This window comes from Coregonus clupeaformis, chromosome 27, assembly GCF_020615455.1.
Source record: "Coregonus clupeaformis isolate EN_2021a chromosome 27, ASM2061545v1, whole genome shotgun sequence".
Taxonomy (NCBI): Eukaryota; Metazoa; Chordata; class Actinopteri; order Salmoniformes; family Salmonidae; genus Coregonus; species Coregonus clupeaformis.
This window is the reverse complement of record NC_059218.1, coordinates 16126220-16243794: the sequence shown is the minus strand read 5'-3', so window position 1 is coordinate 16243794 and position 117575 is coordinate 16126220. Positions and strand designations below refer to the sequence as shown.

General features: G+C 45.2%; 2 protein-coding genes across 7 annotated transcripts; one reads left to right on the top strand and one right to left on the bottom strand.

The window, feature by feature from the left end:
* The first annotated feature begins 14684 nt into the window (after positions 1-14684).
* LOC123482025 (butyrophilin-like protein 2) lies at positions 14685-22481 on the top strand. Its single transcript, XM_045208276.1, has 4 exons — positions 14685-14706; positions 15130-15465; positions 15876-15893; positions 22294-22481. Exons 1-4 carry the CDS (start codon positions 14685-14687, stop codon positions 22479-22481), a joined length of 564 nt encoding a protein of 187 aa, XP_045064211.1.
* Positions 22482-26729: 4248 nt separating this feature from the next.
* On the bottom strand, positions 26730-99739 carry LOC121541558 (LHFPL tetraspan subfamily member 2a protein). 6 transcript variants are annotated; one of them, XM_041850642.2, is made up of 4 exons: positions 99509-99739; positions 73673-73751; positions 38924-39993; positions 26730-28209 (listed from the first exon to the last, which is right to left on the bottom strand). In XM_041850642.2, the coding sequence occupies exons 3-4, from the start codon at positions 39462-39464 to the stop codon at positions 27953-27955; spliced, it is 798 nt and encodes a 265-aa protein (XP_041706576.1). In that variant the 5' UTR covers positions 39465-39993; positions 73673-73751; positions 99509-99739; the 3' UTR covers positions 26730-27952. The 6 variants fall into 6 exon arrangements, with proteins under 6 accessions (XP_041706576.1, XP_041706577.1, XP_041706575.1 ...); XM_041850643.2 differs by lacking the exon at positions 99509-99739 and adding an exon at positions 74875-74996; XM_041850641.2 differs by lacking the exon at positions 99509-99739 and adding an exon at positions 74356-74525.
* Positions 99740-117575: the final 17836 nt, after the last annotated feature.

The window sequence follows — 117575 nt, the reverse complement described above, 5'->3', positions numbered from 1 at the left end:
GCTAGAGTGCATTTGGATGATCCAGAAGAGGATTGGGAGAATGTCATATGGTCAGATGAAACCAAAATATAACTTTTTGGTAAAAACTCAACTCGTCGTGTTTGGAGGACAAAGAATGCTGAGTTGCATCCAAAGAACACCATACCTACTGTGAAGCATGGGGGTGGAAACATCATGCTTTGGGGCTGTTTTTCTGCAAAGGGACCAGGACGACTGATCCGTGTAAAGGAAAGAATTAATGGGGCCATGTATCGTGAGATTTTGAGTGAAAACCTCCTTCCATCAGCAAGGGCATTGAAGATGAAACGTGGCTGGGTCTTTCAGCATGACAATGATCCCAAACACACCGCCCGGGCAACGAAGGAGTGACTTCGTAAGAAGCATTCCAAGGTCCTGGAGTGGCCTAGCCAGTCTCCAGATCTCAACCCAATAGAACATCTTTGGAGGGAGTTGAAAGTCCGTGTTGCCCAGCGACAGCCCCAAAACATCACTGCTCTAGAGGAGATCTGCATGGAGGAATGGGCCAAAATACCAGCAACAGTGTGTGAAAACCTTGTGAAGACTTACAGAAAACGTTTGACCTGTGTCATTGCCAACAAAGGGTATATAACAAAGTATTGAGAAACTTTTGTTATTGACCAAATACTTAATTTTCCACCATAATTTGCAAATAAATTCATAAAAAATCCTACAATGTGATTTTCTGGATATTTTTTTCTCATTTTGTCTGTCATAGTTGACGTGTACCTATGATGAAAATTACAGGCCTCTCTCATCTTTTTAAGTGGGAGAACTTGCACAATTGGTGGCTGACTAAATACTGTTTTCCCCCACTGTACCCCCTCAATTCGAGCCCTGGTTTTAACTTAACACAAGCTCTTCACTGACACTGAGATATTTAAGGAGTGCATGGTGTCATGAACCCTGCATCCTGAGTCGGTTCCTGCCTGTGTTGCCATTTTTCTGCTCGGAATCTCCAGTTTCCTGAGGGTTCGTGAACGCTCCCGGCCTGGTTGCCGGGCGACGTTGCTAGGCGGGAGATCTCCCGATTAACCGCACCTGCATCTCATCAGCGGTCTGCACACCTGGTCCTGATCATCACCCTTCTTAAGCCCTGACCTGACATCCATTCCCTGCCGGATCGTTAGCCATGAACAGTATGTTTGTCAGTGTATCAGCCTTGGAGTTTCTAGCGTTAGTTTTGTTGTTTTGCACCTTGTTGGCTTGCCGTGTACTTACCTCCGTTTTGTTTCTATCTGCAGTCAATCTCCCGGAACCTTCACCCAACCCCTGCCTGGTTGTCGGCGGCTTCCGAGCCATTCTTGGATCTACCACTGCACCTCCACCAACTCATCTCCGCCGTCCGCTCTGTCCCCTGGATTATTCTACATCGTTTTTTGAATCTGTTAAATAAATACTCACCTTCGTTTCAACTCACCTTGTCCTGGTCTGCTTCTGGGTTCTGGCTTAGTAAACCGTGACAGAACGATCCGGCCAGAAATGAACCCAGCGGACCTGACCTCTGTTCGCCATGCCATTACCCATCAGGAGAAGATGTTGGGACAACATAGCACGGCGCTACAGGAGATAGCTTTGTCCGTTCTGAACTTTTCTACCAGTCTGACGAAGATCCAGGCTCAGCTCAGTTTGCCGGTGGAGAATCCACGACCGGTTTCACCCATCTCGCCTGCCGCTTCTGGAGCTGTGCCCTTCCGTGAGCCCAAGGTTCCGACGCCTGATAAATATGAGGGGGAGTTGGGAAGATGCCGTTCTTTCCTTATGCAGTGTGGATTAGTGTTCGATCTACAGCCCCACTCTTATGCCACAGACAAGGCTAGGATAGCCTTTGTCATTGAGTTGCTGCGTGGTCGAGCTCTGGAGTGGGCTTCAGCCGTTTGGGAACAACAGGACACCTGCATGGCCTCATACCAGGAGTTCACGGCCGAGATGAGGAAGCTATTTGACCATCCCGTCCCGAGGTATGGACGCAGCTAGGCGCCTGTTTTCGCTTCGCCAAGGAACTCGCAGCGTTGCCGACTTCGTGATCGAGTTCAGGACTTTGGCTGTGGAGAGTGGGTGGAATGAGGAGTCTCTGCAAGCGGCCTTTTACCAGGGGCTGTCGGAGCAGCTCAAGGATGAGTTGATCTCCTATCCGGAGCCTAGTGACCTGGACAGCTTGGTAGCCTTGTCTATTCGGGTGGATAACCGAGTTCGAGAGAGAAGGAGGGAGAAGCAATGGGGCCCGTCCACTTGTTCCCGGCGGTCGTCAAACTGCTCGGCTCGCTAAAGTTGGGAGGACTTTTAGCGAGCCAGTTTCAACCTCTCAATACCTCTGTCAGACCCCGTTTCCCGGCTACCCTCATGAACAGGAATCAGAGTCTAGCGATTAACGCTTTCGTCGATTCAGGTGCCGATGGAAGCTTTATTGATGCCGAAGTGGTGGAACAGCTGGGGCTTTCCAAGGAGCGATTACCGGAAGCCATTGAAGCTACCACTCTGAACGGCAGTAGTCTGGCACGTATCACGATGAGGACTGAACCGGTTAAGATGCTGTTGTCAGGGAATCATTCTGAGGTGATCTCATTCTTCATTCTGCCTTCTTCCCATGTTCCTCTGGTCCTTGGATACCCCTGGCTGAAAGAACACAATCCCACGTTCGATTGGGTGACTGGCAAGGTAACTAGTTGGAGCCTTGAGTGTCATGCTAACTGCCTCAAGACTGCCTGTTCCCATTCTGTTCCCAGTCAGGTGATTGAGGCTAGACCCCCAGATTTGTCCCTGGTTCCCGAGACATATCACAATTTGGGGGAAGTGTTCAGTAAGCAGAGGGCTCTGTCACTCCCCTCCCCACCCGACCATATGACTGTGCCATAAACCTGTTCCCTGGAGCTGTCTATCCCAAGGGACGGTTATACAGCATCTCCCGACCTGAACGTGAGGCTTTGGAGACCTACATCAAGGAGTCCCTAGCGGCTGGTCTCATTCGTCCCTCATCATCACCCCTGGGGGGCAGGATTCTTCTTTGTGGGTAAGAAGGATGGCTCTCTTTGACCGTGTATTGATTATCGGGGGTTGAATGATATCACGGTCAAGAACAAGTATCCCCTGCCCTTGATGAGCTCTGCCTTCGACTCCTTACAGGGTGCTACTGTGTTCACCAAGCTAGACCTACGCAATGCGTATCACCTGGTCCGGATCAGAGAAGGGGACGAGTGGTTGACGGGTTTCAATACACCGATGGGTCACTTCGAGTATCAGGTGATGCCGTTTGGACTGACCAATGCTCCAGCAGTGTTCCAGAGTATGGTGAATTACGTCCTGAGAGATATGATCGGTCTCTTTGTGTTTGTTTACCTGGATGACATTCTTATCTTCTCGAAGGAACCTTCCAGCCACGTCCAGCATGTCAGGCAGGTTCTGCAGCGATTGTTGGAGAATCGCCTGTTCGTGAAGGCCGAGAAGTGCGAATTTCACGCCCACACTACATCCTTCCTCGGGTACATCATCTCCAGGGGAGAGATCAGGATGGACCAGGAGAAGGTTAGGGCGGTTCTGGAATGGGCCCAGCCCGGTACGAGATTGCAGCTCCAGAGGTTTCTGGGGTTTGCGAATTTCTATCGCAGATTCATCCGGGATTACAGCCGTGTGGCCGCTCCTTTAACTGCCCTGACTTCCAGTACCAGGACCTTCAGTTGGAACCCTGAGGCGGACCGAGCGTTCCTGGATTTGAAGAGGCGATTCACCAACGCACCGATTCTCTCTCAACCTGACACGGCCCGTCAGTTCGTCATTGAAGTGGATGCGTCTGATGTGGGGGTTGGCGCCATCCTGTCCCAGCGATGCTCCACTGACGGGAAACTCCATCCCTGCGCCTACTACTCTCGTCGTCTTTCGTCTGCGGAGAGGAACTACGATGTGGGTAACCGGGAGCTTCTCGCGGTGAAGCTTGCCTTGGAGGAGTGGCGCCACTGGTTGGAGGGGGCGGAGCAACCGTTTATTGTCTGGACCGACCACAAGAATCTTGCTTACGGGCAATCGGCTAGACGTCTCAACTCCCGTCAGGCCAGGTGGGCTTTGTTTTTCGGACGCTTTAATTTTTCCCCTGACGTTCCGACCTGGGTCTAAGAACGGGCAAGGCGGACGCCTTGTCCCGGATGTTCTCCAAGACGGAGGAGAGTGGGGCCAAGACCGAGACGATTCTTCCCGGAACTGTGTCGTGGGAGCAGTTATGTGGAGGATTGAGGAGGAGGTTATGGCGGCCCTTCGGACGCAGCCCGGTCCCGGTAACGGTCCACCCGGTCGTTTGTTTGTGCCTGAGTCGGTTCGTTCTGCTGTCCTCCAATGGTCCCACGCCAGCAAGATAGCTTGTCACCCTGGCGTGGCCCGGACGATGGCGTTACTTCGCAGACGATTTTGGTGGCCGGCCATGGGAGAAGATACTCTGAGGTTTGTTGCTGCCTGTCCAGTGTGTGCGCAGAATAAGAGTGCCAACCGGCCCAGCTCTGGACTACTTCACCCCCTCCCTATTCCCCGGCGACCATGGTCGCATCTGGCCCTGGACTTTGTCACTGGGTTGCCCTCTTCTGAGGGGAACACGGTCATTCTGACTATCGTGGACAGATTCAGCAAGTTCGCCCACTTTGTGCCCATTTCCAAGCTTCCCTCGGCCTCTGAGACGTCCGAGATCCTGGTTAGGGAGGTTTTCAGGGTCCACGGGTTGCCCAGTGACATAGTTTCCGACCGTGGCCCTCAGTTTACCTCTGCTGTCTGGAAGTCTTTCTGTTTGGCCATTGGAGCTACAGTCAGTCTCACATCTGGTTTTCACCCCCAATCTAATGGTCAGGCGGAGAGAGCCAACCAGAAGATGGAATCCACGCTACGCTGCCTTGTCTCCTCCAACCCCACCTCCTGGGTCTCTCAGTTGCCTTGGGTTGAGTATGCCCACAATACTATCCCTACATCTGCCACTGGGATGTCTCCCTTCCAGTGCCTGTATGGCTACCAACCTCCCTTGTTTCCTTCTCAGGAGAAGGATCTCTCAGTGCCCTCTGTTCAGGCCCACATTCGTCGTTGCCACCGGACCTGGCATCGGGCCAGAAAGGCCCTCCTTAGAGTTTCTGACCGGTATCAGCTCCAGGCGAATCGTCGCCGGATTCCCGCCCCCACCTATACCATCGGAGATAGGGTCTGGTTGGCCACACGGGATCTTCCTCTGCGGACTGAGTCTAAGAAACTGTCACCGAAGTTCATTGGTCCGTTTGTGGTGGAGAAGGTGATCAATCCTGTGGCGGTTCGACTCAAGTTACCTAGAACGCTCAGAGTCCATCCCACCTTTCATGTCTCCTGCCTCAAGCCTGTTCTCCTCAGTCCTCTGTTACCCCCTCCGCCTCCTCCTCCTCCCCCTCGGATGATCGGAGGTGGTCCTGCCTACACGGTGCACCGCATTATGGATTCCAGACGGCGGGGCCGGGGTTTTCAGTATCTCATGGACTGGGAGGGGTATGGTCCTGAAGAGAGGAGTTGGATTCCTCGGCGCCAGATCCTGGATGCTGACCTCCTTCGTGACTTCTACCGCCTCCATCCTGGCGCTCCGGGTAGTCCGCCCGGTGGCGTTCGTCGGAGGGGGGGTACTGTCATGAACCCTGCATCCTGAGTCGGTTCCTGCCTGTGTTGCCATTTTTCTGCTCGGAATCTCCAGTTTCCTGAGGGTTCGTGAACGCTCCCGGCCTGGTTGCCGGGCGACGTTGCTAGGCGGGAGATCTCCCGATTAACCGCACCTGCATCTCATCAGCGGTCTGCACACCTGGTCCTGATCATCACCCTTCTTAAGCCCTGACCTGACATCCATTCCCTACCGGATCGTTAGCCATGAACAGTATGTTTGTCAGTGTATCAGTCTTGGAGTTTCTAGCGTTAGTTTTGTTGTTTTGCACCTTGTTGGCTTGCCGTGTACTTACCTCCGTTTTGTTTCTATCTGCAGTCAATCTCCCGGAACCTTCACCCAACCCCTGCCTGGTTGTCGGCGGCTTCCGAGCCATTCTTGGATCTACCACTGCACCCCCACCAACTCATCTCCGCCGTCCGCTCTGTCCCCTGGATTATTCTACATCGTTTTTTGAATCTGTTAAATAAATACTCACCTTCGTTTCAACTCACCTTGTCCTGGTCTGCTTCTGGGTTCTGGCTTAGTAAACCGTGACACATGGTGACTAGGTTTGAATAGCGGAACTGAGTTACAGAGATTTACCAAGATTTCTCGCCCAACCCCACTCCCCTTTCCAGGAAAAAAATAACTGTGAGAAACCAGTAAATTATAATACATTATTTATAAGAACAGCGTGACATAAAACGGAACTGTTAAATTGTATGCATGTCTAAATCTGGCTTCTCTATGTTCTTCTCTCTGCTATCTGCATGATAAATCATCAGTGATCAGGCTGGGGACAGACAGCGCATCTCAGTATGGAGCGCAGTTCACAATGCATGTAGAGCTATCATCTCATCATTGTAACTGTTTTTCTTGTGACAGTTAGGTCTACGTTTGCTGCAGCATAGCCTAAGCTATGTAGGGGGGTATACAGTCCATCATTACTTTAAGACATGAAGGACAGTCAATACGGAAAATTTCAAGAACTTTGAAAGTCTCTTCAAGTGCAGTTGCAAAAACCATCAAGCACTATGATGAAACTGGCTCGCATGAGGACCGCCACAGTAATGGAAGACCCAGAGTTACCTCTGCTGTAGAGGATAAGTTCATTAGAGTTATTAGCCTTAGAAATTGCAGCCCAAATAAATGCTTCACAGAGTTCAAGTCACAGACACATCTCAACATCAACTGTTCAGAGGGGACTGTGTGAATCAGGCCTTCATGGTCGAATTGCTGCAAAGAAACCACTACTAAAGGACACCAATAATAAGAAGAGACCTGCTTGGGCCAAGAAACACGAGCAATGGACATTAGACCAAATGTGAGATTTTTGGTTCCAACCGCTGTGTCTTTGTGAGATGCGGTGTGGGTGAACGGATGATCTCTGCATGTGTAGTTCCCACCGTAAAGCATGGAGGAGGAGGTGTTATGGTGTGGGGGTGCTTTGCTGGTGACACTGTCTGTGATTTATTTAGAATTCAAGGCACATTTAACCAGCATGGCTCCCACAGCATTCTGCAGCGATACGCCATCCCATCTGGTTTGGGCTTAGTGGGACTATCATTTGTTTTTCAACAGGACAATGACCTAAGACACCTCTATGCTGTGTAAGGGCTATTTTACCAAGAAGGAGAGTGATGGAGTGCTGCATCAGATTACCTGGCCTCCACAATCCCCCGACCTCAACCCAATTGAGATGGTTTGGCATTAGTCGGACGGCAGAGTGAAGGAAAAGCAGCCAACAAGTGCTCAGCATATGTGGGAACGCCTTCAAGACTGTTGGAAAAGCATTACAGGTGAAGCTGGTTGAGATAATGCCAAGAGTGTGCAAAGCTGTCATCAAGGGTGGCTATTTGAAGAATCTCAAATATAAAATATATTTGGATTTGTTTAACACTTTTTTGGTTACTACATGATTCCATATGTGTTATTTCATAGATTTGATGTCTTCACTATTATTCTACAATGTAGAAAATATTACAAATAAAGAAAAACCCTTGAATGAGTAGGTGTGTCCAAACTTCTGACTGGTACTGTATGTTCTAGACTACCCTTTCAGGTAATAAATTCAATGCAGTATTAGCCTTATATTTAGCTAATGATTGATGGGTTATGCATAGTAAGCTAATAACCTATAGCCTCTGTCTCTTGCTCAATACGCACCTATGCTTGCCTCTCTCCTTAAAAAAACACTCCTTAGCTCTTGGAGTCCCAGGAAAAGCTAGACTAGAAAAGCTTGCTGGATTTATTTTGTTGCATTTCTTATACTAATAGACTATTCGAAGAGGGATGCAAGCTCTTCGTTGCTGAATGTTAAATACAGTAGCCAATAGAACTCATGGGTAGTTTGAAAGAAGAGCGAATGCGCAATGGCAGTATGCTATAAGCAGTTATTTATTCAAACCCATAACCATTCAATCTTCCCTGAAAATAAGTGAAATCCGCACGCAGTGTCACGCCCTGGCTCTGGGGACTCTTAAATGTTGAGCCAGGGTGTGTAGTGTCTATGTTGTATTTTCTATGTTGTTGATCTAGATCGTGTAGATCTATGTTGGCCAGGGTGGTTCCCAATCAGAGGCAGCTGTTTCTCGTTGTCTCTGATTGGGGACCATACTTAGGCAGCCTGTTTGGCACTGTTTATTGTGGGATCTTGTTCCGGAAGGTTTGTGTTCAACCCATGACTTCACGTATCGTTTGTTTTGTTGTTTTGGTTCGTGTTGTGTACTGCAATAAAATAATGTACGCATATCACGCTGCGTCTTGGTCCGTCACTTCCTTGAACGATCGTGACACGCAGAGATATTGTATTTTTTTTAAACAAATTGACTTGCGTTCTGATGTGCCACCATACACAGCACAGTCATTGGTTAGGCAGTACAAAAGGGCAGCAAGAGCAGGTCAGGCTGGGGCTCATGATTGGGAACACCATTGCAGTGTGTAATATAATGTAGCCTATATAAACCATCCTAACAGTGCAAAAACTCATGAAAAGAGGTACATTTTCTTAGAAATATCACTTCGCCCTGTACTTCTCAGAGCATGCACTTCGTATAGCCTAGGCCTATAGTATAGGCTATGGATCATTTGATTGAGACCACACTAGGCACACTTGATATTGCGCGCCAAGCAGAGAATCAGGGATGTGGGGCATTATCGGGCACACATGAGGTAGCCTACTATAATAAGCAACTAATTCTCAAACCCGTGGCAGTATGACATTTAATCGATTAGAAATTAAATGACCCTTCCCTGAACTAAATTTAAAAGGGGCACCACCAAGCAAGCGGCACCATGAAGACCAAGGAGCTCTCCAAACAGGTCAGGGACAAAGTTGTGGAGAAGTACAGATCAGGGTTGGGTTATAAAAAAATATCAGAAACTTTGAACATCCCACGGAGCACCATTAAATCCATTATAAAAAAAGTGGAGATTGGAGTATCTGTCCATAGGACCACTTTAAGCCGTACACTCCACAGAGCTGGGCTTTACGGAAGAGTTGCCAGAAAAAAGCCATTGCTTAAATAAAAAAGTAAATAAACACATTTGGTGTTCGCCAAAAGGCATGTGGGAGACTCGCCAAACATATGGAAGAATGTACTCTGGTCAGATGAGACTAAAATTGAGCTTTTTGGCCATCAAGGAAAATGTCTGGCGCAAACCCAACACCTCTCATCACCCCGAGAACACCATCCCCACAGTGAAGCATGGTGGTGGCAGCATCATGCTGTTGGGGATGTTTTTCATCGGCAGGGACTGGGAAACTGGTCAGAATTGAAGGAATGATGGATGGCGCTAAATACAGGGAAATTCTTGAGGGAAACCTGTTTCAGTCTTCCAGAGATTTGAGACTGGGACGGAGGTTCACCTTCCAGCAGGACAATGACTCTAAGCATACTGCTAAAGCAACACTCGAGTGGTTTAAGGGGAAATATTTAAATATCTTGGAATGGCCTAGTCAAAGCCCAGACCTCAATCCAATTGAGAATCTGTGGTATGACTTAAAGATTGCTGTACACCAGCAGAACCCATCCAACTTGAAGGAGCTGGAGCAGTTTTGCCTTGAAGAATGGGCAAAAATCCCAGTGGCTAGATGTGGGGTGAATAGTTATAGTTATGCACGCTCAAGTTTTCTGTTTTTTTGTCTTATTCTTGTTTGGCAGATAATATTTTAGTTTTTGGTGACTTTAATATTCACATGGAAAAGTCCACAGACCCACTCCAAAAGGCTTTCGGAGCCATCATCGACTCAGTGTGGTTTTGTCCAACATGTCTCCGGATCTACTCATTGCCGCAGTCATACCCTGGATCTAGTTTTGTCCCATGGAATAAATATTGTGGATCTAAATGTTTTTCCTCATAACCCTGGACTATCGGACCACCATCTTATTACGTTTGCAATCGCAACAGTATAACATTTTTTTATGTATGCACTCACTAACTGTAAGTCGCTCTGGATAAGAGCGTCTGCTAAATGACTAAAATGTAAATGTAAAATATAACAAATAATCTGCTCAGACCCCAACATTTCTATTTGATACTGTCGCAAAGCTAACTAAAAAGCAGCATTCCCCAAGAGAGGATGCCTTTCACTTCAGCAGTGATGAATTCATGAACTTCTTCGACGAAAAGATCATGATCATTAGAAAGCAAATTACGAACTCCTCTTTGAATCTACGTATTTCTTCAAAGCTCAGCTGTCCTGAGTCTGCACAAAACTGCTAGGACCTAGGATCAATGGAGACACTCAAGTTTTTAATCCTATATCTCTTGACACATTCATGAAAATAGTCATGGCCTCTAAACCTTCAAGCTGCATACTGGACCCTATTCCAACTAAACTACTAAAAGAGCTGCTTCCTGTGCTTGGCCGTTGATGTTGAACATAATACATGGCTCCCTATCCACTGGATGTGTACCAAACTCACTAAAAGTGGCAGTAATAAAGCCTCTCTTGAAAAAGCCAAACCTTGACCCAGAAAATGTAAAAAAACTATCGGCCTATATCGAATCTCCCATTCCTAATTTTTTTTTTTGAAAAAGCTGTTTTTTGAAACTCACTGCCTTCCTAAAGATAGAAAAATGTATACAAAAAGCTTCGGTCTGGTTTTAGACCCCATCATAGCACTGAGACCGCACTCGTGAAGGTGGTAAATTACCTTTTAATGGCGTCAGACCAAGGCTCTGCATCTGCCCTCGTGCTCCTAGACCTTAGTGCTGCTTTTGACACCATCGATCACCACATTATTTAGGAGAGATTGGAAACCTTAATTGGTCTACATGGCCAAGTTCTTGCCTGGTTTTGATCTTATCTGTCGGAAAGATATCAGTTCATCTCTGTGGATGGTTTGTCCTCTGACAAATCAATTGTAAGTTTCGGTGTTCCTCAAGGTTCCGTTTTAGGACCACTATTGTTTTCACTATATATTTTACCTCTTGGTGATGTCATTCGGAAACACAATGTTAACTTTCATTGCTATGCGGATGACACACAGCTCTACATTTCGATGAAACATGGTGAAGCCCCAAAATTGCCTACCCTGGAAGCATGTGTTTCAGACATAAGGAAGTGGATGGCGGCAAATGTTTTACTTTTAAACGCTGACAAAACAGAGATGCTAGTTCTAGGTCCCAAGAAACAAAGAGATCTTCTGTTGGATCTGACAATTTTTTTTTTTTTTTTTTTTTGTACATTTTATTTCACCTTTATTTAACCAGGTAAGCAAGTTGAGAACAAGTTGTCATTTACAACTGCGACCTGGCCAAGATAAAGCAAAGCAGTGTGATAAAAACAACAACACAGCGTTACACAATTAATCTTGATGGTTGTACAGTCGTCTCTAAAATAAACTGTGAAGGACCTCAGCGTTACTCTGGACCCCGATCTCTCTTTTGACGAACATATCAAGAATATTTCAAGGACAGCTTTTTTCCATCTTCGTAACATTGCAAAAATCAGAAACTCTTTGTCCAAAAATGATGCAGAAAAGCTCATCCATGCTTTTGTCACTTCTAGATTAGACTACTGCAATGCTCTACTCTCCGGCTACCCGGATAAAGCACTAAATAAACTTCAGTTAGTGCTAAATACGGCTGCTAGAATCTTGATTAGAACCAAAACATGTGATCATATTACTGGCTTCCTGTTAAGGCTAGGGCTGATTTCAAGGTTTTACTGCTAACCTACAAAGCATTACATGGGCTTGCTCCTACCTATCTCTCCGATTTGGTCCTGCCGTACATACCTACACGTACGCTACGGTTACAAGACGCAGGCCTCCTTATTGTCCCTAGAATTTCTAAGCAAACGGCTGGAGGCAGGGCTTTATCCTATAGAGCTCAATTTTTATGGAATGGTCTTCCTATCCATGTGAGAGACGCAGACTCGGTCTCGACCTTTAAGTCTTTACTGAAGACTCATCTCTTCAGTAGGTCCTATGATTGAGTGTAGTCTGGCCCAGGGGGTGTGAAGATGAACGGAAAGGCACTGGAGCGACAAACCGCCCTTGCTGTCTCTGCCTGGCCGGTTCCTGTCTCTCCATTGGGATTCTCTGCCTCTGACCCTATTATGGGGGCTGAGTCACTGGCTTACTGGTGCTTTCCATGCCGTCCCTAGGAGGGGTGCATCACTTGAGTGGGTTGAGTCACTGACGTGATCTTCCTGTCTGGTTTGTCGCTCCCTCAGGCTCGTGCAGTGGAGGAGATCTTCGTGGCCTGTACTCAGCCTTGTCTCAGGGTAGTACGTTGGTGGTCTGTTGATATCCCTCAGGTGGTGTGGGGGCAGTGCTTTGGCAAAGTGGGTGGGGTTATATCCTGCCTGGTTGGCCCTGTCCGGGGGTATCGTCGGACGGGGCCATCGTCTCCCGACCCCCCCGTCTCAGCCTCCAGTATCTATGCTGCAAGAGTCTATGTGCCGGGGGGATAGGGTCCGTCTGTTATATCTGGTGTAATTCTCCTGTCTTATCTGGTGTCCTGTGTGAATTTATGTATGCTCCCTCTAATTCTCTCTCTCTCCCTCTCTCCCTCCCATCCCGGAGGACCTGAACCCTAGGACCATGCCTCAGGACTACCTGGCCTGATGACTCCTTGCTGTCCCCAGTCCACCTGGTCGTGCTGCTGCTCCAGTTTCCACTCTTCTGCCTGCGGCTATGGAATCCTGAACTCTTCAACCATGCTACCTTGTCCCAGACCTGCTGTTTTCAACTCTCTCTACCGCACCTGCTATTTCAACCTCTAAATGCCCGGCTATGAAAAGCCAAGTGACATTTACTCCTGATGTACTGACCTGTTGCAACCTCTACAACCACTGTGATTATTATTTGACCCTGCTGGTCATCTATGAACGTTTGAACATCTTGGAGAAAAACATGGCCTTAATGGCCATGTACTGTTATAATCTCCATCCGGCACAGCCAGAAGGCGACTGGCCAACCCTCAGAGCCTGGTTCCTCTCTAGGTTTCTTCCTAGGTTTCTGCCTAACCACCGTGCTTCTACATCTGCAATGCTTGCTGTTTGGGGTTTTAGGCTGGGTTTCTGTATAGCACTTTGTGCCATCTGCTGATGTAAAAAGGGCTTTATAAATAAAATTTGATTGATTGATTGATTGATTGAATCCGGGAAGAGAGTTGTATGTTTGTCTGCCGTCTAACCTGTGTACCTAGAAACATAAATGTTACTTTATGTTCCTAGACGCATACACGTTGTGACACTCTGGCTCTAGGACTTTTGTATGTGAGCTAGAGTGTATGTTGTTTTGTTGGGGATTTGGGTGTTTTTCTATGTTGGTAGTTCTGTCGGGTGTATTTCTATGTTTGCAGGTCTGTGGGTTGGTTTTCTAGGTATTGTATGTTGTAGTCAATGACTCCCAATCGGAGGTAACGAGTGTCAGCTGTCGGCTTGTTATCTCTGATTGGGAGCCATATTTATACTGTCAGTTTTCACCTTTGTTTTGTGGGTTATTGTTCCAAGTTCAGTTGTGTCACTGAGGACTTCATTATCGTCATTTGTTGTTTTTTCGTGGTTGCTTTATAAATAAAGTCATCATGTTCACTCCACGCGCTGCGTATTGGTCCGCTCCTTCCGACGATCGTGACACACGTGTGTGTTCTGTGATTCCTATCTCTGTCTGTGATTCTCCAGGTCTTAGAAGGCCTGATTTGACCTCTACAACCTCCTAGTCCTAAACCACACCTACTGACCTACAGTACTGCGTCAGCAACAATCTGGGGTCAGGGGTCACCGAGTGTAACACTCATTATGGCTTAATAAAGAGGCAGAGCTGCCTTCACAAAACACACACACACACACACTAAATGTTGCTCAATTGCTTACCGCAGGTAACAGTTAAGTTTATAATGTGATCTATGATCAAAGTTGATCCTCAGTTGAGTTTGTGATTTTGACATTATCATGAACTTTGGAACTAGAATGTTCAGAGCCAAGCCTCAATAACCAATCAGACTTTAATATCTGATGGTAATAAACTGGACTGAATGTTGCTGAATTGCTCAGAGTTGTTCATGAGTCTCAATAGTATCATAATATGATTATAAATAATAAGTAAAGGAGTTCTACTGATAACCACCTTCATGTTATCTACAGTTCTCTATTGGAGGAGAGAGGGGTGATACAGAAGAGAAGGATGACTTTATAGTTGAGGCTGGACCTGAGTAAAGGTGAAAGTCTGTAGATTTCCTGTACAGAGCTATAGTGTATTCAATAAAAACGTTGTGAATACATGTCTGTAAGATGTATTTGTGTACAGTATATTTTTCATGAATAGTGAGGCAGTGTTGGATTTATAAGACCTATTTTTATTCTGAAGTGGGGGACGTGAAGACCAGTAAAGGTAAGAGGAGATCTCAGTATATTCACTTTGTAAACTAAACACAACACTCCTGTTTTAAAACCACTAGGACTGGAGAAAAAAAGGAATAGATGTTTGTATCTTTTGTGCTTGAGAACAATAAATATAAAGTATTTGATTAATAAATGGTGGAATTGTATATATAACTGTTTTCTCTTTTTATTGCAGGGAAAATGGCAGATTCCAGAGTTCATAGTAAGTCACCATGCTAGAATTCATTTCTTTGACAAAAATACTAAACCAATTATGTAAAGTGAAATGAGTTTGAGGTTTAATTTCTCTTTATGTGTAAAAATGTCATTGGATGAAATGTGTTTGTAAGATCAGAAGTTGAAGCTGAGTGTCTGTGAGAAGCCGCTCTACTGCTCCACAGTGACCTCTCCCTCCAAACATTTACTTTCAATTCCCATAGTAGTATTCACGTTCTGCTATCCTATATTTATAATTTCCATCAGATAACTATGTCTGCCTGGGATAGTGTGTTTGTTGTATTTTAGAGGTTAACATTGTCCGTGTCATTTTATGTCTATGTTTTTATCATGAATGTACTGATAGTATTTGTGTACCTGACAAAGATGATGACATTAAGCCATAAATGTTTTCTCTCTCTCTGAACAGATGAGTTTAAACTTACCACCGCTGAAGACAGTGAGAGGGTTGGTCCTGGTGATGATGTCACCCTCTCCTGTCACCTCTTCCCCAAGACCAGTGCTGTTGTCATGACGATCAGGTGGTTTAAGGGGACAGAGTGTATTTACCTGTATAAGAATGGCCAGGTGACAGAGAGCATTGGCTATGAGGGCAGAGTGAGTCTGATCACGCAGGAGCTGGAGACTGGCAACGTGTCTCTGAGGCTGAGAGACTTCAGGAGGTCAGATGATGGATGGTACATATGTCAGGTCATCCATGGAGATCAGAAGGAGGAGGCTGCAGTGGGTTTAGAGGTTGCTAGTGGTAAGTGCTCTATAACTACAGTACATGTTTATATACACCTAAACAACAATAACAATCAGTCTGTTTCCCTGTACAGCACACTTATACATTCTCATGTAGCTAGGAGTTCATTTTAGGAGTTACAGATTGGACAAGATTAATTCTGAATATGAATTAGTAGTAATGCATATTACAATCACTCTGAGCTTTGAGCTTGATGTCCTATAGCATTTGAACCATTCCAGCATAACTGGTCACGTCCCTTGATTCTCATTAGTAATGAATGTGATGAACACTCATACCCCTTTGATGCATATCACATCACTCTGGAATTTGATTGGATAATCAATGATTTGAAGGTAATGATAAAAACTAATACATTCTGTTTTTTCATTATCATTACTCATGGCTCTCCATCTTGGATAATGAAGGATCACGATTGGACTTTGGTGAGTCATTACTTATTTGGCTGTTTAGTTTATTGACCACCAATAAGACAAAACCTATAGTAGACCAGAGTGTTTCAATCTGATACCATACAGAAGTAGTGGCTTGTAAACAGCAGTGAGTGCATAATTTCTTCAAGGCTTCTAAGTACTCTACATTTATCAGTACTCTTCCCAATTGTTCCAATTATGAATATCTAGATAGATTCTCCTGCGTTTACATAGCCCTGCCTCCTCCAACACAATCTCTGCCATAGAACTCAATATTGCACACTTCAAAATTAACATGGAATCATCTTGAATTTAGCTTGATGTCCTACTATGAAGCATTTCAGTCATTCGAAGACTGCTCACAGTCACACTGCTTACATCCCTTTCCCTTGATGCAAATCAGTAATGAATTTGAAGAACAGTCGTTCCAATTTTATGTATGGTATTTGATCGAATTATGTAATATATCAGAAATTCTGTCACGTTCGTTGAATGACGGTTCAGACCAAGGCGCAGCGTGATATACGTACATGTTTATTAACTTATAAACACAACGACAAAACAATAAACGAAACGTGAAGTCCTAAGGTAGATAACCAACCAACCTTAACCGGAACAAGATCCCACAACTAGACTGTGCCAATAGGCTGCTTAAGTATGGTCCCCAATCAGAGACAACGAGCGACAGCTGCCTCTGATTGGGAACCATACCGGCCAACATAGAACTAAACATACTAGATCCCACATAGAAAATACTACATAACAAAGAATATACACACCCTGACTCAACATATACGAGTCCCCTGAGTCAGGGCGTGACAGTACCCCCCCCCCCCAAAGGTGCGGACTCCGACCGCACAACATGAACATAACAGGGTAGGGGCCGGGTGGGCATTCCACCTCGGAGGCGGATCCGGCTCAGGGCGTGACGACCTCTCACTCTCCGCCTCCCTGTTGCGCCCCTGGTCTGGTCTGGACCTCGGCGCGCTGCTTCCCCTCTCCTTCCTCCCACGATACGCCAGGCCCTGTCTGGACCCTGGTGTGGGAGACCCCGAACCTGGAGAGGGGCTGACGTCATGGTCTGGCTCCGGAGTGGAGTCGCTGACCGGAGCTGGATCAGGCACCGGTGGAGCGGACTACTCTGGCTCCGGAGTGGAGCCACTGACCGGAGCTGGACTTGACCCCGGTGGAGCGGACTGCTCTGGCTCCGGAGTGGAGCCACTGACCGGAGCTGGATTAGACCCCGGTGGAGCAGACTGCTCTGGCTCCGGAGTGGCGCAGCTGACCGGAGCTGGATCAGGCACCGGTGGAGCGGACTGCTCTGGCTCCGGAGTGGAGCAGCTGACCGGAGCTGGATTAGGCACCGGTGGAGCGGACTGCTCTGGCTCCGGAGTGGAACAGCTGACCGGAGCTGGACTTGACCCCGGTGGAGCGGACTGCTCTGGCTCCGGAGTGGAGCCACTGACCGGAGCTGGATTAGACCCCGGTGGAGCGGACTGCTCTGGCTCCGGAGTGGCGCAGCTGACCGGAGCTGGATCAGGCACCGGTGGAGCGGACTGCTCTGGCTCCGGAGTGGAGCAGCTGACCGGAGCTGGATTAGGCACCGGTGGAGCGGACTGCTCTGGCTCCGGAGTGGAACAGCTGACCGGAACTGGATCAGGCACCGGTGGAGCGGACTGCTCTGACTCCGGAGTGGATCCGCTGACCGGTGCCGGACTAGGCACCGGTGGAACGGGCACGGGCCGTGCCGGACTGGACAAACGCACCACTGGTCTGGTGCGAGGAGCAGGAACAGGCCGGACCGGACTAGGAACATGCACCAATGTCTTGGTGTGAGGGGCAGGAATGGGCCGGGCCGGACTGGCGACGCGCACCACTGGCTTGGTGCGAGGAGCAGGAACAGGCCGGGCCGGGCTGGCGACGTGCACCACTGGCTTGGTGCGAGGAGCAGGAACAGGCCGGGCCGGGCTGGCGACGCGCACCACTGGCTTGGTGCGAGGAGCAGGAACAGGCCGGGCCGGGCTGGCGACGCGCACCACTGGCTTGGTGCGAGGAGCAGGCGATACAGTTCGTAGAACTGCCGCAGGATATGCGGGACCGAGGAGGCGTACTGGAGACCAGGAGCGTTGAGCCGGCACACCCCGTCCTGGCTGGATGCCCATCTTCGCACGGCACGTGCGTGGTGCAAGCACAGGACGTACAGGACTGTGCCAGCGCACTGGCGACACAGTACGTAGCTCCGCATAACACGGAGCTTGCCCAGTCATACGCCTCTTCACGTGAGTACGGGGAGTTGGTTCTGTTCTAACCCTAGGCTCCGCCAACCACCCCGTGTACCCCCAACAATTTTATTGGGGCTGCTTCTCGGGCTTCCTCCTCGACCGGCCTCCTCCATGTTGCCGTTGCTCCTCTCCTGCCTGGGCATCTAACTTAGCCCATGGTCCTTTCTCCGCGAATATCTCCTCCCATGACCACAATTTGGCCACCTGTGACATGGCCATCCGCTCCGCCTGGGCACGCTGCTTGGTCCTCATTTGGTGGGATCTTCTGTCTTGAATGACGGGTCAGACCAAGGCGCAGCGTGATATACGTACATGTTTATTAACTTATAAACACAACGACAAAACAATAAACGAAACGAACCATGAAGTCCTAAGGTAGATAACCAACCAACCTTAACCGGAACAAGATCCCACAACTAGACTGTGCCAATAGGCTGCTTAAGTATGGTCCCCAATCAGAGACAACGAGCGACAGCTGCCTCTGATTGGGAACCACACCGGCCAACATAGAACTAAACATACTAGATCCCACATAGAAAATACTACATAACAAAGAATATACACACCCTGACTCAACATATACGAGTCCCCTGAGTCAGGGCGTGACAAATTGAATTCAATGAGTGTAACAATAATAACTAATAGCCTGCATTCTGTTTTACATGATCATTATTCATGGATCTCCATCTTGGATAATGGACGATCAGCTAGGTTATATGGTGAGTAATTACTTATTTGTCTGTTTTGATTATTGACAACAAATAACACAAGACAAAGAACAGACCAGTGTTTCAGTATGATACCATAAAGAAGTAGAGGCTTTGTGAACAGTGGTCTTCTTCAAGGCTTTAAAGTAAATCTGCTTCTTTACATTTATCAATACTCTCCCCAAATGTTCTAAAAGTACGTTGGATTATGATGTATGGACATTCTTCAAATTCTCCTGAATTTACATACCATAGCCCTCCCACAATAAATCTGCCATAGAGCCCAATATTGCACACTCCAAAATAAAAACGAAATATGCTTGAATTTAGCTTGATTTCGTAATATGAAGCATTCAGTCATTCTAAGACTGCCCACATAGTAGCACTGCTTACATTCCTTTCCGTCATGTACAACAGTAATAAATGTGATGAAAACATTCCAATATGATGCATGGTATTTGATTGAATGATGTAATGCGACAGAAATTGAATTTACAATAATAGCTAATTTATTCTGTTTTACATTATCCTTACACATGGCTCTCCCTCTTGGATAATGGACGATCAGCTGAGTTATATGGTGAGTGATTACTTATTTGTCTGTTATGATTATTGCCAACCATTAACACAATGAAAAGAACAGACCAGAGTGTTTCAATATGATATGATACCATAAAGTAGAGGCCTTGTGAACAGCAGGCTTCTAAGTAAATCTGTTTCCTTACATTTAACAATACTCTCCCCAAATGTTCTCAAAGTAGATTGGATTATCATGTATAGGCATTCTTCAAATTCTCCTGAATTTACCATATCCTTGCCTCCTCCCCAATATATCTGCCATAGAGCTCAATATTGCACGCTCCAACATTAAAATGGAATCAGCTTGAATTGAGTTTGATGTCCTAATATGAAGCATTCAGCCATTCTAAGCCTGCTCACATAGTAGCACTGCTTACATCCTTTTCCCTTGATGTACACTACCAGTCAAAAGTTTGGACACACCTACTCATTCAAGGGTTTTTCTTTATTTGTACTATTTTTTACATTGTAGAATAATAGTGAAGACATCAAAACTATACCACATATGTAATCATGTAGTAACCAAAAAAGTGTTAAACAAATCAAAATATATTTTTGATTTTAGATTCTTCAAATTAGCCAACCTTTGCCTTGATGACAGCTTTGCAAACTCTTGGCATTCTCTCAACCAACTTCATGAGGTAGTCACCTGGAATGCATTTCAATGAACAGGTGTGCCTTGTTAAAAGTGAATTTGTGGAATTTGTGGAATTTCTTTCCTTCTTAATGCGTTTGAGCCAATCAGTTGTGTTGTGACAAGGTACGGGGGGTATACAGAAGATAGCCCTATTTGGTAAAATACCAAGTCCATATTATTGCAAGAACAGCTCAAATAAGGAAAGAGAAACGACAGTCCATCATTACTTTAAGACATGATGGTCAGTCAATACAGAACATTTCAAGAACTTTAAAAGTTTCTTCAAGTGCAGTCGCAAAACCAATCAAGCGTTATGACGAAACTGGCTCTCATGAGGACCGCCACAGGAGAGGAAGACCCAGAGTTACCTCTGCTGCAGAGGATAAGTTCATTAGAGTTAACTGCACCTCAGATTGCAGCCCAAATAAATGCTTCACAGAGTTCAAGTAACAGACACATCTCAACATCAACTGTTCAGAGGAGGCTGCGTGAATCAGACCTTCATGGTCGAATTGCTGCAAATAAACCACTACTAAAGGACACCAATAAGAAGAAGTGACTTGCTTGGGCCAAGAAACACGAGCAATGGACATTAGACCGGTGGAAATCTGTCCTTTGGTCTGATGAGTCCAAATTTGAGATTTTTGGTTCCAACCGCCGTGTCTTTGTGAGACGCAGAGTTGAGGGATGATCTCCTCATGTGTGGTTCCCACCGTGAAGCATGGAGGAGGAGGTGTGATGGTGTGGGGGTGCTTTACTGGTGACAATGTCAGTGATTTATTTAGAATTCAAGGCACACTTAACCAGTATGGCTACCACAGCATTCTGCAGCGATACGCCATCCCATCTGGTTTGCGCTTTATGGGACTATCATTTGTTTTTCAACAGGACAATGACCCAACACACCTCCAGGCTGTGTAAGGGCTATTTGACCAAGAAGGAGAGTGATGGAGTGCTGCATCAGATGACCTGGCCTCCACAATCACCCGACCTCAACCAAATTGAGATGGTTTGGGATGAGTTGGACTGCAGAGTTAAGGAAAAGGAGCCAACAAGCTCAGCATATGTGCAAACTCCTTCAAGACAGTTGGAAAAGCATTCCAGGTGAAGCTGGTTGAGAGAATGCCAATTGTGTGTGTGCAAAGCTGTAATCAAGTCAAAGGGTGGCTACTTTGAAGAATCTAAAATCTAAAATATGTTTTGATTTGTTTTTGGGTTACTACATGATTCCATATGTGTTATTTGATCATTTTGATGTCTTCACTATTATTCTACAATGTAGAAAATTGTAAAAATAAAGAAAACACCTTGAATGAGTATGTGTGTCCAAACTTTTGACTGGTACTGTATATAATTGTTTGTTTTTATCAAGTCTAACAAATCATAGTTTGGAACTTACTAATGAATGAATGAAGCTATCAATAAATCAAACGGATGTAATTTCCCCTCCATCAGAGTTGGTTGGAAGAAGAAGTAATAGAGGAGATATGCAGAGGTCCAGGGGTACGAATTAAACTAGAAGGCAAAGACAGACAACTAGAGGAGATGAAGAAGGCATTGAGGGAATCTGAAGAGAAGCTCAAAGAGAAGAACTCAACACTGGAGGAGAGCAATAATGTACAGAAGGACAGAGAGAGCCGACTGGAGAATACCACAAAGCAACTGAACGAGAACATCAAACAACTTCAGGAGAAAGAACAACAACTGCATGATATAACCCAGCAAGTGAGAGAGAAAGATAGACTACTGGAGAACGCTAGCAAAGACTTGGAGAAGAGTAATAGACAACTGGAGGCACTGGGAAGGACCTGCAGGACAGGAATAGCCAAGTAGAGAACTTTAGAGTCCAACTGCAGCGTCATTCCCCCTACAAAAGCACAAGTAAGAGGATTTCGACACCCACCATCTCAGATTGTTCTGAAATCCTTTCTGTGGCTAGAAACAGATAACATTAGCATTTCTGAAACATTATTTTGTTGAAATATAATTTGATCTCTGAGAAATTAAGCTAGTTGATTGACCCAAATTGGCCATTTTTATTTATAGCATTCATATAATCTTCAATAAATATAGTACCTAACAATGAGTAAGACATGAGGAATCCAATAAAATGATCAAAAGCCACCCACGGACCCCCCACACCCCATGCCAATCCCACCCCAACAACCAGTATACAGTATCCCACACCTTCCTCCTGTTCCTACCAGTGGAGCACTCCAAAGGGGACGATAGAGGGGTGCTGGAGAGAATGGAGGAGCTGTTTGGGGAGGGTTGTTGGGAACACACTGTGATTCTATTCACCCATGCTGATGACCTGAAAGAGCAGAGCATTGAGGAGTTTCTCCAAGCATTGAGTCAGGGACCTCCAGCAGCTTGTAGAGAAATGTGGCAGTAGGTACCATGTTCTCAACATTAAGGACAGGGCGCTTGGCACTCAGGTCCCAGAGCTGCTGGAGCAGGTAGAGGAGATGGTGGCAGGAAACAGTGAGAGCTTCTACAGAAGTCAGACCTAGCAGGAGGCAGATGCCCAGGTAGGAGAGATGGAGGGAAACAGAGGGAGCAGAGAGAGATGAGAGAGAGGTTTGAGAGAGAGAGAGATGCATGACTCTCTGAAGTAGATAGAGGGAGTAATCCAGGAACACTCAGCGAAATAACCACTCTACTGGAGAAACAGGTGAAAGAAGAAGAGAGCTGGAGAAAGAGCTAGTCTGATAGGTGGGAGGAGATGGAGAGAAATCTGGAGAGACTGAGAGAGAGAATGAGAGGAGGGAGGAGAGACACAGGCAGGAGATTGAGGAGATGAAGGAGAGGTAAGAGTTGAAGGAGAGAGAAACCTGGTGAAGATAGTCCTACCTGAGTTACAGAGGAACATCATGATCTAACAGACAAAGATGCAGAAGGAGTTAATGCAGCCAGTTGGAGGAGAAGAATAGACAGATGAAGGAGAAGGATTGACAGATGAAGGAGAAAGACATAGAGAGGGAGAGACTGACAGATTACTTTAATGTTTTGGAGGTCTACTTGCCAAGAAGCACACAGACACAGATATAGGGAGGGGGAGAAAGAGGTAGAAGAGGGGGAGACAGGACGAATTATAGAGCAAATGAGACTACTCTTTAATTGAGGGGTTAGACAGGAGACAAGGTAGAGAGAATCACACTGTATTTATCCCACAATGTAGCAGCAAAGTGGGATCTTATTTGACCACACCCACTGGGCACAGACGTCAATTCAAAGTCTATTCCACGTTGGTCCAACGTAATTTCATTGAAATTACGTGGAAACAGCGTTGATTCAAGCTGTGTGTGGTAAGTGGGCAGTTACTCCGTTTTTGAAAAATATTTGCTTTTTTTATATTTGCTCCAGAGATGGAAAGACTGAGACAGACTGAAATATCTTAGTGGGTATTTTTTAGAAGAGGTCTATATAACTAGTCTGAGAAGTAGCTCACATTTCTGGGGAAAGGTAGCAGGAGAAAATGAAGGGTAACAGGAGGAATGATAGGTTGGATGAGACAAATCCTTTGTGGAGGGGCTAAAGAAGAGACCATTTAGAGAGAAGCACACTGTATTTATCCCACAATGTTCGTTGTAGAAGTCTTACTGACCAAAGAGTCATTTGATTGTATTCAGTTAGTATATTTTCATCAAGCAAAGTGCAGACAGACATATACCTACAGTAAATGATTGATAAGTAATGTATGTTTATTGTACAATGTTTGTTAATTGGACCAATTTGTAATAAGAGATGTGAATGAAACTGTTGTCTTGTCTTTTGTTCATACAAATGATAGGTCCAGAGCCATTCCCTGTCCCATCCAATTGATTTTAATGATTTTTCTGCTGTTATTGATCCAGATGGCCAGAAGATGGCAGTGTTCATTCAACTGAACTGATTTAAACAAACTAAACGTTTTAAAAATCATTTTACAGAATGTGTGTGTGTGAACACGATGAGGGACATGGCAACCAGGTGGTGAAGAGAGCAGCGATGAGGATCATGATGATGCCAACAAAGATGCTCTTATTCAGACCACACACAGCTCCTCTGTCCAGTAGGGCAAACACACCATGTGTGGGAAGATAATCCGGGAAGAGAGTTTGTTTGTGTGTTGTTGGCCTGTGTGTGTGTGTGTGTCATTTTGTTATTCTTATGTCTGTGATTCTACAGGTCTTAGAAGGCTGTTTCTAAACCTCCTATTCCTAAACCACACCTACAGTACTGTGTCAGCAACACTCTGGGGTCAGGGGTCACCGAGTGTAACACTCATTATGGCTTAATAAGGAGGCAGAGCTGCCTTCACAACACACACACACACACACACACACACACACACAGTTGTGTAACTGTTATCAGGTTACCTCCCCATGGGATCAAGCCTCCACAAAATGAAATAAGTATTGACTCTCTCTTCCCCTTTCTCAGCTGGTCCTCCTCTCTTTCCCTTTGTCCCAGTCAATAGAGGGGTAAAACTAGGCTAAGCTGACTTGCTGACAGTAGACGAGGGGCTTTGAGTCTCATACTGCAGCCCTCTGGAGGAACAGGGAGATTTGTCAAGTGACATGGAAACGCTGTCCAATCTGGAAGTCATCAACTGCTGTGTTGAGTTTGAGCTGTGTGTGTGTGTGTGTGTGTATGTGTGTGTGTGGGGGGGGGGGGACTCATATACATACACACTGGCGGTCTGGAGTGTGGTGAGGGGTAGGTTAGAGCTGGTGATAGTGAGTGAAGACTCACCACTTATTTCCCTCCCTACTCCACTCTCCCTCCCCCTATCCCCCTCCCTCACCCATCCTTCCACACATTACATTACATACAGTTGTGGTCAAAAGTTTTGAGAATGACTCAAGTATTGGTTCTTCACAAAGTTTGCTGCTTCAGTGTTTTTAGATATTTTTGTCAGATGGTATACTGAAGTATAATTAACTGCATTCCATAAGTGTCAAAGGCTTTTATTGACAATTACATTACGTTTATGCAAAGAGTCAATATTTGCAGTGTTGACCCTTCTTTTTCAAGACCTCTGCAATCCGCCCTGGCATGCTGTCAATTAACTTCTGGGCCACATCCTGACTGATGGCAGCCCATTCTTGCATTATCAATGCTTGGAGTTTGTGGGTTTTTGTTTGTCCACCCGCCTCTTGAGGATCGACCACAAGTTCTCAATGGGATTAAGGTCTGGGGAGTTTCATTTGACATTTTAGTCATTTAACAGACGCTCTTATCCAGAGTGACTTACAGTTAGTGAGTGCATACATTTTCATACTGGCCCCCCGTGGGAAACGAACCCACAACCCTGGCGTTGCAAGCGCCATGCTCTACCAACTGAGCTACAGGGGACATGGACCCAAAATGTTGATGTTTTGTTCCCCGAGCCACTTAGTTATCACTTTTGCCTTATGGCAAGATGCTCCATCATGCTGGAAAATGCATTGTTCGTCACCAAACTGTTCTTGGATGGTTGGGAGAAGTTGCTCTCGGAGGATGTGTTGGTACCATTCTTTATTCATGACTGTGTTCTTAGGCAAAATTGTGAGTGAGCCCACTCCCTTGGCTGAGAAGCAACCCCACACATGAATGGTCTCAAAAATGCTTTACTGTTGGCATGACACAGGACTGATGGTAGCGCTCACCTTGTCTTTACATTTACATTTTAGTCATTTTAGCAGACGCTCTTATCCAGAGCGACTTACAGGAGCAATTAGGGTTAAGTGTCTTCTCCGGACAAGCTTTTTTCAGGATGCCCCAAACAATCGGAAAGGGGATTCATCAGAGAAAATGACTTTACCCCAGTCCTCAGCAGTCCAATCCCTGTACCTTCTGCAGAATATCAGTCTGTCCCTGATGTTTTTCCTGGAGAGAAGTGGCTTCCTCGCTGCCCTTCTAGACACCAGGCCATCCTCCAAAAGTCTTCTCCTCACTGTGCTTGCAGATGCACTCACACCTGCCTGCTGCCATTCCTGAGCAAGTTCTGCACTGGTGGTGCCCCGATCCCGCAGCTGAATCAACTTTAGGAGATGGTCCTGGCGCTTGCTGGACTTTCTTGGGCGCCCTGAAGCCTTCTTCACAACAATTGAACCTCTCTCCTTGAAGTTCTTGATGATCCGATAAATGGTTGATTTAGGTGCAATCTTACTAGCAGCAATATCCTTGCCTGTGAAGCCCTTTTTGTGCAAAGCAATGATGACGGCACGTGTTTCCTTGCAGGTAACCATGGTTAACAGAGGAAGAACAATGATTTCAAGCACCACCCTCCTTTTAAAGCTTCCAGTCTGTTATTCTAACTCAATCAGCATGACAGAGTGATCTCTAGCCTTGTCCTCGTCAACACTCTCACCTGTGTTAACGAGAGAATCACTGACATGATGTCAGCTGGTCTTTTGTGGCAGGGCTGAAATGCAGTGGAAATGTTTTTTGGGGATTCAGTTCATTTTCATGGCAAAGAGAGACTTTGCAATGAATTGCAATTCATCTGATCACTCTTCATAACATTCTGGAGTATATGCAAATTGCCATCATAAAAACTGAGGCAGCAGACTTTGTGAAAATTAATATTTGTGTCATTCTCAAAACTTTTGACCACGACTGTAGAGCCCCACAGAGATTAACTTTGATGGAGAAAAACTCAGACCAGACCATCTTGTCTTTTTCTTTCTGTTTTTATTGGTTTGGCAGAGACAGACTGAGGAGCTGGGAAAGTGGGATGACGATGCAACAGCACGTTTCAACAGTTTCTCACCAGCGCTGTGGCTGGTGTTGCAGGAATAACAGTCCTCCCTTGGTGTCGCAGGAATAAGAGTTTTCCCTGAAACAAGACACTCATATGAATACTTGTGTGTGTTGTTATCCAAGTCTTTGTCCATAGATTATAGGGAGTCGGCTGAGGAGGACCTCAACGAGACCAGGCTACGGTCATCAGAGGTGGGGGTCCAGGCAAAATCACCTCAATATTTGAAAAACAAACCAAGCACAGTCTCTCACACACAATAACAAACACACACACCACAGCTCTCTCTTAGCAAGCTCATGCAGTCCGTGTGAACCATGGCTGGTGTAGGTGTCACATCAATACATTTCATGGGTCCAAGAAGACATACATTGGTCATTTCAATTGACAGTACATTCTGAAAGCTTTAAGGACATCCTGATTCCATGCTAAACTAAGGCCATGTCTGCGAGTAGTTTACTTGACCGAGTAGTGGTTCCCTTGTAAAGTTACTCACACCTGGCTTAAGTTGGCGCTGGTAGAAGTTACCTCTAACCGCTGGTCCAGGGTCAGATATTATTTGATCCTCCCCATTAGGTTCAGGTTATGATTTGGGGTTGGGAAATCTTATCCTAGATCTGTGGTCAGGGGCAACTTCTACCTGGCGTTTTAAGTTATAACAGAAGACTAGCACCAGGTAGGCTGGTCTTTAGGTGGTGACATCATCACACCAGGATTCAAGGCAAGAGTGACATCATTTAAAACACAGCCTGGACAGAGCTGAGAGGACCACCATTCTCAGATCATCATCATCATCATCATCATCATCACTATGTACAGTTTATTTACAATACAAACATACTGGTGTCAGGGTAGCTGGTACTGGCACACATTAAAAATAATAACACACAGAACACAGACAGACAGCACCTCTGGTGGCGGAGAGAGGAAATACACTGAAACACATTTGTGAAAAGCTTGGCACTGTAGATTTCTCCCAAATCAACAATAACAACAATACAGGGTCAAAGGTCAGAGAGTCAGTCTTAGTGGTAAACAATATGGGGGGGGGGCTCCGTTAGATTGACAGAGGGGAGAAGAGGGGGGTCGGACTTGACATTCCTCTTCTTCTTCTCCTCCCCCTCTCCTCCTGGTCAGTCTCAGAGCAGGCAGATAAGGCTCTTGCCCTCCTCGATCTCCTCCTGCACCTTGTCTGAGGACGTGGCGATCTCGGCCTGGGCGGAGAACACAGCGCAGACGAAGGTGAGCACGGTGCCCCCCATGGCTGTGTAGAAGGCCCAGCCCATGGTGCACAGCCCCGACCGGTAGGGAGCCGCGTCCTGACCACAGTACAGCTGCACCTTGTCTGAACCCCAGCCTGCAGGGTATAGCATCAGACCCAGGATCAGAAACAGACCTAGACCAGAGAGGGGGGAAGAGAGAGGTTCATCAGTAACAATATACAGCATTAAATAGACCTAGAAGCAGCAAACATATCAACCGCTATAATGTGTGACTGATTGAATGTGTGTTTGAAATGTAGCTGCAGAGAAGCGTAGAATAATGACAACAGCACATTCTCTAAAGTCCAATCACAGAACAGCTAACAGCTACATTCTCTAAAGTCCAATCACAGAACAGCTAACAGCTACATTCTCTAAAGTCCAATCACAGAACAGCTACATTCTCTAAAGTCCAATCAAAGAACAGCTAATAGCTACATTCTCTAAAGTCCATTCACAGAACAGCTAACAGCTACATTCTCTAAAGTCCATTCACAGAACAGCTAACAGCTACATTCTCTAAAGTCCAATCACAGAACAGCTAACAGCTACATTCTCTAAAGTCCAATCACAGAACAGCTACATTCTCTAAAGTCCAATCACAGAACAGTTAACAGCTACATTCTCTGCTATCAAAACATTTCCTGTTTCAATAACACGTTAGCATTCTGATTTCCTGTTGGCCAAAAATATTATTCTGGGCTAAAATGATTTCCTTCGCCATCCCTTTCAGATGGGACTCCTACTCCAGTCCATTCTAACAGTACACCTGGCCAGTGTCAACTCTCATTGTAACAAAATGGCCTGATACTCATCTTTCCCCAAACATGCCCCCCGCATCGCAACTCTGAGGTTATGGTACAATATGTCTGTCAGCTCTGGATCCACGGGGGTATGGCAGAATGTGTGACCTGGGGTTTCAGCAACTCAACAACAGGAAAAGGTAGCCAGATGGGGATTGCCTCCAAATCACTGAACTGACCGACCAACTAACCCTGTCTCAGATTCCTGTGTCTCTCTCTGCTGAAGGATGGGGCCACTTCCTGTGGGACTGGGACCCACTTCTAACACCACCCCCCTGCACTGTACAATATTCCACTTTTAACAGAACATGGATTTTGTTACAACACCAGAACCTAGAGGAGAGCCTAATAGAGGCCTGGTCCGATGTAGCAAGTGAAACCTTTGCCCAATCCCACATTTGACCCAGTGAAGTTGAGACAGTACAGGTCCCTGTAGTGTCTATGTTCAATATCTCTGTATCCTTGTACAGGCCGAGGGTACTTCTATCACCATCACCATACTCTAGAATGACGTTGTAGGAAAAGGCAGTGATTGACACACATCAGGAGATGCTCCGTCACGCTGTTGGCAGCTGGGACTGGAACTACAATATTAAAAGTCTACTACTAGAAGTCTACTACTGAGAGCTCTGTTAATGGAACTACAATAGTAATACTGGATGTCCACTAGAGTCTAGATTGGGAGCTATGTAACTACAATATGTCTACAGGCACATATTACTACGGTAAGGCCACTAGTCCAGAGATTTCAAGACTTGTCCTGCATGCCTCTCCTGCTCCTCTCCCCTGCTCACTCCCTCTCTACCGTGGGAGCGGATCACTCAGGCAGCCTGAGGGTCTGCAGCCCTCTGCATCTCAGTAGGAAACAGTTCGAATAATTAAAATTAAAGGCCAGAGAGAGCGATGGAGAGAGAGGGTAGGGAGGGAGAGAGCAAGAGAGAGCGAGAGATGGAGGGAGGGGGTTTGGAGAGAGGGGCCATAAATGGCCTCTTTGGTCTCCTGCACCTCTATACCAGACCAGCACTCTAAGCCTCCTTCCCTGCCTCACTCCCTCCCTCCCTCCCTCCTTCCTTCCCTCCGTCTGCTCCGCTCACTCGCTTCGTCAGGAGATGAAAAACAAAAGTGCAGTGCCGACACCAGCTTTCCTCTCTCTCTCTTTCTCCATCTCCCTCAGAGCAGACCAAAATCGTATTAAATGCGGAAATGAAAAGTAGGTCATAAATTGCTTCCACATGTTGCTGCGTTGCCTTGACAGCCAGAGCAGCTCTGATGACGGACTAGAGGTATGGTTTCAATTCTACTACCCCCCCTACCCCAACACTACCCCCTTGACAGAAATCACCCCTACCCACTGGACCCCTAACCTAATATCCCAGTGCACTCCAACTGAATATCCTCCATCCCCTAAGAATATTAACTGCTTGTCTCCTTCTGCAACCTGGCCTGTATATTAACAATTTGCCTCCAACTGTCTCTGTAGCCTCCTCTCTCTCTGTACTCTCTTCCTCTACATCTCTAGGTGGGGTACCCCTGAATCCTCTTTCACCGCTCTCTGTGTCGAAACCCCTCCCCCCTTACCCCTCTCTCTAAACCAGTGTTTCCCAACTCCAGTCCTTGAGTACCCCCAACAGCAAACAATTTTTTGTTGTAGCCCTGGGCAAGCACACCTGAGTCAACTTGTCAACTAATCAACAAGCCCTCAATTAATTGAATCAGGTGAGTTTGTCTGGGGCTACAACAAAAATGTGTACTGTTGGGGGTACTCGAGGACTGGAGTTGGGAAACATTGACCTACACTCCTCAACCCCCTTCTCTACACTCCTCCACCCCTCCTCTCTTCGACCCTGCCGGTCTACTCCTGCTTCCCAGAAAATCGGGGCATTCACCTCTTCTCAGCTCCAGGAAATGGTTTAAACGACAGAGCCAGAGGTAGAGAGGGAGTGAGAGTGAGTGAGGCAGAGGGTGGGAGAGAGAGATGCAAGAGTTTGAGTTTGTGTTGTCTTTCTTTCCTCTCCACAAATATTAGAGTGTAGCTTTTCAGGAAAAATGGAAGAAGAGAGAGAGAGGGAAGGAGGAGGTTGGGACTCTTACTGGAAACTTCCAGGCTGCTGTGATTGCCAGGTAGGACTGTGAGCCAAGAGTGTCTAGAACTGGGTCACCTCACTCTTCTAAAGACAGTCTCTTCAATAACTACACTGATTCTTCGCATCCACTGCTCCTCGGAACCTTCATCAGCTGAATCAGGTGCGTTAGAGCAGGGCTGGATCAAAAGCCTGCATACCTAGTATCTCTGCAGGAGGAGGGTTGGCCACCGCTGCCTGCTAGAGTTAAGAAAATGGTTTCAGCAGTTAAATCAAATCAAATCAAATTGTATTTGTCACATAAACGTGTTTAGCAGATGTTATTGCGGGTTTAGCGAAATGCTTATGCTACTATCTCCGACAGTGCAGTAATATCTAACAAGTAATATCTAACAATTTCACAACATATACCCAATACACACAAATCTAAGTAATGAATAGAATTTAAGAATATATACATATATGGACAAGCAATGACAGAGCGGCATGGACTAAGATACAATAGAATATTATAGAATAGAGTATATACGTATGAGATGAGTAGTGCAAGATACGTAAACATTATTAAAGTGACTAGTGTTCCATTTCTTAAAGTGGCCAGTGATTTCAACAGGCAGCAGCAGCCTCTAACGTGCTAGTGATGGCTATTTAACAGTCTGATGGCCTTGAGATAGAAGCTGTTTTCATTCTCTCGGTCCCAGCTTTCATGCACCTGTACTGACCTCGCCATCTGGATGATAGCGGGGTGAACAGGCAGTGGCTCGGGTGGTTGATGTCCTTGATGATCTTTTTGGCCTTCCTGTGACATCGGGTGCTGTAGGTGTCCTGGAGGGCGGGTAGTTTGCCCCCGGTAATGCGTTGGGCAGACCGCACCACCTTCTGGAGAGCCCTGCGGTTGCGGGCGGTGCAGTTGCCGTACCAGGCGGTGATACAGCCCGATAGGATGCTCTCAATTGTGCATCTGTAAAAGTTTGTGAGGGATTTAGGTGCCAAGTCAAATTTCTTCAGCCTCCTGAGGTTGAAGAGGCTCTGTTGTGCCTTCTTCACCACACTGTCTGCATGGGTGGACCATTTCAGTTTGTCATTGATGTGTACGCCAAGGAACTTGAAGCTTTCCACCTTCTCCACTGCAGTCCCGTGATGTGGATAGGGGGGTTCACCCTCTGCTGTTTCCTGAAGTCCATGATCATCTCCTTTGTTTTGTTGACGTTGAGTGAGAGGTTATTTTCCTGGCACCACACTCCCAGAGCCCTCACCTCCTCCCTGTAGGCTGTCTCGTCATTGTTGGTAATCAAGCCTACTACTGTTGTGTCATCTGCAAACTTGATGATTGAGTTGGAGGCGTGCTTGTCCACGCAGTCATGGGTGAACAGGGAGTACAGGAGGGGGCTGAGCACGCACCATTGTGGGGTCCCAGTGATGAGGATCAGTGAAGTGCAGATGTTGTTTCCTACCTTCACCACCTGGGGGCGGCACGTCAGGAAGTCCAGGACCCATTTGCACAGGGCGGGGTTCAGACCCAGGGCCTCAAGCTTAATGATGAGCTTGGAGGGTACTGTGGCGTTGAATGCTGAGCTATAGTCAATGAACAGCATTCTTACATAGGTATTCCTCTTGTCCGGATGGGATAGGGCAGTGTGCAGTGTGATGGCGATTGCATCGTCTGTGGATCTATTGAGGCGGTAAGCAAATTGAAGTGGGTCTAGGGTGACAGGTAAGGTAGAGGTGATATGATCCTTGACTAGTCTCTCAAAGCACTTCATGATGACAGAGGTGAGTGCTACGGGGCGATAGTCATTTAGTTCAGTTACCTTTGCTTTCTTGGGTACAGGAACAATGGTGGCCATCTTGAAGCATGTGGGGACAGCAGACTGGGAAAGGGAGAGATTGAATATGTCCGTAAACACACCAGCTAGCTGGTCTGTGCATGCTCTGAGGACGCGGCTAGGGATGCCGTCTGGGCCGGCAGCCCTGCGGGGGTTAACATGCTTAAATGTCTTACTCACTTCCACCACGGAGAAGGAGAGGCCACAGTCCTTGGTAGTGGGCCTCGTCGGTGGCACTGTGTTATCCTCAAAGCGGGCGAAAAAGGTGTTTAGCTTGTCTGGAAGCGAGATGTCGTTGTCGGCAACATGGCTGGTTTTCCTTTTGTAGTCCGTGATTGTCTGTAGACCCTGCCACATACGTCTCGTGTCTGAGCCATTGAATTGCGACCACTTTGTCTCTATACTGATGTTTTGCCAGTTTAATTGCCTTGCGGAGTGAGTAGCTACACTGTTTGTATTCTGCCATATTCCCAGTCACCTTGCCATGGTTAGATACAGTGGTTCGCGCTTTCAGTTTTGCGTGAATGCTGCCATCTATCCACGGTTTCTGGTTACGGTAGGTTTTAATAGTCACATAGTCACAGTGGGCACAACATCACCTATACACTTCCTGATAAACTCAGTCACCGTTTCAGTGTATTCGTCTAAATTAGTTTTGCAAGCTACCCGGAACATATCCCAGTCCGCGTGATCGAAACAATCTTGAAGCGTGGATTCCGATTGGTCAGACCAGCGTTGAATAGTCCTTAGCACAGGTACTTCCTGTTTGCGTTTCTGCCTATAGGAAGGGAGGAGCAAAATGGAGTCGTGGTCAGATTTGCCGAAAGGAGGGCGGGGGAGGGCCTTATCACAATCCCGGAAGGTCGAATAGCAATGGTCGAGGATTTTAGCAGCCCGAGTACAACAGTCGATACGTTGATAGAACTTAGGCAGCCTAGTCCTCAAATTTGCTTTGTTAAAATCCCAGGCTACAATAAATGCAGCCTCAGGATATGTGGTTTCCAGTTTGCATAAAGTCCAGTGAAGTTCTTTGAGGGCCGTCGTGGTATCGGCTTGAGGGGGGATATACACGGCCGTGACTATAACCGAATAAAATTATCTTGGGAGATAATACAGTCGGCATTTGATTGCGAGGTATTTCTAGGTCCTTTAGACATGTTTCTTCTGTGGGAAACCTGGGGGAGTTTTGTGTTTCTCTATGTTTGGCTCCACTGAGGACTGCAGTGTAATAGGAGAATGGGGACAGACATGATATCCTGATTCTTTCCACCCAATCATACTGGAGCTGTTACTGTTCCGTTGGTAGGAAGTCCTACAGGCCTGATTCAGGATTACAGTAATATGCACCGTGACCATAGACCGGACCTTCCATTCATGTCTATCAGCCTTATCTACAATACACTTCCTTTCACCTGACTCTCACTCTCTCTCGCTCACTCTCTTCCTCACTCGCTCTCCCTCTCGTTTTCTCTCTCTCTGCCTTTATCTCTTTAACCCACACCTCTGTTGTAAACTCGCTCTCTATCTCTTTCCCCCTCCCCTCTCTCTTTCTCTCACCCACACAGCTCTTTTGTAAACACTGCTTGTGATTGATCAACATCTCAGACCTTTGATTCGGTAATGAGATTCATTTCCAGTCAGTAGTCCCACCCAGACCAGTATTATACGTTTGCTTTCTCTGTTTGCTCAACACTAAAAACCTCCAGAGCTAGATTAGTCGTCATGATCAGCCTGTTCCAATACACTCATTATCATCTGACCTGTAAAAGTCATAGTCACGCTGTATTATATTGTATTTCCTTGTCCGTTTACTGGAATCACTGTCCACAATTCCCATCAGCCATCACTCAGCTCACAGCTAGCACCCAGGTCAAAGGTCATCTGTGTGACAGTACTATGCTCATCATGGCTGACCCTGGCTCGTAGTGTCGTCTGGCTGGCTGATCTGCTGGCTGGTTGGTTGGGGCTAAGGGAGTGTTTATGGCAGGTAGTAAAAGGTTATTATGACACTCCCAGCTGTACACCTGTTTAACTACCTGCTGTTTGTTTGTCTTCTCCGTATATACGGTCTACCGGGGTATTTGGAACTGGCCACGGGATGGTTTTTCAATACAGTTGAAACTATTTCTTTGAAGTTAAAAAAAAAATGTTTTGTAATATTTGTAGCTACTTTTTAAGTAAATAACTACAGTCAACTTGTGCAATACGTTAGGCGATAAAGAAGACTGCGTTCTTCATTTCACCTGTTGCGTAATGTTTTATTATGAAGTTTACCGGTAGTCCCCAGTCACATGGTGTTTGTTTACAAGCACACAACAACGAGAGACCGGAGCCTTGTGAGTCACTCACTGTTGTGCAGCATGCACCAGGTGATTTAGTTACTGTATGGAATTCACAACTAAATGTTTACCAGCTAGATATCTTATACCTATTAAGTTAACTGTCTAAAATGTGCTAAATTCTCTGCAGTTGTGCATTTGGTTTGCTAATTTAGTAGCTAGTTAGATATCTAGCTAAATGTTTAGCTTCTTCCAAAATCAAGCTTTGCTTGGTAACAGCTGATAATCCCCTCCTGGATCAAGAGCATTGCTGTCTAATATTTGTTTTGTGCGTGCAGCAAACTGTGAGTAGCATTCTTTTGTTAATTGTATAACTTCGAGCTTTACTTTTTGTTAGCATTGCTAACCTTCGGAATACAGGGGATCAGTGGGGTTTGAAAATAGTGCCCCTTGTGTTCAGTGCCAGTATTACTGAATATCCCGTTAAGGCACAAGGTCGGTATGAAGGTCTGACTATCTGGATATCGCCCAAGCCTACTAGTTAGATTACATCTCCAATAGATTTAGATCAGAGACAAAACCTTCGCAATATGACATCAGTGTGTGTTTAAATTAGGTTAATAGAGTTAGGGCCAGTCTAATGACTCCAGTGGGATGACGTGACCACCGCTGGCTACACAACCACAATCTCTCCTTCTGAGGTCAAGCCTTTCCCAAAACATCTGCCACCTGATCCCAGTTACGGTCACATTATGGTACGGTCGGTCTACACACTTAGTGGAAATAATGATTGGAGGAAAGTCAAACTGGTGGAAAGAAGAGATAGAGAGAGAGAGATAGACAGAGAGAGAGAGATACAGAGAGAGAGAGAGATAGATACACAGAGAGAGAGATCCAGAGAGAGTGAGAGATACAGAGAGAGAGAGAGAGAGAGAGAGAGAGAGAGAGAGAGAGAGAGAGAGAGAGAGAGAGAGAGAGAGAGAGAGAGAGAGAGAGAGAGAGAGAGAGAGAGAGAGAGAGAGAGAGAGAGAGAGAGAGAGAGAGAAACAGAGAGACAATAAAGTGATAGAGCGATATCACAGAATGCTGGCTGGGGAGAAATTACAGATTTTTCCATCCCTCTGGTCTAGGACACATGTGGAGGTATCACTGTCAATAGGAAAGAAATCTGAAGGAAAAACACCAACAGAAAAACACCAACTTCCACAGCCACGTCAACACAGACCGACTGCTTGATATGGTGTCGCTGTGTGTTTTGGTCCTTATCTCTTCCTGTAGCCAGGGCATTAAAAATCCACCCAAAACCACCTATAATTTCTGGTGAATATATGTTTCATTTTGTCGTTATAACCTTCGCAATATGACATCAGTGTGTTTAAATTAGGTTAATAGAGTTAGGGCCAGTCTAATGACTCCAGTGGGATGACGTGACCACCGCTGGCTACCCAACTACAATCTCTCCTTCTGAGGTCAAGCCTTTCCCAAAACATCTGCCACCTGATCCCAGTTACGGTCACATTATGGTACGGTCGGTGGAACACTTAGTGGAAATAATGATTGGAGGAAAGTCAAACTGGTGGAAAGGAGAGATAGACAGAGATACAGAGAGAGAGAGAGATACAGAGAGAGAGAGAGATACAGAGAGAGATACAGAGAGAGAGAGAGAAATACAGAGAGAGAGAGATACAGAGAGAGAGAGAGAGCGAGAGCGAGAAACAGAGAGATACAGAGAGAGAGAGACAATAAAGTGATAGAGCGATATTTAGTGATCCAATTGACATTTTAGTCATTTAGCAGAAGAGCGACTTACAATTAGTGAGTGCATACATACTGCTTGATATGGTGTCGCTGTGTGTTTTGGTCCTTATCTCTTCCTGTAGCCAGGGCATTAAAAATCCACCCAAAACCACTTATTATTTTTGGTGAATATATGTTTCATTTTGTCCTTATAATAAGGTTGGTAGCAACATGTGAAAATCGTTGTGAAATTCTGTTGCAGCTCAAGTCGTCTACAAAACCCATAATACACTGCTCTCTCTATGGGCTGGCTGGCTATCTATCTAGCTAGCTAGCTAGCAAATGTAGCTACACACAATAATACCAAAGTTAATATCAGCATGTGAAGTAGTTAGTTAGCTGTAAAATTGGCTAAACGATTTGTACTATCAATTTAGGAGTCTACATTCTCACCATGTTCAACCAGCAGATCGATTTCCCTCGCAGAGTGGAGTGTGACATTCACTACGGCCATGCAATGGCACCATGTAATGCACTCTGGACTGAAGAGGCAGACAAATAGGAGAAATGTAGTGGACCCGCTGTTAAATTACACATTTCTCAAGGTAGGAATATCGCAAAAATATAATCAATGGCTCATTCGAGAGAAGACAACCTCCAGCGTTATGACATCGGCCAGTATTGAAATCTGACGTATGGTAGACGTTTTCGTAATCTGAAAGTTGTAGTCCTATTAACTTCCAGTGTAGTGAGCAATGCTAGCTCATAGCGGCCAAATTTCTGCCTGCTTGAACGGTAATAGCACAGACACACATGAAATGACCCCGGGAATCGATAGAACATTGCACAGAGATGCACAAAAACAATATAACATTCAAAATGGATGAATCTTTCCTTTGGGTTAATGACCTATAGTCAATTCAGACAGGGGGCTAAGGGCTGGGGGCATGAAGGAAACGTCTCCCTTCTATTTCTGGTTTCCCCTCGCCCCCTTTCCTTTTCCTCATCCTCTTCCTCCCAGCGACCCACAGACCCATAACGAGCAGCTCTGCTCTTCTAATCAGTCCAGTTGTGGAAGTCCTCTGACTACACTCAATAACAACTACAATAACACTGGACTGTATTTGGCACTTTCACTAGGTCTGAATGTGCGTTACATTGTTAGGTGGTAACTGTCCACCGGTGTAGCAATCACCGGATTAATTTAGTGCCAGAAAGTTGTTATCATACCCAAATTCTAACCTTAACAAAAAATAGTGGGGAAAAGGCATCAAATTGATCTTACAGTAGATAAGTGTCTGTAGGGCAACTTCACCCTGACCTACTCCCTCACCAGTCATTACACCATCCCTGACAGTCTAAGGAACAAGTACAGGGGAGGATAGGCGAGAGGGATGAAAGCTCAGAGAGATTCAGTCGGAATGACCTCCCTCTCTCCTATGACTGCCTCTTCCCTCCCACAATTCACCACAGCAGGTCACAGCGACTCGAGATTCATACAGATACACATACACAAACACCACACAGGTCACATGACGTCATCCCCAGCTGACTCAAAATGACAAATATTTGGTACCTTGTTGCTCATGGCAACGACCTCAGAGGGAGGTGCAAGGTTGCTGTGGTTCCCGGATCCTTGACCTATAGGGTTAATGGTCACCTCGAACACACAGAGAGCACGCTGGTAGTAAAGAGTTAATGCACTCTTGGGGGCCTGTGTGTGTGTGTACGCGTGTGTGTTTGTGTGTGGTCAGTGGGGTCTGATTGCTCTAGTAAATGTTTAAACTATGAAGGTTAGAGAGATGAACAGCAGCACTAAAGGTTAGATAGATGGGGTTGAATGTTGGCTGTTCAAACGGCACCCACCCCTTCACAAGTCCCTCTCACCCTACATTCCAGGGGTTCAACAGTCAGTCAGCTGGGTCTAACTACTGCACTGCCTAGAGAAAACTACAACCAACCAACAGGCAGTGTAACACTGCACACAGGAACACTGGAACAGCAGTGTCTGTGTATTTGCTGTGTGAGGTACTGTATGTGCATGTCAATAAGTGAATGTGAAAGTAAACTGGGTAACACTGCAATATTGTTCTGTGGGCTAACGTGTCTCCCTCAGTCTCACCTGCGATGGCCTGCAGCAGTCCACACACGTTGAAGATGCTCTTCTTCATGATGCTCTGGAAGCACATGGTGAAGACGGAGATGAAGGCCACGGCACACAGCAGCAGGATCCCCGCAGCCAGAAAGATGGACGCCGCCTGCCAGAACCCGCTGGCAATCTCCCCAAAGTGCACGGCGTACGGCCCGCACAGCACGCCGCGCTGCAGGTGGGGCAGCTTGATGCAGCGGCCGTAGATGCCCAGGGTGGGCCGGTAGGCCTCGCCGGCTGCAGTGGCACCGTGAGGGCCAAAGACGGCGTCCGGTGTCCGGGGGAAGCCCACCAGCCAATCGGTGCTCATAAAGGCGATGAGCTCGCCGAAGGCGGCCACGATGCTGAGTAGAGTCCACAGCATGGAGCGACAGGTTACGATCACGTGACACATGGTGATGATGACGTTTGCAGTGGTTCTGAAGTGTTCCTGGTGTTGTCTGTTCCTCTCTGAAGGAACAATTATGTTCAGTTGAGTTCGATGGGGTTGATACCAGGAGCGGTGGAATGTCATCCAGGGGTCACACAGGTGGGGTCAAAGGTGAAGGTTCAGGTCCTCAGGGTCTTCAGGAAGAGGGAAAAGGATAGAGGGAGAGAGCAAAGGATGTGGTCCTGTTGTGACAAAGGTGTGGGAGAGAGTGAACAGTTCCAGCGCAGGGAAAGGAGGAAGGAGGAGGGAGGAGGGCGGGAGAGGCTGGTTTGGAGGCAGGGCCTGAGGTCAATGATTCACAGTATCCCTCTCTTTCTCTGTTCTTATCTCCTCCTGGTGTCGTTCTGGCACTGCTGTTGTTCCTGTTCCTTCTTTCTGCTCTGTCATCCGATATTACTTTCCGTCCTTGCCACTGTCTTACTCACCCGCTTTCAGTTACTCTCTCTCTATATCCCGTCTTGTGCGTAGTGTGCTAGAGTATTGCAGCTGGAGTGTCTGTTTTTCATACACACTCGCTTTCGTCTTTCTCTCTCGTTGCCTCTCTTCTGGACTCTACATCGTAGTGAAGTAGTGTCTCCAGGGCCAGCCAGCTGGCTTCTCACCAACTACACACCTAGAGAGAGAGAGAGAGAGAGAGAGAGAGAGAGAGAGAGAGAGAGAGAGAGAGAGAGAGAGAGAGAGAGAGAGAGAGAGAGAGAGAGAGAGAGAGAGAGAGAGAGAGAGAGAGAGAGAGAGAGAGAGAGAGAGAGAGAGAGAGAGAGAGAGAGAGAGAGAGAGAGAGAGAGAGAGAGAGAGAGAGAGAGAGGAGAGAGAGAGAGAGAGAGAGAGAGAGAGAGAGAGAGAGAGAGAGAGAGAGAGAGAGAGAGAGAGAGAGAGAGAGAGAGAGAGAGAGAGAGAGAGAGAGAGAGAGAGAGAGAGAGAGAGAGAGAGAGAGAGAGAGAGAGAGAGAGAGAGAGAGAGAGAGAGAGAGAGAGAGAGAGAGAGAGGAGAGAGAGAGAGAGAGAGAGAGAGAGAGAGAGAGAGAGAGAGAGAGAGAGAGAGAGAGAGAGAGAGAGAGAGAGAGAGAGAGAGAGAGAGAGAGAGAGAGAGAGAGAGAGAGAGAGAGAGAGAGAGAGAGAGAGAGAGAGAGAGAGAGAGAGAGAGAGAGAGAGAGAGAGAGAGAGAGAGAGAGAGAGAGAGAGAGAGAGAGAGAGAGAGAGAGAGAGAGAGAGAGAGAGAGAGAGAGAGAGAGAGAGAGAGAGAGAGAGAGAGAGAGAGAGAGAGAGAGAGAGAGAGAGAGAGAGAGAGAGAGAGAGAGAGAGAGAGAGAGAGAGAGAGAGAGAGAGAGAGAGAGAGAGAGAGAGAGAGAGAGAGAGAGAGAGAGAGAGAGAGAGAGAGAGAGAGAGAGAGAGAGAGAGAGAGAGAGAGAGAGAGAGAGAGAGAGAGAGAGAGAGAGAGAGAGAGAGAGAGAGAGAGAGAGAGTGTGTGATCGTAATTTATGGCAGACCATGGTAACACTTAGAGCTGTGACAAGCTGTATTAACAGTGTTGGTATCAAATGTTTCAGAAGCAGTGTTTACCCCCTCCCAACTCGCATAAAATGTCACTTTAATCAGCAAACAAAAACGGGGTCATTGACCAACACAGCAGTTTTAAACAACCAACCATACTCTAAGACATGTTGTGTCAAACACAAGGCCCGTGGGCCGAAACCGGTCTGTGACACATTTCTATCCAGCACACGCAATGATTTGGGTTGTCAATTCATTTTGGCCCGCTTCCATACAGCCCGCGAAGCGCTGCACTACAAGTCACAGCAAGCGCTCCCACCGTGCTGCACACCAAACGGCAGTGCATTGCCACACACCCACCCCTCCTCCCAGACCCACACACACACACACACAACCAACCCAGCCAGTGCCCTGTATCATATCACTAATGGCACTGACCGAATCTTCTACCAGACCGAAAGTTTAAATATGTTGTAGGCTAAATGTCCGTGCCAAGTTTCAGTTCCAACAGGTCATTGCTGTATCCTACAATTCACACACGGGTATAAATTACTACTAAAGGACAATAGGACACACAAGCAAGTATAAATGAGTCAACAGCCTGATGTGCTCGCATGGGTGAATTCAATGTCTATCAAGCTGCTTTCGTGAGTCCCGTTTACCGTGCGCAGCGGAGGGACCGTGTACACAGACACATGCCACTGTCCTAGCTAAGCTACTAAAGTGTTGCAACAAAACACCATGCAAAGGAGAAACATGTAGGCCTATTACAGCAACGTTTGAGCAGTAGCCTATGCTGGCTACTCAACAGCAATACATTTTGAGTGCACCATACAGCAATGCTGCATTCAACCGTACTAGTAAAGAATGCAGTGCAAAAAAAATGACAAACATGTTTCAAGTTTAAATGTTACAACAACCTCGTTTTTGTCATTTGGAGTTAAATACTTTTTGATTATGGTCGCAGCGTATTATGCACATCTGCAAGCATAGCAGCAAAGGCTGGACAAATATTATTTATCTCTTATTTTGTTTTAATATGTAAAAAAATGCTACATACAGCATACTACTGTAAAGGGACATCGGAACAACGGACAGTTTGGGTCGCAGTTGTATACACGTTTTTTTTAAGGCGATGTCTGGCCCACAAATTCGTTGTGTTTTTTCAATATGGCCCTTGCACTGATTGAGTTTGACACCCCTGCTCTAAGAGTAAGTGGCATAGCACAGCCATGGTGAATAGGAATAATGGTGAATAAAACATACAGTGAGGGAAAAAAGTATTTGATCCCCTGCTGATTTTGTACGTTTGCCCACTGACAAAGAAATTATCAGTCTATAATTTTAATGGTAGGTTTATTTGAACAATGAGAGACAGAATAACAACAAAAAAATCCAGAAAAACGCATGTCAAAAATGTTATAAATTGATTTGCATTTTAATGAGGGAAATAAGTATTTGACCCCCTCTCAATCAGAAAGATTTCTGGCTCCCAGGTGTCTTTTATACAGGTAACGAGCTGAGATTAGGAGCACACTCTTAAAGGGAGTGCTCCTAATCTCAGCTTGTTACCTGTATAAAAGACACCTGTCCACAGAAGCAATCAATCAATCAGATTCCAAACTCTCCACCATGGCCAAGACCAAAGAGCTCTCCAGGGATGTCAGGGACAAGATTGTAGACATTTTTACATTTACATTTTAGTCATTTAGCAGACGCTCTTATCCAGAGCGACTTACAGTTAGTGCATACATTTTTATATATATATATATTTTTTCATACTGGCCCCCCATGGGAATCGAACCCACAACCCTGGCGTTGCAAACGCCATGCTCTACCAACTGAGCTACATCCCTGCCGGCCATTCCCTCCCCTACCCTGGACCACGCTGGGCCAATTGTCGCCGCCCCATGGGTCTCCCGGTCGCGACAGAGCCTGGATTCGAACCAGGATCTCTAGTGGCACAGCTAGCACTGCGATGCAGTGCCTTAGACCACTGCGCCACTTGGGAGACCTACACAAGGCTGGAATGGGCTACAAGACCATTGCCAAGCAGCTTGGTGAGAAGGTGACAATAGTTGTTGCGATTATTCGCAAATGGAAGAAACACAAAATAACTGTCAATCTCCCTCGGCCTGGGGCTCCATGCAAGATCTCACCTCGTGGAGTTGCAATGATCATGAGAACGGTGAGGAATCAGCCCAGAACTACACGGGAGGATCTTGTCAATGATCTCAAGGCAGCTGGGACCATAGTCACCAAGAAAACAATTGGTAACACACTACGCCGTGAAGGACTGAACTCCTGCAGTGCCCGCAAGGTCCCCCTGCTCAAGAAAGCACATATACAGGGCTGTCTGAAGTTTGCCAATGAACATCTGAATGATTCAGAGGAGAACTGGGTGAAAGTGTTGTGGTCAGATGAGACCAAAATCGAGCTCTTTGGCATCAACTCAACTCGCCGTGTTTGGAGGAGGAGGAATGCTGCCTGTGACCCCAAGAACACCATCCCCACCGTCAAACATGGAGGTGGAAACATTATGCTTTGGGTGCGTTTTTCTGCTAAGGGGACAGGACAACTTCACCTCATCAAAGGGACGATGGACGGGGCCATGTACCGTCAAATCTTGGGTGAGAACCTCCTTCCCTCAGCCAGGGCATTGAAAATGGGTAGTGGATGGGTATCCCAGCATGACAATGACCCAAAACACACGGCCAAGGCAACAAAGGAGTGGCTCAAGAAGAAGCACATTAAGGTCCTGGAGTGGCCTAGCCAGTCTCCAGACCTTAATCCCATAGAAAATCTGTGGAGAGAGCTGAAGATTCGAGTTGCCAAACGTCAGCCTCAAAACCTTAATAACTTGGAGAAGATCTGCATAGAGGAGTGGGACAAAATCCCTCCTGAGATGTGTGCAAACCTGGTGGCCAACTACAAGAAACGTCTGACCTCTGTGATTGTCAACAAGGGTTTTGCCACCAAGTACTAAGTTATGTTTTGCAGAGGGGTCAAATACTTATTTCCCTCATTAAAATGCAAATCAATTTATAATATCTTTGACATGCGTTTTTCTGGATTTTTTTGTTGTTATTCTGTCTCTCATTGTTCAAATAAACCTACCAATAAAATTATAGACTGATCATGTCTTTGTCAATGGGCAAACGTACAAAATCAGCAGGGGATCAAATACTTTTTTCCGTCACTGTACACAGACAGAGGGCTTGTTTAAAACGAGTCAACAACCTCCTGTCATGCTTAAACAAAGCCAGACCTGGAGAGGAAGAGAGGAGGAGGAAGAGGAGGAAGAGGAGGAGGTAGAGAGAGGGGAGGCCTGGTCAGACAGATGTGCAGATGTGTGTCAGTGTTGGTTTTGAAGTGGGGCCTCCTCTCCTCCCGGAGTGTGTTTATGTTTGAGAGCCTAGAGGAACCCCGGCTGCTCGGCTCTCTATTTTGGTTCCCCCTGCAGAGCTCCCTGACTGACAGGGTCAGAAAGGAGAGATGTGGAAAGAGGGGATGATGGATTCTTTGACAAATGGATGCAGACGGAGGGAAAAACAAACGTCAGACTCAGATGAAACAGCCCGCGCCGCTGACCTACGGTCAGTTACCAGCTGATAGCAGCCTGGCTGTTCAACCACCGTGGAGAGAACACATACAGCGGGGAGAACAAGTATTTGATACACTGCCAATTTTGCAGGTTTTCCTACTTACAAAGCATGTAGAGGTCTGTAATTTTTATCATAGGTACACTTCAACTGTGAGAGACGGAATCTAAAACAAAAATCCAGAAAATCACATTGTATGATTTTTAAGTAATTAATTTGCATTTTATTGCATGACATAAGTATTTCATCACCTACCAACCAGTAAGAATTCCGGCTCTCACAGACCTGTTCGTTTTTCTTTAAGAAGCCCTCCTGTTCTCCACTCATTACCTGTATTAACTGCACCTGTTTGAACTCGTTACCTGTATAAAAGACACCTGTCCACACACTCAATCAAACAGACTCCAACCTCTCCACAATGGCCAAGACCAGAGAGCTGTGTAAGGACATCAGGGATATAATTGTAGACCTACACAAGGCTGGGATGGGCTACAGGACAATAGGCAAGCAGCTTGGTGAGAAGGCAACAACTGTTGGCGCAATTATTAGAAAATGGTAGAAGTTCAAGATGACTGTCAATCACCCTCGGTCTGGGGCTCCATGCAAGATCTCACCTCGTGGGGCATCAATGATCATGAGGAAGGTGAGGGATCAGCCCAGAACTACACAGCAGGACCTGGTCAATGACCTGAAGAGAGCTGGGACCACAGTCTCAAAGAAAACCATTAGTAACACACTACGCCGTCATGGATTAAAATCCTGCAGCGCAAACAAGGTCCCCCTGCTCAAGCCAGTACATGTCCAAGCCCGTCTGAAGTTTGCCAATGACCATCTGGATGATCCAGAGGAGGAATGGGAGAAGGTCATGTGGTCTGATGAGACAAATATAGAGCTTTTAAGTCTAAACTCCACTCGCCATGTTTGGAGGAAGAAGAAGGCTGAGTACAACCCCAAGAACACCATCCCAACCGTGAAGCATGGAGGTGGAAAAATCATTATTTGGGGATGCTTTTCTGCAAAGGGGACAGGATGACTGCACCGTATTGAGGGGAGGATGGATGGGGCCATGTATCGCAAGATCTTGGCCAACAACCTCCTTCCCTCAGTAAGAGCATTGAAGATGGGTCGTGGCTGGGTCTTCCAGCATGACAACGACCCGAAACACACAGCCAGGGCAACTAAGGAGTGGCTCCGTAAGAAGCATCTCAAGGTCCTGGAGTGGCCTAGCCAGTCTCCAGACCTGAACCAAATAGAAAATCTTTGGAGGGAGCTGAAAGTCTGTATTGCCCAGCGACAGCCCCGAAACCTGAAGGATCTGGAGAAGGTCTGTATGGAGGAGTGGGCCAAAATCCCTGCTGCAGTGTGTGCAAACCTGGTCAAGACCTACAGGAAACGTATGATCTCTGTAATTGCAAACAAAGGTTTCTGTACCAAATATTAAGTTCTGCTTTTCTGATGTATCAAATACTTATGTCATTCAATAAAATGCAAATTAATTACTTAAAAATCATACAATGTGATTTTCTGGATGTTTGTTTTAGATTCCGTCTCTCACAGTTGAAGTGTACCTATGATAAAAAGTTACAGACCTCTACATGCTTTGTAAGTAGGAAAACCTGCAAAATCGGCAGTGTATCAAATACTTGTTCTCCCCACTGTAACTGTTCTAGAATCAGCCTGCCTGAGATAACCCTGCTGACACGGCCATTTTATAAACACCAGCACTACAGAACTCACATAACCCCAGGGTCATCATCACATCAAATCAAATCAAATTTTATTGGTCATATACACATATTTAGCAGATGTTATTGCGGGTGTAGCAAAATGCTTATGTTCCTATTTCCAACAGTGCAGAAGTATCTAACAATTCACAACAATACACACACATTTAAAGTAAAATAATTAAGAAATGTCAGACTGGCATTGACTAAAGTACAGTAGAATAGAATACAGAAAACATATGAGATGAGTAAAGCAGTATGTAAACATTATTAAAGTGAATAGTGTTCCATTATTAAAGTGGCCAGTGATTCCATGTCTATGTATATAGGGCAGCAGCCTCTAAGGTGCAGGGTTGAGAAGCCGGGTGGTAGCCGGCTAGTGATGGCTATTTAACAGTCTGATGGCCTTGAGATAGAAGCTGTTTTTCAGTCTCTTGGTCCCAGCTTTGACGCACGAATACTGACCTCGCCTTCCGGATGATAGTGGGGTGAACAGGCTGTGGCTCGGGTGGTTGATGTCCTTGATGATGTCCTGTGACATCGGGTGCTGTAGGTGTCCTGGAGGGTAGGCAGTGTGCCCCCGGTGATGCGTTGGGCAGACCGCACCACCCTCTGGAGAGCCCTGCGTTTGCGGGTGGTGCAGTTGCCGTACCAGGCGGTGATACAGCCTGACAGGATGCTCTCAATTGTGCATCTGTAAAGGTTTCTGAGTGTCTTAGGGGCCAAGACGAATTTCTTCACCACACTGTCTGTGTGGGTGGACCATTTCAGATTGTCAGTGATGTGTACGCCGAGGAACTTGAAGCTTTCCACCTTCTCCACTGCGGTCCCATCGATGTTGATAGGGGCGTGCTCCCTCTGCTGTTTCCTGATGTCCATGATCAGCTCCTTCATTTTGTTGACGTTGAGGGAGAGGTTATTTTCCTGGTACCACTCCGCCAGGGCCCTCACCTCCTCCCTGTAGGCTGTCTCGTCATTGTTGGTAATCAGGCCTACTACTGTTGTGTCGTCTGCACATTTGATGATTGAGTTGGAGGCGTGCTTGGCTACTCAGTCATGTGTGAACAGGGAGTACAGGAGGGGGCTGAGCACGCACTCGTGTGGGGCCCCTGTGTTGAGGATCAGTGAAGTGGAGGTGTTGTTTCCTACCTTCACCACCTGGGGGCGGCACGTCAGGAAGTCCAGGACCCAGTTGCACAGGGCAGGGTTCAGACCCAGGGCCTCAAGCTTAATGATGAGCTTGGAGGGTACTATGGTGTTGAAGGCTGAGCTATAGTCAATGAACAGCATTCTGACGTAGGTATTCCTCTTGTCCAGATGGGATAGGGCAGTGTGCAGTGCGATGGCGATTGCATCGTCTGTGAGTGCTACGGGGCGATAGTCATTTAGTTCAGCTCTTCCACAAACACTACCAGGATAGGGTTTGTGGGGGATAGTAGATTGACATAGGCTAGTGCTTTTGCTGTTCGTTAGGCTTTCTCATCTTGTTGGCTGACGAAAAGTACATGTGGACCGTTCTTCCAATTTCGTCAATATGCACCTCGCAATTGGATAAGGACACGCGCAGTTGCATCCCCGATGTGTCTGTCTTCACTTGTAGCCTGTGAGAAAGACCCAATCACGTGATGGAGAGCCATGTGAGTGAGAGGTGCTTTGGAGCCCTCAGGGAGAAGGGCACATTGGCCACTGGCCGCAAAAGGCATGGATTTTTTTAGGGTGCATTACGGCCACACAAAGGGGATGCCGCTGTGAAATTCTAGGCATTATCAAGTGCTTGTCAAATTGTGAATGAGTGACTGATGAAGTGTGTACAGCCTGTGCAAAAAACTAAGCAGAGCTCATGCCTTTCAAGCCACTTTTTTCATATCATCATTAGCGTCGCATCATGCAGCCTTACAATGTATTAAGAATCAAAACATATAGCCCCCTGTTCTTCTGAAATAGACTACATTTTCTTCATATCATGTTTCTTTAGATCTGTCTAAAATAAATAATTGATTTATTATGAAGGTGTAGGCTATATTACTTGGATTTATTAGACTTTTTAAAATGTAGATGTTCCAAAGGTCAACATCAGTGGCTTGTAGGCTATGTGTGGAAGCCAGGAGATGCTAAATGTGTTTATGTTAATTTACGGTCAATTACCGTGAGACCGACAGTTATTTGCTTGACAATCACCGGCTGACTAAATGTTGTGACCGCCACAACCCATGTGGTGACGCGTGTGCTGCCTACGCTCTGAACCTCCTGGTCGTCCCGGTCACACGGCCCCCCGGTCCCCATGGAGAGGGTTAGTCTGCTCTGCTATGAGGTCACACTCCCTCTAGGGGGGCTTAGTGTGTGTGTGTTTAATTAATGATGCGTGTGCTAGGGAGATGATAGTGACAGCATTACTGACATTTTGACCTCTGTTATCCTGTTGAAATATCAACAGCCCATGGCTTTCCTCCCTCGTTTCTTTCTCCTCTCTTCTTCACCAAAAGAGACAGAATGACCCAGATCTGTGGGCTGCTAGCGAGTGTGTGTTGTGTGGTGTGTGTCCAAGTCTAGTGAGGTCATGAGAACAGGCGTAGGATCAGAATTACTTTTATGAATCACAAATGTCCTTATTAACTAAACAGACACAAACAGTCCCAATGACCTCAACTGGACAGTTGAAGGATTAGTCACTGTCTTGATGCAGAACAACCTTTCCAGTAACTCTTTCTACTTTTCAACACACACACACGCGAGTGCACTCACAGACACACACAAACACACACACCAGGTCATTCTAGTTCATAGTTGAATCAGTCTCATGAAACTAAAACTTGTAGATGTTCTGACACCAGTGATGTTCCACAGACTCCAGTTCAAACAGCACTAAGAGGAATGATTATGGCTCAGTCATGCACTGAGACACTCTGAAACAGATGTCAAACATTTGCCGGCCAGTTGCAAAGACTAATTCCTCATTGACACACACACACACACACACACATGGCTGTTGTTTAAAAACACTTAGAAAGCTGAAACAATCTAAAGCAGCTGGAGGTAGGTACACAGAGCAGGATCAACTGACCTACTTTGAAGCTTAGGCCACTTGGCCTTTGACCCCAACCGGCAGGGGTGCCTGATTGCAGTGTGTGTGTGTGTTTGTTGGAGGGGATAGAGAGAAGAGACAGAGAGACGGAGACAGAGACACAGAGACAGAGGCAGAGAGACAGAGGGACAGAGAGAGAGAAACAGAGAAACAGAGACAGACAGAAAATTGATGAGAGGAGAAGTGGACAAGTCTGGGCATGTCTGGTCTAGGGATGGGCATGAGTAGTCAATTACTCAACGTCAAAACTCGATCTTTAACCAGAGATCAAATATTTTTCATATACTGTCAAACTATTTGGTGGAATTTTGGCTGCCCGAACGGGTAATTGAAAATGTGTCCTGATCAAATTCGTAAAAAATGAAGACAACGTTAATTTGCTTTGATTCTAGTGTTCCGTTTTTATATGTTCATTTGCGGGTCACAACAACATATAGACAGGTGTATGCCTTTCCAAATCATGTCCAATCAATTGAATTTACCATAGGTGGACTCCAATCAAGTTGTTGAAACATGTCAAGGATGATCAATGGAAACAGGATGCAGCTGAGCTCAATTTCAAGTCTCATAGCAAACGGTCTGAATACTTATGTAAATAAGGTATTTCTGTGTGTAATTTTTTATACATTAGCAAAAATTTCAAAAAAACTATTTTCACTTTGTCATTATGGGGTATTGTGTGTAGATTGATGAGGAAAAGACTAATTTAATCCATTTGCGAATAAGGCTGTAACGTAACAAAATGTTGAAAAAGGAAGGGGTCTGAATACTTTCCGAATGCACTGTATGTTTGAGGCTTTACTGAACCGGACAAACTTCTCTCTTTGATGAAAGCCGAAGCATCTCCCCAGTATTTCCCCAGATCAAGTACGCATACATTTGTGCAGTCTAGCACAAACTTTTCCCCCCTGGCACATTTTCTGGCTGGCGCTCACATTGCCTTCATTGTTGTTTTCCTTACAAATAATAACTTTAGACATGTGTGTGTTCCACGTAAGTGCCTTATTTTCTGTATATCGTGTTGTTGTTTCTACTTTAGCATATGTATGGAGCATAATGTATTTACTGTTTTATTCAATTTTCAAGTACTGGTGACAAATCATGCATTCTGATTCTTGCATAGATGTGTGTAAAATACTTTTTTGAAGGTTGTACTGATTATAATGAGCTAATGCTAAGCTATTTGCCAGCTATGTGTGGAACCATGTTTGTTGATATTATACAATGCATTCTGGGTGTCACGTAAACATCTGTCAGACCAAAGATATTATAACAAATGAGGTGAGGGATGGTTCACTTCTCTTCTGAGTAAACTTCCGGAAGTGAATGAAGGGAAGTGAATGATGGTAGACAACACACCCCCTTTAACATGCATACTGCAAACAGACCAAACTCATCTTTTCTCCTCTTCTTATCTTTGGTTGACCCCAACAACAAAAAACATGGCGGCGTGCACAAACTACCCATTGTCGGATTCATTTATATTTTTATAAAGTGTTTTACTCAATTATTTTGATCAATGGTGAGCTCACCCGTTATGTGATGAATTGTAAATAGTAATTTCTATTAGTTAATTCATATTATGGTTTCTGTCAACCGAAAGTTAGCTAAATAGCATTGAGGAGTACACCACATCAGTCACTGGTTTCATCAATAAGTCCATCGATGACTTCGTCCCCACAGTGACCGTACGTACATACCCCAACCAGAAGCCATGGATTACAGGCAACATCCACACTGAGCTAAAGGGTAGAGCTGCCGCTTTCAAGGAGCGGGACTCTAACCCGGACACTTATAAGAAATCCCGCTATGCCCTCAGACGAACCATCAAACAGGCAAAGAGTCAATACAGGACTAAGATTGAATTGTACTACTCCGGCTCTGACGCTCGTCGGATGTGGCAGGGCTTGAAAACTATTACAGACTACAAAGGGAAGCACAGCCGCGAGCTGCCCAGTGACACAAGCCTACCAGACGAGCTAAACCACTACTATGCTCTCTTCGAGGCAAGCCACACTGAAACACACTCAGGGGTGCGTGCTCAGTCCCCTCCTGTACTCCCTGTTCACCCATGACTGCATGGCCAGGCACAACTCCAACACCATCATTAAGTTTGCCGATGACACAACAGTGGTAGGCCTGATCACAGACAACGATGAGACAGCCTATAGGGAGGAGGTCAGAGACCTGGCCGTGTGGGGCCAGGATAACTACCTCTCCCTCAACGTGACCAAGACAAAGGAGATGATTGTGGACTACAGGGAAAAAAAAGAGGACTGAGCACACCCCCATTCTCATCGACGGGGCTGTAGTGGAACAGGTTGACCACTGTAGAATGATGTTGGTACGCGTCAAAGGGTTAAAGCAAGTCATTCAGGTCCTGAGGCAGCAAAGCATCCCCAAACCATCACACTACCACCACCATGCTTGACCGTTGGCATGAGGTTCTTACTGTGGAATGCAGTGTTCAGTTTTCGCCAGACATAAATGGGACCCATGTCGTCCAAAAAGTTGACTCAAGTTTGCCTGGAAGCACCTGGATGATCATAAACTCATGGAAGAATGTTCTATGGACAGATGATTCAAAAGTATAACTTTTTGGACAAGTGCCACTGCTGAGGTTACTGCCTTTTTGAAGATTGTGTTCCACGATATAATACAACCAGTTGATATTCCGATTTCAATAAATCAATCTTAAATAGCACTTTTTTTATTGACTGAATATATATGGGTCAATTTAGCAATTAGGATTTGTTATCTGTAATGGTTATGATAAATTAGGCATTGATTCACATAAAGATAAACGCTAATTTTTTTTCCCCCAGTGCGGGCCTTGTGTAAAATAAATAAATAATAAAGTATATATAAATAATAAAGTATCAAAAGTCAAAAGTTTTGAGAATGACACAAGTATTGGTCTTCACAAAGTTCGCTGCTTCAGTGTTATGAGATATTTTTGTCAGATGTTACTATGGTATACTGACGTATAATTACAAGCATTCCATAAGTGTCAAAGGCTTTTATTGACAATTACATTAAGTTTATGCAAAGAGTCAATATTTGCAGTGTTGACCCTTCTTTTTCAAGACCTCTGCAATCCACCCCCTGGCATGCTGTCAATTAACTTCTGGACCACATCCTGACTGATGGCAGCCCATTCTTGCATAATCAATGCTTGGAGTTGGTCAGAATTTGTGGGGTTTTGTTTGTCCACCCGCCTCTTGAGGATCGACCACAAGTTCTCAATGGGATTAAGGTCTGGGGAGTTTCCTGGCCATGGACCCAAAATGTCAATGTTTTGTTCCCCGTCCTTTTGTGGCAGGGCTGAAATGCAGTGGAAATATTTTTGGGGATTAAGTTCATTTTCTCAAAACTTTTGACCACGACTGTACAATACCAGTCACAAGTTTGGACACACCTACTCATTCAAGGGTTTTTCTTTATTTTTACTATTTTCTACATTGTAGAATAATAGTGAAGACATCACAACTAGGAATTAACACATATGGAATCATGTAGTAACTAAAAAAGTGTTAAACAAATCAAAATATATTTATATTTGAGATTCTTCAAATAGCCACCCTTTGCCTTGATGACAGCTTTGCACACTCTTGGCATTCTCTCAACCAGCTTCATGAGGTAGTCACCTGGAATGCATTTCAATTAACAGGTGTGCCTTCTTCAAATGTGTGGAATTTATTTCCTTCTTAATGCGTTTGAGCCAATCAGTTGTGTTGTGACAAGGTGTGTGTGTGGGGGGGGGGGGGGGTGTACAAAAGATAGCCCTATTTGGTAAAAGACCAAGTCCATATTATGGCAAGAACAGCTCAAATAAGCAAAGAGAAATGACAGTCCATCATTACCTTAAGACATGAAGGTCAGTCAATACGGAACATTTCAAGAACATTGAAAGTTACTTCAAGTGCAGTCGCAAAAACCATCAACCGCTGGCTCTCATGAGGACCGCCACAGGAATGGAAGACCCAGAGTTACCTCTGCTGCAGAGGATAAGTTCATTAGAGTTACCAGCCTCAGAAATTGCAGCCCAAATAAATGCTTCACAGAGTTCAAGTCACAGACACATCTCAACCTCAATTGTTCAATGGGGACTGTGTGAATCAGGCCTTCATGGTCAAATTGCTGCAAAGAAACCACTACTAAAGGTCACCAATAAGAAGAAGAGACCTGCTTGGGCCAAGAAACACAAGCAAAGGACATTAGACCGGTGGAAATGTGTCCTTTGGTCTGGAGTCCAAATTGGAGATTTCTGGTTCCAACCGCCGTGGTGTGGGTGAACGGATGATCTCCGCATGTGAATTTCCCACCATAAAGCAGAGAGGAGGAGGTGTTATGGTGTGGGGGTGCTTTGCTGGTGATACTGTCTGTGATTTATTTAGAATTCAAGGCACACTTAACCAGCATGGCTACCACAGCATTCTGCAGCGATACGCCATCCCTTCTGGTTTGCGCTTAGTGGGACTATCATTTGTTTTTCAACAGGACAATGACCCAACACACCTCCAGGCTGTGTAAGGGCTATTTTACCAAGAAGGAGAGTGATGGAGTGCTGCATCAGATGACCTGGCCTCCACAATCACCCAATCTCAACCCAATTGAGATGGTTTGGGATGAGTCGGACGGCAGAGTGAAGGAAAAGCAGCCAACAAGTGCTCAGCATATGTGTGAACTCTTCAAGACTGTTGGAAAAGCATTCCAGGTGAAGCTGGTTGAGAGAATGCCAAGAGTGTGCAAAGCTGTCATCAAGGCAAAGGGTGGTTATTTGAAGAGTCTCAAATATAAAATATATTTTGATTTGTTTAACACTTTTTTGGTTAGTACATGATTCCATATGTGTTATTTCATAGTTTTGATGTCTTCACTATTATTCTACAATGTAGAAAATAGTAAAAATAAACAAAAACCCTTGATTGAGTAGGTGTGTCCAAACTTTTGACTGGTACTGTATATACACTACCGTTCAAAAGTTTGGGGTCACTTAGAAGTGTCCTTGTTTTCGAAAGAAAAACCATTAAAATAACATCAAATTGATCAGAAATACAGTGTAGACATTGTTAATGTTGTAAATGGCTATTGTAGCTGGAAACGGCTGATTTTTAATGGAATATCTACATAGGCGTACAGAGGCCCATTATCAACAACCATCAGTCCTTTGTTCCAATGGCACGTTGTATTTGCTAATCCAAGTTTATCATTTTAAAAGGCTAATTGATCATTAGAAAACCCTTTTGCAATTATGTTAGCACAGCTGAAAACTGCTGTGCTGATTAAAGAAGCAATAAAACTGGCCTTCTTGAGACTAGTTGAGTATCTGGAGCATCAGCAATTGTGGGTTCGATTACAGGCTCAAAATGGCCAGAAACAAAGAACTTTCTTCTGAAACTCGTCCATCTATTCTTGTTCTGAGAAATTAAGGCTATTCCATGCGAGAAATTGCCAAGAAACTGAAGATCTCGTACAACGCTGTGTCCTAGTCCCTTCCACAGAACAGCGCAAATTGGCTCTAACCAGAATAGAAAGAGGAGTGGGAGGCCCCGGTGCACAACTGAGCAAGAGGACAAATACATTAGAGTGTCTAGTTTGAGAAACAGACGCCTCACAGGTCCTCAACTGGCAGCTTCATTAAATAGTACCCGCAAAACCCGGGATGCTGACCTTCTAGGCAGAGTCTTTTCTTTTTATTGGCCAGTCTGAGATATGGCTTTTTCTTTGCAAGTAAATAAGGCATACTTTTATGACTGCTGAATATCAACTATCAATCACTTAGATCATGTATTTTCAGGTAGCGATAACTCGCAAAGCAAATGCTCTCTATCTCTATCCCTCGCCATCATGCATTCTTCTCTCTTCTCTCTGTGTCTGCCCGACACTAACCTAACATAGCAGGCATAAAATAAACACACAGACTGGACAAATAGGCGCACAATGGATTATGGTCATTGAAGTTAATTACAAAGTTTTCTGCGATAAACTATGTAGAATATTGGCCTGTTGGAAACTACAACTCCCTACTACATTGCACAGTTCGGGCTTGATCTGACTTATCTCTAGAGAAACTGCGTAGTGTGCGCATTGAGCTCACAGAAAAAAACAGAACAAAATTACAATTTAAATAATTTCACTGACTTCGGTCATTTAGTTGTTTAAAAAACGAAAAATAACAGACATTACGGTTAATCGCTCAGCATTAACACACACAATGATACCTAATAAGCCCCCCTGCCAGCTGCACTGAACCAGTGACCCTAGACTTAAAACCAGTGACCCTAAACTTACAAACCCTTGGGTGCGTCTGTGTGTGTATGGGTGCGTGTGTGTACGCAATACCACCCCCGCTACACTTCATCTGCACTACAGAGGACACAAATATGTCACAGTGATACACAGTCTCAACAGCAGGGAGTCCCTCAGCACACTACCATTGACAGGAAACTATCTGTGTATCTATGGTAATGCCATGTCTACGGTAAGTGTCTCCCGGACGACGAGGTGGTTAATTCTGGGTGGTGGATGGTGCATGGGGGTCTCTCAATCACTCTCCCTCTCCCTCCCTTCCTCCCTGTCTCTCTCCATTCCTCTTCTCTCTCCCACTCCCTGGGGAGAACTGTAGTTCAAACACTCATACATACACATGCTGAGGTTATGGAGGAATGACTATACAGTTAGATCTGCACATCAGGTTATCATTAGGAAGACCCAAATAACGTCATCCATCCATTCACTCATGGCAGGCAGGGGAACAACAGTATGTAAGTTTATAGACATTGATAGAGGATCAGATTTCTTCAGATCCACCTAATGGTTAAGGTTAGGATTTGGGGTTAGGCTTGTAACTATCTGTTTTTCAAGGACCACAGCAGGGTCTTTGGCATTGCAACTTTGGCTAGTTTATGCTTTTTGCAACATGTCAAAGTCTTCACTCTCAACTCCCGTCCTGAAAACCACTTTCAGCTGCTATTGTAAAGCAACTTCTGAAACACATGTTGCCTCTTCAAACACATAAACCATTACACTATAACAGTATAACATTCCCATGGCCTACTACAGACCAACTGAAAAACAACTTGGAGTCATCAGTGTGAGTCAGAATGAGGAAGAGACCCTCTTCACCTCTGGAGTAAACACAAGATCAGAGGACACACACAGATGTATGCACATACACGCATGCAAGCACATACACACACATCCACACACAACCTTGTCCTCTGGTAATAAAGTATAATATGACTCTTAACAATGGTAGTAGCGTCAGTGTTTTGTGACAAATGTCTGTAGTGCTCAACATTTCCATAGTGAGAGTGCCAACCTTTCCCAGGGCTACTGTTTAACCTGTTCAACACTACAGTTACATTACAATTCAGAAGAGGAACATAATATTTACATCCTATAGCATTAGGCACCCCCTTTGTTAGACCTGGGAAGCATTGCCAATCAGGAAAAATAACACTTGAAACTGTCTTCTAAACACTACGAGGTAGAGTGTGGAGCGCTCTCATTGGCTAAGCTAAGCTAAACATTACAACTAGTAATATTTTTATATACTCTCATGCGAGAACAACTGACACAAAAATTTGAACAACTGACACAAAACCAAACAGAAGATTAGAAAAACAAAATCATCCAACCTGTTTGGCATATTCTCCTCCTTCAGTGCTGCTCTGCTGTAGATGTGTACTGGTGGTTCTACTGCTGGTCTACACACACACCTAGCCGATAACTATCACTGAGACCCCAGTCAGTAACTCCTCCCATAACCCCACCCCCTGGACTCACAGCCAGCACTGATTGGTCAGACAGATGCCGGGGCCACACCCCTGAGAGGGTCCACATTAAAGGTCTTCACGGGTCCAACAGAGCCTAAATTCCCAGATCCAACCCGGCACCTGAGCGGGTCCTGGTCCTAAATTCTGACTTTTGTCTCGGATCTGTGTCCGGTCTGATACAATTGCTACGGGACTCAGGTATGTGCAATTAAAATGTATTTACCGAATGGACCGGATTGGACCTGTCCTCTGTTAATTTACTGTTTGTGTGATGAGAACTGCGCAAGCTTGTTATCTGTGGCAGCCAATTGCAACTCAATAAAACGTATAGCTTATATCCAGCTGCAACTGGTTCCAGCTGCTCACCACACATGCGCCTGCTGCTGAGGAGAGAGAGAGAGAGAGAGTGAAAGGAGCCTTGGCCTGGGCTACTGTTGATTGCGAAGATAAGAGTTATTTTTCATTGAAGTAAAATGAAAGTTAGAGGAGAAAGAGCATAGTGAAAAATAGCTGACAAGGGGAATGTCCTCTGGGATAAGTTTTGGCGCGGCCAAATGGACTGTGTGCAACTCGCTATTCAGGTTTGATGCAATTTTCTACCTTTCATTTATTTATTTTCAACTGTTTAGTCATTTATAATTATTATTATTATTATAAGCCTGTTGTAAAATAAATAGCATTATCCTATTGCTGTCATTTGTTGGGTAGGCAAATACCTTTGTTGGTAATAGCTGCAATATAAGGCTGTTCAAAACTTTTTTGAAGATTTCATTCTGTTAAGCTATTTTCGTTGGGCAAATTAAGTTCCAGCTGTAATGTTGTGTTTGCCGCAATATAATGTTATTACCGGTAGGCCTACTATGCTACTTTCACTCAAACCATGAAAAGAAAAACCAATAAGAGGGCACGAGGCTAAACTTTTAATGCCGCAATATAATAACCTGTTCGTATTTTCCCTATAAACAATTACTTTACTTACTTTTGATATAACCCTAATAAAGTTAAGCAACTTTTGTGAAGGTTTGGTTTGGTATGGCTATAATTAGGCATAGCTGCTTCAGGCCTATGAAGGCAGTGCGCACCGGCACTCCAACTGAATAATGTTTTACGCCTACCAGAATTACTCCTTTAATCAAACAATATACACTACATGGACAAAAGTATCTGGACACCCCTTCAAATTAGTGGATTCATTTATTTCAGCCACACCTGTTGCTGGCAGGTGTGTAAAATCGAGTACACAGCCATACAATCTCCATAGACAAACATTGGAAGTAGAATGGCCCATACTGAAGAGCTCAGTGACTTTCAACGTGGCACCGTCATAGGATGCCACCTTTCCAACAAGTCAGTTAGTCAAATTTCTGCCCTGCTAGAGCTACCCCGGTCAACTGTAAGTGATGTTATTGTGAAGTGGAAACGTCTAGGAGCAACAACGGCTCAGCCGCGAAGTGGTAGGCCACACAAGCTCACAGAACGGGACCGCTGAGTGCTGAAGCGCGTAAAAATCGTCTGTCCTCGTTTGAAACACTCACTACCGAGTTCCAAACTGCCTCTGGAAGCAACGTCAGCACAATAACTGTTCGTCAGGAGCTTCATGAAATGGGTTTCCATGGCCGAGCAGCTGCACACAAGCCTAAGATCACCATGCGCAATGCCAAGCGTCGGCTGGAGTGCTGTAAAGCTCGCCGCCATTGGACTCTGGAGAAGTGGAAATGCGTTCTCTGGAATGATGAATCACACTTCACCATCTGGCAGTCCGACAGACAAATCTGGGTTTGGCGGCCGCCAGGAGAACGCTACCTGCCTGAATGCATAGTGCCAACTGTAAGGTTTGGTGGAGGATCAATAATGGTCTGGGACTGTTTTTCATGGTTCGGTCTAGGCCCCTTCCAGTGAAGGGAAATCTTAACTCTATAGCATACAATGACATTCTAGACGATTCTGTTCTTCCAACTTTGTGGCAACAGTTTGGGGAAGGACCTTTCCTGTTTCAGCATGACAATGCCCCCGTGTACAAAGCAAGGTCTATACAGAAATGGTTTGTCGAGATCGGTGTGGAAGAACTTGACTGGCCTGCACAGAGCCATGACCTCAACTCCATCGAACACCTTTGGGATGAATGTCAGTGCCCGACCTCACTAATGCTCTTGTGGCTGAATGGAAGCAAGTCCCCGCAGCAATGTTCCAACATCTAGTGGAAAGCCTTCCCGTGTAGTGTATATTCCAATATCTGTATAGCAGTTGTAGCCTATCTGACAAGTATAAAGAAATCCATGTCAATGACGGGAACATGGCACCGGCATATCTCCATCTTTCTCTCGGTCTCTCCAGGGCTAGGCCTAAACTTGCATTTAGTGCTCAAATCTCTGACAGCTAAAACGTGAGCTAGACAATTATTGCTTTAGGAAAGTAAAAAACAGTACAGTTTTGAATATGCTACACATTGAAACACAACAAATAGTTTTCTTGTAATTTGTTATTGGCCGTTTTTAAAGACATGTAACTGTGGATCATTTGGCCAATATGGCTTGTTTATTGATGACACTGGCAGCGCCCAGTTGGAGGTTTCTTTCTCTCCCTATTTCTACTCTCAGATCTGAACGGGTCTGTTTTCCACGGTCCTTTTCAGAATGGGTCTGACTGTCCTCGGGTCCATTCGGAACGGGTCTCTATTTACAAATAAATAATTTATGCATATTGCGAGTCGGGTGGTAAAGCCATGGATCGATTTCGGAACTGGTCCAACTTCTTGGACCCGGGATGACCTCTAGTCCACATGGTGACCATACCTCAGCCCAGAATCTGGGTTAAAACAACAAACTCTGCAGCTAGCCGCACAGGGCCTCCCTCTGTGGTGTGTGTCCTGCCTGCTCCCTCTCTCACACACATACATGTGCAGACTGCTAGCCAGACTGCTGCCGCTAATAAGCAATATGCGGCCTTCGACGCTCCCAGCCCTGTTACATCACCTAATGACCTTCAGTAATATAACTCGGACGGACGGACAGACAGACTGACAGACAGGTGGCCGGACTGAAGGATGGACTGACTAAGTTGTGTGTTGGTGTTGGCGACTCCCTTTTCAGCCAGCCTGATGTTCCAATGGGTGGACATCACAGCAAAAGCCTTCCAATCACACACAGTAGAAGCTGTCTAGCTGCTCTGTTCTCTGTCACAGTGGAAGAAATGAGTTCCATATGAACACAGGAAGTACATAGGCTAAACAGGAAGACAGCCTGATATACACACACATGAACAAAGCCTTTCCTATTGGCCAGTTTTAGAGGGGCATCCTTCATAAGGATGGGGTTATGCCAGTGGTTCTTCTAATCCACCTAAAACTTTTAGACCTATCACATGGAAAAACAGATGCATAAGCGGTTCTTTGTGAAAGGAGTGGAGAAGGGTTAGAGAAACCATGCATCGATCCACTTAGCAGAGCCGCAGAACAGTTCACAATGTCTGCTACTATAATCCATCTGCTTTCATCTTCAGCCCAATATAAAGACTCCTCTGTGACCCTGGGTCTATAAATGCTACAGACAGAACTCTATCTATCTATCTACTGCCGGTGTGTGTGTGTGTGTGTGTGTGTGTTAGAGAGAGGTTAATGGTCTGTTTAAGGCCATACATTGTGGTCTCAGTCTATAGTAGCACACCAATGCTGATCTGGTTTTAATGATGTTCTCAGCAGAAAAGAGATCATTCTAAAAGCCTCTTCAAATTCCTCCTCCGCTTGTTTCGTTTTTAGCTTGCTGCCATTAAAATGCCCATCAAAATGTTGCTGTACCGACAACCCTATAGCTTTCTGTAGCTGCCACTTGCGTGGAAAGCTGGCCGGGTGTGATTTGGTTGGGGTGAGCTGAGCCTGACTGACAGACAGACAGACACACACACATCTGACACGTGTATCATTTTACAGATGGAGTGTGTATGGCAGGGCCACTGGGTGCTCTAAGGGTGATTCCTCTTAGCAGAATGTGGGTCTCCGACACTGAGCCGGGCTTCACATCAAAGACTGGAAGGATCAGAGGAGACAGCACAGACAGAAATACCCTCAGCCGTGAACATAGAAACACACACACAGCATCCCCTCTGCGCTAGCATGGAGCTCAGTGCACAGACTCGCTGTACACGCGCCCACACTAAGCCACAGACGGTGGGTCGTTTGTCTTCCTTGACACAGATCAATCAATAGTAGATCATAGATCTAAACAGAGTAGAAGAGAGGGACGAGCTCTTAGGGAAGAGAAAGAAAAAAAGAGAAAACAGGTTTGTTGACAACAGGCTGACCACATCAATTTAGTTTGCTGACTTTGCTCCCTGGAATCAAGGTACAGATAAAAAACTGCTATTGTGCAAGCAATATAGTGAATGCCTACATAAACAAAGAACGAAAGCAGCCAATTCAGACTTTTGGGATGAAGGAGGAGGCGAGGAGGGACCACAATATACTATTGAGATGGAACGCACTTTAGAGTCCATTTTGTCTTGACTTAGGAGCCGATCACCAGATCTCTGGACGTGCTTCACATAATATGACTCCATGCAGTTTATACACGTCCATGTGTGTTTTAGATCAGTGCCGTGTGTGTGTGTGTGTATGTGTTCTACATCACCCCAGTCTCCAGCCAGCGTAGTGAGGTTATCCAGAGTCCCCTCATAAAATCCTGATGATGGACAGACAAACGGAAAGAAGACGGAAAGAAGATGGAAAGACAGCTCACTGAGATTCTGATGAGTCTATAGTTTCCAGTCAGGGAAAATCATACTAATGACAGCCCACTCTGCTCTGAGACTATTCTGTTATACTGTTACTCCTGGGGGGGGCACCACACTGTGGTCTGGACCAGTGGTGATATCTCCAACACTTATAGAGTCAGCCTATACAATACAATACAATACAGTACAGTACAGTACAGTACAGTACAGCAGTGGTTCTCAAACCTCTCCTCGGGGACCCCCAGCCCTTCTATGTATTTGATCTATTCCAGAGCTAGCACACCTGATTCAACTTGTCAACTAATCATCAAGCCTTTTGTTGCATTCATAACCAAGTGGCAAGGTGGTATTTACCACCTACAACTGAGAAGAATCCACCCATCCAACTCGTAATTACTAGTGGGAAACTCGTCTATCATCCCTGAGCTTCGACTTCTCTCACATGCTGACCTCTGACGTCACCTACTAAGGAAATGGCCTCATTTTTGGCAGTTAAATGGTACAACAAAACATTATTTGAAGCAATCTATTAATATGGTTTTTGAATACTATAATTTCTTTACAAGCATGATAGCTGTATTTTTTGTTTATTGTTGACGAAGCTTATTGGCCATTATTTATGACATCACAACTGGTCATTTCCACCTTCCCACTTGGTTATGAACGCAGCATTTGACTAGGTCAATCAGGTGAGCTAGTTCAGGGCTACGACTAAGGGTCCCCAATGAGAGGTTTGAGAAACAAACACTACAGTACAGTATACTGTCCTGGATGTTAGCCATTGAGGACTATTGGGGCCCAAAGTAGCAGAATATGCTGTACACTGGAATCCTCGCTATCATACATCTGCTGTGCTTTCACATGAAACCAGACCTCGACCAGCACACGTACACCGACCCACTCACCCACCCACACACACACTTGGATCGTACTCTGGGAAGAGAGCAGAGAGCCATCTGGCCATTCCACGCCTGCATATCTGAGTCCACACACAGATGGAGGAGTAATATGCACACACACACCGTCATAAAGCTTGCCTGACTGACCCCCTTACTTCTAGACATTCCTACTTTACATCACGACAGCGTTGAAAAGCCATCGGAATGACAGAACAAACTTCCCCTGAAAAATAAACCATCCATCTGTCCATCCGTCCATCCATTTGGCACCTCTTAGGTCTCTTTTCTTCATTCCTGTGTGTAATTAAATGCTATTGGACTGACAAGACAAGCTAAAGCACTACAAATTTCAGCAGTCAGCAACTCCATCAGCACCTAAGTTAGTTAGTCTCTGGGCTGAGTGTAGGGTCGTTCCACCTCAAAAAGCACAAAAAAGGATTTCGACATCGTTTCTGTTGTTAGAAACAGATAAAATGTGTAATCCTCCAACATTATTTTGTTGAAATATAATTTGATCTCTGAGAAATTAAGCTAATTGATTGCATCCAAATTGTCCATTTTAATTCATATAATATTTAATAAATATAGTACCTAACATCCGATTTGGACCAAACTTTTTTCTAAAAATGAGTTAGACATGAGGAATCCAAGGGAATGGGCAAAAACCACCCACACAATTCCCACCCCAACTGGCAAGTACTATGGAGCTGCGGCTCTGAGTATTGTTTCTTCATCCTCTGTAATGTATTCCCAGTGAATTTGGTGATGTTTGTTTTTCCCCTGTTCAGAGAAATGTGTCATTGAAGTTGTTGGGTTTATGTACCATCCTACATCCTGATATTAGCAGGTTCTGACCACTAGATGTTGCTGTTTTGGGTGTTAATTTTTTTTGGGGGGGATTTCTTATGCCTTACTCATTGTTAGAAAATTGTTTGGTCCAAATCAGATGTTAGGTACTATATTTATTGAATATTATATGAATATTTTTTAAAAATCCCAATTTGGGTGCAATCAATTAGCTTAATTTCTCAAAGATCAAATTATATTTCAACAAAATAATGTTGCAAGAATGCTAATCTTATCTGTTTCTAACTATGGAAACGATTACAGGACAATCTGAGATGGTGGGTGTCATGGCTTGCTGAAATGACATGGAACAACCCTGTTGTGAATGTCTAGTAGTGTTAGGAGCAGATAGTATGAAACATTTAATAAAAATGTATGCACTAACTGTAAGTCGCTCTGGATAAGAGCGTCTGCTAAAATGAATAAAATGTAAAGAATATCATGGCTGTATACTGTATCTTTGAATGTACTTGGGACTGAGGAGGTGTAAACACACTGCTGTGTTGAAGGCGAGGGTGTCTCTTAGCTGTTTCAGAGTGTGGAAAAGAGACAAAAGAGAAGGAGATAGAGAAAGAGATAGAGGGGGAGCTCACCTCTCCCAGGTGTTTTCTCAGCTGAGGGGCAGCGGTTGGATCCACCCATTACAGAGATCTCAACAACTTTCCTTTTCTCTTCCTTCCCCTCTTTCCTCCCTCGTATGTACAGTGGGGGAAAAAAGTATTTAGTCAGCCACCAATTGTGCAAGTTCTCCCACTTAAAAAGATGAGAGAGGCCTGTAATTTTCATCATAGGTACACGTCAACTATGACAGACAAAATGAGGAAAACAATTCCAGAAAATCACATTGTAGGATTTTTAATGAATTTATTTGCAAATTATGGTGGAAAATAAGTATTTGGTCAATAACAAAAGTTTCTCAATACTTTGTTATATACCCTTTGTTGGCAATGACACAGGTCAAACGTTTTCTGTAAGTCTTCACAAGGTTTTCACACACTGTTGCTGGTATTTTGGCCCATTCCTCCATGCAGATCTCCTCTAGAGCAGTGATGTTTTGGGGCTGTCGCTGGGCAACACGGACTTTCAACTCCCTCCAAAGATTTTCTATGGGGTTGAGATCTTGAGACTGGCTAGGCCACTCCAGGACCTTGAAATGCTTCTTACGAAGCCACTCCTTCGTTGCCCGGGCGGTGTGTTTGGGATCATTGTCATGCTGAAAGACCCAGCCACGTTTCATCTTCAATGCCCTTGCTGATGGAAGGAGGTTTTCACTCAAAATCTCACGATACATGGCCCCATTCATTCTTTCCTTTACACGGATCAGTCGTCCTGGTCCCTTTGCAGAAAAACAGCCCCAAAGCATGATGTTTCCACCCCCATGCTTCACAGTAGGTATGGTGTTCTTTGGATGCAACTCAGCATTCTTTGTCCTCCAAACACGACGAGTTGAGTTTTTACCAAAAAAGTTCTATTTTGGTTTCATCTGACCATATGACATTCTCCCAATCCTCTTCTGGATCATCCAAATGCACTCTAGCAAACTTCAGACGGGCCTGGACATGTACTGGCTTAAGCAGGGGGACACGTCTTGCACTGCAGGATTTGAGTCCCTGGCGGCGTAGTGTGTTACTGATGGTAGGCTTCGTTACTTTGGTCCCAGCTCTCTGCAGGTCATTCACTAGGTCCCCCCGTGTGGTTCTGGGATTTTTGCTCACCGTTCTTGTGATCAATTTGACCCCACGGGGTGAGATCTTGAGTGGAGCCCCAGATCGAGGGAGATTATCAGTGGTCTTGTATGTCTTCCATTTCCTAATAATTGCTCCCACAGTTGATTTCTTCAAACCAAGCTGCTTACCTATTGCAGATTCAGTCTTCCCAGCCTGGTGCAGGTCTACAATTTTGTTTCTGGTGTCCTTTGACAGCTCTTTGGTCTTGGCCATAGTGGAGTTTGGAGTGTGACTGTTTGAGGTTGTGGACAGGTGTCTTTTATACTGATAACAAGTTCAAACAGGTGCCATTAATACAGGTAATGAGTGGAGGACAGAGGAGCCTCTTAAAGAAGAAGTTACAGGTCTGTGAGAGCCAGAAATCTTGCTTGTTTGTAGGTGACCAAATACTTATTTTCCACCATAATTTGCAAATAAATTCATGAATTTTCTGGATTTTTTTTCTCAATTTGTCTGTCATAGTTGACGTGTACCTATGATGGAAATTACAGGCCTCTCTCATCTTTTTAAGTGGGAGAACTTGCACAATTGGTGGCTGACTAAATACTTTTTTCCCCCACTGTATGTATATGTTTTTGAATTTTGTGAGGGTGGGGGTATTGGCCTCAATACTCAAGCCTATTACAGGAAAGAGACTTGGAGGGGGGTCCGGGTTTGTGTGCGTCTTCTCATATTGATAGGGCCCTATCAAATCTGCGATGCGGAGAAGGTGGCGGAATCATGCAATCCAGACATTAATATTCTAAACAATATTCAAAAATGTATTGAACTTAGTTAGTAGGGAATCAACTAAATGTATTAAAAATGAAATAATTTACCTAAGTTTATCATAATACAAGAATGCATGAGTGATTAGTATTTCCTGCCCATTTCTGAAGAGGCAACGAGAATTCCCCGTCTGTGTATGTGCAGTGCGCACATCTACCACTTTGTGTAGCTGTTAGCATGATGCTAATTAAAAGTCTTCTGATAGATGGAAAAAAACCTTCTCAATTAAATGTTAACTACAAAGTAGCCTATGCTTACCAGGCAGAATGATATCATGATTATTTGCATCAATCCAATGGGTATTTGTTTTGCAAACTCCACGTGTGCTACAAAAATACTGCTTAACAACAGCCTCTTGCTAGGTGGGCACCCAAAAATCTAAATTTCTACAAAAAAATCCCAGACCTCAAAAGTGGTCTCCTGATGTGGTTTAAGCATTGTTGTGGACTTACAAGATCCAATGTAGTTGTTTTTCTATTAAAGAAAATATGGTTTTGAGAGTGAAAACCTGAAAAAATTGGGGAAAACTAAATGGAGAAAACAGAATTTGGGGGGAAAGATAAACGGAATCAGGCAAAAAATAAAACAGATTTTATAGGGCCCTATATTGACCGTAACACCCCCAGCCTGTGGAGCCCAGCGCCTCTGAGGTTAAGAGGGTGTTGGAAAAAAAAGACCATCTGACATAGTCTGGCGTTGTCTTAGTGGGTGGCCAACCAGCAACGCCCCCAGAGGACGACTGACCGCCAGGCCACACCAGGGGAGTGGCGGAGGGTTGTTTTGGACAGCCATCTTGTGGAAAGATCTCTGTCTGCTGTTTTAGTCTCACCACAAAAGGAAGTTTTTCCCCAGTTCCTCCTACTGTTTGTGATTTCTGAGCAGTTAGACTACACTGCTGTGATGTCATGGCTCATTGGAGAGGATTGAAGGACACACACACGCATGCACGCACGCAGACTCACACACAAACACACTAAAAAAGAAACGCAACCAAACAAACCCAGATAATATCCTCAGCAGTATACAGCAGCTCTATCATAGACCAGGAGAAATCAGATAACCATTCAAAAACAGACTGACAAGAAAAACACAGCTTTTCAGTAAGGTCTTAAAACCCCATTTCCCACTGACCAACAGGCTCTTTAGGCCTTAACACTGGTCCCATTATACTTAACCATTTCCAGCCCTTCCTAACCCTTCACATGACCCCAGAATGGAAAGGGGTAAAGGAAAGTCCTTACACTCCCAATCCTCAGTCAAACCCTCTGTGAATGCTTCTGTTTTCCTAACAGGGAGTCAGCCTATATTAGTATTGTTCTGGAGGGGTTGTGTCCTGACCAGGGGGTGACAGCAGTTTAATCCAAACTAACTGACCAGAGGGTAACCGACCCTCCCACTGAGCTCCCCAGTACAGACCACTATAGACCTCCTGCTAGCTGGAAACCTGGCTGGATGCTTTAGATCAACGACCCTCAGGGCAGACCTGGGACTGTGTGTGTGTGTTAGCTAGGCCCTCCCAGGAAAACCTGATACTATGCTCCAATCAAAAACAGTAAGCACTCCCTGGTCCTCAGAGGTATGGGGTAGTTGTACACTGGCTCAGAATCTCAGCCATCCTATAATAACAAGGGCATCAAGTGATATTTATACCGGTACCTGCTCGCAGCTAAACACATTAAAAGGTCCAATGCAGACTGTTCTTTTTTATATCTCAAAACAAATCATTTCTGGGTAATAATTAAGTACCTTACTGAGATTGTTTTCAATTAAAACGGTCCTAAAGAAACAAAAATTGCTTCTTAGCTGTAGAGCAATTTCTCAAGCAGAAATGTAGCTAGGACTGTCTGGGAGTGGTCTGAGTGCGGAGGGGGAAACTGAAAACTAGCTGTTGTCGGCAGAGAGGTTTGGAATTCTCTTTCTTATTGGTCTATTAACTAATTTACCGCCACCAGGCAGGCCAAAATTCCAACTCCATCCCACCAAAACAGGCTGACATTTCAGGTGGTCTTTTCAAACAGCTCTTACACTAAAAGGGCATTATCATAATTTTCACCATTTCACAGTATTATTCCAACTCCATAGTGTGGGAAAATATACAGTGAGGGAAAAAAAGTATTTGATCCCCTGCTGATTTTGTACATTTGCCCACTGACAAAGAAATGATCAGTCTATAATTTTAATGGTAGGTTTATTTGAACAGTGAGAGACAGAATAACAACAAAATATTCCAGAAAAACGCATGTCAAAAATGTTATGAATTGATTTGCATTTTAATGAGGGAAATAAGTATTTGACCCCCTCTCAATCATAAAGATTTCTGGCTCCCAGGTGTCTTTTATACAGGTAACGAGCTGAGATTAGGAGCACACTCTTAAAGGGAGTGCTCCTAATCTCAGCTTGTTACCTGTATAAAAGACACCTGTCCACAGAAGCAATCAATCAATCAGATTCCAAACTCTCCACCATGTCCAAGACCAAAGAGCTCTCCAAGGATGTCAGGGACAAGATTGTAGACCTACACAAGGCTGGAATGGGCTACAAGACCATCGCCAAGCAGCTTGGTGAGGAGGTGACAACAGTTGGTGCGATTATTCGCAAATGGAAGAAACACAAAAGAACTGTCAATCTCCATTCGCCTGGGGCTCCATGCAAGATCTCACCTCGTGGAGTTGCAATGATCATGAGAACGGTGAGGAATCAGCCCAGAACTACACGGGAGGATCTTGTCAATGATCTCAAGGCAGCTGGGACCATAGTCACCAAGAAAACAATTGGTAACACACTACGCCGTGAAGGACTGAAATCCTGCAGCGCCCGCAAGGTCCCCCTGCTCAAGAAAGCACATATACAGGACCGTCTGAAGTTTGCCTATGGACATCTGAATGATTCAGAGGAGAACTGGGTGAAAGTGTTGTGGTCAGATGAGACCAAAATCGAGCTCTTTGGCATCAACTCAACTCGCCGTGTTTGGAGGAGGAGGAATGATGCCTATGACCCCCAAGAACACCATCCCCACCGTCAAACATGGAGGTGGAAACATTATGCTTTGGGGGTGTTTTTCTGCTAAGGGGACAGAACAACTTCACTGCATCAAAGGGACGATGGACGGGGCCATGTACCGTCAAATCTTGGGTGAGAACCTCCTTCCCTCAGCCAGGGCATTGAAAATGGGTAGTGGGTGGGTATTCCAGCATGACAATGACCCAAAACACACGGCCAAGGCAACAAAGGAGTGGCTCAAGAAGAAGCACATTAAGGTCCTGGAGTGGCCTAGCCAGTCTCCAGACCTTAATCCCATAGAAAATCTGTGGAGGGAGCTGAAGGTTTGAGTTGCCAAACGTCATGCTCGAAACCTTAATGACTTGGAGAAGATCTGCAAAGAGGAGTGGGACAAAATCCCTCCTGAGATGTGTGCAAACCTGGTGGCCAACTACAAGAAACGTCTGACCTCTGTGATTGCCAACAAGGGTTTTGCCACCAAGTACTAAGTAATGTTTTGCAGAGGGGTCAAATACTTATTTCCCTCATTAAAATGCAAATCAATTTATAACATTTTTGACATGCGTTTTTCTGGATTATTTTTGTTGTTATTCTGTCTCTCACTGTTCAAATAAACCTACCATTAAAATTATAGACTGATAATTTCTCTGTCAGTGGGCAAACGTACAAAATCAGCAGGGGATCAAATACTTTTTTCCCTCACTGTATAAAAACATAGGACAATCACGTTTTTGACTGCACTGGGCCTTTAAGAGAGTGTGTGGGGGAGGAGGGGGGTGGAGCTGGAGAAAGATGAGTAGAGAGGTAGAAAGAAAAGAGGAAACTGAGGAGAGAAAGACAAGGTGAGAAAGTGAGACGTAGACGTGTAGGTATTGGCTGGTTTCGGGGGTAAATTAGATGTGACATGGTTTTCAACAGAAGACAAAGAGAACAGTGTTACAGACTAATACACACACACACACACACACACACACACACACACCACGCAATTCGATGTCATCGCTAACAATCTCATAGCTAATAACTAAAACTACAAAGATCACCTTTTGAACCTGAGCGATAACATTCCTCAGATCTACAGGCTGTGTGCTTGATCCTGTACACAGAGAGACAGGAAGTGAGTACCAAAACAGGTTCCAGATAACAGGAACTGAACCCCTGACACCCCCTTATCCTATCCTCTCTATTCTCTCTGTCCAGGCCGGTGACAGTCAGCGGTGATTATTGTGTTTATTGTTTCAGGGGCTTTCCTCGTTGAGATGACCTTCCCAGGTGGTCCCAGCCAGGCAGGCCAGAGCAGTATCACTCACACCATTGTTTTCCCTACATATTGGGAAAAACGTTGTCTCCCCCATTCCTGCCGGTTCCACATAATAAATAGACTGGACTGATCCTCTGTGTCAGGGGGGGAGATAATGAATACAGCCCGTGAACTTGGTGAGAGGATGAGAGGTTAGGAGGATGTCAGTGTTTCCCCTATATACATTTAGCAGCGGTGCACAGCCCCCAAAAATGTTGGGACGGTTAAATGTTTTCAGTGTAAACTTAAACGACTAAAACCAGATATAAAGTACACGACATGACCAACAGTATGTAGACACCTGCTCGTCGAACATCTCATTCCAAATTCATGGGCATTAATATGGAGTTGGTCCCTCCTTTGCTGCTATAACAGCCTCCACTCTTCTGGGAAGGCTTTCCACTAGATGTTGGAACATTGCTGCGGGGACTTGCTTACATTCAGCCACAAGAGCATTAGTGAGGTCGGGCACTGATGTTGGGTTATTAGGCCTTGCTCACAGTCGGCGTTCCAATTAATCCCAAAGGTGTTCGATGGGGTTGAGGGTAGGGCTATGTGCAGGCCAGTCAAGTTCTTCCACACCGATCTCGACAAACAATTTTTTTGTACTTTTACCCCTTTTTCTCCCCAATTTCGTGATATTCAATTGGTAGTTACAGTCTTGTCCCATCGCTGCAACTCCCATACTGCTTCTTGACACACTGCTCGCTTAACCCGGAAGCCAGCCACACCAATGTGTCGGACGAAACGCTGTACAACTGCCTACCGAAGTCAGCTTGCAGGTGCCCGGCCAGCCACAAGGAGTCGCTAGAGCGTGATGGGACAAGGACATCCCTCCCCTAACCCGGACGACGCTGGGCCAATTGTGCGCCGCCTCATGGGTCTCCCGGTCACGGCCGGCTGTGACACAGCCTGGGATCGAACCCGGGTCTGTAGTGACGCCTTAGACCGCGATGCAGTGCCTTAGACCGCTGTGCCACTCGGGAGGCCTTCGACAAACCATTTCTGTATGGACCTCGCTTTGTGCATGGGGGCATTGTCATGCTGAAACAGGAAAGGGCCTTCCCCATAACTGCTGCCACAAAGTTGGAAGCACAGAATCGTCTAGAATGTCATTGTATGCTGTAGTGTTAAGATTTCCCTTCACTGGAACTAAGGGGCCTAGCACAAACCATGAAAAACAGCCCCAGACCATTATTCCTCCTCCACCAAACTTTACAGTTGGCACTATGCATTCGGGTAGGTAGTGTTCTCCTGGCATCCGCCAAACCCAGATTAATCCGTCGGACTGCCAGATGGTGAAACATGATTCATAATTCCAGAGAACGTGTTTCCACTGCTACAGATTCCAATGGCGGCGAGCTTTACACCACTCCAGCCGACAATTGGCATTGCACATGGTGATCTTAGGCTTGAGTGCGGCTGCTCGGCCATGCAAACCCATTTCATGAAGCTCCCGACAAACAGTTATTGTGCTGACGTTGCTTCCAGAGGCAGTTTGGAACTCAGTAGTGAGTGTTGCAACTGAGGACAGACGATTTTTACGCGTTGCGTGCTTCAGCATTCGGCGGTCCTGTTCTGTGAGCTTTTGTGGCCAATCACTTCGCAGCTGAGCCGTTGTTGCTCCTAGACGTTTCTACTTCACAATAACAGCACTTACAGTTGAACGGGGCAGCTCTAGCAGGGCAGAAATTTGACGAACTGGCTTGTTGGAAAGGTGGCATCCTTGACGGTGCCATGTTGAAAGTCACTGAGCTCTTCAGTAAGGCCATTCTACTGGCAATGTTTGTCTATGGAGATTGCATGGCTGTGTGTTCGATTTTATACACCTGTCAGCAACGGGTGTGGCTGAAATAGCTGAATCCACTAATTTGAAGGTGTGTCCACATACTTTTGTGTATATACTGTATGTAGAAAAGATAATGGAGCAATATATTTAATAAGATCACCCTTGAGAACTAACAATCACCAAAATAAAAACTAGACAGCCAGGGAGAATATGAAATTCAAAATATGGCATGGCATGGGGCCCCCATTGATTTTATTATAATGTTTGAATCACTCAGATAGCATAAGAAAAACGCATAAGCCATGGCAAAATGTGTATAATTGCATGAAATTAGCTTTAAAACTAAAAATTCTCTCAGCCCCATGGATAATATTGTAGAGTTGAAGGAAATTTATTTTGAATTTACAATTTTTCTCTCAGCCCCATGGCAAATGTGTAGAATTGCAGTAAACTAGCTTTAAAACTGTAAAATGTTAGCAATGGCCCAAGGCAAAATGTGTAGAATTGCAGGAAATTTGCTTTAAAACAGCAACATTTTGTCTCAGCGGTAAAACCAAGGCCACTAACTTTGCCACTGATGCTGAAACAAATCCTAGGGGAAACACTGGATGTTGTTGGGGTTTGGAGGTGTCATTATCTTTGGGTCTATAGGGGCTATAGTGGTGCAACCAGCTATCGTTACAGTATACTGTCATTCACTAAAACACAGAGAACTACAATATTAGTACAGTAAAAATACTACCCCAAGGGCTGGAGTGCATTAGGCTACAGTATGTTTTGGCCTGAGAACTGGGGTTATGATCCCCTAGCATATGTATCACATGAAGATGAATCTTGTCTGAAACCTGAAGACCCCAAGTTAATGCCTATAGGTTTTAGCTCAGAGGGCTAACACAGTCTTGTGGCACTCAGACAACCTGGGTTCAAATCAGCTGACACATGCTTACAGTTGGACAATAGGACCTTGGGGACAAGGCTGTCGTTCAATCAGGTCAGGACAGGTGCCAGGAACCCAGTACAATAGCAACAAAGACAGGAAACCATGGCTCTGTTTGTTTGAGTGGACAAGTTTAGCTACACAGTTGGGTATTATTATTATTATAATTATTATAATGATGATGCAGCAGGTATTATTAGTTATCCTAATCTGATTTGTTAAAAATAAAATGGGAAAAGCAGCACGTGGCAGGTTATGCAAGTTATGCATGTTAAAGAGATAGTTCGGGATTTTGACAATTATGAACTGGTGGATACCATTTTTATGTATCTGCGTCTAGTATGAAGGAAGTTAGAGGTGGGAAACGAACCCTAACGCTAGTTAGCAAATTCCTTCAAACTGAACACAGATACATAAAAATGGTATCCACGAGTTCATCTGACTCTGTGGAAGTAGATTAAGGGCCTCATTGCCAAAATCCCGAAGTATCCCTTTAAGTTTCAGAATGAGGTTTTCCATGAGGTCAATACATCTATACTGGAATCAGAATCGGACTCAGAATAATTTCAGATCTACTGTTCTGCATATTTCAGACCATGCTGTGTATACAGAATATACTAACCTTTTGTGTGGAGTCTTGAGGACAAGTCAGAGACAGGTTCACTTCAGACCTCGTTATGCAATAGTCTTCTCTTCAGAACCTGTAGAGGCAGCAGAGATTATGCATTATAGAGTGACACACACACTCTCACGCTTGTGCACACACCAACTGCTTATATTATGAAACCACAGCATCTCTAGAGAGACCACTGGTTAACCAGTCAGGAGCTCCGTCAGTTTTGGCTCCCCGACAAAATGTGATGCTATTTCATTTTCCACCCAACCTGAGGAGTCTGAGGAGGAGGTTTAGAGAGAGAGCCATGTCACCTGGAGAGATAGGGAAACTGTTCAACAGAGCGTACCCTTTAATAAAATATACGTCTGCATCCCTCATTTAGCCTAAACTGCAGAAAGATTGCATAATATAGGTTATGCTGGAAACATTAGCGTAACGTTATACAAGGGAAGTTCCCTTTCAGTCAGTCAACTTCTGTACAACATACTACAATTTCGGTTGAAGGATCTACACCACGCCTGACAAGGCCAATGAAAACCGCGCTTCGCTGGAAGCCCCGCCTTCCACAGGTGATAAGCGTGAGGTTCAAATTAATTCATTTTATTATTCCGCTCTTCACCTTGTGAACAGGAGCGATTCACGCTACTAAAACAAACTATTGGAACACGAGACTGTCTTACATTACTCACCCCCTGGACGATATGTGCTATGTGAAGAGTATCGTCCAACCCGGGACACAGAGATGGTTTGGGACGTTGGTCAGGTCGAATGTCTCCCGGCTCATGTTTTTCACCTTTATTTAACCAGGCAAGTCAATTAAGAACAAATTCTTATTTACAATGACGGCCTACCCAGGCCAAGCCTTCCCCTAACCTGGACGACGCTGGGCCAATTGTGCATCGCCCTATAGGACTCCTTAGACCGCTGCTCCACTAGGGAGGCTACTGGAAGAGAGAGGGCAACCAGGTTTTGTGGGTATCGCCACCGCCTGTGTCTGCTTTGGTTAAGCACTGCTTGCCTCTCTTCCCAGAAGGGACATGGTATCACCTCGGTAATCAGGTCCTACGTAGACTTTCGAGACCAGGCTAGCTAACAAGTGCTGCGATGGACGCTGCTGTAGTCAAAGAGGCTAGCTGGCCTAGCTTAGACTAAAGGGCCCCCTGGCTAACGTCGTCTAGTATGCATAACTTTCGGTGAATGAAGCTTACAAGTGTTCCCCCAGCTCTATGGAAACCCCATTCCTATTTTCAATTCCTGGGAGTTGGAGGGGGTAGAGAGAGCGGGGGTTGCATGCTCCTCCGATGAGGAAGTAGCCCCGGAGCAGCCGCGCCGCTCCACAAAAACATTGCTGTGACGAAAAAAATAACAACAGCACCCCCACGTTTTGTTAGGGAAAACAGGGTACTTGCCGGAGCCGTCTGTGCCCATAAGGGGGCCAGGCTTCATGCAGGCTATACAGTCTCAGGGAAGCGCAAACTGTGTTGTGGGAATAATAAATTGGGCGATTCGCTCTCTGTCCACAAGGGGGCACTCCTCCCCCATAGGTGGCTCATTGCTGATTCCTGCCTGTAGCTCACTAGTCCCTATCAGGTGTCTAGTAATACAGGTTAGGGAAAGGGGATACCTAGTCAGTTGTACAACTGAATGCGTTCAACTGAAATGCGTCTTCCGCATTTAACCCAACCCCTCCGAATCAGAGAGGTGCGGAGGGCTGCCTTAATCAACATCCATGGTTCCCGGGGAACAGTGGGTTAACTTGCCTTGCTCAGGGGAAGAACAACCAATTTCTTTTACCTTGTCAGCTCGGGGATTCGATCCAGCAATAACGTTTTTTCCCCCCCTGGGTCTATTTTTTAAATGGGTGGTCCAGCGCTGGGTGCCAGCCGGTTACCAGAATGCATCTGACTGCCTAAACCAAGTAAGGCTCGTTGTGACAACAGTACCCCCAGGTGGGACTACCAATCGGGGTACGTCACTGATCGCCAGAACCCTGGTACCCAAAATGGGCCGGGCTTTACGTGTTGTGTCGCCCGCATGTGAGCTCGATGAAAAGTGTAACTTCTCCACGTTCAGACACACGGTTGTCAAGAGTGGTGGAAATGGAAGAAGAACCAATCTCTCCCAGTCCACAAGGTGGTGTCCCGCCCCTTCAGATGGCACTTCATGGGAGGCTCACTGTCTGTTCCGACCAGGATGGCTAGTACAGTCGGTATTTCCTGGTTTCGAAAAGGGACAGCACTTTGCATCCCATTCTAGACCTACGTGAGCTCAGCAAACCCCTCAGAGTTTACAAAGTCAGAATGCTCACGAGCCACCGGCTATTACAGCCAATTGGCCGGTGGCGGCGGAGTCAAGGGGGCAAGCAGTGTGTTACACACATCCATGCTACTGTCCTGTATTCAGTCTCTAGGCTTCATAAGAAATCAGAAAAAGAGCTGTCTGACTCCATCTCAGCGCATTCCGTTTCTCGGTCTAGAGCTTGCATATTGCGCTTTTCTATCCCCACGGAGGGTGTCCAGCTCTGCTTAGCCAAATTTTGTCTGGGTCACACAGTGTGTTTTCGACAGTGCCTACACCTACTGGGGATGATGGCTTCTGTGATGGAAGTCGTTCCCGTGGGGCTATTGTTGATGCGGCCCTTCCAGCACTGAGTGCTAGCCTCAACGCATCTCGCAGATTAAGCTGGTCGCTTTGGGTGTCCATATCAGGACTACTGGCCATGGCCCAGTGGTGGGACCCTCTGCTATTGTCAGGGGGCTCCCATGGGCTGAGTTGTATCCTGCAAGGTGATCACGACAGACGCATCCCCCTGAGGGTGGGGTGCGCTGTACGAAGGCAATTCAATTCGGGGGGTATGGACACTGGTGCGGAGTGCACTGCATGTCAATTACCCGGAGGTCCTAACGGTGTATCTGGTGCTTCCCCCTGCTTTTGTCGGGCCGGCTTGTGCTGGTCAGAACCGACAATATGTCAGTGGTGGCGTGCATCAACAGACGGAGAGAGACTCTTTCTCTCTCCCTCCTAAGGTTGGCTCGCTCCCTATTCCTGGGGAGCAGTGCACACATGCTCTCGGTTTGGGTGACACATGTCCCCGGTTGACTCAACTCGGGTGTAGATATTTTATCCAGGTGGTACCCTCTCTCTCAGGAGTGGAGGCTACACCCCTGGGTTCCTCTCCCAGGTATGGGACATTTTTGGCAGGGCCGATGTAGATCTTTACGCATCATGAGAACGCGCAGTGTTTGGTAACATCGTACAGTGTGACGTGGTAATCATAAAAGACTGAATCCGACGTACAGTCTGCAAAGGACTTAAGTGGCAAGCGTTTGAGCTCTGGTGCCAAGATAAAGGACTTGTTCCTTTTCAGTGCTCTGTGAGGGATATCCTTATGTTCCTACAGGAGCTTTTCGAGCAGGGGTGGGCATTCTCCACGTTAAAAGTCTACATGGCTATGTCCTACGGGTCCTTAGCTTTTGATCATTTCCCTTTTCGCCTCCTCCTTTTGCTTCTGAAGACACATGCCCTGTGTCTTGTGCAAGCTTTACGCAGATACATTGAACGGACCCGGGATATCCGGTTATGTGACCAGCTTTTTGTCTGTTTTGCTAATCCAGCTCGCGGCAGGGCGCTCCCTAAGCAGCGTCTCTCCCACTGGATTGTGAAGGGGAAAAAAGTATTTGAAAAAGTATTTGATCCCCTGCTGATTTTGTATGTTTGCCCACTGACAAAGAAATGATCAGTCTATAATTTCAATGGTAGGATTATTTGAACAGTGAGAGACAGAATAACAACAACAAAATCCAGAAAAACGCATGTCAAAAATGTTATGAATTGATTTGCATTTTAATGAGGGAAATAAGTATTTGACCCCTCTGCAAAACATGACTTAGTACTTGGTGGCAAAACCCTTGTTGGCAATCAGAGGTCAGACGTTTCTTGTAGTTGGCCACCAGGTTTGCACACATCTCAGGGGGGATTTTGTCCCACTCATCTTTGCAGATCTTCTCCAAGTCATTAAGGTTTCGAGGCTGACGTTTGGCAACTCGAACCTTCAGCTCCCTCCACAAATGTTCTATGGGATTAAGGTCTGGAGACTGGCTAGGCCACTCCAGGACCTTTTATGTGCTTCTTCTTGAGCCACTCCTTTGTTGCCTTGGCCGTGTGTTTTGGGTCATTGTCATGCTGGAATACCCATCCACTACCCATTTTCAATGCCCTGGCTGAGGGAAGGAGGTTCTTACCCAAGATTTGACGGTACATGGCCCCGTCCACCGTCCCTTTGATGCGGTGAAGTTGTCCTGTCCCCTTAGCAGAAAAACACCCCCAAAGCATAATGTTTCCACCTCCATGTTTGACGGTGGGGATGGTGTTCTTGGGGTCATAGGCAGCATTCCTCCTCCTCCAAACACGGCGAGTTGAGTTGATGCCAAAGAGCTCGATTTTGGTCTCATCTGACAACACTTTCACCCAGTTCTCCTCTGAATCATTCAGATGTTCATTGGCAAACTTCAGACGGGCATGTATATGTGCTTTCTTGAGCAGGGGGACCTTGCGGGCGCTGCAGGATTTCAGTCCTTCACGGCGTAGTGTATTACCAATTGTTTTCTTGGTGACTATGGTCCCAGCTGCCTTGAGATCATTGACAAGATCCTCCTGTGTAGTTCTGGGCTGATTCCTCACTGTTCTCATGATCATTGCAACTCCACGAGGTGAGATCTTGCATGGAGCCCCAGGCCGAGGGAGATTGACAGTTCTTTTGTGTTTCTTCCATTTGTGAATAATCGCACCAACTGTTGTCACCTTCTCACCAAGCTGCTTGGTGATGGTCTTGTAGCCCATTCCAGCCTTGTGTAGGTCTACAATCTTGTCCCTGACATCCTTGGAGAGCTCTTTGGTCTTGGTCATGGTGGAGAGTTTGGAATCTGATTGATTGATTGCTTCTGTGGACAGGTGTCTTTTATACAGGTAACAAACTGAGATTAGGAGCACTCCCTTTAAGAGTGTGCTCCTAATCTCAGCTCGTTACCTGTATAAAAGACACCTGGGAGCCAGAAATCTTTATGATTGAGAGGGGGTCAAATACTTATTTCCCTCATTAAAATGCAAATCAATTTATAAAATTTGACATGCGTTTTTCAGGATTTTTTTGTTATTCTGTCTCTCACTGTTCAAATAAACCTACCATTAAAATTATAGACTGATCATTTCTTTGTCAGTGGGCAAACGTACAAAATCAGCAGGGGATCAAATACTTTTTTCCCTCACTGTAGCAGCAAGGGGCAAGGGTTACCTAGCGGTGTACACGCCCTCTCTACCAGGGGTCTGGCAGCATCTTGGCTGTTGTTTAAAGGGTTGACTATAGAAGGTATTTGTGCTGCGGCGAGTTGGGCATCATCACACCCTTTTGTGAGATTGTATTGCGTGGATGTCACTGCTCCCAGTGTAGCCCACAGGGTGCTTACAGCTGGGACAGCAGAAAGTCACTAGGCAGTGTGCCGTGTGCGCGATACCCAGACTGCCTCATCTGGCGGGGTCAGGTCTGGGTGGTCTGCCATGGGCCGTTTTCATTTAGTATCCATTGGGATCGGCCTGGGGCATGATCATATTTCCCCATAGTATGTTGTACCAAAGTCGACTGATTGAAAGGGAAAGTAACGTTATGACTATAACTACTGTTCCCTCAAGGAGAGAAACAAGGTACAACACCTATTTAGCCCCACTCGTTCCTGGGCTCGGTGAAGAGGGGTATTAAATTGAAGTAATGAATCCGAGCCTCACGCTTATCACCTAAGGCAGGGCTTCCAGCGAGGAGCAGTTTTCATTGGCCTTGTCAGGCGTCATAGGTTGTTATACCTTGTTTCCCTCCTTCAGGGAACAGTAGTTATAGTCATAACGTTACGTTTGTGGAATGACTGTGTGTGTTCTCAAGAGGCACACAGTGGTATGGATTTGGAGCCAACTGATTTACAGCACATAGCTTTACTGTGGGAGGGAGGAGGAGTAGATTAGATGGAGGAATCATTGGGGTTGTTTCAAGGGTTTCTCTGCAGTTTTAGGTTGTTCATACACCTTAGTTCCAGGTGTATAGAGAAAAAAAGACATAGAAACTCCAGGGAGATTTACACTGAGTGTACAAAACATTAAGAACCTGCTCTTTCCATGACATAGACTGACCAGGTGAATCCAGGGGAAAGCTATGATCCCTTACTGATGTCACTTGTTAAATCCACTTCAATCAGTGTAGATTAAGGGGAGGAGACAGGTAAAATAATAATTTGTAAGCCTTGAGGCAATTGAGACATGTATTGTGTATGTGTGTCATTCAGAGGGTGAATGGGCAAGACAAAATAATTAAGTGCCTTTGAATGGGGTATGGTAGTAGGTGCCAGGTGCACCATTTTGTGTCAAGAACTGCAACGCTGTTGGGTTTTTCACGCTCAACAGTTTCCCGTGTGTATCAATAATGGTCCACTACCCAAAGGACATCCAGCCAACTTGACACAACTGTGAGAATCATTGGAGTCATCATGGAACAGCATCCATGTGGAACGCTTTTGACACCCTGTGGAGTCCATGCCCCGATGAATTGAGGCTGTTCTGAAGGCAAAAGGAGGGGGTGCAACTTAATATTAGGAAGGCGTTCTTAATGTTTTGTACACTCAGTGTATATCTTCACTAAGACAGTGTTTCTGTTTGCTTTTTCGGATTAGTGATGAAACAGGAGGATGAATAGCTGTACTAATAGCTTCCTCCACTCTGAATGTGAGTAGCCTACTATGAAGAACACACCACCTTAAGTGGAGAAAACTATTAACTCTGTTAATGGCTGGTTCAATAACCTCCGCCTAATGTCGGATTTAAGAGAACACCGTACTCAGCCATCAGCTACAAAATGACCAACTTAAAGTAGGAGCACTCTACTTAATGTCCAGTTCAATAATCAATGTCCTGCAATAAACGTCTCATTGGCTACAGTATATCATAATCTCAGCTTCCTGAGGAAAAGGAACGATCCATAAATAACTGTTTCTATAGTTATTTTTTGTCCAGCTCCTGTGCCCAACAACAGACGAACAACTCCAGAATGTTTGTTGTGTGGTCTATCTGATGGGATAGGTCTGCTATTGTGATGGTGAGGCAGTAATGTTATCTATGGGCTTTCTGAGAGGATGAGAGGTAGAGGGGAGGTAGACATTCCCAGAAAGATGACTGACATCTGACACTATGGGGGGACTGTTTGTTTGGGGGGTCTGAGAGCCTTATTACCCGTTACTGGATCCAGCTGCTCTTGTGATAACATCGGACCAACAACAGCTCTCAGCCAATCAGATGAGTGAACAGCCTAATAGGCTTACCAGTTGGATATCTCCACCCCTTTGGGTTATCAATAGATTGCCCTCAGAGAGCACTCAGGACTTCTCAAAACACTTGACACCTGCCTGGGCCCTGGGCTACTAGAAAACCCACTCTACCATTGTCAGTTTGAAAGGAAAGTGCAATTCACCCCTTAAACTCAGATTTACTGAAGCAAAGTCAGGTCAGTCAGTTTCCCTAGCCGAATCTCATCAGTCCTTCAACAACCCTACTGGCACCACCTATACCCTACGTACCGTATGCCAATTAGAGTGAGACGTCATGTTCTGATCATCATACTGTAATGTTTAAGGTGGGCTGATACAGTTATGCCCTTCAGCAACTCAGGGTGGGTTTGGCAGGGTGTACACATACACTTCACACGTCCACTCTGAAGGCCTTCTAGGTTTCCATTGTGTGTATGTGTGCGAGTGTGTGCGAGTGTGCGTGCATGTGCCATTTGAGACATCATTAGACTCAGCTGAACCCGAACAGTGTAGATTCTAGATTCTTTCAGAGTATTTTCCAATAACAGAGCTGAATACACAGGTTACAGTAAATTACCCTGGCCTAGGGGCTTTTCTCCACTATTACAACCCAGTTACCAAGTCACACAGTTACTACAAGCTCAGTCAAATCTTACTGTTTCTCTCCTGATAGTGGTGCATAGAAGTCTGTGGCTGCGTCTCAAATGACACCCTATTCCATGTACAGTGAACTGTTCAAAAGTAGTGCACTATAACATAGTATGGGGAATAAAGGTGTAATTTGAGATTTCCTATATAATATGTCCACTGTGGCCAACCCCGCAGTTAGGGGGGTTCGGGGAAGGGGTGGGGTGTTTGGGGAAGTTAAGTGATGGGGTGGGGTAGGAGGGGGCTACTGGGGAACTCTCTCTGGACCTATACGTTTCTCAAGCTGTGACTGAATGGCTGAATGATAGAAGTGAAGGTCAGTACTGCTTTACTCTCTCTCTCACACACACCCCTCACTTGGCTATATGTTTGTTTGTGCATGTGTGTTTGATAGACCAAGGGGTGAAAGAGAAAGTGAAAGGAGGGTTTGAAAGGAGGCGGTAGGGAGAGAAAGTAAGGGATCAAAATGTAAAGAAAAGGAGGGGAGTTAAAGAGACAAATACCACAGAGACAGAACGTTTCCTTGGAAGATGCTTTCTGTATCATCTCTCCATCTGTTACACACTGGCACTCCTATGCTCACTCACATGACTCCATTAGGGTTGTGTAAAATGTGTTGCTATTGCTAATTGTGGTGAAATGCACTTTAAATAACATTTGATTTGTTTTGTTTATTCTGACTCCACTGTATGAGAAACGCCTGCAGCCATTGCCAGCAGCTTTCAACCCTGCATCCCACTGCTGGCTTGCCTCTGAAGCTAAGCAGGGTTGGTCCTGGTCGGTCCCTTGATGAGAGACCAGATGCTGCTGGAAGTGGTGTTGGAGGTCCAGTAGGGGGCACTCTTCCCTCCAGTCTAAGGAGATCCTAATGCCCCAGGGCAGTGAAGGGGACATTGCCCTGCGCAGGGTGCAGTCTTTCGGCTGGGACGTTAAACGGGTATCCGGACTCTCTGTGGTCACAAAAAAATCCCATGCCACTTATTGCAAGAGTAGGGGTGTTAACCCTGAATTCCACTGTATATTATTTAGAAATACTGAGACGACAAACACAACCAATTATATTTCTGCAGAATAATAACCAAGCTATAAACCCTGGTCTGTTTCTGTTATTTCTTACTCTGTTGGCCAGCTGTCTTACATTTAACACACATTATGTTGGGAGACCAGCGAGGAGACGAGAGGAGACCAGGGCCTTTGAAAGCCTTGCCAGGAGCTCTTCAAAGAGACGAGAGGAGGAAAAGGAAAAACCTTTGGATTTGTGGTGGCGCTGCAGCTTCCGTTTGGTGTCGGGGCTAGCTAGCTGCCTCAGAGAGAGAATGAGAGAGAGAGTGAGCGACTGGGACTGAGGCAACATCGCTCTTTACTCCTAACTCAGGATGTGTGCTTTACATTTAGACTGATGTACAGAAAAACATATACTGTTGCTACCTCGTAGGGCTGGGCGATGTGGCCCAGCCCTACTTTTTAAATTTTTGACGGTATGATTTTATGTTTTTTAATAATAAAAGTTCTAAATATTCTTCATGAGTAGTGCATGATCCTAGGGCGGCAACAAATATATCCTAAGTGGTTTTAATGGGGCTTTCGCTCTTCTGATTGATTTATACTGTTCAATCAAACTTCAACATGAAAATTATTTTCTGCATTTTCATCAATTTCTGCATTTCCTTCACTCATGTGTTATCATTTTCACACTGTAAAACATTTGTTTTGTCTTTGTATGCCTCTTCTTTATGAAAAAGTCACTATTCCTTTATGAATTATTCTCCTCTAGGACCATGTATTTTCAATTGATTAAATGGCAGTTCTTACTTTCACTGGGTGCTTTTTGGCTCCCGCACTGCCTCACAGGCAAGATTCATGGCAGAAAAGTATATGTGCACATCTTTTCCACCAACATTGCCTCACATGCACTATTCATGGGATAAAGGTACATGTGTGCAGTGCAAACCCGAAGCTCTTGCTAGCAAATTAGCAGATCTCAACTGTTAGCAGTCCCTTATTTTTAGAGTTTCATCACTCAGTTATTACATTTATATTACATTTAACAAACCAAACATTGAAATACCGTTATGTAAGGTAAAGTAAAAATCCAAACTGGCTCGTATATCAAAATGGTATATAGTAAAATGCAGTTTACTGCCCAGCCTACTACTTCGCTGTCCCAACCAAGGGGCATGGACTAAGGAACACACTGGATGTGTGAGAGAAGTTCAACAGAAACTGAAGTAGAGATCCAAACAAAACTCAGTCCCTTTTTAATGACATCATCACTTCCAAGAGCACTTAGTTGCCTCTGCAAAATAAACCTTGTTCCCGTGAACACACTCACACCTTCACTTTCACTTTACTGCTGTGCAACTTGGGCCATTTAGACAGGACACCAGCTGTAATGTTGAAATACAAGGTGTGCAAACCGACCCTTAGGCAATATGCACGTTGTTGACTACAGACTCAGAGCTAACTTAATGATTAGGCTAAACACACACTCTCATTTCCTCTGTCTTTATGATGGTGTGTGTATGCTGCATGTGTGTAAGTTGTATGTATGTAGGCGTTCGTTCGTGTATTGTAGGTGTGTGTATTTTGCGTATGGTGCACTGTGCTTGCATGTGAGTGTCTGTGCGTGTGTGTGTGCATGCATGTTCGTGTGTGTTGCCCACAAGCGACCACACACAGAGACTGATTACATCAGCTTGCAGTGATGACTCTAATAGCTGAGTAGAGTAGAGGCTGTGGAGCTGCACAGATGGCTGGACAACATCAGCCTAACAATGAGGACCTGTCTCTCTCTCTGTCTGCTAGGCCAGCTACTGCCTGATGGAAAATATCTGACCAGAAACACATCTGTAACAAAGACACAGCACCTTCCAGCAGCACACTACTCTACTGGCCAGGATAGGAGAGGATGGTTATGAACTCAATGACTGGGGGCTTCTGGCCTGTGTGCTGCTTAGTTGACTTCATTGTTCCAACTGAGAGAATGAGCTGACTTATCTGATCGCATGCAGCCAAGGCAGGAGAACAGAGTATAAATATGCAACACAATACGACAGCAGAGGCACGCAGAGGCACACACACACACACACACACACTAGTGAATACATTTGGCCTGCAGATTTAAAGAGTGCTGTGAATATGGGAACGGGTTGGTTCATAACTTTATGATATCCGTTCTCTGACAGACTTAGGATGGGTCCCTGATGCCTTGAGTCAGAGAGAGACTAAAGCATGAAACACACCGAGAATCTCACTGCCGATAGACTGCTGATAGGTACTTATCAAAGTGGGAGGTCGTTCCTTCTCTTGCTAGAACAAAAGCGGTACCTGCTGCGTGCCGATCCGACAGCGACGGACTTGCCATTTCTATTTGTAGAATTGCAATGCTTGTCAATGGCCAACAACTTGACAACAAAAAGGAAAAAAGTGGGCATTTTCTCCATACATCCATGGCAAAATGTCATGAGCCAGTCACATTTCATATGCAATATAAGCTATGGGATGGTAGCTAGCTAAGCGCAAAGACGCAATGCACACAAAACGAAATAATTCCTCCAAGATAGCTAACCACTGTAGCTAGTATTAACATTATATTTAAATCACACTGGATTCGTTTCCATGAAACAGCTGCCTGTGATAGTGCAGTGTCCTTAGCTAGCAAGCTATGTTGTGCTAATAAGCAAATATGCTAATGTTAGCTAGCTAAACATTTGGCTATGGGCTGGCACTGGCAGTATGGGATTATGGAGAGTGAATTGAATAGTTTCTTCAACATCTTGCTAGGTAGTTATCTAGCTGTGGCCATCTGGCTATTATCAACAAGTACTTTCTGCAAAATAGCAACATTAGCGCAGCTAGCTAACATTGGAATCTAGACCATAAGCAACACACATTGCCAAACAACGCTACGGCTACCTTCTTGTTTGGAGTATTTTAACAAGGCTGAGTTGCTGACGACTTCAAAGTTGCTGTGTGAACACAAAAGAGATTGACAGCCGACACTGTTCAGAGGTGCTAAGTACTTTGGGCAGGCAAACGTTTGACAATCCCACCGGGGTGTCTGAGCTATAATGTGTTCTCTGATATACTTAGCATGGACACACACACACACACACGCAGAGGCATGGCTAATAACTGTCCAATAATAACGGATGGGAGGTTAATACTCCTGGAATGGACCTGGGCCAACCCTGACTCTCCCAGGAGAAAGCATCCACTATTGGACCAGACACATTTCCTCCTTCCTCTCTTCCTTCCTGGTCGAGACTAATCCTATTTCTGTTCTTCCTGAGTATTGACTGTGATCAGTTTCCATTGTAATCCATTGGTATTCAATACTTCTCAGCAGTAAAGAAGCCACTCCTAGTCTCCCCCTTCAGTAGCACGGGCCATTTCCCCCCAGGAATCTGATGGCTTTACATTAACAAGGCCATAATGAAGCCTGTAATGTCTCTAATACACCTTTCAAACCAATACGTTTTTCCGCCAACTTTAGCACCGACTTTTCTTTATATATGAAAGGTATTGCCGGCGACAAAGCCTCTACTTTTATTTCCGCCAACCGACCTAGTCATGATTGGTAGAGTTCTGCATACGGCTTAGTATGAAATGTAGCTGTAATGTAGCTGTAATGGCACACATGCACTACGCTCTTAAGCTCTTGATGGTTTCTAGGCAGTGCCCATTACTACTATCCTCCAGGCAGTTCTAAACTTCACCCATCTCTTCGCACAGCCCACCACATGCACTGTTTTCTTAACCACAACTGGATGGATCCATAAAAAATTACTGTGGGAATAAATCAGTGGTGTAAAGTACTTCTGTAAAAATACTTTAAAGTACTACTTAAGTAGTTTTTTGGGGTATCTGTACTTTACTTTACTGTTTATATTTTTGACTACTTTCACTTTTACTTCACTACATTCCTAAATAAAATAATGTACTTTTAACTCCATACATTTTCCCTGACACCCAAAAGTACTCATTACATTATTAATGCTTAGCAGGACAGGAAAATGGTCAAATTCACACACTTATCAAGAGAACATCCCTGGTCATCTCTACTGCCTCTGATCTGGCGGACTCACTAAACACAAATTATTTGTTTGTACATTATGTCTGAATGTTGGAGTGTGCCCTTGGCTATCCGTAAGTAAAATAAAATAAAAATGAAATTTGTCTGGTTTGCTTAATATAAGGAATTTGAAATGATTTATACTTTTACTTTTGATACTTAAGTATATTTAAAACTCAAGTAGTATTTTACTGGGTGACATTCACTTTTACTTGAGTCATTTTCTATTAAGGTATCTTTGCTTTTACAGTGTAACAATTGGATACTTTTTCCACCACTGGAATAAATATCACTGAATGATGAACATATTGGAATAAAGTAGCCTAATGCAATGGAAGGCGTCAAGTTGTTGCTTATTGAAACTCCCAAAGTCATCCAATTGTTATCATACGTTTGAAGCAATATGGTGCCTTCAGAAAGTATTCATACCCCTTGACATATTCCACATTTAGTTGTGTTACAGCCTGAATTCTGAATGGATTAAACTGATTTTATTTCTCACCCATCTACACACAATACCACATAATGCCGAAGTGAAAACATGTATTTAGAAATGTTTGCAATACATGTTCGAATCACATTTGGCAGTGATTACAGCTGTGAGTCTTTCTGTGTAAGTCTCTAAGAGCTTTGCACACCTGGATTGTACAATATTTACACATTATTCTTTTGAAAATTCTTCAAGCTCTGTCAAGTTGGTTGTTGATCATTGCTAGACAGCGATTTTCAAGTCTTGCCATAGATTTGCAAGCCGATTTAAGTCCAAACTGTAACTAGGCCACTCAGGAGCATTCATTGTCGTCTTAGTAAGCAACTCCAGTGTATATTTGGCCTTGTGTTTTAGGTTATTGTCCTGCTGAAAGGTGAATATGTCTCCCAGTGTCTGTTGGAAAGCAGACTGAACCAGGTTTTCAAATCAAATGTTATTTGTCACATGCGATGAATACAACAGGTGTAGACCTTACCGTGAAATGCTTACATATGAGCCCTTAACCAACAATGCAGAGTTTTAAAAATAAGAAAAGTTTGCTAAATAAACTAAGGGAAAAATAGTATCACAATCAATAACAATAACGAGGCCATATACAGGGGGTACCGGTACCAAGTAAACATGCAGGGGTACGAGTTAGTCGAGGTAATTGAGGTAATATGTAAATGTAGGTAGGGGTAAAGTGACTATGCATACAGTGAGGGAAAAAAGTATTTGATCCCCTGCTGATTTTGTACGTTTGCCCACTGACAAAGACATGATCAGTCTATAATTTTAATGGTAGGTTTATTTGAACAGTGAGAGACAGAATAACAACAAAGAAATCCAGAAAAATGCATGTAAAAATGTTATAATTTGATTTGCATTTTAATGAGGGAAATAAGTATTTGACCCCTCTGCAAAACATGACTTAGTACTTGGTGGCAAAACCCTTGATGGTAATCACAGAGGTCAGATGTTTCTTGTAGTTGGCCACCAGGTTTGCAAAGATCTCAGGAGGGATTTTGTCCCACTCCTCTTTGCAGATCTTCTCCAAGTCATTAAGGTTTCGAGGCTGACGTTTGGCAACTCAAACCTTTAGCTCCCTCCACAGATTTTCTATGGGATTAAGGTCTGGAGACTGGCTAGGCCACTCCAGGACCTTAATGTGCTTCTTCTTGAGCCACTCCTTTGTTGCCTTGGCCGTGTGTTTTGGGTCATTGTCATGCTGGAATACCCATTCACGACCCATTTTCAATGCCCTGGCTGAGGGCAGGAGGTTCTCACCCAAGATTTGACGGTACATGGCCCCGTCCACCGTCCCTTTGATGCGGTGAAGTTGTCCTGTCCCCTTAGCAGAAAAACACCCCCAAAGCATAATGTTTCCACCTCCATGTTTGATGGTGGGGATGGTGTTCTTGGGGTCATAGGCAGCATTCCTCCTCCTCCAAACACGGCGAGTTGAGTTGATGGCAAAGAGCTCGATTTTGGTCTCATCTGACAACAACACTTTCACCCAGTTCTCCTCTGAATCATTCAGATGTTCATTGACAACTTCAGACGGGCATGTATATGTGCTTTCTTGAGCAGGGGGACCTTGCGGGTGCTGCAGAATTTCAGTCCTTCATGGCGTAGTGTGTTACCAATTGTTTTATTGGTGACTATGGTCCCAGCTGCCTTGAGATCATTGACAAGATCCTCCCGTGTAGGTCTGTGCTGATTCCTCACCGTTCTCATGATCATTGCAACTCCACGAGGTGAGATCTTGCATGGAGCCCCAGGCCGAGGGAGATTGACAGTTCTTTTGTGTTTCTTCCATTTGCGAATAATCGCACCAACTGTTGTCACCTTCTCACCAAGCTGCTTGACGATGGTCTTGTAGCCCATTCCAGCCTTGTGTAGGTCTACAATCTTGTCCCTGACATCCTTGGAGAGCTCTTTGGTCTTGGCCATGGTGGAGAGTTTGGAATCTGATTGATTGATTGCTTCTGTGGACAGGTGTCTTTTATACAGGTAACAAACTGAGATTAGGAGCAGTCCCTTTAAGAGTGCGCTCCTAATCCCAGCTCGTTACCTGTATAAAAGACACCTGGGAGCCAGAAATCTTTCTGAGGGGGTCAAATACTTATTTCCCTCATTAAAATGCTAATCAATTTATAACATTTTTGACATGCGTTTTTCTGGATTTTGTTGTTGTTATTCTGTCTCTCACTGTTCAAATAAACCTACCATTGAAATTATAGACTGCTCATGTCTTTGTCAGTGGGCAAACGTACAAAATCAGCAGGGGATCAAATACTTTTTTCCCTCACTGTAGATAATAAACAGAGAGTAGCAGCAGCATATGTGAAGGAATGTGAATGTGTGTGTGTGTGGCGTCAATATACATGTGTGTGTTTTGTGTGTGTTTCTGTGTGTGTGTTGGAGTGTCATTGTAGTATGTGTGAGTGTACATCGAGCCTGTGCAAGAGAGTCAGTGCAAAACATAATAAAATAAGGGGGTCAATGTAAATAGTCTGGGTAGTCACTTGATGAACTGTTCAGCAGTCTTAGGCTTCAGGGTAGAAGCTGTTAAGGAGCCTTTTGGTCCCAGACTTGGCGCTTAACTCTATTCTGGGGTTTTTTCTTCAAAAAACACTCCCTAGTCCTCGCCAATGACAAGCACATCCATAACATGATGCAGCCACCACCATGCTTGAAAATATGAAGAGTGGTACTCAGTGATGTGTTGTGTTGGATTTGCCCGAAACATAACGCTTTGTATTCAAGAAATAAAGTTAATTTCTTTCCCAATTTTTTTGCAGTTTTGGTTTAGTAACTTATTGCAAAAATAATGCATGTTTTGGAATATTTGTATTCTGTACAGGCTTCCTTATTTTCACTCTTGTCATTTAGGTTAGTATTGTGGAGTAACTAGAATGTTGTTGATCCATTCTCAGTTTTCTCCTATCACAGCCATTAAACTCTGTAACTGTTTTAAAGTCACCATTGGCCTCATGATGAAATCCTTGAGCGGTTTCCTTCCTCTCCGGCAACTGAGTTAGGAAGGATGCCTGCATCTTTGTAGTGACTGGGTGTATTGGTACACCATCCAAAGTGTAATTAATAACTTCACCATGCTCAAAGGGATACTCAGTGCCTACTTTTTTTTTTTTACCCATCTACCAATAGGTGCCCTTATTTGCGAGGCATTGGAAAACCTCCATAGTCTTTGTGGTTGAATCTGTGTTTGAAATTCACTGCTCGACTGAGGGACCTTACAGATACACTGAATGTACAAAACATTAAGGACACCTGCTCTTTCTATGACATAGACTGACCAGGTGAATCCAGGTAAAAGCTATGATCCCTTATTGATGTCACTTGTTAAATCCACTTCAATCAGTGTAGATGAAGGGGAAGAGACTGTTTAAAGAAGGATTTTTAAGCCTTGAGACAATTGAAACATTGATTGTGTCCATGTGCCATTCAGACGGTGAATGGGCAAGACAAAACATTTAAGGGTCTTTGAACGGGGTATGGTAGTAGGTGCCAGGCGCACCGGTTTGTGTCAAGAACTGCAACGCTGCTGTGTTTTTCATGCTCAACAGTTTCCCGTGTGTATTAAGAATGGTCCAACTCAATATTAGGAAGGTGTCAATGTTTTGTACACTCAGTGTACGTGTGGGGTACAGATATGAGGTAGTCATTAAAAAATCATGTTAAACCCTATTATGAGTCCATGCAACTTATTATGTGACCTGTTAAGCACATTTTTACTTCTTAATTTATTTAGGCTTGCCATAACAAAGGGTTTGAATACTTATTGACTCAAGACATTTAAGCTTTTCATTTTTATAAATGTGTAAAAATGTCCTAAAACATAATTCCACTTTGACATTATGGGATTTTGTGTGTAGGCCAGTGACACAAAATCTCAATTTAATCATTTTTAAATTCAGGCTGTAACACAACAAAATTAGGAAAAATTCAAGGGGTGCGAATACTTTCTGAAGGCACTGTATTTCTGTAGCCTCACAGGAAGCCTCCCTGACAGGAGTAGAGCACTGCAGGTTTATAGACAATGGAAAGGGGGGGAGGGGAGAGAGGAAGGTGAGCTTGAGGTGAAGCTGAAACTGTGTCAGTTCATTCTGTGTTTGTTTAGTAACTGAAAGTATGTCAGTGCCTTGCTGCCCATACAGCACCTGAGATTTCATCAAACAGGATACATCTGCTGATTAGGAGAGGAGAGGCTGTACAGTGGTGATATAACTGCTTTGGCTAATTTCAGCTAAGTTCAATTAGTCCTGTATTCATGAGACAGAGGGATATGAGTTCTGGGGCCTTGGGACAATGTGCTGTTTTATGTGGATTTAACTGGATGTACGGTCATTGCCAAACAATCAGACTGCATCTGTCTCTGTCGCATTGTCTGTCTGTTATTGTTTAAGAGCTCACAGTTTGTCCTTGGGCAGTCTAACATGAACAATTAGAGACAATAAAAACAAGCTTCATGTCATTGAATCTGATAAGGCATGTGTGAGTGTGTGTGTGTGTGTGTGAGTGTGTGCGTGCGTGCGTGTGTGTCTATAGTCCCCTATGTGCTGTAACATTATATCCCGCCCCCGTCCGGTCCAGTGTGAAAGCTCTCCGGTCACCTGCAGCAGCAGCAGCTAACCCTGGAGACTCTTTCTTGCTGCTACAAATGCATTCACAGCTGCACACACCATTAATCTTACACTATCCATTACATACATTACACAGAGAGACCTGGTACACACCATTACCCTGGCCTATACACAGCGACCAGGGCCCTTGGCTTCCATTCAAACAGTGGGCCTTATTCACTGAAAATACAATATCAAAACACTAGCTCTTCATGCTTCTTGCACTGAGAATATGATTATATCTTATATGTTTGGATTGATTAGCCATAATAAATGGAAATCAATAGAAACATATTAACTATGTGAAAGTGCACAAAACTCAAGTACTTTAACTCAATATAAGACTGTTGGTTGGTTTACCTTAGCCCTGACACTTCCACATAGCCCCTTTGATTGAATAGTGCCCAGTGTGTGTAAGTCATTATCACCTATTGAGTCAGATACCCTTCAACACCTAACTAGCAGACCCTGGTTTACAGTTGGAAATCACTCATAGACTTAGGGCTCTCGCACCTCACTGAAATACTGTATGGCTTGAAAAATAATCTAACACTAGTCTGGAAGAGGACAACATGTCTTTAGCACAACTTAGTGGGCCAAGAGGAGAGAGAGAAAGAGAAAGCGAGAGATCCCCAATCAAGGATGGCCTACAGCAGCACCTAGATATTCTGCACAGATTCTGTCAGACCTGGGCCCTGACAGTAAATCTCAGTAAGACTGCTGTTCCAAAAAAGGTCCAGTTGCCAGGACCACAAATACTAATTCCATCTATACACCGTTGCCCTAGAGAACACAAAAAATATATACCTACCTCGTCCTAAACATCAGCACCACAGGTAACTTCCACAAAGCTGTGAACGATCTGAGAGACAAGGCAAGAAGGGCCTTCTACACCATCAAAAGGAACATAACATTCGACATCCCAATTAGGATCTGGCTAAAAATATTTGAATCAGTTATAGAACCCATTGCCCTTTATGGTTGTAAGGTCTGGGGTCTGCTCACCAACCAAGAATTCACAAAATGGGGCAAACACCAAATTGAGACCAAATTGAGACTCTGTATTCTGCAAAAACATCCTCCGTGTACAACGTAAAACACCAAATAATGCATGCAGAGCAGAATCAGACCAATCCCCACTAATGATCAAAATCCAGAAAAGAGCCGTTAAATTCTACAACCACCTAAAAGGAAGCAATTCCCAAACCCATAACAAAGCCATCACCTACAGAGAGATTTACCTAGAAAAGTGTCCCCTAAGCAAGCTGGTCCTGTGTCTCTGTTCACAAACACAAACAGACTCCACAGAGCCCCAGGACAGCAACAGCAACACAATTAGACCCAACCAAATCATGAGCAAACAAAAAGATAATTACTTGACACATTGGAAAGAATTAACCAAAAAACAGAGCAAACTGGTGCTAGTAGGCCCTAAACAGAGAGTACACAGTGGCAGAATACCTGACCGCTGTGACTGACCCAAAATTAAGGAAAGCTTTGACTATGTACAGACTAAGTGAGCGTAGCCTTGCTATTGAGAGAGGCCGCCGTAGGCAAACCTGGCTCTCAAGAGAAGACAGGCTATGTGCACACTGCCCACAAAATGAGGTGGAAACTGAGCTGTACTTCCTAACCTCCTGCCAAATGTATGACCATATTAGAGACACATATTTTCCTCAGATTACACAGACCCACAAATAATTCTAAAACAAATCCAATTTTGATAAACTCCCATATCTATTGGGTGAAATACCACAGTGTGCCGTCACAGCAGCAAGATTTGTGACCCGTTACCACAAGAAAAAGGGCAACCAGTGAAGAACAAACACCATTGTAAACACAATCCATATTTATGTTTATTTATTTTCCCTTTTGTACTTTAACTATTTGCAGATTGTTACAACACTGTATATAGCCATAATATGATTTGAAATGTCTCTATTCCTTTGGAACTTTTGTGAGTTTACTGTTCATTTTTGATTGTTTATTTCACTTTTGTTTATTATCTATTTCACTTGGTTTGGCAATGTAACATATGTTTCCCATGCCAATAAAGCCATTTGAATTGAATTGAATTGAGCGAGGGGGGGACCGAAGGAGAAAGAGAGAGACCGTTATGGCAGTTGGTTTGTGACTGTGGCGCTACGATGGCCCTAGCTGCTGGTGATAATGATTGGTGAAGGCTTGCCAATCCAAACTGAAGTGGGGTAGTAATGGTGACAGGGAAAGCCAGGTCCTAAACAGAAGAGGACAGCAGTTCAGTCATAAACTAACTGTTAGCTAGAAAATAGTTTGATCAGCGCTTGATTAGACTTCTTGACTTCTACAGGAGGGTGGAGTTGATTTATTTACCACAGTGAACAGTTCTATCTTCAGACATATCACAAAGCCTGACTAACCACTACAATCATGTAGCCTGCCATCTTCAACACCAGTACCAAACCCAACTCAAAGCATATTGTTAATAAACAGACACGCACCATATGATCATCTCCTTATCACCAGGCGCAGAGGGCCAGGTGTTTCTGATTGGCTGTAATCTCTCTCTTCATTAGCATACAGCTGTGAGGCTGAGGCCCGGGTCACTTGAGTTCCAGCCAATCAATATCCATAAACCCCGGACAGAACGTCTGCTGCCACGGCAACCTAAGGATGGCTGAAAGGATCCTTCTACAAGGAACTCAGAATCCATAAAGGAAAGAATGTCCATTGTCCTCAAGTGTCATATCGGCAAAAAGGGAACCAGTTTTAGTGGATCACTGGACTAGTAGAACCTTTCCATGTTGGCTACACTGAGCATGTTATATGCAGAAATAACAGATCTGCACATTACTTCCCATACAAAGTGGAAATACAAACAGCTAATCTGAATTTAATTTCTATGATAGACCAGCTGGGAAAGGCTGATGTCCGTCTGTCTGTCCCTAGTTCCCTGAGACTGACCCATCGACAGACACAATGGGACAAAACCCCAACCAACCCCAACTCACCTTTGCTTGTTCAGCCAGACAGACTGGAACCTCCCCGGGCCTGCCCCCTAACCTCCTCCCTCAACCCCTTCTACTCCCCCACCTCCCCCCTGTCAGTCAGTCTCTGGATGTCTTATTCTTAGGAAGAGAGAGAGGGAGGGAGAGAGAGAGACTTGAAATGTGTTTCTCTTTTTAAAACCTTTGTGATACTGTTAATTTCTAACCGTTTTTTGTTGATATTATTTTTGTTGATATTATTTTGTGTCTTCTCACTTTTGTTGATTGTTTATTTCATTTGCTTTGGCAATGTAAACATATGTTTCTCATGCCAATAAAGCCTCTTTGAATTGAATTGAGAGAGAGAGAGAGAGAGAGCGAGAGAGAGAGAGAGAGAGAGAGAGAGAGAGAGAGAGAGAGAGAGAGAGAGAGCAAGAGAGAGAGAGAAAGAGAGAGAGAGGAGGGGGGTAGTTCTTTGTTATTATGTGGGCCCCACCCTGCTGGTTTCCCAGTAAAGGGACCAGGCTGGGGGCTGGTAGGTGCCAATAGGGGGTCGGGAGTTTCTGTTGTACCCCCAGCAGAGCTTCATCTCTGGGAGCCACAGGAGCCCAAAGGACGGTGGGAGAGGAGGAAGAATGTGTCAGAGTATGAATGAGTGTAAAGCAAAGTACACTCAGGGAAAGGGAGAAAAATAGAGGAGAGAAGACAGATTCACTCCGACGCTGCCTAATCTTAACAGTGTGCATGACTGAGAGAGAGAATAGAGGAGAAAGAGAGAGAGAGAGAGAGAGAGAGAGAGAGAGAGAGAGAGAGAGAGAGAGAGAGAGAGAGAGAGAGAGAGAGAGAGAGAGAGAGAGAGAGAGAGAGAGAGAGAAAGCGGCTGAGACTGAGAGAAAGAATGTTGTATTCACTATTCTATACAGTTCTACACATTACTATGATCTGGTGAAGATGACTCTGAGGAGGATGGTTCTGGTTGTGAAATCTTCATTTCTTTAGACCATCATGGAAAAACTTCATCACCTTAACTGCTTCCACTCCTTTGGCCTTTTACATAGCAATGACCCGCTATACAACCACTGTAAAGCATTTACACAGTGTGTACACACACACATTTCGCAAAAATAAAAAGACAGGATAATAGTCATACCATCCTACTGCCCTCCTTTTCCACTGTGCTCTGCTGACTAAAATTGAGAGACACTTTTCCATCCAGAGCCTCCTGTAGGAGAGCATCTCCCAACCCTCCCAACTCTCTGTGGGTCTATAAAGCCCTCGGACAGACAGACGGCTGCTTTTAATTCAATCACAAAGTCTCCTTTTGGGAGGCTGGGACAGAAAACCTCATAACGTAATTTGACCCAGTTAGTCAGGCAGTAGGCCCGCCTGCCTGTGTTCCAATGCAGCCCTCCTCAGAGTCAGTATGCTGGTTTTAGAGTCAATTAACTGATCTTCGAGAAACAAGACACGTTGAAAAATCTTCATTTCGCGTGTTGGATCGCTTAGAGGGTTCCTGGGGGTTGTTGTTGAAAGGCTTCTAGCCGACTGACTTGCACACCAACATCAAAGAATATCGTAGAGGGGGTGGGGGCAGAAATTAAAAAACAATGACTATGTCAATACCAGATGTTGCAGTGAGTCAGTGAAAATTCTCTTTTTTTACTCAGTCCCCCTCCTGCATCTGTAATGTTTTAGTTTGAAGCAGTATGATGCAAACAGTGGTTGAAGGGGCGGACCAGTACTGAAAACCAGCAACTCTAACCTACTGCTTGAGTAACAGCATCTCTTATAGAACACCATCTCTAAACTACAAACCCTGGTATGGTAAAATAGGAATTTAAATGGAGTACGGCGTATTGCTCGTTCCTTTTTTCATTCCCCTTCAGGCAATCTGATGCAAACCAAACAGACTTGTTATAAGGCCTATCTCCTCTAGTAGTGAGTAGTGGGGTCCTGTGGTGCCAAACTGTACACCAGATGTGGATCCCTGCCTCCACACTACAGCCTGACCCCTGACCCCACAGATTCCATTTAATCAGCCAATTTCACAGGCCTGTCACACCGAGCCTGTGGTCCAGCCTCGGGTTTCATACACACACTGATAGAGAAAGGATCTGATTTCAGCTAAGAACCCCCTCCAAATATTGACGTTAACTTAATCATCAGAGCAAATGTTTATCTTTGGAAAGGGCCTGACCACTGTGGGCATTGAGAAGGTGTGTGTATCACTGCACCAAACCCTCCAATTGAAAGTCGCTTTAAGCGTCGCCATGCCAAAGGGGAACATATTGACGAAAGCTATAAACTGAGGTCAGGGGCCTGGACTGATGACACACACATGCAGACAATGTCATCAAAGAGCAGAAAAGTTTAACTTTGGAGAGCAGTCTATGTGGTCTGTATGAACTGGTTGCCAGTCGAAGTCGTGGAGGTTTTATATGACATTAAAATAATCGCCAACTGCACTCCCACTGCACCAGGCAGGCCGCAAAATAGCAGAGGCTGGTAAGATTTTTTCCACTCTTTGATAATTCATCATTCTGTTTAGGCAAAGGGAGAATTAAAAAACAACAACATTAAATAACTTTTCCGAAGCAACTGCTGCACTCCTAGCCTGCCAAGGCAGCCAGCAGGAGGAAGCGTATATTTTCCCATTTTCCTGAGGCCAGAGCTGAACAGAGCAGAACAGAGGAGCCGTCTCCAGCAAGCCCGTAATGATTGAAGCCTGTTTTATTCCAGGTTTTTATTGGTCCAAACATGGAGCTCTGAGGGACACCACGTGTCACGGGCCCTCCAGCACTAACCATAGCCAGTAGTCCACTCCACAGCCGGCCTTCCAATGGCTGCCATCTTTATTCTTAGACACAGTTGAGTCCCCATTCAATGATGTGACATTAAACTTCTAAACCACAACTTGGTGCCTGTTAAAGATGGTGATCTAAAGAAATGGGGTCAAACAAACAGAGCAGGATGGAAAGTGTCAACTTGTGACCAAGACCACACAGTGACTGTGCTGCAGCATGCCACTGCCACGCATTCGGGGTTGGCTATAATGTGACAATGAATGGTAGCATATTTAGCAATTCACTTTAAAGGTCCTGTCTTTCTAAATGTGTCTTGGGTATTTAATGCAAGTACTGAGACGGGAAACATAGAAAAGAACAAGAGAAAAGTAAAAGAGATAATTAAAACAGAGGAGTCCAAACTTAACACTAGGACTAAAACTGTTCTTAGGTGAATGGTTATTGATTCCCTACTGACCGTTGCTATACACACTCCTTGAATGGCTTGAGCCTTGGGACAACAACAAGCATTCTCATTCAACACAGTGCCACATCCACTATTCACACAAATCAGTATTTTACTGCAGCATTTCAGTTTGGATTCTTTAGACAATTGTATTGGCAGCCAACTCCCCCTGCAGAGTTAACTAGGAAAGGGGATCAGGCCAGGCTGGCCTATATAGGAGATCTCATATATGAGATGGTTTTCATGGGACACAATCTCTATATCTCTGCTATTATGAGGTTGACAATACAGGGGTCCAAAGGCTTCACCTTAGCCGGTAATATAATATTTCTTACCCCCCAGGGCTCTCCCACACGTAGGCTTACAGAAGTGCGCGTGCACACGCACACACACACTGGTGGGATTTGTTTTCAGGTTGTTGCTTTGAAGGGGGAAGGGGGAGTAAGGTCAGAAACAAACAAAAAACTCTAGCAAGTTGCCTATTTATGACCACTTCAGTCTGAAGACCCCTCTAGGAAAGATATGTCCTCTCCTTTTTTGACTTTTTTAGTTTGACATGAATTAGTCCTTCAGTTTGACAGGTCAACATTCTAGTTGGGATATTCCACCGAAATCACAGTTCAGGGAGTTCCCTCTGGACCATTTGAGATCAGCCAAACTGTCAGCCACTAGGTCAGAGAGAAAAAAGCTACTTCTGCCTCAGTGACAACTCCCCCATCTGCATTTGTTTACATTATGAGTTGCCTGTTTGCCATGTATAAATAGGCCAATGTGTTTTTTTAAATCAAATGTCATTCATTCCCTTATGAAGAAAGATAGCAGTTAAAGTGCAGTATAACTGCAGTACGCTGCAAATACTGCCTTCAAAATAACAGTAATTTTTTAGTGTAACTGCAGTTCAACTGCATCTAAAATACAACAGTCCACTACAGTTACTGCACTTTTACTGCAGTTTCAAAACTGCTATCTTTTTTGGTAAGGGCAACATTTTTGTTGTGCAGGCAATTGCCTTTCCTGTGTGTCCTATTATTGATGTGTAATTTTTTCACAGTTAATTTGACTGTTAATTTGACGGAAACGGCTGACATAGCTCTCAGGCATACACAGCACTACTAACATTGTAATAACAAGATAATAGGCACAGCGCTGATTGGATCAGTATGCAGAAAAATAATGGGTGAGTAGAATGTGCAACGTTGCCTGGCAAACTATCAATCTAGTCGGTTTTCAAATCGACTTTCCCCAAAACGCCGAACCAGCAGCTAACAGACAAATGAAAACAATTACATTTACTATTAATTGTTTCTAAAGTAATCTAAGCATTGTTGAAAAGATGGGAAAAAAGGAAACAAATTGTATAGGACATCAGTGTACGTGAATAACGGGAATAGGCTTTAGATAAAAAGCCGATTGAATGGCAAAAGTAAAATAAATCCTTCCCCCTACTTACGGGTAGGTTTTCCAAGTTTTGCAAAACGTCCAGCGATGAATATGGGCGCTTTTCAATAAAAAATCAAACTGGCGGAAATAATTGTTTGAAAAGCGCTATCTTTGCGTTACAAGTTCCTTTGTGGATAATGCAGTGTGCTGCCTCTACCCACACGATTCCTTGGTCTAAGTGTATTTCTTCCCCACGCTTTCTCTCTTTGACCACGGATGAGTGAGGCGCGAGCGGTTTTCTCCCGACCAGGCTGCTTATGTCTGAGAGCGAGTGACGTTATTCATTCTCTCTCTCTCTCTCTCTCTCTCTCTCTCTCTCTCTCTCTCTCTCTCTCTCTCTCTCTCTCTCTCTCTCTCTCTCTCTCTCTCTCTCTCTCTCTCTCTCTCTCTCTCTCTCTCTCTCTCTCTCTCGTCAACACAAGTCAATGTCATTCAGGTTGATCACTTCACATTCTTCAGAGGAGCAGAGTATTTAGAGGTCATAGCCCTACTACATGTAGTTACTGCAATGACAAGGCACCACTGAAATCCTAGTTGAACCTAATTGACTTACATGAATGGTTGTACTGTGCCATCTCCCATTCACACATCGTCTCTAGTACTTGTTGTCTGGTGGTCTGGTGTGTTTTAGTCAGAATTAATGGGGAGATGGAGCCCATTCATCGCAGACATCTAAGTACAGGGTTGTGAATGCCTCCCATTAGAAAACAGGAATAGAAAGAAACAACAGCTTTTGTGTATTAGTTGACATTGTGTTAAGTTTACAGGGCAGGGTGAATGGGCTGTTGTGACTGGAGAAAGGGACAACTGGTGCCAGGAACTCTCTGACTTATACTTGTGCTTCTTGAAATTTGAATGAAGCTGAGAAACAGCTACTGGTACAGAGACTTACTACTAAGTGCATTCAACCAAGGATGTTTGAGGAAACCACATCCTAAAACTATTATCACCAGAGTAAAATGGTTGACAGGTTTTTATAGTTAGCTACTTTGAGTAGTTTGAAAAAAAAAAAAAAACATATTTTGATGAAAAAAACAACCTCAAAATAGTTTGATATAAAACCACCATGTAAGTAGTACTTTTGATGTCATTTTTGAAATTAACGAACACACACACACACTCACACACTCACATCAAGGGCATTCTTGACACAGTCCCTGTGACAGCAGGGAGATAAGGGAAGTGGGCTGTCTCCAGCTCTGTTTGTTTACAGTGGAGCAGAGCTCTGTGCCTTTATTATGACTACACACACACACACACACACACACACACACACACACACACACACACACACACACACACACACACACACACACACACACACACACACACACACACACACACACCAGGAGGGCTTGGACGACCTAGCACTGAGCAAATTGTTTTACACAATGGTGTGTGTGTACATGCATGTGTGCGTGTGTGCGTGTGTGTTTGTGTATGTGTGTGTGCAGGGTTGGGTAGGTTACTTTCTAAATGTAATCCGTTACAGTTACTAGTTACCTGTACAAAATTGAAATCAGTAACGTAATTTTTGGATTACCCAAACTCAGTGACATAATCAGATTACTTTCCATTTAAGAGGCGTTAGATAATCCATCAAACATGTTTGGTGTGTCATCATACTGGTCTCTGACTTGTGGTCAGACTTGCTCAGGTGGAACAAACTTAAACTTGCACCTTTTTTCAATGTTGAATTGAATGTCATTGAGAAAACAGAAAAGTGTCTTAATGTATTTTTTTTGCAAACATCCTTTCAGAATTGAAAAGTAATCCAAGAAGTAAACATCTAGTTTTTCAAAAGGATCTGTAATCCTATTACAATATATTTTGCTGGTAACGTAACTGATTACAGTTCATTTTTTTGTAACCAGATTACATGTACCTGATCACATGTAACCAGTTACTCCCCAACCCTGTGTGTGTGAGAACCAGATGACATGTAACCGGTTACTCCCCAACCCTGTGTGTGTGTGTGAGTGTGTGCGTGCGTGTAAAGCAGTTGATGGATCTGTAGGATAATGTTTTCTGAGGGTTGGGTGTGATGAGCGTTTGGATTTCCCTTGGCCTGCGAGCCTCAAGGTCCAACACATTCCTGCCTGCATTGGTCAGTAAAGGATTTCTAATCTGTTTTCACAGGCAGGCTGCACAGACACACACACAGACACAATCTTCTTTGGAATTCCCAGTCTGACTTCACAATGTGAGAGGGAAGAGAACTGAGAACTTCCCCTGGCTGGTGGATTTAATCCTTGTGGACATTCCAGAATGGAATCAAGGTGCGGCACACATTCTATTCCGCATGAAGTCACCATGGAAACATCTGAGTCTGAAACTGGTGAGGCCAACAAGAGCCACTGTCATATCTCTCAGGGGCATCGGGACTGAGGAGGTGGATCTGATCTCTGGCTTAGCATTACCACAGCTGATAAAACAAACGTGAGTGGTGGGCCTACGTCAGAGAGAGTGTGTGTGTGTGTGTGGTGTGTAATGAGTGTATGAGTGTATGTGTGTATGTGTGTGTGTGTGTGTGTGGCAGGGTGAATCAGATGGCGTTGATTCAGCGAGGCCACATTTGAGAGAAGTGTGTTTATCACACCATAGGCAGCCACCAGTACAGTGTGAAACAAAGACACTGAGGGGAGGAGACAGACTATGATGACACTGCGGAGGAAGTCTTGTTCATAATGACGAGGAGAATATGGAGGGGCTTTGTGTTTTGTTTAGGGAATAGCTAGTTCCTGTATAACAAGGATGTCAAGTTCAATCAGCGCAAGGGCCATATTGAAAAAACACAACGAATTTGCGAGCCAGACATAGCCTATTATGTTTATTTTTTACAAAAAACAGTGCCTACAACTGAGAACCAAACTGGCCATTGTTTTATTTGGAAAAATATGTCCCTTTCTAATGTCCACTGAACAAAAATATAAACGCAACATGTAAAAGTGTTGGTCCCATGTTTCATGAGCTGAAATAAAAGATCCCAGAAAAACTTTTCCCCAGAAAATCCCTGTTAGTGAGCATTTCTCCTTTGCCAAGATAATCCATCCACCTGACAGGTGTGGCATATCAAGAAGCTGATTAAACAGCATGAACATTACACAGGTGCACCTTATGCTGGGGACAATAAAAGGCCACTCTAAAATGTGCTGTTTTGTCACACAACACAATGCCACAGATGTCTCAAGTTTTGAGGGAGTATACAATGGGCATGCTGACTGTAGGAATGTTAATTTCTCTACCATAAGCCACCTCTGTCGTTTTAGGGAATTTGGCAGGAAGTCCAACCGGCCTCACAACCGCAGACCACCTGTATGACGTCATGTGGGCGAATGGTTTTCTGATGTCAACGTTGTGAACAGAGTGCCCCAAGGTGGCGATGGGGTTATGGTATGTGCAGGCATAAGCTACTGACAACAAACACAATTGCATTTATCTATGGCAATTTGAATGCACACACTCAAAACAATTAGTGGTTCAACAAGGGTTCTTCTAAGATCCTCAAAGTTCTTAGAAGAACATTAGGGTTCTTGGCACTGCAAATTGCCCCCAAAAGGTTCTTCCAAGAACCCCATAGGAGGTGGGGTTCATCGAGGAACCTCCTTAGTTGGTGGGGGTTCTTGCAGGAACCTAACTGCCCAACTGAAACATTTGGATTTTAATGTGAAATGACAGCAGTTACATGCACTAAACTGAACAATTTAAAGATCGCCTCAATTTAAGATAAGGTTTGTCACTTGTGTGATCTAAATTCATATTGTTTTATCATATTTCTAAAATATTAAATGGACACAATTCAATGGATATCAATCAACAAAGAGGTAAGAATATGTAGACTATAAGAATATGTTGAAGGCTAGCTGTATTGGGTGCAGATGACCGAACTGCTCACTTTTGTGTCTGTGTCTGCAGGTATACAGACGAGGAGGCATACAAAGGTATGTCAGTTGGCATTGGTACGTTATGCAGATCACATTTACCAACCTCCCTTAGCCTTTATCCTCCTCCCTTACCTCTTCAATGAAAATCCCATAGGCCTCTACATTATGGACAAGGTATGTGTATGAAAACCATTATCAAAACAGTTTTTTTCATTCACATTTACCACAAAAACCAAGGTATGAATACTGTTGAATGCTGTACTATTTTTGGGATTAACAGACTTCACCGTCCCTACACCTCTGATGAATATAACAGGAAACCTGTTCGATCACCATGCACTGCAACATCATTCTGGCTATGGATACGGAGAACATCAACACATTAACATCAACACGCCAGAGGATATACTCATTAGACTTGAGGCTCTGCTGGGAGTTCACCTCATATTTGGATTTCTTAATTCTGCTTTGCCACTAAAATCATAATAACACAGACAACAAAAATATTGCATTATTGTTATGCATATTATTATTTATAATAATAATAGGGGAGGGGGGTAGTTCAAAAATGAACCCCAAAAGGTTCTTCAAAAGGTTCTTAAAGGATCCACTAAAAGGGTTTCTTTAAAGAACCCTTTTAAAGGGTTCTTCAAAAGAACTTATAGGGTTCCCTCACAGTTTCAATATGAAGAACCCCTAAAGGTGTCACGCCCTGGCTCTGGGGACTCTTAAATGTTGAGCCAGGGTGTGGATTTTCTATGTTTAGTTTTCTATGTTTTTGTTCTAGATTGTGTTGATCTATGTTGGCCAGGGTGGTTCCCAATCAGACACAGCTGTAGCTCGTTGTCTCTGATTGGGGACCATACTTAGGCAGCCTGTTGGCACCAGTTAGTTTGTGGGATCTTGTTCCGTAAAGGTTTGTGTTGTGTAACCTCAGGACTTCACGTATCATTTTGTTGTTTTGTTCGTGTGTTGTGTACGAAATAAAATGTACGCTTATCACGCTGCGCCTTGGTCCGTCTCTTCCTGTAACGATCGTGACAGAAGATCCCACCTAAAGAGGACCAAGCAGCGTGTCCAGGAACAGACAGCCTGGACTTGGGAGGAGATCCTGGACGGGAAGGGATCCTGCACTTGGGAAGAGATTCAGGCCGGAATGGATCGCCGTCCTTGGGAGGAGAATGTGGAGGCGCGCTACAGAGAGGAGCAGCGACAACGCAGAGGGTACCGGCCGAGGAGGAAGCCCGAGAGACAGCCCCAAGAATTTTTTTTTGGGGGGGCTAAAAGGGTGGTTGGCGGAGCCTAGAGTTAGAGCAGAGCCAACTCCCCGTACTCAGGCTAGGAAGCGTGAGACTGGGCAGGCTCCGTGTTATGCGGAGCCACGTACTGTGCCGCGAGTGTTCCGGCACAGTCCTGTACGTCCGGTGCTAGCACCACGCACGTGTCGTGCTAAGATGGGCATGCAGCCAGGACGGGGTGTGCCGGCTCAACGCTCGTGGCCTCCAGTACGCCTCCTCGGTCCCGTATATCCTGCGCCAGTGCCACGTGCTGTAGCGCCAGTACGAGTGCACAGCCCTGTACATCCTGTGCTGATGCCTCACACATATTGTGTGGAAATAGGCATTCAGCAAGGACGGGTTGTGTCAGCTCTCCGCTCCAGACCTCCAGTCCGCCTCCACAGTCCGGCCCGACCCGTTCCCGCTCCCCGCACCAAGCCAGTGGTGCGTGTTCCCAGACCAGCCCGGCCTGTTCCTTCTCCCCGCACCAAGCCAGTGGTGCGTGTTCCCAGTCCAGCCCGGCCTGTTCCTGTCCCTCGCACCAAGCCAGTGGTGCGTGTCGCCAGCCCGGTCCGGCCTGTTCCTGTCCCTCGCACCAAGCCAGTGGTGCGCGTCGCCAGCCCGGTCCGGCCTGTTCCTGTCCCTCGCACCAAGCCAGTGGTGCGCGTCGCCAGCCCGGTCTGTTCCTGTCCCTCGCACCAAGCCAGTGGTGCGCGTCGCCAGCCCGGTCCGGCCTGTTCCTGTCCCTCGCACCAAGCCAGTGGTGCGCGTCGCCAGCCCGGTCCGGCCTGTTCCTGCCCCTCGCACCAAGCCAGTGGTGCGCGTCGCCAGCCCGGTCCAGCCTGTTCCTGCTCCCCGCACCAAGCCAGTGGTGCGCGTCGCCAGCCCGGTCCGGCCTGTTCCTTCTCCCCGCACCAAGCCAGTGGTGCGCGTCGTCAGCCCGGTCCGGCCCGTTCCTGCTCCCCGCCCCAAGCCAGTGGTGCGCGTCGTCAGCCCGGTCCGGCCCGTGCCTGCTCCCCGCACCAAGCCAGTGGTGCGTGTGTCCAGTCCGGCACGGCCCGTGCCTGTTCCACCGGCACCGGTTAGCTGCTCCACTCCGGAGTCAGAGCAATCCGCTCCACCGGGGTCCGGTCCAACTCCAGTCAGCGGATCCACTCCGGAGCCAGAGCAATCCGCTCCACCGGTGTCCAGTCCAGCTCCGGCCAGCGGCTCCAGTCCAGAGCCGGTAAGGTTTGGTCCACCGTCGTCGGGTCCAGCTCCAGTCAGCGGGACCAGACCAGGGGCACAACGGGGAGGTGGAGAAAAGGTGGTGGTCACGCCCGGAGCCGGATCCGCCTCCGAGCCCCTACCCTCTTTTTTGTGTGGCGCGGTCGCAGTCCGCGCCTTTGGGGGGGCAGTACTGTCACGCCCTGGCTCTGGGGACTCTTAAATGTTGAGCCAGGGTGTGGATTTTCTATGTTTAGTTTTCTATGTTTTTGTTCTAGATCGTGTTGATCTATGTTGGCCAGGGTGGTTCCCAATTAGAGACAGCTGTAGCTCGTTGTCTCTGATTGGGGACCATACTTAGGCAGCCTGTTGGCACCAGTTAGTTTGTGGGATCTTGTTCCGTAAAGGTTTGTGTTGTGTAACCTCAGGACTTCACGTATCGTTTTGTTGTTTTGTTCGTGTGTTGTGTACGAAATAAAATGTACGCTTATCACGCTGCGCCTTGGTCCGTCTCTTCCTGTAACGATCGTGACAAAAGGATAATTCAGGAACCTTTTCCTTTTAGAGTGCATAGATACCGTGATGAGATCCTGAGGCCTATTGTCGTCCCATTCATCCACCGCCATCACCTCATGTCTCAGCATGATAAATACAATATCTTTGTGCTAGCTACCCAACGTTTAATCTTTGCTGCGTTATGAAAGGTAAGCTTGACTTCTTATATGGTGTTGAGTTAAGCTTAAACCATGTATTTAGTTTGTAGGTAGGTATTGTAGTCTGGTATTATAGGCAGCTTACTCCGGTAGTTATTGTAGGTTATTATTGTAGGTTATTATTGTAGGTAAGGATTTTATTCGGCGGAGGCCACGCGAAGCACGAGGCTAGCTTACCCACTACCTGGACCAACAAACCTAGCTAGCTAGAGGGTAGCTATCGGTAACTTTTAGCAACTGTGGTTAGCTGTTTCCAATGTTATTTCATGCTTAAGAGTACCTGTAATTGAGCCAGCTAGCTGCCACCTTCAGCTGTTTTTCTAACCTCATTATCATTAACGTTAGGTGGTCGGTAGCTGCTGTACCTAATTTCGGCTACTGATTGCAGTCTGCCAGTTTGGCTTTATACATAGCTTGGGCTTTGTCGAGTAAGGCTTAAACTATGTATTTAGATTGTTGTTAAGTACTATAGGTAGGCATCGTGGGCTGTATATTATTAAGTAGTATAGTTAGGCATCGTGGGCTGTTGCGGGTAGCTGTTGTGTAGTTATTGTAGGTTACTTTTGTATTCGGCGGTGCCGGATGTAGCACGAGCTAGCTAGCTAACTCACCTCCTGGATTAGCTGGCGAGTTGCTATTAGCAACGGTTGCAACTAAAAACAATATCCTTTTAGCCAGCTACATTCGCTCACAGCGACGCCGTTTTTCAAACAAAGTCAACACAGTAGCCATTGCTAGCTAGCCAACACTACCAGCAGGCTGTGGTAGCTAAATACAATATCTTTGTGCTAGCTACCCAACGTTTAATCTTTGCTGCGTTATGAAAGGTAAGCTTGGCTTCTTATATGGTGTTGAGTTAAGCTTAAACCATGTATTTAGTTTGTAGGTAGGTATTGTAGTCTGGTATTATAGGCAGCTTACTCCGGTAGTTATTGTAGGTTATTATTGTAGGTTATTATTGTAGGTAAGGATTTTATTCGGCGGAGCCCAGGCGAAGCACGAGGCTAGCTTACCCACTACCTGGACCAACAAAGCTAGCTAGCTAGAGGGTAGCTATCGGTAACTTTTAGCAACTGTGGTTAGCTGTTTCCAATGTTATTTCATGCTTGAGAGTACCTGTGATTGAGCCAGCTAGCTGCTACCATTCAGCTGTTTTTCTAACCTCATCCGAGGCATTAACGTTAGGTGGTTGGTAGCTGCTGTACTTAATTACAGCTACTGATAACAGTCTGCTGTAGCTTACAACAATTCTAATTTCTAGAGTGGAAGTTGGGAGAGTTTTATTCGGGTGGTTCAGTGAAACAATCATAGTTTCTGAGGTGGAAGTTGGGAGAGTTATATATTTATTTATTTTTGGTGAGGGAGGCCTGCACTCTCCTTTCCCTGATGTTCAGTGCATTTCATCCCGATCTCCTCTGCATTATTGTAGCCATCTGTTGCAGCCTGTCAACTATGCCTCTGCCTATCCCTGTTCTCTCCTCTCCGCACAGGCTACACAAACGCCCCACACCGCGTGGCTGCTGCCTCTCTAACCTGGTGGTCCCTACACGCACCACACACCTGGAGTTCCAGGTCTCAGGCAGCCTCTGGAACTGCCGTTCTGCTGCCAACAAAGCTGACTTCATCCCAGCCTATGCTAATCTCCAGTCCCTCGACTTCCTGGCGCTGACGGAAACATGGATTACCACTGAAAACACTGCTACTCCTACTGCTCTCTCCTCATCTGACCATGTGTTCTCGCATACCCCGAGAGCATCTGGTCAGAGGGGTGGTGGCACAGGAATCCTCATCTCTCCCAAGTGGACATTCTCAATTTTTCCCCTAACCCATCTGTCTATCTCCTCATTTGAATTCCATGCTGTCACAGTCACTAGCCCATTTAAGCTTAATATCCTTGTCATCTATCGCCCTCCAGGTTCCCTTGGAGAGTTCATCAATGAGCTTGACGCCTTGATAAGTTCCTTTCCTGAGGATGGCTCACCCCCTCACAGTTTTGGGGGATTTCAACCTCCCTATGTCCACATTTGACTCATTTCTCTCTGCCTCCTTCTTTCCACTTCTCTCCTCTTTTGACCTCACCCTCTCACCGTCCCCCCTACTCACAAGGCAGGCAATACGCTTGACCTCATCTTTACTAGATGCTGCTCCTCTACTAATCTCACTGCAACTCCCCTCCATGTCTCCGACCACTACTTTGTTTCCTTTTCTCTCTCGCTCTCCTCCCACACTACTCACTCTGCCCCTACACAGATGGTAATGCGCCGCCGCAACCTTCGCTCTCTCTCTCCCACTACTCTCTCCTCTTCCATCCTATCATCTCTTCCCTCTGCTCAATCCTTCTCCCTCCAATCTCCTGATTCTGCCTCCTCAACCCTCCTCTCCTCCCCTTTCTGCATCCTTTGACTCTCTGTGTCCCCTATCCTCCCGGCCGGCTCGGTCCTCCCCTCCAGCTCCGTGGCTTGATGACTCATTGCGAGCTCACAGAACAGAGCTCCGGGCAGCGGAGCGGAAATGGAAGAAAACTAAACTCCCTGCCGACCTGGCATCTTTTCACTCCCTCCTCTCTACATTTTCTTCATCTGTTTCCGCTGCTAAGGCCACTTTCTACCACTCTAAATTCCAAGCATCTGCCTCTAACCCTAGGAAGCTCTTTGCCACATTTTCCTCCCTCCTGAATCCTCCCCCCCCCGCCCCCCCCTCCTCTCTCTCTGTGGATGACTTCGTCAACCACTTTGAAAAGAAGGTTGACGACATTCGATCCTCGTTTGTTAAGTCTAATGACACTGCTGGTCCTACTCACACTGCCCTACCCTATGCTTTGACTTCTTTCTCCCCTCTCTCTCCAGATAAAATCCTGCGACTTGTGACTGCAGGCCGCCCAACAACCTGCCCGCTTGACCCCATCCCCTCCTCTCTTCTCCAGACCATCTCCGGTGACCTTCTCCCCTACCTCACCTCGCTGATCAACTCATCCTTGACCGCTGGCCATGTCCCTTCCGTCTTCAAGAGAGCGAGAGTTGCTCCCCTTCTCAAGAAACCAACACTCGATCCCACTGATGTCAACAACTACAGACCAGTATCCCTTCTTTCTTTTCTTTCCAAAACTATTGAGCGTGCCGTCTTTAGCCAACTCTCTTGCTATCTCTCTCAGAATGACCTTCTTGATCCAAACCAGTCAGGTTTCAGGACTGGTCATTCAACTGAGACTGCTCTTCTATGTGTCACAGAGGCTCTCCGCACTGCTAAAGCTAACTCTCTCTCCTCTGCTCTTGTCCTTCTAGACCTGTCTGCTGCCTTTGATACTGTGAACCATCAGATCCTCCTCTCCACCCTCTCCGAGCTGGGCATCTCCGGCGCGGCTCACTCCTGGATTGCGTCCTACCTGACCGGTCGCTCCTACCAAGTGGCGTGGCGAGAAGCTGTCTCCGCACCACGTGCTCTCACCACTGGTGTCCCCCAGGGCTCAGTTCTAGGCCCTCTCCTTTTCTCCCTATACACCAAGTCACTTGGCTCTGTCATATCCTCACATGGCCTCTCCTATCATTGCTACGCTGACGATACACAACTAATCTTCTCCTTTCCCCCTTCTGATAACCAGGTGGCGAATCGCATCTCTGCATGTCTGGCAGACATATCAGTATGGATGACGGATCACCACCTCAAGCTGAACCCCTGGCAAGACGGAGCTGCTCTTCCTCCCGGGGAAGGACTGCCCGTTCCATGATCTCGCCATCACGGTTGACAACTCCGCTGTGTCCTCCTCCCAGAGTGCGAAGAGCCTAGGCGTGACCCTGGACAACACCCTGTCGTTCTCCGCCAACATCAAGGCGGTGACCCGCTCCTGCAGGTTCATGCTCTACAACATTCGGAGAGTACGACCCTGCCTTACACAGGAAGCGGCACAGGTCCTAATCCAGGCACTTGTCATCTCCCGTCTGGACTACTGCAACTCGCTGTTGGCTGGCCTCCCTGCCTGTGCCATTAAACCCCTACAACTCATCCAGAATGCCGCAGCCCGTCTGGTGTTCAACCTTCCCAAGTTCTCTCACGTCACCCCCCTCCTCCGCACACTCCACTGGCTTCCAGTTGAAGCTCGCATCCGCTACAAGACCATGGTGCTTGCCTATGGAGCAGTGAGGGGAACGGCACCTCTGTACCATCGGGCTCTGATGAGTCCCTACACCCAAACGAGGGCATTGCGTTTATCCACCTCTGGCCTGCTGGCTCCCCTTCCTCTGCGGAAGCATAGTTCCCGCTCAGCCCAGTCAAAACTGTTCGCTGCTCTGGCACCCCAATGGTGGAACAATCTCCCTCACGACGCCAGGACAGCGGAGTCACTCACCACCTTCCGGAGGCATTTGAAACCCCACCTCTTTAAGGAATACCTGGGATAGGATAAAGTAATCCTTCTACCCCCAAAATTGTAAAGTGGTTATCCCACTGGCTATAGGGTGAACGCACCAATTGGTGAGTCGCTCTGGATAAGAGCGTCTGCTAAATGACGTAAATGTGCCCTTGAGCAAGGCACCTAACCCTAATTGCTCCTGTAAGTCGCTCTGGATAAGAGCGTCTGCTAAATGACTAAAATGTAAATGTAAATAATGCACGGCCCCATGTCGCACGGATCTGTCCACAATTCCTGGAAGATGAAAATGTTTTGTAGATATATTCCAATGAAGTTAGATCTATATACAGCACTAGTCAAAAGTTTGGACACACCTACTCATTCAAGGGTTTTTCTTCATTTTGACTATTTTGACTATGAAATTACACATATGGAACCAAAAAACTGTTAAACAAATCAAAATACAGTGGGGGAAAAAAGTATTTAGTCAGCCACCAATTGTGCAAGTTCTCCCACTTAAAAATATGATAATTTTCATCATAGGTACACGTCAACTATGACAGACAAATTGAGAAAAAAATATCCAGAAAATCACATTGTAGGATTTTTAATGAATTTATTTGCAAATTATGGTGGAAAATAAGTATTTGGTCACCTACAAACAAGCAAGATTTCTGGCTCTCACAGACCTGTAACTTCTTCTTTAAGAGGCTCCTCTGTCCTCCACTCGTTACCTGTATTAATGGCACCTGTTTGAACTTGTTATCAGTATAAAAGACACCTGTCCACAACCTCAAACAGTCACACTCCAAATTCCACTATGGCCAAGACCAAAGAGCTGTCAAAGGACACCAGAAACAAAATTGTAGACCTGCACCAGGCTGGGAAGACTGAATCTGCAATAGGTAAGCAGCTTGGTTTGAAGAAATCAACTGTGGGAGCAATTATTAGGAAATGGAAGACATACAAGACCACTGATAATCTCCCTCGATCTGGGGCTCCACGCAAGATCTCACCCCGTGGGGTCAAAATGATCACAAGAACGGTGAGCAAAAATCCCAGAACCACACGGGGGGACCTAGTGAATGACCTGCAGAGAGCTGGGACCAAAGTAACAAAGCCTACCATCAGTAACACACTACGCCGCCAGGGACTCAAATCCTGCAGTGCCAGACGTGTCCCCCTGCTTAAGCCAGTACATATCCAGGCCTGTCTGAAGTTTGCTAGAGTGCATTTGGATGATCCAGAAGAGGATTGGGAGAATGTCATATGGTCAGATGAAACCAAAATAGAACTTTTTGGTAAAAACTCAACTCGTCGTGCTTGGAGGACAAAGAACACCATACCTACTGTGAAGCATGGGGGTGGAAACATCATGCTTTGGGGCTGTTTTTCTGCAAAGGGACCAGGACGACTGATCCGTGTAAAGGAAAGAATGAATGGGGCCATGTATCGTGAGATTTTCAGTGAAAACCTCCTTCCATCAGCAAGGGCATTGAAGATGAAACGTGGCTGGGTCTTTCAGCATGACAATGATCCCAAACACACCGCCCGGGCAACGAAGGAGTGGCTTCGTAAGAAGAATTTCAAGGTCCTGGAGTGGCCTAGCCAGTCTCCAGATCTCAACCCCATAGAAAATCTTTGGAGGGAGTAGAAAGTCCGTGTTGCCCAGCGACAGCCCCAAAACATCACTGCTCTAGAGGAGATCTGCATGGAGGAATGGGCCAAAATACCAGCAACAGTGTGTGAAAACCTTGTGAAGACTTACAGAAAACGTTTGACCTGTGTCATTGCCAACAAAGGGTATATAACAAAGTATTGAGAAACTTTTGTTATTGACCAAATACTTATTTTCCACCATAATTTGCAAATAAATTCATTTAAAAAATCCTACAATGTGATTTTCAGGATTTTTCTCATTTTGTCTGTCATAGTTGACGTGTACCTATGATGAAAATTACAGGCCTCTCTCATCTTTTTAAGTGGGAGAACTTGCACAATTGGTGGCTGACTAAATACTTTTTTTCCCCACTGTATATTTTATATTCGAGATTCCTTAAAGTAGCCACCCTTTGCCTTGATGACAGCTATGCACACTCTTGGCATTCTCTCAACCAGCTTCATGAGGTAGTCACCTGGAATGCATTTCAATTAACTGGTGTGCCTTCTTAAAAGTTAATTTGTGGAATTTCTTTCCTTCTTAATGTGTTTGAGCAATCAGTTGTGTTGTGACAAGGTAAGGGTGGTATACAGAAGATAGCCCTATTTGGTAGAAGACCAAGTCCATATTATGGCAAGAACAGCTCAAATAAGCAAAGAGAGATGACAGTCCATCATTACTTTAAGACATGAACTCTGAAAGTTTCTTCAAGTGTAGTCGCAAAACCCATCAAGCGCAATGATGAAACTGGCTCTCATGAGGACCGCCACAGGAAAGGAAGACCCAGAGTTACCTCTTCTGCAGAGGATAAGTTCATTAGAGTTACCAGCCTCAGAAACTGCAGCCCAAATAAATGCTTCACAGAGTTCAAGTAACAGACACATCTCAACATCAACTGTTCAGAGGAGACTGCGTGAATCAGGCCTTCATACTTGCTTGAGCCAAGAAACACAAGCAATTTACATTAGATCGCTGGAAATCTGTCCTTTGGTCTGATGTGTCCAAATTTGAGATTTTTGGTTCCAACTGCCTTGTCTTTGTGAGACGCAGAATAGGTGAATGGATGACCTCCGCAGGTGTGGTTCCCACCGTGAAGCATGGAGGAGGAGGTGTGATGGTGCTTTGCTGGTGACACTGTCTGTGATTTATTTAAATTCAAGGCACACTTAACCAGCATGGCTACCACAGCATTCTGCAGCGATACGCCATCCCATCTGGTTTGTGCTTAGTGGGACTATCATTTGTTTTTCAACAGGACAATGATCCAACACACCTCCAGGCTGTGTAAGGGCTATTTTACCAAGAAGGAGAGTGATGGAGTGCTGCATCAGATTACCTGGTCTCCACAATCACCGACCTCAACCCAATTGAGATGGTTTGGGATGAGTTGGACTGCAGAGTGAAGGAAAAGCAGCCAACAAGTGCTCAGCATATGTAGGAACTCCTTCAAAACTGTTGGAAAAGCATTTCAGGTGAAGCTGGTTGAGAGAATGCCAAGAGTGTGCAAAGCTGTCATCAAGGCAAAGGGTGGCTACTTTGAAGAATCTAATCTAAAATATACACTGCTCAAAAAAATAAAGGGAACACTTAATTAACACAATGTAACTCCAAGTCAATCACACTTCTGTGAAATCAAACTGTCCACTTAGGAAGCAACACTGATTGACAATACATTTCACATGCTGTTGTACAAATGGAATAGACAACAGGTGGAAATTATAGGCAATTAGCAAGACACCCCCAATAAAGGACTGGTTTTGCAGTTGGTGACCACAGACCACTTCTCAGTTCCTATGTTTCCTCGCTGATGTTTTGGTCACTTTTGAATGCTGGCGGTGCTTTCACTCTAGTGGTAGCATGAGACGGAGTCTACAACCCACACAGGTGGCTCAGGTAGTGCAGCTCATCCAGGATGGCACATCAATGCGAGCTGTGGCAAGAAGGTTTGCTGTGTCTGTCAGCGTAGTGTCCAGAGCATGGAGGCGCTACCTGGAGACAGGCCAGTACATCAGGAGACATGGAGGAGGCCGTAGGAGGGCAACAACCCAGCAGCAGGACTGCTACCTCCGCCTTTGTGCAAGGAGGAGCAGGAGGAGCACTGCCAGAGCCCTGCAAAATGACCTCCAGCAGGCCACAAATGTGCATGTGTCTGCTCAAACGGTCAGAAACAGACTCCATGAGTGTGGTATGAGGGCCCGACGTCCACAGGTGGGGGTTGTGCTTACAGCCCAACACCGTGCAGGACGTTTGGCATTTGCCAGAGAACACCAAGATTGGCAAATTCGCCACTGGTGCCCTGTGCCCTTCACAGATGAAAGCAGGTTCACACTGAGCACGTGACAGACGTGACAGAGTCTGGAGACGCCGTGGAGAACATTCTGCTGCCTGCAACATCCTCCAGCATGACCGGTTTGGCGGTGGGTCAGTCATGGTGTGGGGTGGCATTTCTTTGGGGGGCCGCACAGCCCTCCATGTGCTCGCCAGAGGTAGCCTGACTGCCATTAGGTACCGAGATGAGATCCTCAGACCCCTTGTGAGACCATATGCTGGTGCGGTTGGCCCTGGGTTCCTCCTAATGCAAGACAATGCTAGACCTCACGTGGCTGGAGTGTGTCAGCAGTTCCTGCAAGAGGAAGGCATTGATGCTATGGACTGGCCCGCCCGTTCTCCAAACCTGAATCCAATTGAGCACATCTGGGACATCATGTCTCGCTCCATCCACCAACGCCACGTTGCACCACAGACTGTCCAGGAGTGGGCGGATGCTTTAGTCCAGGTCTGGGAGGAGATCCCTCAGGACACCATCCGTCACCTCATCAGGAGCATGCCCAGGCATTGTAGGGAGGTCATACAGGCACGTGGAGGCCACACACACTACTGAGCCTCATTTTGACTTGTTTTAAGGACATTACATCAAAGTTGGATCAGCCTGTAGTGTGGTTTTCCACTTTAATTTTGAGGGTGACTCCAAATCCAGACCTCCATGGGTTGATACATTTGGTTTCCATTGATAATTTTTGTGTGATTTTGTTGTCAGCACATTCAACTATGTAAAGAAAAAAGTATTTAATAAGATTATTTCATTCATTCAGATCTAGGATGTGTTATTTTAGTGTTCTCTTTATTTTTTTGAGCAGTGTATTTTGATTTGTTTAACACTTTTTTGGGTTACTACATGATTCTACATGTGTTATTTCATAGTTTTGATGTCTTCACTATTATTCTACAATGTAGAAAATAGTACAAATAAAGAAAAACCCTTGAATGAGTAGGTGTCCAAACTTTTGACTGGTACTGTATATTTAAAATATATATATACGAATAGGAAAGCCTTAAGATAAATAATCCACTTGTTTAGAGAGACAAATCTGGATAATATTCTGAGTAAAGTAGCAATATGTTGGATGAGTGTGTTGGGGGTAACCAGGTTAGCGCTAGTTTATGCTAACTTGCTAGCTAGCATGTTCACTAGCAGTAAATGCTAGCCAGCTAGCTAGTTAACAGAAGCTGCTAGGAGTGCTAGGTAGCAACCTTAATACCAGATCGTCTGAGGTCAAATACATTAAAAAAGTTAATGTAACTTAATTGCAGTTGTAAATGTTTCCACTAGTGACTAATAGCTTTACAGTTAATGTGACTTTATAGCCTTTTAGCTATATTACACAGCATGTTCTGTCATATACAGTTGAAGTTTACATACACCTTAGGCAAATACATTTTACAGTTTTTCACAATTCCTGACATTTAATCCTAGTAAAAATTCCCTGTCTTAGGTCAGTTAGGATCACCACTTTATTTTAAGAATGTGAAATTTCTGAATAATAGTAGAGAGAATGATTTATTTCAGCTTTTATTTCTTTCATCACATTCCCAGTGGGTCAGAAGTTTACATACACTCAATTAGTATTTGGTAGCATTGCCTTTAAATTGTTTAACTTGGGTCAAACGTTTTGGGTAGCCTTCCACAAGCTTCCCACAATAAGTTGGGTGAATTTTGGCCCATTCCTCCTCACAGAGCTGGTGTAACTGAGTCAGGTTTGTAGGCCTCCTTGCTCGCACAAGCTTTTTCAGTTCTGCCCACAAGTGTTCACTAGGATTGAGGTCAGGGCTTTGTGATGGCCACTCCAATACCTTGACTTTGTTGTCCTTAAGCCATATTGCCACAACTTTGGAAGTATGCTTGGGGTCATTGTCCATTTGGAAGACCCATTTGAGACCAAGCTTTAACTTCTTGACTGATGTCTTGAGATGTTGTTTCAATATATCCACATAATTTTCCTTCGTCATGATGCCATCTATTTTGTGAAGTGCACCAGACCCTACTGCAGCAAAGCACCCCCACAGCATGATGCTGCCACCCTCGTGCTTCACGGTTATGATGGTGTTCTTCGGCTTGCAAGTGCCCCCTTTTTCCTCCAAACATAACAATGGTCATTATGGCCAAACAGCTCTATTTTTGTTTCATCAGACCAGAGGACATTTCTCCAAAAATTACAATCTTTGTCCCCATGTGCAGTTGCAAACCGTAGTCTGGCTTTTTTTTTTTTATGAAGCAGTGGCTTCTTCCTTGCTGAACGGCCTTTCAGGTTATGTCGATATAGGACTTGTTTTACTGTGGATATTTGGTACCTGTTTCCTCCAGCATCTTCACAAGGTCCTTTGCTATTGTTCTGGGATTGATTTGCACTTTTCGCACCAAAGTATGTTAATCTCTAGGAGGCAGAACATGTCTCCTTCCTGAGCGGTATGACGGCTGCGTGGTCCCATGGTGTTTATACTTGCGTACTATTGTTTGTACAGATGAACGTTGTACCTTCAGGCTTTGGGAAATTGCTCCCAAGGATGAACCAGACTTGTGGAGGTCTACACATTTTTTTCTGAGGTCTTGGCTGATTTCTTTTGAATTTCCCATGATGTCAAGCGAAGAGGCACTGGGTTTGAAGGTAGGCCTTGAAATACATCCACAGGTACACCTCCAATTGACTCAAATGA

Excerpts from the sequence above, each read along its gene's own strand:
- LOC123482025 (XM_045208276.1), top strand. The coding sequence starts at position 14,685 with ATGGCAGATTCCAGAGTTCATA. Across the intron at positions 14,707-15,129 it reads GGCAGATTCCAGAGTTCATA|ATGAGTTTAAACTTACCACC; the intron begins GTAAGTCACCAT and ends CTCTCTGAACAG.
- LOC121541558 (XM_041850642.2), bottom strand. The coding sequence starts at position 39,464 with ATGACATTCCACCGCTCCTGGTATCAACCCCATCGAACTCAACTGAAC. Across the intron at positions 28,210-38,923 it reads ACTGCTGCAGGCCATCGCAG|GTCTGTTTCTGATCCTGGGT; the intron begins GTGAGACTGAGG and ends TCTCTGGTCTAG.